General features: G+C 36.9%; 1 protein-coding gene, 1 non-coding gene and 1 pseudogene across 2 annotated transcripts; 2 read left to right on the top strand and 1 right to left on the bottom strand.

The window, feature by feature from the left end:
• The first annotated feature begins 17,142 nt into the window (after nt 1-17,142).
• LOC140697679 (piezo-type mechanosensitive ion channel component 1 pseudogene) lies at nt 17,143-19,748 on the top strand (annotated as a pseudogene).
• Nucleotides 19,749-32,762: 13,014 nt separating this feature from the next.
• HACE1 (HECT domain and ankyrin repeat containing E3 ubiquitin protein ligase 1) lies at nt 32,763-121,692 on the bottom strand. The gene is made up of 24 exons (XM_072965691.1): nt 121,037-121,692; nt 115,638-115,692; nt 114,600-114,689; nt 113,745-113,849; nt 108,130-108,205; nt 101,162-101,293; nt 93,855-93,937; nt 84,345-84,441; nt 83,284-83,385; nt 82,570-82,676; nt 78,740-78,890; nt 72,603-72,937; nt 64,915-64,983; nt 64,579-64,666; nt 58,499-58,610; nt 58,306-58,403; nt 58,036-58,123; nt 54,372-54,521; nt 53,670-53,866; nt 44,448-44,579; nt 38,673-38,771; nt 38,312-38,382; nt 34,211-34,324; nt 32,763-33,660 (listed from the first exon to the last, which is right to left on the bottom strand). The coding sequence occupies exons 1-24, from the start codon at nt 121,110-121,112 to the stop codon at nt 33,558-33,560; spliced, it is 2,730 nt and encodes a 909-aa protein (XP_072821792.1). The 5' UTR covers nt 121,113-121,692; the 3' UTR covers nt 32,763-33,557.
• TRNAA-AGC (transfer RNA alanine (anticodon AGC)) lies at nt 100,913-100,985 on the top strand. Its single transcript has one exon. It is a non-coding gene; the product is annotated as a tRNA-Ala (tRNA).
• Nucleotides 121,693-140,140: the final 18,448 nt, after the last annotated feature.

The raw sequence follows: 140,140 nt of genomic DNA on the forward strand, positions 1-140,140 counted from the left end.
AGAGTATAAGAATATTCTTATACGGAACAAATCAGGGTGCAGGCTAGAACACATGGCCTGCTGCCACGTCTGAGTGCTTTAAGGTATGCATCCAGTCACATGTATACATTGTAGGATCAAGGATGGATGAAAACTTTTGATTATCATGTTCATATATTACCTATTCAAACAATGAAGAAAAAATGTTCAAGATAGGCCTTAAATCTTAAATCGAAGCAATTAGCTTCGATTTACCATTGCTGGCACCCCTGCGCCTTGTTGTTGACATAGATTAATGAAAAACTGACTGTATATAATCTCTCACTCTTCATTGAGCTCTGAATTCAGTGAGGTCTGAAACTCAATGGGAGAAAGCATGATGAAACTGCGAACACATGGCAAGTATTTGGAATTGGAGGACCTGGGTTCTGTTTCCAGCTCCATGTCTTAAAAGCTGTGTGATCTGGGAAGAGGCACTTACATTCTGAACCCTGGTTCTCTCAACTACCAGGAGGGACAAATGCTGCAGGAGTTTCTTGTGAGGTTCCAACTGGGTAATGATAGAATTGAAAGTGCCATGTAAACTTAAAGTGACATAAACAAGCTAGTTAATATGTAATTAATTTTTTAAAATTAGGAAACTCAGTGGCCAGCATGGAAGATAACAATATGGAGAATCTTGATGAAGATCACACGACAATGAGGGTTAAATAAAAAAACTCTCGGTGGCTGCAGGCAAAGATGTTCAGTGCGTCCAAGGAGAGGGCACTATTCACACATTTGTCCAAAGAGTGGCCTGAGTCTGTGTGTGTGTCTGTGTCTGTGCGTTTGTGTGTGTGTGTGTTGGGAGCAGGGGGCATATATATTTTTTCCTTTCAACTTGAACCCCACTCAAGAAGTTTTCCTTCCTCTTCGAGCAAGTCAGTGAATTCAGCCCCTCCCTCTGCCCCAGCAGCCACTGAGCACAAAGGGACACAGCCCAGAGGCAGCTGGCCGCACAGCCAGAGGCCAGTGAAACGCAGGACAAGCCTTCGCCAGGTGCGCCAGAAGCATTTCATGAAGTAAATATGAAAGTCATAATTCCATACAATTATTAAAGACACGTTATTTAAAAATCCGTACTTCACTAACCTCAAATGAAAACTGAAAAAGAAAATCTACAAATAGTACTAAGGCCTCATCTAAAGAAAGGGTAATACACATGCAGCAAGAATGAAGAGAATGATCCACAGAACACAGAAAAGTCCAAAAAAGGAGGAGTCAGAGGAATCTGGGTGTGAACATTTTAATACAAGTCTGCAAATTCTTTGATGCTCCTGTCATGAGAAGGTGGGCGTCTATGTTCCCTACCCTTGAATCTGGGGTGACCGCATTGACGGGTCCACCAATAGCACATGACAAGTGACACTATGCGACCTTCACAGTTTTGGCCCATGAAAGCAGCGAGGGCCCCATGCTCAGAAGGGGCCCTCACTTGGTTCAACGCTCTGCTGTTGCAATCTTGAGATTTTTAATAATTTTAACACAAGGGACCCACATTTCATTCTGTATCAGGCAGGCCCCACAAATGATGCAGCCAGTCCTGTTTCTGAGCCAGGTTCATAAAAGGTAGTGCAGTTCACACTTGGTTCTCTGGGACTCCCATGCTAGAGCCCTAAGCCCCCACAGCAGCACTCTGAATCACCCTCAGGCCCCCACGCTGTGAGGACACCGAACTATCCAGTCTGGAGACACAGTGGGGAGAAGACAGGAAGAGACAGGCCCGGCCACACCAGCTGCTCTAGGCCCCTGAGTTCCGGGTCCTTCACGCACGACAGGCCCAGAGCTGGAGCCACCCGGTGGAGCCCTCCCGAGTTCCTAATCAGAAACCGTCGGAGATAATAAAATGGTTGTCAATATGCTAAGTCGTCACATTTTAGGCTGATTTTTTTTCTTTTAACAAAACAACAGTTAACTGAACACTGGGTTATGCCAGACTAGATTTAATCCCTTAAACCATACCTTCTTAAACTTCTTAATGCAACAAAGGAGAAAGGAGCAGATAAGAAAGAGCAGAGACACTTTCCTGAGACATTTTCCTCTAGTTATTAGCCATCAAACAAGAAAGGGAGCTAGTTCAGGGGAGCGACTGGGCCCGGAATGCAGGAAACCAGGCACACGTTGAGCGGTCCCTGCTGGGGCTGGAGCCTTGACCAGGAGCCAGGTGAGCCAGGGCTGCCTCCACCCCATGAGCCTAACTGAACGAGGTAAAGAGAGTGAAGAGAGACCATATCTCATTAACCTAGCAACTGATCTCCACTAGGGTGGTGTGTCTCCCAGGCTCACCCCTCACACTGTGGAATCCTGCTGCAATTACAGCCTCGGATGGGGCTTGCAGGGCTCAGGGATACTGGCGACCTTTCATCCAAGACTCCACCTACCCCAGCTCTGATTCCACACACAACTCCACGGGGAGGTTTTACTGTCCCCATTCGAGGATTTAGGAAAGGGAGCTTAGCGTCATGAAGTGACTTTCTAAAGCTGACGTCTATCGAGTGCTGATCCTGTGCAGGCTCAGCTGTGTTCCACGTACCTCAGCCCACTGCCTGCACACAGCTGCGCTCAAACATAGGGAAATACATCCTCCCTGTCCACAACAGATGACTCCTAGTTTCGGAGAGGTTAGGTAACTTGCCCAGGGCCACAGAGTGGCCTTGAGAAAGCAGGGTTTCACTGGTTTGAAGTCTGCTGAGGGCCTCTCTGCCATGGCGACTCGAAAGGCCAGGCTCAGCCCACGGGACGCTGTGCTGCCTCCTTGCAAAGTGCCTTCTTCAGGAGGAGGGGTCAACATCATGAGCATGACCTTTGGAGCAGGAAAGGGGACTCATTCCTCACTTTCCTGTAATGAGATTATTGAAATGCACAATCTTTATAGGTTGGGAGATTCATGAGGACTATTTTCTAACAGATATCATCATAAAACTTTAGTGAGTTCGTCCTGTGCCCCACAAAGTCTCCCATCAGTGGACTGTGCAAGCAGTACCGTGTCAAACAGCACAGTACAAGACTTGGCAGTGGCCTGGGCAAAGCTCTCTGGAAACACGGGCTCATCTTGCCTGTGCCTGCATGCAATGTCTTTCTGTGTCTATAGTCACAACTGCTGTTTGGTGGCACTTCTCTCAGCCCAGCAAGGCAGGACTGCTTAAAACAAGCAATCAGCCATGCCATCCAGGCTGGGCCCTCTCACCCTCACACGGCTGATGTGGAGCCACATGGAAGCTAAGCTTTTCCTGTCTTTTTGGCTTACACTCGCAAGTGTTTTATAACTTTCAGAGCCCATTTTGCTGGCAGCTCCTAAGGTTAGCAACATCACCCCCACCAGACACCTCTTTTCCATCTCCTAGATGGGATCCTACACCATCTATTCCCAATCATTGCTTCTTGCTTATTGTGTAAATTGCATTTATCACTCTAAAAGGACTTGAGACATCTCGACTGTTTTCTCCCATGTGGAACCTGAAATGCATCGATTTCTGTTGCTACAGCCCTAGGTATATGTTTATTATCTGTCAGTTCTAGTTTACTCAGGAGTTGCCTCTACAGAACTTAACAGTCTAAAGCCAGCTCACAAAATAAGAGAATCGAAACCTGTACTTCATCCACAGGCTGACATCTACCATCTCCTCTCCCGTATTCAACGTGATTCTGCTGGAAAGGCCCCTGGCATCCGAGGGCTCGCTCTCCTTCAGTGGCCAGCGGGAAGGCCCTCTAAATGCCTCCGTTGCTAGAAGAGAACAAAGTTGTCAAGCCTTGTGATCAAAGTCAGCACTTCCTGCTATTCCTGCCACCGTCATGAATGTATGTTACACAGCAAAGCCACGGGAGCCGCAGCCCCAGCACCCTCGTACGACTCCCGTGAAGCCAGGAGCACACTTATCTCTAGGCAGGTCCTGGCATCGACCTCAGAGAAGTAAAGGCAGGTCTAGAGGGCAGAGGGTGGGCTTTGAGGCCAGACAGATGTGGTGTTGGAAAAGTCATTTAACCTCTTGAGGGGTAGTTTTCTTCTCTATAAATGGCGATGACAACAGCTCACTTGCAGGGTTCATGTTAAAATTAGAAATAACGTCTGAAAAACCTTACTTTCACACCGAACAGATAGAAGGTGCTCAGTAAACAGTAGCTATTATTGTCATGAAAAGAAACTAAAATAATAACTTTCTTTAAAATGTTACTTTTATTTTTAACAAAGCTGCACCTGTGTATATTTTAAATGGTCAAACAGGGCAATCTGTCTTCCTGTAAAAACACTCCCCTTGTGGTATGCTGACTTTCCACTCCACATGGAATGCCAAACTGCTCTGATACATTAACACTCCCATGAGTTCATGGGCTCTTTGATCTGGAAGCTCTTGTCCTTCAATATTGGACTATTTTAAAAAGTATTTTGGGGTCTACTTTCTGGCTTATTTCTTCCTCTCTCCGCCCTTCCACTGAATTTTCATTTCTTCTCTCATAGTTTAAATGTTTAGAATCTCTTTATCATTTTCTGAATGTTACTTTTTTATAGCCACTATTTTTTGTCTAGGGCTGTAGTATCTTCTTCCATCCCTGATTATATTAATAATTTCCCCTGGTTATATTTTCCTCTTCTGTTGCTTTCCTAGTGCCTGTTCCCTCCAAGATGGCTTTTTACATTCTGTCTCTGTCTGCCTTATTGAATGCTTTTCTAAAAGGTATGAGGATCTCTGGTTGCCTGCCTCTATTTAAAAGTATTGCACTAACAAGCTTATTAATGCTGTGTGTGCATGGGTGAGGTTTGGCAGCTTTGTTCTTCTGTGTAGTCACCCACCTAGACCCATTCATTGGCAAACAGACAATAGCAAGAGATGAAAGTCCTTCTCTTGGGCTGGTCAGATCTTTCAGATAAGACTCTTCAAAGTCTCCTGCATATGGATAAAGCCTGACTCTCTATTCTGGAACCAGCAGGAGAAGAAATAGAGGGGAATTGGAGCCCCCAGCCACTATGTAAACATTCATCTCATCTCCCTATTTTTAGTGTGGTCCTGGATAAACAAACCTCCAGTCTTCTGCTAGAGTAGGCAAGCAGCAGTCACGTGGTTGTGAAGAGTGGGAGAGAAGATCCTAAGACCTGTTTCTATATTAACTAGGAAGATGCTTTATTTCTGTCTCAAAAATAGTTTAGAAGTAGGCAGACGGTCCTAGATGGGTAGGCTGTGCTCCCAGAGGAGAAAAAAAAAAACAGGTGCATTCTGTCCGTTGCTACACCTTCTTCACCTTCTCCTAGGAGGTCCTCTTCATCCCATGGTCAAGATGAACTCATCACATGATAGCTACATTTCAGCCCACAGGAAGAGAGGAGAGAGAAACTGAAGGGCAATCAACTTCTCAAAGCCTGACACATCACATCCCATTAGCTGAAACTGACTCATGTAGCCATCTCTGCCTGCAAGAAAGTCTGTTTAATGAGGAATACATCTTCAGGGAAAACGAGATCAGGAGAAGACAACAGCCATGACATTCTGGAAGCTGGAGAGCAGTTGGATTCATTGCAAATGCCAAAGCAGATTCAGGAAATCTGAACCCTGGCCCAGAGCTGGGAAAGTTAAAAAGGCATTCTGATTAGCACGGCAAAACCCCAAGAAAGCCCTCAAATTGGTGTCACAGGTTCTAGAAGGAGAGGTGGAGATGAGTCAGAGATAGGGGGCAGCACATGCTCAGCTAAAACTCAGTGTCAAGGGGGTTCTGTTGCAAAAGGAAGAAAGGGAGATTGGATTTGGAGACAGCAGCTTTCTCTGTCACCGCTTCTCAGGCAGATTTTCAATCAGTCCCCAATTTGAGGGCTTTCTTGGGGTTTTGCCGTGCTAATCAGAATGCCTTTTTAACTTTCCCAGCTCTGGGCCAGGGTTCAGATTCCCTGAATCTGCTTTGGCATTTGCAATGAATCCAACTGCTCTCCAGCTTCCAGAATGTCATGGCTGTTGTCTTCTCCTGATCTCGTTTTCCCTGAAGATGTATACCTCATTAAACAAAACCTTTTACTCTTATTTTAGTGGGATTGGGGGAGGGAGGGGTGGTTAAATACATGTGCTCAATCAGCCAATTTTAAACAATCCTGATTTCACCAGTTTTGATTTTTAATCAGGATGAAAGGTGACAGACATCTACTTTTGGTCCTTTCATGGGTCCTATTTCATATACCAATTAACTCCACAGTATCTGTTAAGTGTCCACCGTATGGCTCATTGTGATAGACAATGGAGCGACAATGGCTTTCTCAACCTCATAGCCCAAGGCAAAAGCAGATAATAAATAGTTTTACGACATAAACAGGAAGTAAAAATTAAGAAACATGCAATAAAGAAAACAAACATCACACTGGGATAGAGATTAAAGAGGTAAGAGAAGTCTTCTGAAGTGGAGGTGAGATTTGCAGAGGCTCTGGAAGCCACCAAAGCAAGGCACACGTGCTAGACCTGCTTTGTTTAAGGAACGGAAAAGATATTCCTATGCTTTTATGACTTCTTATCTTTACAATGTCTTGCTTTGAGACTTCTAAATAGTCCCATAAAATTTTTCTCACTTTTCCTTCTCAACGTACAGTTGGTGACGCCGTAATAAACAGAACTTTATCCTTTGACTCAAAAGACAGGGGTTCAAATTCCAGCTCTGCTGTTTTTCAGCTGTGTGACTCAGCCAAGTTATTTAACTTCTCTGAACAGAATATCCTCAGTTGAAAAGTGAAATATTCTAAGAGGTTACTGATAGTGAGGATCAAATTAGACAATTCATGTGGAAGTGCCTGGCATTTAGTTAGCACTCAGAAATTGTTTGCTGAAACTAAACCTGAATATTGAACAGGTTCTCAGCTAACATTAAAATTGAATTCTCCCCTACATTGACAAAAGTCCCATGAGTTAGTTTTCTACTCAGACAATGACAAAAATAAATAAATGCCATCAGTGCATGTTACAGACAAGTATCCTAGGTAAGGAAATCAGAATGGCTGGGTCAGACTCCTGGCTTCCCCTACTTAGAACTGCATCTGATGGTGGCATCCAGAACCGTGTTGTGTGAGGCGGCAGGTATGTCCCTTGACACCTCCTTCCAGGGCAGGGATGTACCATGCCTTAACACTCTCCCCTCCCACAGCCTGTTACAGAATTACAGCTAATGGGTTTAGCTAGTGTGGTTTTTTTTTTCTCTTTTTTTTTCACTGAAGTGTAGTTAGTTTACATGTTGTGTTTATTTCTGATGTAAGCATAGTGTTTCAGTTATACATATATTTATATATACGTGCCTTTTCATTTTCTTTTTCATTATAGGTTATTACAAGATATTGAATACAGTTTCCTGTGCTGTACAGTAGGACTTTGTTGTTCATCTATTTTATATGTAGTAATTAGTATCTGCAAATCCCGAACTCCCAAGTTATCCCTCCACCACCCCCTCTTTCCCACCCTGGGAACCATAAGTTTGTTTTCTCTATCTGTGAGTCTGTTTCTGTTTTGTAAATAAGTTCATTTGTGTCATTTTTTAGATTGCAGATGTAAGTGATATTATACGGTATTTTTTTTTGTCTTTCTGGCTTATTTCACTTAATATGACAATCTCCAGGTCCACCTGTGTTGCTGCAAATGGCATTTTATTCTTTTTTGTGGCTGAGTAGTATTTCATTGTATAAATATACCACAATTTCTTTATCCAGTCATCTGTTGGTGGACATTCAGGTTGCTTCTTGGCTATCTAGTATGTTTTTAGTCATTCTGCTTTTTTCAGCACATATGAAGTCTTCAAAAGCATTAAGCTTCGTAAGTTTAGATTTGGAGTACTCTTGTTTATTTTTCCATAACTTAATGTCTTGAATAGTGTGAAATTTTCCTAGTGGTATTATTTAAATTTAATTCAACAAACCTTTACCCTTTGCTTCCTAGACACACAATATCATGTTCATGTAGTGGGAGGAATGCAAAGATGATCTGAAAATCTGTTGTCTGGAATATAACAAAATACAGATAATTCCAAAGTCTGTTTTCAGTGATTCAGAGGGCACTTTATGATCTTACATCCCAGAGTAATCAGTATGAACATCAGTTACTATTCCACATGCTCATGCTTGTAAGGAAGGCTGAAGAAAGGTCTATAAGATACAAAATACTGGCAAAGGGGTGAATTGTTTTATTAACGTTCCCATGAAGAGCACTCAGTTCTGTATGGAACTTTAAGATTTGTGTTGTAGTAACCCAACTACAGAGAGACCTGCCCTCCAGATTCTGAAGTGTTTAGTGGTCAGGTCTAAGTCCTGTCTGTTTTTGCATCCTCAGTACCTACAAGCAGGTAAGGCATGCAGTGTACACTCAGTACAGGTGGAGCATTGGATGGATGGATGGATGGATGGATATCTAAGGCTTTCTCCTTCTATTTATTGCCCTAGAAAACACACAATGGTAAATATTGATATTAGAGACCCTACTAACACACGGAAGCTTGGCATTAGCATCCCATCTAATGATGCTACCAGTTCTACAGCAGCACATATGAGTGTGAATAAAGGGTTAACATCAGGCCCGGCTGAGGGGGGCCTGCCTGAGAATGACCTTGGTCTCCCAGGGCCCTGTCTCCTTGGAAACAGTAGAGTTAAGATAAATGGGGAACAGTTGTCTCTCCCTCTGTATTGTGTGAAACAAAAGCCTGGGTTAGGGGATCTGTGAGCTGGCATGCAGACCTTGGGCTTGATGAAAACCATATACAAGATTGGTGGGGGAAGGGGACTGTGGCCTCTTTGTGACAAGGTGACCCCACACACCTTGGCTCTCACACCTTGGCCCTGTGTGGGTGAGGGGACAAAAAAAAGCTTCTCCTAGGGCGGCTGCTGGGCCTCCCATGGACTGATGATGCCACATCTCCTTGCTGTGTCTCCTGCCATCTTTCCTTCCAGAAAGCTCAGGAAGAGGAGTGTTAGATTAAAGCCTGCCTGTGTTTCCTGAGTCTGATTTGCCAACTCAGACTTACAACGGCAGCTGAGCGGTCACAGTCAGTAAGCTTCATACCTGCTCTCCTGCTCCCAAATGTCACTCTCGGCACAGAGAGGAGGGAGTTTAAAAGGAAAAACAAAAGAGAAGAAAAATCTTCAATACTGTGTCCCCAAGGGTGAAAAATAAAATGTTTGAAGATGCCATGAACCCCACGCAAAACCCAGACCGGCTCCCAAGAGGTCAGCAGGCTTGATGGTCACGTCCCAGCAAGATCAGAATGGAGGGGATTAAAATTAATCCAAGTGGCAGTGTCTGGAGTAGGCACTGCACAATTTAAACTACATCACCAAAGAGGCCATTTGGGAAAGGAAGTGCAAAAGAGAAAAAGTAGGATGAGGGTAATTTGATGACTAGGAAAAGGTCAAGGGGGCATATTCGCTGAAGGCCCCGCTGGATCAGTGAAACAAGACGAATAAAAGCATATGCATGTGCATTGAAATTAAAAACCCTTTTAGGTTGTCCTCTCTGCTAAATTCTTATGGCTTGAAAATGATTTTAAATTCCTGACAGCAAGTCCTTCCCCTCTGAGTAAATGTATAGCCACTTTAAGAAGCTCTGCCTGGGAGTTTGGTATGTGCCTTCGGCCAGGAAGTTTTAACAGGGTCTACAAGCCCCTTCAGGCAGATGCGGTTTTTCAAGCACCAAACAAAGAGAGTCCACAAGCTAAAGAAGACTGAAAAGGCCACACAGATGACATCAGACAGAGCGCCACCCAAAACCAGGCTCAGGGCCCTTGGAACTCATGTCCACCAGTATTGTCATCTCCACTATCCTTCACTCATTATCACTTTTTTTTTTTTATTGTACAGTGAGCCCACCATGAGCAAATCAAATTGGCCCTAAATTTCTTTTACTTTATTTATTCCATGTATTTAGTTCCAAAGAGATGTGCACTACAGGTAATTACTCTCCACACATTTTACCACGTCTATATCTAGTAACCTTTAATGAAAAATAATATGAAAACGAATATATGTATGTGTATGAATGACTGGGACATTGTGCTATACATCAGAAATTGACACATTGTAACTGACTGTAGTTCAAATAAATAAATAAATAAATAAATAAATAAATAAATAAATAAAATCTAAACAACCTTCAGTAGATCAATTCCAAGGAATATTGACAGTTTTAGTTACATCAACATAATATTAAGGCAGATGTCTGTGAATAAAATCCTAAATGCTATGTATTTAAAGTAGTCTATACATACTCACATTATTCTGAGTAAAATTGATTATATTCCTATAGCTGTTTATACGTCTATCTAAACATTTTACATAAATCGTCTCATTTGATATTCTCAATAACCCTGTGATGTAGTAAGGCTGATATTATTATTACTATTCAGCTCTCTTAGAAAGAGAAAGTGGTTTTAAAATGTCCATAAGAACACAGAGTTGTTAAATGACCTTGAAGTACAAGCCAGATACTCTGACTTCTAACAAAATACTCTTTCTGTTACAGAATTTACTAAAAATTAATGCGAATTTTTTTCAGTTCATTTCTTCAAAATTTCGAAGTCAGTTAAAACAAACGCAAATAGTTAAACATATCTCTTTCCCTCAGTATAAGGTAGCTAAGTAATTCCTCTGTAAGTTATGATGTCAAAATTAAAGCTCTTGAATAACATGTAACCATTTTTGTGAAGCTACTGGGTAAGGAACTTATTCTATTTCTTTTTAATTTTTCAGGAGGGATTTGTTAGACAAATACCAAGTTTAAAAAATTTAATGCCAGCAATACAAATACTTTAATTTCCTAGGAAGAAAAAAAATTTTTAAATCAAAATTTGGACCCACTTCCTTTAGTACTCAGTCTAACAGTTCACCAAGCTCCCTATTTTGTTTCAGAACAATTCTAGTGGGCATCTCGGCCCACTTGGGTAATCTTCAAATTTGCTTTAAATTCTTCTGGAAGAGTCACACTTTTATAGTTGGGAAAGGAAATTAATGACTTCAATGAAGGATAGAAAAAAGTCTTTATAATGGGATTTAGGGGCAGGAGCTTTGCAATTAAAAATACCATTTAAACATTTTACTTAAATCCAACCAAACTGGAGTGTCAGCGCAATTCTATTCGTTAATTTTGACATGATTTACTGAGTATAATCCCCTTAAGTCAGGAGCTGACCTCCACAGCATTCAAGCTTCCTGTGGGATCAAAAGGAATAATAAGAAACATGTTACTACTGTAAAATAAGCAAGTCTGGTGTTGTGTGCAGGTTTCTTCCTATGTTGTCAAATAGACAAGCACACAGCAAATACTCAGCAATGACAGAATAAATGTCCAGAGACCTTTTCCAAGCAACCAACCGACAACTCAGCAACTTCAAACAGATTTTTTTTCTTTCAGCGCCAATTCACTTGCAGTGTAGGCTGATAAAGCAGTATTAATCTACTGCTTTAAATCAAGTTTCTGTTACTGGGCTCCATTAATCTCCCCCCTGTTATCAAGTGTCTCCATGGCAGGAAATTATATTTCTAAATTGAATTTTGTTCTGTTTCGATGTAGTAAGAAATATTTTCCAGACTACTAATAGGATGCATAAAGATTGTGACTCTGACAATACCGTTAGATAAATAAAAGCTATAAATTAAAACCACCTTCATTCACTAACCAGCATCATAGCAAAATAGAAAGCATTGATTACCTGGAAAGGGTAATCAAATAAAAGATTTTAAATGAAAAGTGAGGTAGCAGATGGTTAACTTTTTAATTTACCTTTTTATAGCAATTGCCCATAAAGGTAAAAAGAAAAAAAAATCAATCCAATGAGTCTCTTGGTGCTAATAAAACACATATTGATTCTTAGCGTATATGCTTACTCTACAAGATGCTAGAACTTGGCTCTACCACCAGTAATGCAAGCAGGTACTGTTTACGAGCACTTCAGTGGAGACAAATATACAGTAAAGAAGTGTCTTTGGACTAGATTTATTATCAAAGAACAAAAACTTATAACCACAAGCAATGAAGAGATTTCATTTGATGGGCAGGGACCAGCTCACAGTAGGTCAGGACAATTCTGCCAAATGACAGTTCAGTCACTGGAAGAAGTTTTCAAAATTACAGTCTCCTTTTTTGTTGGTGAACAATACAGTGATTTCAATAAAGTTTAGATTTATTCCATTGCTATAAATTGCTTCATACTGCCTCCTTTAACACAGGTCTAGGTTCTCCCTGACAGTAGCAAAATTGGGGAGTATTTTCAGCCTGTTACTGAAAGGATGATCCCAAGGTGGTCCATTTAAACCTTCCCATATATAAAGAAACATTGCAAGAAGGAAGTTTTTCACTGTGCATCGAAGTAAGGAGTCTGTGGAACATGTAACTAATGCTGCCTATACCAAGATGCTTGAAGGATAAGTAGGGTTTAACAAATGTACATGGGAATGGGGGGAAGAAGAGAGATGAATGAATACCAGTGCCTCTTTCCCACTCTAACCTATAGATTTGACCTGAATAGACAGGATATGTGGATCAAATCACATATACCCTCTTTAACTTCATGTTCAGAATATTTCAAACCAAATTATCATGGTAGATTTAAACCACCATACTGTCTTCATCAATTTAAGTATTTTGCAGCTCCATTAAACACATAAGGTTATTTATAATGGATAAAGAAATAATAATAGTTTGAAGTCACAGATCTTAAAAGTTTACAAAAGTGAAACTAAGAATCTGAGAACAATTATAAAGAATACCTTCAAAATAAGAAATAAATATTAACCAGAACAGAAAAACAAACTTAAGTGGAATGAATTACTCTCAGAAGAGGAAGAAATACATGTTCTTTTTCATAAATAAAAGCAGGAGGTAAAAGGGAAGTCAATATCTGAGAAACATACATCTTCCTCCATTAACTTTTGAGCAGATTTTACATATTTGCGTAAGAAAGAAAGAAACTGCAGCATCACCAAGCAGAGATCACAAGTCACATTCCCTAAGAGCAACCAACAGGTAATGGTAAGTGTGAAACCCCATGGAGCTTATTTTTTGTTATTACTATTTAACATAATTTTGACTAGCAAGCAGACAATACTACGCTCCTGGGAGGAACAGCAGCAAAAAAGAACAATGATCACTGTTTTCCTATGTGCTGCAATTTGACAATGTAGTTTGCATAAACGGCAACACCAGATGTCTAGCTTCTGGACTCACTTTTTATCAAAAAGGTCAGCCATCTCATCAAGTGTGACGTACATTTCAAACATTAATACCATGCTCCATTTAATGCCAAAAGGTTTGGTGGGGTTCCACATGGAATTAATTTATGATCCTGAAAGACAATTTAGGATATTCTCAATTTTAAGCTAAGTCCATCTGCCAAAAAGTTGCTGCACACATGGAATGTACTTGCCAGTGGCTAATTTTTAGAAGCATCTCACAGTCACCTACAGGCATATAAAACGTATACTTCAACGGCTTATTCACTAAGGGAGAAAAATCTATATTGCCTAAACAGAGTACAAAACAAAAGTCACAAACAAGGAAGTAAAAGCACTTCAGTCTTTCAGTAGAGTCTTACACCACATTTAGTAAAACATTTTCCAGCATCAGGCATTCTCCTGGGCTGATTGTTCAAGATTTTCATTTTCACCATTAAATGGTCCCATTTTAAAAGGACTGTGGTACTTGGCTAAACATATTTAACACCCAGTTGTGTTGGTTCAAAGGCTTCTAGTTCTACATGTTCACAGGTAGAAAAGAGAAGTGTTCAGAGCCTACCTCACCTTGCCTTTTCCTGAGACTTGAAAAAAGACTGACCACACACCAGAACATCAGGATAGGGCCAGAGGTTTCATTCTTCTGCTACGAGACACAGTTTCCTCAGGAAGGAAATCTCAAGTAGGAAAGAAATCAGGAAACTGAAGGCCATGCCAGCCATCTGTAAAAAAGCTCAAAATACTTTCGAGAGCAAAATGTCCAACCAAGCTCTTTTTTTGAAGAGAGAAATCAAATCCCAAGATCCGCCAAAGAGAAAAAGATCACAAGGGATATTCTATCTCTAACTTCAAAAAAAAATAGTACCTAGTCTCAATTTTTTTAAAATGCATCTTTAGTCACTTCCAAGTGTAGCTTAAATATATTGAGAGCTTTGCTTTGAATCATGGCGCTAGATTTTCCATGGGCATGTTTCCCAGGCCATTCACCTTGAATGTCAATGTGCCCAGGAAGCTTCTTTATGAGAGTGAGCTTCCAGAAGATGCTACCGATCCTTAAAACTTGAGCTGAATAGGAGAATAGATGGTTGATTTTAAAGCATTTTGTCAAGTTCTAGCTGAGAAAAAGGGACGACTCCCAGGGCTAACATAAAGTGTCTTCAGAAATCCAACTTTGTAAATGACTGGCTAATCAAGTGTGAAAGCTTAAAGAGGGACATAGCTTCTTAATACCTATCTAGTGCCAAATAGTCAATATTTATACTAAAAGGCTAAAGCTAATAACTTTTTTCCTTGCCTGTGTCAATGTTAAGATCTAGCAAGACCTGGAATCTCCTAGAATTCCTTCAATTATACTCTTTAGCTTCACCTACCACCAATTCACAGCATGCTGAGATCAAAGCAAGAAACAAATAAACTAAAAGAGAAGGGCCCCTGACCGTAACAGAATTTTAAGAGTGTTTAATTTATGGCTGCCATTTTAAAATTTGGAGATTTCCCATACATTTCCACATTTCTAACTTCTTTTTAAATTGGAAGATCCACCACCACTAGGCACTCAGTCCAGCCTAGCAACAACTGATTGGCACTAAGTGGCGGCAGAGTAAATCCCTGAACCAGATAACCTCCAAAATCTTTCCAGAAACCAAATTCTAAGTGTCTAAATGTGACTGTAGAAAATCTGTTGTTAAACTTTTCATCCAAATAGCATTAACAAAATACAATTCCTAAGTGCGAAGCTCAGCACACTTCTCTGAAGTTAAAGTGAATCCCAGAATCATGACTATTTAAAATGACAGGGCAATTCCTCTTATATTAAGCAGAGTTACCAAGGCAACAACACATCAGCAGTACAACACCACTAACCTGTCTCACAACGGTGTAATCCCAGCTCACATTCTCTATCAGTGGGTGAACAACCCAACACTTGGTGAATTCTGCTTCACAATGACAGGAAGTGCTGACACCGAAGGATCAAAAAGCAGCAACACTATGAATGCTTAGCCGCCACAAGCTGGTTATGCCTGTTGGAACTTTTCTGATACCGCCTGCTTAAAGCCCAAAAGGTCAGAAGTGTCGTGAGGCCCCACTTTCATGGTCTATATTCATATTGAACGTCAAGATCAGGTGAGCTTTTGCCCCTCCGCCTCACAGGAGGTTTCTGTCCTCCTGGAGCTCACCTTAGAACACCTGTGTTACCGTGTAACAGGCGTATGGCCCCAGTCCTGGGCGGCTTCTGGCCCCAGTGCCAATATGCTTGTTGAAGGAGATGGAGGGCGTGGGGGCGGGGGAGGGGTAGTCTAGTACTCAATCATGTCGCAGAGGGCTGAGTATCATCATCGTCCAGCTTCATCTGCTGTAGACCCATGACCGTGAACCACAACCTCTTGAAGACACTTTCCAGGCCCTAAAAGTTTTTGGAGTTGAGCTTCTGATCCTCTCTCCTGAAGCTCTGCACACACCCTGGGACCAGAGGAAGGATGTGGCCATTGGTGAGGAGGAGGAGGAGCTCACCTACGTGGACCTGTGGCCCGAGGACCAGGACAGGGCTGAAGGAAGAGGAGGCTGCCAGCACACGATGCTCTTGCCCATGGGGCCTGACAGAGGAGGACAACTGCAACATGCACAACCAGTCCGGCCACAGCCCCATCCAGCAGCCCCAGGCTGGCTGAATCTAGAGACAACTTTGCTGCACAGCCTGAGCCACCTCCTGGTGGTATATGTGTGCCCTTGTCACTGTGATAGTGAGGAGCATCAGCCACCACAGCCGGCTGACCTTTGTGCTGCTGCTCTGGGTGTGCTTCATCCAAGCAGGACCTCAGCTTCCACCAGCCAGCCATGCTCTGCTTCCCCTTCTTCCTGCTCTGTGGGCTGGCACTGTGTGGTCTGCGCCACATGCAAGTCATGGATCTGCAACCACAGCTGCGACCCTGGGCCAGTCAGCCCATACCAGCTAGGGGAGCGCTGGAGCACACCCACTACCCCTGCCTGGATCTGGGTGCCATGTTGCTGCACAATGACCTCCTCGCTCCTGCTATTCCAGTCTGCCAAAAAGAAGCTGTTAAAGAAAGCGAAGGCCTCCCCTGCGCTGATGGTGGTCACCGTGGCAGACACAGAGCCCACGAAGGCGCAGGTGCTGTGCCAGAGCCTGTGGGAGCAGATCTCAGGCTTCTGTATCAAATGCTGGATCCGCGTGTGTGTGGGCATTGTACACCAGGGTCAGCTTCACCAGTGGCCTCAGTGTCTACAAGGTCCTCTACGCACTCCTCTTCCTGCTCTGCCTCACCCTCTTCCAGGTCTACCACAGCTTGTGGCAGAAGCTGCTCAAGGTGTTCCGGCAGGCGGAGGGGGCCTACACCATGCTGGTGTGCATGGCCGTCTACACCTCCCCGTTCCAGGCCTTCCCCATGACGAAGCACATCTATGTCAGGCAGGAGACGCCTAGGCAGGGCCGGGCTGGCCGTGGCCTCCTCCCGGACCCCCTGGACCGCAGCCAGGAGCCAGGGCCCGCAGTGAGTGCCGAGCACCGGGTGGCTCCTGGGGGTGCTGGGCCGGGTCCCGGCGGACGGGCTGACAGGCTGACGGGCCGACGGGCTGGCTGCCCACCTTCTCGCGGCGCCGGGCTGCAGGGCACCTCCTCATGGGAGCTCTTCGGGGCCAAGAGGTGCACCCGGCCAGCTGTAAGCAATCAAAGCCGAAGCCACGCTGCCAGGCCTCTCAGAAGCCCGCCCCACCCGGAGCACAGCGTCCAGTCAGGTGGTGCCTGAGGACAGGCCGAGACGCGCCTCGCGAGGCCTCGTCCAGGCCCGGGTGCGCAGGCGCTCTGCGAGGAGCAGCTCGCGGCGGGGCGGGGCCTGCGCTGCGGCTGCTGCCGGAGGCGGTGGACCAGGGTGTGGCCACCCTCCCGTAACTGTTGCGCTAGTTGGTTTTCGCCCTCAACCATGTCGTCACCGCCTCGCCGCCTCCCTGGTGCTGCCCACGCTCGTCCCCTCTAGGCCAGGTTGCCCATCCCATGGCCCAGCCAATGCATCTGGATGACAGCCATCGTCTTCACCGAAGTCACAGTGGTCACCAAGTGCCTGTTCCAGCTTGGCTTCTTCCCCTGGAACAGCCGCGCGGTCCTGCGACGATAAGGGAACAAGCCCTATTTCCCGTCACGCGTCCTGGGCCTGGAGGACACTGATAGTGTTGTGATGCAGGACCCGGTACAGCTCATGGCCCTCTTCTTCCACGTTCCCAGCTTCTGTGCCACGGCCTCTGGGGACACGGGGAGGACCCGCTCTCCAAGGAGCATGACAGGGTCAGTGGGAAGGAGAAGGAGGTTGAGGAGGAGCCAGCTGGAAACCCAGATCAAGGAGGGCACAGGGCGCCAGGAGGAGCCAGAGGTGGCCGGGCGGGGGCTCCACGGAAGAAGACATCCAGCCGGAAGCCAGTAACAGGCCCAGGCCCCAGTGGAGCTCAAGACCCGTGACAAAGAGCATTAGTCTGGTTTTAGAAGGAAGGAGAGCCCCAATCCAAGAGGACCCATAACCATGGAAGCCAAGGATGCAGAGGAGGCTGTTTGACCCCTGCCTGCTGGCCATGCAGTTCATCAGCTGGAATAGCCCCAAGGACCTTTCACAACACAGATCGAGGACAGTTCTGGGGCGATGTGGTTCATCAGCCTGCCGAACCACACCCAGATGGAGTGGGAGATGTACAAAGGCACCTTTGACATCACTCTGTGCTTTACCTGGAATTTCCAGAGCTACCTGGCCAAGGGCAGCACCAATGAATACACCAAAGAGAAGCAAAGTCTGGTCCTGGCCCCCAACTACACCATGGCATGGCAGCTGGCCAGCCTGCTCAAAAGCACCTCAGAGCAGTCAGTGACAATCCCCAACATCTTCCCCAAGTATATCTGTGCACCCAGTGGGCTTGAATCCAACCCCTGGAAGCAGCCGCAGCCCAGTGAGGAGGCCGACAACCTTGACACCCACATCCATCTTTGGAAGGATCATGTGAGCTCAGGACCACTGGCTTCCACCAGTGGTGGGTCACTGAGCTGCTGGACTGACCAGCCGACTACAGTCTACCGCCCATGGTCATCTTCAGTGACAAAGTCAGCCCACCCAGGCTCAGCTTCCTGGCCAGCTACAGGAACACTGAGCTTGATGCATCTATTGTGTTGGTTACTGGCAAGTTTGTGCCTGGCTTCTTCAGCGTTATCTCACACTCTTTGATGTACAGGGAGCTGCCACCCTCAGACTCTGCCAGGACATCTTCCTGATATGGGAGACACAGGAGCTGGAGCTGGAAGAGGAGTTGTACATCAGACTCATCTTCCTGTCCCACTCCCTTGAGACCAAGATCAAGTGGACCCCAGAGGAGTAGGAGCCAGACAGACTCATAGGGCTTTGTGAATGAAGGAGCCGGCCAGATGCTCCTTGGGCTACTGGAACAGATGCCTTAGTCCAAGGCCACCAGCTGTGACACATCCTCCCAGCTCACTCAGCCCTGATACTACTGTCAGAAGGAAGCTGTGGTCCTTCCACAGCCTGGCACAGGACTGCTGTCCTTCCCATCATCCCCACGGAGCTCAGGGGCCCAGCCCTCCCTTCCCCATGCTTACTGTATGCTTCCTAATTTAAAAAACTTTTTATTTATACAAATGAACAGAAAAAAAAGTCTGTGTGACTGGGAAAGGCAGTCTCATGTGCATAGTCTTTCTACCTCCCCTGGCTACACAGGAATGAGCCTTGGGCCTGGAACACTTCCTTACAAGAGATAAGAACCCAGCCAGCCTGTGCCAGGCTTACTGCCTTGTGTGGGTATATGTTTTCCTGTTTCAGACTCAGTGGGTGCTCCGTTCTGCTCAGTGGCCCTCGGCTGTGCCCCCAGCTTTCAATACTTAAGACCCCACAGGGGAGAGGTCGAGGTCCTTCTGCTGTGGCACGAGATGGGTGTGTGTGGGTGATTGTCCTGTGTCTGCAGCCGGAAGCCCCTGCTGGCCAGAAGTGATCGGTGTATCCTCGCAGAGCTCATCTTGCTCCATCTCTTCTCTGTGTGGGTAAAACCCTTGCTCCATGCTGCACTTGTCTGTGTTGTTTTCCGTGATGACACTGATACTAAGATGCAGTGGACAGAAGCGTTGGGAATTCTGTTCCTGGTGGCTGGTGCTGTGGCGATCTTTGCTATCCTCCATGTAGGTGGAGTCCTCCCCTGGCTTTGATTCCTGGTTCACAGTGTTCTGCTCGATAGACTGCTGATGGATATTTGGGTCTCTTTTGGGTGATGAAAATGATCTACACTCAGGTCATCACGATGGTCACACAACTGGATAAATATAAGAGATGGACATGGTAACGATGCTCTGGGTTGACAAAAATTCTCCACAGATTCGCTAAAATTAAAGCTGTAGCTTAGGTCCCATGAGGATGATGCTCTCAGGGGACTTAGTCTCCTAAGAAAGAAGAGAAGAAACAATTAAGCCAGGCTTCTCATCTCCCCTACTTTAAACATCCCATTCAGCCTCCATATTCACAGAGATCAAGGAGTTGAAATACAGAAGGAAGCTGGGATGGAAGGGATGGTGTGTACGAGACTTCCCTTTTCCTCGTACAAGTTTCAATACTCTATTTATGTGCTGATCCACCAGGGATAGGTTGGATGTCAGCTTAATGTCATGTCGGCCACTTTTTTTATCTACAGCTCAGGCAGGCTGGGAATGTAATTTCAGGCATCAGGCTTAAATTTTACTTAAATCAGATATTCCACTCACTTTTTTAAAAGATGATTTAAATCTCAGAATACTGCTCTTTCATTCTCCTTGATAGCATTGTTTCTTCTATTAAGTTCTTGGGTCCATTCTGAAAGGAGGGAGTGGGAGATGCCTGTATCCCCAAATGCTTTCCATTGTTCACCCAGAAGATGAATCTTTCTACTCCCATTGTAACGGTGGTCAGTGTCAGATGCCTGTGGGGCGGAGTGGTACCTCAGACATCCGTTAACGCCTTCGCAGTACACTGGGCACAGCTCAAGTTGCTATTAAAAGCGACATACTCTTCCCTCCCTCACATATGCCTGGGGTCACTTTTGTTTGGCATTGATACCCTTCACATTATTACAAAACCACCATACCCTGGAGGATTGCTAACTCAGTTTTCTCTTTGCTACATTCAATGTAATTTTTTACATCAAGGTGTTTCTATAGACTGGACAGAGTTAGAGTTCAGCTTCTTCTAGCCAAAGTGTTTAAATTTGACTAGACAGCAGCAATTGCTTTTTAATCTAAGCAAACTGATCTGTCAAAGGCAATCAACTCAAGGAAGTTATTCCAGGAGGATCCTAATAATCCCGGTGAATCACATGGCCCTGTGTGAAATTCAGCCGCTGAACTCTTGACATAGTGTCACAAGTACTTAGAGGAGCAAGTACACAAAGCCGAGAACTCTGTGCTGACACACAAACTCTAGCCTCTCGTGCATGGGTTAATGATCACTGCGTCTGGTCTGGTGGAGGAGTACACTCTTATGTGTGGTGATGTCAGTTCATGTTTAATGACATTACATCCACTAAGCCTCATGTCCTAAAACCCACTATCCTCACTAACACCTATCAACACTGTGCTCCATTGCTCTGGATGTAAATAAAAGTTTGTGTTGTTGTTTTTAATGGCCTCCTATCCTTTACACAAGGGTTCCCAACCTCTTGATGCCTGTGCCAATTTAGGGCTTTACCAAGACCTTAAGCACTCCATCTTCTTTAATTATCGCCAAAAACACCAAACAGTCAGTAGAGACGGTAACATCAATTACATCATCAGTAAGTCACAGGACTGAGACTCAAACCTAGATCTGATGGTCTTCCCATTGCTGGAAATCTTGTTACTGGAGCTGCTGTCTACTGCTAGTCTAGGGTGGCTGGGTCAGGCTGGGAGAGCAGTGGTGAGAGTCCTGTCTTGAGTGGGACAGCACTGTCAGGGTCCCTCTGCTCCCTACAGAGAACCCTTCCACACTTTAGATAAGGAAACAGTTGATGCAGAGACAGCAATAAGTGAGTGGGGTCTGGTAGAGGGCAAGGCTGAAAATTCTCCCGAAGTGATGGGACAAGTGATCTTTGAGAATGATCTCCACTTATTACCAGCTGGAGGAGAGCTTTGAGAAGAATACTGGCACGCAGTCAGTTCAGTCAAAGGGCAGTGAAACAGTAGGTGGGCTGGGAGGTAAGCTTGGGGGCATGGTAATAACAGTCATAGTAACAGCTAAAGGATAGTGAGCACTTACTGTTCTCTACTCTTCTAAGGGCTTTTTGTATACTGATTTATTATACTCTCATTATAACCCTATGAAGAAAGCACTGTTCTTCTGAAGAGAAAACTGAGGCAGTGGGTGGTTGATAAACTTGCCTGTGATCACACAGCTGGTAAATGTCAGAACTGAGATTCCAGCTGAGGCAAACTGATTTTCCAGCTTGTGGTCTGATTATTGTGTGGCAGTAATGATGAATTTGGGAAGACTTCCCGAATTCAGAGAAATTTCATCAGTTTTTCCGACTAAAACCAGTAACGAATATTTCCATTTCAGGCAGCATTACAACCTAGATAGCCCAACTGACCCTCTCACTGGAAAACACCCAAAATTGATGCATACAATTAAAAGGGAAAAAACCTTTTAAAAACATGCTAACAAGCTGGCTTGAAAGTAAGGAATACTGAGGTGCCTAAAAATGACACGAAACGTGGACCTGGAGAGGCCAGTGGAACCGTGAAGACGGTGTTCACTCGTGATATCCACCAACCCCGAGGACCTCGCTTTTCGGTTTTCACAGGGTTGTAGGGTGTGGAGACCCAAGTCAGAATCCAGGGCCTGACCGAGGTGGGGAGTCTAATGGGAGACCACAGTGACCCACAGATCCACTTCCTCCTACATTACAGATAATAAGAAAGGCTAATTTCTCAATCCCTAGTGCTAACAGAGGAGGAAAAAAAAAAAAACTCTCCTCAGGATTCATAACCACAAAACAGCCTCCATTTGGGTTTCTAATCCAAATTCACTGGGACCAAAGAAACTTCAGGTTCGGAATAGGGTTTAGAATGGTTCTGGGTCGGTGGTGCATGCAGATTCCCAGCAGAATCAAAAGCAGCCCCACTCTAAAGGAGCCAACCTTAGGGTCAGTTCTCAAAGAATTCCCACAGACAAACTGCCAAAGAATAAGAATTTATCACAGAACACATAAATAAAGTGTCATGAGTGTAGAGCCAGTAGAAACCGTAATCCTAAGAATCAAACCCTCAAAGACACCAGATAGTGCAGTTGTGCACTAGAGAGTGACAGGTGTACCCTGGTACTGCTTTGCTTCAGCTGCACCGCATCTTGCTCTCTGTGATGTCAGTTAGGATGTCTTCAGAAATCAGCTAGGCACTCGTGCACACGTATCTGGAAGTGTGGGCAAATTATCATCCTTGGGTCGACCTTTTGACCGATGGGCTATGAAAACTAATGGGTAAGTGCCCTGGTCTTTCACTCATTTAGTGGACAATCCTGAGACGCCAGCTCTTCCAAAGGTCATGGAATTGAGCCCCAGTTGCCCACAGTGGTGATCAGTCCAGAGAGCACCCTGGTACTGGATTTCCCTCCTTCCTTGCTTCACTGTCTCCAATCTCCCAATCCTGCTTCCCAGGTTCGCTTCCCACAATTAGCTACGTGCCTGAGAATTTAAAATATGAGTAAGAAACAAAAGACTAAAACATGAAAAGGAAGATTTGGAAAAAAGAACCAAATAGAACTTCTAGAAATGAAAAATAATTTTAATTTAACATTTAAAAGGCAGTTAAACAATAGATACAGCATAAGAAAGAACAAACTGGAAGGTACATCAGCATATTTTGCATAATGCAGAAATGAGACACAAGGAGATGTAAAATATGAAAGCGATGATAGAGTGGAAATATCTACAAAAGCTAAACTGAAATTCCTAAAGGGGAGAATAGAGAATCTTTGGGGAGACAATATTCAAAGAAATAATGGCAAAATTTTTGAGATCAAATTATTTAGATCTTTGGATTCAGAAAGTCCTAAATTGCAAAAGAGAAAAACACAGAAAAGTTGGACAAATAAAAAACATAAATTGATGTTTTAATAAACATTAATACATGGAAATAAATACAAAATATGAATTATTATATAAGTTTAAACGGAAAAATAAACCTGTTAAAAGTAAAGATTATCAGATTGGATAAAAATAAGTTAAATCTACTTACACGTGCTTTAAAAAGAAGCCTGTGACAAATATAGTAAGTAGTTGAAATTAGAAGTATGAAAAAATATATATACAGTGCAAATAACCAAAATAAACTGATGTACTATATTAATATCAGCCAAGGTAGACGTTAAGGCAAAAGGCACTGAGACAAACCACATAATGAAAAAAGGTTAATTCACGAGTGATATAAAAATTCTAAACACAATTTAAATAATACAGCATGAAACTATATAAAGCAAAACTTAGAAGAATTACAAGAAGAAATACATCAACACACCAGAGCTGAAGGCTCAGTGGTTGATAGCTCACAAAATCAAGCAGTAAGAATACAGAAGATGTGAACAATATAATCATCTTTACCTAATTGATATGTATAAAACATTTTGCCCAAAAAGTGGAGAATTACTTCAAGCAGAAACAGTAATTCACAAAACTGAACACATTCTGGGTCATAAAACAAGACTCAACTAATTTTAAATGACATACCATACAGAATATATTCTTTGCCACAGTGTTTCACAGAAGAATGAAGCACACATGGCCAATAAATTATAAAAATGCTACTTAACTTTTTGGTAATAAGTAAAATGAAACTTAGAATCACATTGAGATACCATTTCACACCAGCTGTATTGGCAAGATTTTTAAAAATCTGACAATCTTAAGTGTTGGCAAGAATCTAAAGTAACCACATCTCTTATACACAGCTAGAGAGAATATTGATAGGTATCACCATTTGGGAAAACAAAGGATCATCTATTGAAAGTTGGAGATGTATATTCCTTATGATCCAATTTCACCAAAAAAAAAAAATCCTCTAGCACATAGCAGACATTCAAGAATATTCATAGCAGTATTGTCTTAATAACAAAAGCTGAAAGCTTTTGCCTACCCTAAACAAGTCCACAATAAACAAACAATAATGTCTTCCTTTGGACATATGTGAAATTCCTCTGGGAAATACGAAGCATGAGATGATCATAGGTACACACATTTTAATTTTACTGAATTTTTCCATAACTCTTTCCAGAATGGCCCCACCAGTTGACACTCTAAGTACCAGGGCTCAAGAGTTGTCATGTGCTCACTAAAATTTGGTATTCTCTATTTTCTGATATTTGCTATTCTGATGTAAATCTAATTTTTATTTTAAACTTGCCTTTTTTGATTTGCATGTCCTCATATGCTTGTCAGCCAGTCAGGTGTCTTCATGTGTGAATTGCCTAAACGTTACAACCTTTGCCCATTTGTCTATTGGGTTTCCTGTCTTTTTCTCATTGACATGACATGATCTGTTTGTGTATTCTATATGTCAGTCTCTTGTTGGACTTAGACATTATGGTATCTTTTCCCAATATGTCATCTGTCTGTTAATTTCCTCTGCTGTCCTTCAAATTAAAGAACTTTTTAATTTTCCAGTAAGCAATATTTTCACTTTAAACTTCGTGCTTTCTGGGTCTTGTTTAATTTTTTCCCTATTCTCAGGCCATGAGTCCTTTAAATAGTTTGAAGATTTCATCTGTAAAGGTTTTTGCATTCTTTGAGGGGTTATTTCATAGAAACTTTATAGTTTTAGCAGCTTTTGAAGGTAGTATCTAATTTCCAATTAAATTTTCTGGTTGGTTATTGCTGATAATCATTCTTACCTCCCATTAGTTCTAATATTGTTCTGTTCATTCTGCTTATTTATGTTCATAATATCTACAAATAATTTCAACTTTGTCTTTCTTTCTCATCCTGATAACTCTTAATCCTTTTCCTTACGTCATAGCCAAACCTTCAGGATTATGGCAAACATTAACTGTGATAGTGTTCTTTTCTTAAAGCAGAGCTTAATGAGAATTAAAGTTTTTCCATTAACATAGTTGCTGTAGAATTTTTTGGTATATTATCTTTATCAAATCAAGGAAATTCTTATAAATTTTTTATGATAGTTTTTATCATCAGTAGAGATAAAAAAATGCTTTTATAAAGCATTTATTTCTACATTTATTGATGGAATCATGTCTTTTCTCCTTTATTCTAATAACATTCTGACATCTAGAACTGTTCTGATAATAAATGTGCGTGGTTTTAAGCCACTAAGTTAGCGGTAATTTGTTACAACAACAGTTGGAAACTAACACAGTATGTAATTCTTATAATTTTACATCTCCTTTATAAATTGTTGCATAGAGAGATCAAGAAACTTGCCCAAGGTCACACAGCTGAAAGGTCCAGCTTCTATTAATTACAAAGGCTTTACCTGGTATTCCTCACGGGGAAGGCTGCCCTCCTCACAACAGATTTGGTGCACAACCAATTCACTGCAGTCCCTGGACGAAGCAGCAGTCAAGGACTCAGGCCCCGCTGGCCAGCCATGCTCTTTGCATATTTGCATTCCTAGACCCTGTACCTACCAGCAGGCACCTTCATTCCTAGGTCTCTATCTGATGCCTCGGACAGAAGTCTTTGGGCGCCTCTGCTGAAACCTCTTTATGAGGGGAGGAAGAGAAATCCTTGAAAACACTGTCCCACTCCACCTTTTTCTAATACTTTTACAATTTGCACTACAACCTCTCCTCCTTCACCCTGCCCCCAACCTCAGGGTCCATAAAATTGCTGGAGCCTTTAGTTCCGAGTGCCCTCAACAGTTAGACAACCCCCGTGTCTGCGCTGATGCACCTGACCCTGGATCAGTGAGCCCCTCCATGGGGGACATTGTACCAGTAGGTGATGAAAGGCTTAACTCTTTCATTTTGCACTTGTTACATCAATCAACTACTTCAACACCTGACAGCTCAGCTCGCTTGCTCCCAGCTTTTTTTTTTTTTTCCTTGTCTGCTCCTCTCTCCTCTCCTTGCTGTTTGGGCTCACAGTGAGGATTCTTGAGAGAGACTACAGTGTGCTGGTTTGGAGAGGGTGAGGGCAGAGAAGGGGAAGAGAGGATTGGGGGAAGTCTTTTAAGGCTCCATCAGGAAGCTGGTGGACTGATTAAGTCCATTAATAATAATAGCTAATGTCTGTATGACACCAGCCATGTGCCAAAACATATATTAATGAGTTAACAACCCAATGAGTTAAGTTCTTCTGGTATTTCTTATCCCTGTTTTATCTCTCAACAGAGAGGTTAAGTGACTTGCCTAAGGTCACACAGATAAATGTTGAAGACAGGATTGAATTTAGATTCTTTGGTCTACACTCTTAGCCATGACACGGAAGTGCCCCTTGAGGGTGAGAGTAGCTGTCTGCAGAGGCCCCTCTAACTCAGTGGTTCTCAACTAGAGGCGATTTTGCCTCCCAGGGGACAACTGGTAATGTCTGCAGGCATTTTTGGTTATCATGACTCAGGGGCAGATACTACTGACATCTAGCGGGTAGAGGCCAGAGACGCTGCTAAACATCCCACAGGACAAGACAGCCCCTTACAACAAAGAGGTTTCCAGTCAAAAATGTCAATAGTACCAAGGATGAGAAACCCTGCTCTACCTGGACCTATATTCCAGATGTAGCCCGAGAAGAAAACAGCAGTATGATTACTACTTCTCCCCGGCAAGAAACAAGGATGGTCATTATTGCAGCTAGACACTTCTCTGGCTTTTTTAGCATTCATTCGTGTCACACTGTTGGCTTCTATAAAGCTAGTTAGTGGTTACAGAAAATCCTCAGGGTCGTTCCCCCTCATGAATTTACTCTCAAGCCACATGTTCCCTATATTTTTCAGCTTTTTGCTTGAAACCAAGATATAAAACCTTAAATTTAGCTGTTTAAGTTTCATCTTGTTTACTGATCCCTATTTTTCCAGTCCATAGTCATATTTTTTAAAATTGAGAGATAGTTGACATATAACATTATATTAGTTCCAGGTATAAAACTTATTCAGTATTTGTATATATTGCAAAATGATCACCACAGTAAGTCTAGTTTACATCTCTCACCATATATAGTTAAAATTTTTTTCTTGTGTTAACTTTTAAGACCAATTCTCTTAGCAACTTTCAAATATGCATTAAACTATTAACTGTAGACACCATGATGTACTGATAACCCCAAGATTTATTTACTTTATAACTAGTTTTTACCTTTTGACCATCTTCACCCATTTTGCACACCCTCCACCCTCCTGCCATTTGCAATCACCAATCTGTTCTGAAAACGTGAGTTTGGTTTTTTTTTATTTTAAGATTCCACATATAAGTGAGATCATACCATGTTCATCTTTGTCTAATTTACTTCACTTAGCACAGTGCCCTCAGGGTCCATCCATGTTGTAGCAAATGGCAAGATTTCATTAAGTTTTTATGGCTAAAGAATATTCCATTGTGTATTCATATCCATATTTTTCTTACCCATTTATCCATCCACTGAGCTTGCTTCCACATATCTTGGCTATTATACATAATGCTGCTGTGAACTTGGGGGTGCAGATTTCAAGTGTTTTCATTTTCTTCAGATAAATATCCAGAAGTGAGACTGCTGCATCATATGGTAGTTCTACTTTTCATTTTCTGAGGAAACTCCGTACTGTTTTAGAATTTTGGAATTTGAGTAAGAATATTAATTTTATTTGAATACTGTATAGACACCACTTTAAGCACTCCTCCCCACTTTTACAATAAGCTTTTCAAAAAGAATCAGATATTGTCACTCTTCTCTGAAAAATGTCGAGCCATCCAGACACAACAGCCTTCCAAATCATGAAAGCCATCAGGAGATCAGAAAGAACTCTCAAGGAATAACCAGAAAATAGAATGGAGCAAGCTAATATTCACTAATTAAAAATTTTACAACTTAATGACTCATACACATTAGTTTTCTTTTACTCTTAAGTTTTTCATGTTTAACCTTTTCAACTATTTGCTCAATCAACAGGATGATCAATTTATTTATCTCCAAATCTAGAGGGCAATTTAATAATTCAGTTAGGGCAGATACTTGAAGCTGCCTTGGACAGTTTATATGAAACTCTTCTTCCCCTGCACTAATACACTTCTGAAGCTGGTTTTTACATTTAGTAATATGCTACACTGCATTCTTTAAAAACCTGTTTCAAGCAGGCTTTCCATCTGCCCAACTGAATTTTATTTCCTTTAAGGGTAGGTACCTGGTCACAGACCCTAAACCAGTATTGAATACATAGAGGGCATTAAAGGGAATTTGTTGAATTGATTTGAAAAGTTATCTTCACTAACGGTACATCCAGCACCCACCAAGGACTACTTCCCCTCCATTTTACTCAACTAGACTTGACTTACTCACATAAGTATACAGTTAGAGTCATTATAATCTCAGTTGATGGTTTTAATGGCTTTACAACATTAGATGCACAATGTATTTCCAAGCACTAAGTATGCTTGAAATTGAACATTTTTATAAAGATAATAAAAGTTAATGACTACCCATGATCTATGATCTGACAACACATCTGTTCTTTTTCATCCTGAGATGAAGTTTGCTGTGGCACAGTGGGAGAGAAGAAATAGAGTCCTATTAATCACTCTTTAACTATCAGCTTATTAAGTTACACTTTCACAACAGGCTTGTCTTACATGACTACTAGTAGACTGCAGGTGTTTTTCCGAAAGAGTCTTTTTATAATGCAGTTATGTCATAAAGAGACAGTGTGGAGTAAAAGAAATACTAATGGACTAAAGATCAGAAAATCTAGGTTCTAAATTCTAGTTTGGTTAAATAGCCATGAAACCATAAGGAAGTCATCACCTCTCTGGTCTCCAATTTTCTCTTCTGTAAAATGAGAGGACGATTATAAATTAATAAATTTGTGCCAATTTGCACTAGACCAATAGACAGGTAAACATAATCCCAGGACCTAAGAATTTCACAAAAGACATTCTAACAGAAATCTTGTCCACATTAAAATATCTTAAACCAAATTATAAAATTGGGATTTCTGTTACTGTTGTCAAACTGACAAGTAAATTTTGTTGCCTAACAACCATTGAATTACACAGGGAAAGAGGCACATTTCATATAACAAAACAAAACAAAAAATTGTGACTATAGATATACATCGATATGCCTAAGTTGTGGTGAAAATAATCAAAATTTTAATATTGGCTAAATACCCACTCAGAAAGACAGCTGTTACATACACATTCTCCAACTGACAAAAGGGTTGCACTCCAAAAGACTGTAAGTCCATTTTGGGGAAATTTTATAAATGGAGACTACATTTCTAGTTTAACCCATAAGCACATTAAGTGACCCCTGATGTAGCTGAACATTAAAATGCTTGTGAGTTCTAGGTCCTAAGACTGGGGCTTGTGTGGCATAGATGATGAATTTCCTCCCCTATTCTTGGGAAGAAGACTGGAAGGAAGCAATTATTAAAACTAATTCACCCTTGTCACAGCCTTCTACCTCCTTCTAATCTTTTTACATTCTGGAAGGGAACATATCCCTAATTGCGCTGTTGGAACAATCCTATCCAGTCCTACCAAAGGGTTCTGTGTTCCAACAGCCCCTTCTTGAGTCTTCAAACAGTAATTCCGCATCTGTGGAGTAACTGATGACCATTTCAACAACCCAGAAAACGTTACTACTCCTAGACTATAAGCAGTGTAGAAAGAGGCCACCTATTATTTATAAAAGCAAAAATATTAGAAATCTAAGCGTTAAAAACTTTAGAGATATGGTCAAGTAAATTATGAAAAATCCACATACCAGAACATCATGCCCACCACTGAGAAAAAGTTTACAAATAAGCTGTAATGACACAGGAAATATTAATTTATAAGGCTGAATACATAAAGAAGATACAAGTATGGAAAAAAACACACTGAGAAAGATTAGAAGAAAATATAATTGTTAGGAAGTATAATCATAATTGATTGCTTTTTTCCATTCAGCATATGAATCGTGCTTTCCAGATTTTCCCATATTAAAAAAGTATCACTTTTGTTATTAAAAAAAAAGGAAAATGGGGGTGGGGAGTATAAATTCAAATAAATCTCTAATTAATAGAATTTGAGAGAGCTATAAGCAGTGCTAATCATCAGCAAAATGGAAACAGCTTTGTGGGCAAGGGAGCGTTCCTTTCTTTGACTTCGTTAGCAAAAGAGTTTAATCAGCAGACATTTTAAATTAATCACATTATAAAATAAGTTTTGTGATTTTGAAAATATTGCTTATTGCTATGGCATTTTATAGATTCAGTAAAACCTATTACTGATACTTACCTTGATTTAGGACACTGGACATTTATTTTAATTATATAAATCATGTAGAAAACAACAGGCTTGTGATTTAGACAAACAGGAAGAAAAGGTTATATGGTGAAAAAGTCTTCATCCCTTACAATGCTCTCCCAGATATAGCAAGTCTGGCCCAGACATTTTTCTTGTGTATAACCCCATGTATACTGTATTTTTACACTAATAACTCTTAAGTTCACTAGTGAACATTCTTGTACAGATATCTTATGTACATCAAAAGTATATCCATAGATAAGTTCTTAGAAGTATAACTGTTATGTCAAAGAGTATGCGTGCATTTTTAAAAATCCAATATTGCCAAATTGCCTTCCAAAGAATTTGTACCATTTTACACTCCAGGGGAACACTTCTGATCAACAGATTTTTTTCTTTTTTTTCCTAAAGCAAACTCCACTGTTGTCAAGGGCTAAGAAAATAACATAAAGCAGTGAAGGAGGCTGGGGTGGAAAATGGCAAACTGGGAGGCTTGCTCACTCATTGAAAGAAGCGGCTTCTGCTCAATTCCAGTCTGCTAATAATACCTTCTAGGAATCTATGCCCAAGGTTAAATTGTCTGATTTCTCAAAAGCCAAAAATCTGGACTTCTGCATGAAATCTCTAGATTTTTTAAATGTTGAAAACTCATTAAAACTTTAGAATTGGCATGACAGACACAACACATGAGTGGGAATCACCTGTTCGGCCTCCAACCTGTGACTGACGCTTAAAAGCTTTCATTCCCTCTGACAAAGCCAACCATGACGTCCCAGCCACAGGCTTGTTCAGCACATTGTTTTACACCTAGGATTTCCTTAGATTACATTACATTTTGATTTTGGATGAACTAGAGGATGGGTTATATTAACTCTGTGGTCACTATTTGAATAACTTAATCTAGTCTTGCCCAGCTGTTTTCCTTAAACAGTTTCTGACAATATGTTCCCTTGCCTGTTAGTTTTCTTCCTTGTATGGTACTACCACATGTTTATTTAGAGTTATTTTCCTATTAGCGTAATCTTCTTTTACCCAAAGGGGAAGAAAAATCCCTAATCATTTTTCTAAACTATCTTGTATTCAACATATCCACAACTACTTACAGAAAAAAATTGTGGGGATAGAATAAATTAAAAAGACTTGCTGCCTCTAGTTTAAATGAGATTTTTAATCCATACAAAATCTTTCTATATTAACTAAATTCGTATACTTTAAAAAATGAAGATAATATAAAAGAATAAATCCTAAAATTGCTAGCTCCATATAAAAAACTATTCAAATTCATGGATATAAAACCACGAGACTTTTTAAAATTATCTCTTCTACATAAATACTTGCAAAATGACAACTCTGACAAAGCCAATGTATGATTATAAACATAAATAAATATTTGCAAACATTAAAATTGTAAGCAATGTAATATTCAATAAGACAGTTACCTACCTATTTGAAGTCAGAAGGTAGTGACCTCTTGTACAATTAAATTTTGAAAATTAACATTTTTAAAATTAGCTTCATTTATTGTAAATAAAGTATCTGAATCCTAATTTTAGAATAGTACTTTTTCAAAATTTCCTAGTTTTTAATGCAGTATGTTGAGACATTTTATTATTAAAAAAAACCACAGTAACAAAAGAGGACCAAAAAAAATGTGTTAAAGAAGTTTTATAACTTAGCCAAGCTTTCAATGTATATGCCTATATACATATAATACACAACACATATTTGTCTATACTGACAAATACACTGTCTACATTTGTCAGTGACATATATACTGGCTGTTCATATGGGAAAATACATATGTAAGAGTCATTTTACCAATGATGCCACTGAATGGTCTATTTTTAGTTTCTAGAGGCAAGGTCCTAAACATTACAAATTCCTCCATTAGTTCCCTAAATGTGTGAGTGTTCATACGTCCTCTAAAAGGTATGCTGTAACTACTCAAGTGTGTCTTTTCCAAAGAAAACTGGTTAGACTATCCTAAAATTTAAAAACCCAATGCTTTGTATTAGGTATATATCACTTGAACTCAGCACTCGAATCATAAAAAGCAAATTTAAGAAAAAATTACATACTTAAATTGTAATTTGCACATTGGATTATGTCTTCAAATGTGCCATTGGATTTAAGTCTAAACAAAATGTGTCATCAGAGCTGACAGATAAAATAAAAGTAAGGAAAACAAATATTGTAAAATATCGTATTTTAATTTTATCTAAAATATAAATTAAAATAAAGCATAAAAAAACTCTGAGACAATATATGCATATGAAAAACTGACCACTGAAAGATGCAAATAATTCATACAATATAGCATAAGCTTTCATATATAAATTAGGTGTCATTTCATGAGTTGTTTATTAGTCACACCAGTCTAAACTTTACATAATAAAATATTTAAAAGCTAAAAAAAATCATTGCAATATAGATTCAATACAGGAAAATACGTATTTCTGGCTTTATACACAATGTCAATTAATCCATTCTATACAACAGTTTTCCAAAATATAAATGGCACTTTACATGCACCAGGACATACCATCCTGGATGTCCTAATATAATTTACTATATAGAAAATAAAAAGACAACACCTTTTTAACAGGACAGTTACATAGCAGATGTGGAATGTAGAGCAACTTTACCTTAACACAATTTTTGATAAGATGAAAGGAATACAAAAAAGGACAGTTTCTACTACTTTCAATTAGCATTTTTTAAATGAAGACTACTGTGATTTATATATTCTAATTGTTGTATCACAAACTGAGAAAATTTAAAAAGGAAAAGAGAGAGGAGGAAAAGAAAACCTGATCCTTTCTGAATTTGAAACATCAGTCCTGCCTATGGGCTGCATTTAGGTTACTCTTCTGTTGACAGTTTCCTAAATTACTTCTGCTGCTCTGAATTGCACATCAGCAGTCAGATGAGTTTTCCAGACTTCATTATGCCATTGTGTAACCATAGCTGCCACAATGCAGTGCCACAAGAAGCCTGTCCTTGAGTATTTCTTTACTTGGGTATTCAGGTAACTTGAGCATGTTGATGCTTTAAAAGAAAAATACATCACTATTAAAGAGGAAATCCATGAAATTTTTTATTGTTTTGTCTAGTTGTGAAAACACTACCCAAAATTAGCATAAAATCACTCTCTGAAATTTGCATTCAAATTGGAAAGCCCTGAAGTAATATTTAAAAAGGAAAAAACAAAAAACCTGCTGCATTGCAGTTTCCTTTAGCATGCAAATGTAGTGGAAGAAAATAAGTTCGTTTCAGTCTAAAATAAATAAGCAATAGGACAATTTAGTTTGAAGTGATGGTGTAACTCAGTGATACTTATGACAGTGTAACCTGAGTGATTCTTGAACTACATATATTCAATTAAAGTATAAGCAGGTAGTTTCCTCAAACATTTTCCTTACCAAAAGAGGGGAAGGCAAGAAATATGTAGCTACTTATTTATCAGCACTTAGAAATGCTGAACAGAGATCACTGTTGAGATTTTCCTCTAAATGAAGCAATATAGTAGTTAACCTTTGATCATTCAAAATCCATCAGAATAATTTGCAATGCATTTAAATAAACCAACTGAACATACCATGTGCTTGAAGTTGGTAGAAGGTTTGGAGTATATGGCACGGCAGCAATTGTAAAGTTTTGCAGTCCACTTCCACCCATGATGTTAGCAAATCCACCATGTGGGACCCTGGAACTAAGAGTTCATACTTCAGTAAATTGTAATCATGCATGGAAAATCTCTGTAATAGATACATTTCAAATTAGCAAAATGACTGGCCTCTAGTAGACATTCATCAATCTGCTGAATAAATGAATGGTCTGATTGATTAACTCAAGCAACAGAGGCTCCTACATGTAATCTAAATGATTTCCCTGTTTGTGAAAAATATCTAGAGTCAAAGGGTTTTTGTTCTGTTTTTCACAGTGGAAAAACTAGAAAATTCTTTACACTTCTCTTTCCAGAAATTCACAATATCAGATTTTTTTTTTAATGTCACCTAACATAATGAGACCACAGGAAGGTGAACAAAGTCAGAAGTTCCAGTCATACCAACCAAATCATGGGGGAAGATAAAATAATTTATTAAATGGTATTTAGATATAAATCATTTAGAAAAAAAGAGAACCCTACCTTACAACATAAACCAAAATAAAGTCCAGATGGCTTAAAATTTGGCACGTGAAAATAGAAAGTATATAAAAGTTACAGAAAAAAATGTAGATAAACATATATATATAAAATCTTGGAAGTAGGAAAGAATTTATAAAAGCCATAAAGGAAAGTACTGATAATCAACTTGCAACATAATTATAAAACTTCCATTACATAATTTTTATAAATTAAATTTATAATTTAAATTACATGAAAATCTGTAGATTTAACTTAATAAAATTAAAAGATAAACAATAAACTGAGAAAAGTATTTGCAGAGTTAATGTCTTTCTATATAAAGAACATTTAAAACTGAATTTTTGAAAATGATGGTAGAATAATACACAAAAAATAAAGACAGGAGAGCCACACCACACAAAATAAGTATACAAATAAGAGACTGTATGAAAATAAAAATAAAGTCTCTTCAGCAAATTGTGTTGGGAAAAGTGGACACCGGCATGTAAAGAAGTTAGAACACTCCCTCACACCATACACAAAAATAAACTCAAAATGGCTTAAAGACTCAAACATAAGACAACATACCATAAACCTCTTAGGAAAAAACATAAGCAAAACATTATCTGACATAAATCTTATATGTTCTCCTAGGGCAGTCTACCCATACAACAGAAATAAAAGCAAAAATAAACAAACAGAACCTAATAAATCTTATAAGCTTTTGCACAGCAAAAGAAACCATAAGCAAAACAAAATTTGACAGCCTATGGAATGGGAGAAAATATTTGCAAGTAATGAGACTGACATGGGCTTAATTTCCAGGATATATAAACAGTTCAAATAATTTAATAAGGAAAAAAAAAAAAACGCAATCCAAAAATGGGCAGAAGACCTAAACAAACAATTCTCCAATGGAGATATACCAATGGCCAATAGGCACATGCAAAAATGCTCAATATTGCTAATTATCAGAGAAATGGAAATCAAAACTATAATGAGGTATCACCACACACCAGTCAGAATGGCCATCATTCAAAATTCCACAAATGATAAATGCTGGAGAAGGTATAGAGAAAAGGGAACCCTCCTACACTGTTGGTGAGAATGTAGTTTGGTACAGCCGTTACGGAAAACAGTATGGAGATTTCTCAAAAGACTAAAACTAGCTCCAGCAATCCCACTCCTGGGCACATACTCAGAGGGAACTTTAACTCAAAAAAGATACATGAACCCGGATGTTTATAGCAGCACTATTTACAATAGCCAAGACATGGAAACGACCGAAATGTCCATCTACAGATGACTGGATAAAGAAGTTGTGGTATATTGTGCAGTGGAATACTACTTGGCCATAAAAAAGAATAATGCCATTTGCAGCAACATGGATGCACCTGGCGATTGTCATTCTAAGTGAAGTAAGCCAGAAAGAGAAAGAAAAATACCATATGATATCACTTACATGTGGAATCTAAAAAAATGACGAACTTATTTATAAAACAGAAACAGACTCACAGACACAGAGAACAAACTTACGGTTACCATGGGGCGAAGGGGGTGGGAAGGGATAAATTGGGAGTTCAAGATTTGCAGATACTAATTATAATTTATAAAATAGAAAAACAAGTTTATAGTATATTGCACAGGGAACTATATTCAATATCTTGTAGTCATCTATAATGAATATGAAAATAAATGTATGTATTTGTATGTATGACTGAACTGTTATACTGTACAACAGAAATTGACACATTGTAAACTGTCTATATGTTAATAAAAATAAAAAAATTAAGAAAAATGATTACATTCTGTAGAATAAAAGGAAGAGGCCCTCTCATTCCCTGATGTGAATCTGATACCTTTCTGAAGGTTAAAGGAATAATATGTATCAAAGTTAGAAAAAGTTAGACTTTTTTAATCCAAAAATTTCATTTCTAAGAATTTATCCTATATTTTTATCCTTATATATTATATTTATCTTGTATTTATAAATAATCATACTGGCCTGCAAATATGTAAGCACAAGAATTTCTTATTTGTTCATCATTATTCATAAACAAGATAATTTATCAATATAGGACAATATAAGTTAAGGGAGGTCCATAAATTGAAGAATAGACAGCCATGTAAAAATTAGATTTATAAATGGAACAATTTTTAATTATATATTACTAAATTCAAAAGTTATAATATAGGAACAAAGGTTTTAAAACAAAAATTTATGTATGGGAGAAAATTCTGGGAGAATAACCAAAGTGTTAACAGTGATTGTCTTCAGAGACTAAGATTAGAGGTGATTTTTTAAAAAAATTTGAATTGTCTAACCATCCTTCATAGAAAATATAATTTTTGTATAACTCTTTTTATTAAATTACTCAAATCTCGAGGTATTTCTTGGCACTAAGAAACCAAAAAAACAAAAACACAAAAGTTAAAAAAAGGTTCTGTTTCAAATCTTTAGTCTACAATCTATAAATATTCATGTTTTACTTATTCTTTAAAATTAGATGTGTAGTACAACTCTAAATATTTTTCTAATTATATAATTTAAAAACTAAGAAAATACAGCAAAATATGAAGTGTTATCTCTCAACAATGTAATTACTTAATGAGATTTTCATTTTCTTCTGTCTATATTTTCCATTTTCCAAATTTTCTATAATGGTTATGAACTACTTTAAAAACAAAACAGTGAATTATATATATATAATATATAGATATACAGTCACAATCATGTTTTTAAAATAGGCAGAAAAAAATAAAGACTATATCAATTTATTTATAGTGGTTACTGCTGGCAGGTGATGGTTCTTATTTCTTTTAATTCCAACTTTCTTAGAAGAACAATGTACATTTACATAATGGAACAACTGAACTATATTTTCATTAATAGGACACACATGAAATTTTCAGATTTTTTCTTTTATCTTTCTGAACTGTAAGTTAAAAGAGGTTTAAATCATTTAGTTTTCTAATATATATGATATTTAATTGGTTCCAAAAGTAGATATTTCAAAGTGAAGTATCACAAAGTATTTTTTAGGCCATGAATCTTGATACTTAAAAGTTTGATAAGAACTGGAGATAAACTGCTGCGTATGGGTATTATATGCTGTGTGTGTGTGTGTGTGTGTGTGTGTGTGTGTGTGTGTGTGTGTGTGTGTGTGTGTGTGTGTGTGTGTGTGTGTGTGTGTGTGTGTGTGTGTGTGTGTGTGTGTGTGTGTATGCACGCGCATGCGCACGCATGCTGTCCCAGTATTATACAAATATTGGCTATTACCACTGCTTACCTGCAGAATGAAAAGACTACCAAATTACAAAATATTTTGCTGATACTCCTGATTGGGACAGTTCATTTTTTCGTACCTTAAATAAACATTTATTGAGCACTACTATATATGTTTTAACTTTAATGCCTAAATAAATCTTTGTTTAATACCTTAAAAAGGGGAAAGGAAAGGGAGAAACTGACAATTTAGAGTAATAATTCATTTTGAGTTGTTTATCTCTAAGCCATTAAAAATGGAATACATTAAATTCTTTCCACATTATCATAAAAACACTTCTTACCTGCCAGTAACAAACTGCAGGAGAAGAACTCTCTCCTCTGGAGTAATATCTTCCACAACCTCCCAGAACCACTAAGAAACAACAAAGAAAAAACTTAGCTCATATTTCAGAGCAACTATAGGCTTCTTAATACTAGAGAAGTGTGCAATATTCATAAAGCATATTTTATTCTATGAAACTCATTTATCAAAAATGATTTCATACAAAGCTTTCATATGCAATTCCCATGAGAAGAATTTAAGGGAAAACTTTACTTTGTTAATTAATGTAGGTTTTCATCCAATAGTGCTGAAAAGCTTACAAGATTAAATGGCAAAATTTAACTTCATTCTAAGCTCTAGAGAGATTTTTTTTATTTTACCTGAATAACTGGATCTTCTCTTTCATAGCCACTTGTGTATTCTGTATTTTTTAACCAATCACTCACATCAATTTCTGGCATGCCAGAAAGCAGCAGCTCCTTTGGGGAAGTAGAAAAATATTTCATTAATCTTCTTTGGGAAAAAAAGAGATTACATTTAAATAGAAAATCTGCCTTAATTAGAAACTAATCCCACGTAAAACTGATTTATTTTTGTGACAGTGTCTGCATGTCACCAACAACAAGCACTACATGCGAGAGAACCCTTGATACTGATAAGCTCAAATATTGTGAGATGTGGAGACATCTCTGCACTGACACAATTTAATTATGAAAGATAATAGTTTACATTTATATATAAACACATATGCTACAACACTTTACATGTACAACAGTTTAATGAACATTATTATCTTTGGTTTATATTTATTTTTATTTTATGAATTTGCTAAACTCTATAAAGAGACTGTACTCTTAATATGAAAGTGACAACAAAGACTTAGACAAGTCTGGGTTAGGCAAAGGAAAAGATCAAGAAACCCTAATCACTAGAAGAAAAGGAGTTATAATAATAAAAATAGTTATTATTAAAAAAAAAAACAAAACAGATTCAGGCCTTTCAAGAACTCTATTCTGGAATAATTTTAATCCTTTAAAGTCAACTTGCCCCAAGGTGAGAAAAAAATGCAATTTTCCTAAAAATGACTTTTGGTACCCTTTTTTTCCAGGAAGATCATCAAAGAAACAAAATATCAAATAACTAAGGATGAAATTAAGAATGGCAAAAGTATTTACCATTATGTTTCCCAAGAGAAAAGAGGACATGAAAAAAGCTTGTCCACATCTCTGAGTCAACCCATATTCCACAGTTGGATGTGTTTACACAGTAAAGTGAGGCAATAACTAGCCTACGCTTAACACTGACAAATCAGAAAAGCAGGATTTGTTATTACAGAGATAGATACAATGTGGTTCAAAATCATTTCTACAGCAACTGCTCATAGTATATACCTGACTACTATAGAGTATGCTCTGAAAAGATAAGTGAAGGTTAAGATAAGCTGGTGTCTGAGAACTCTTGCGTGTTTCTGAGATCTATTCAAGGAGTCTGCAAGGATCTCCCTTTTCGAACTTCTCTGAGGCTGGATTTTCTCTATATTGTTCAACCAAACCACATATCACAATAGATTAAAAGCAGAAGCAGGTATGAGAACCCAGTTTCCTCTTTTAAGCCAGACATTAAAGAAACTTGCGAAGATGTAAAACAATACCACTCTTTCCACTATTTTAATTTTATTCTGCAAAATGCAGTTTTCATTTTAAAATGTTTGTTAAAATGTAATGCATTATTTGTATATGAATTAATAAAATATCTTACATTTGTTTGAATTTCAAACATAATAAATACCAATTACTATAGTCCACATAAACAAAAACTCTTTCCGGTAAGTGGTCCTAAGACCAAAGAGTTTGGGAACCCCTGGTCTAGGGTGTGTTTTAGTCCTCTTTGCCACAGTACTATAAAAAACTTCTACTATATGAAGGCATTCTGGCTAGTGTCCATTTACCACCCCCAAATACATTCTCCACCTCCCTTTGCACATTCTGTGCCCCAGGAGGCTGATCCCTGCAGACAGGCCCTCTTGCCTGTTGGCTACAGGTTGGGTTCCATCACTGGGAAACAGGTAGGAGTCTGCAGGTACAAGTATTTTCTGCTCTCCTCCTGCTTCAGTACATCTTTGCAGTGGTCATGTCTCCTCAACTATAGCTACCACCTGGTGTCCCCTTCTGTGTGGTTTAGGCTCTCACAGGGCTCCTCACAATAATTCTTCCACTGTCTTCAATCCTAGGGGTGACAAAGGCTTTCCGCTGTTGCTAGTCTTGGGATGCCTCACCATATCTTGTTAATATTCTTAACCTGCGCAGGCGTCTGTAAGTTCCTTCATTAAAGTTTCTTTATTTGAACCATCCAGGGAAATTCTGTTCCCTGGCAGGACCCTGATACAAATCTGCCAAAAAGGAAGGTAGATGATTGTTACATGTTCTTACAACTCATGAGTTTAATCCTCTTTCCTTCCAGGATGAAGATAAGCCTTTAATAATATTAGGCATGCTTTCATTGTTAATAATTATTAATAAAAATAACTAAGACTATATTCTCTCAAGAAATTTGGAGCATTTCGTGAACATCATATGTTACAATTTAGTGAAGAGGGAAAAAATCTTTAGTATCCCACACAACACTTGGGGAAAAAAATTAATTAAATGAAAACAAATGAATGAAATGGGAATTCCACAATAAAAAGTACATGTAACTAAAAGTTTCTGAGTCTCAGTCAATAATTTATTATTAAAGTATGACAAAATAACTGAATTGGTCTGTTGGAACTGGGTGCAACATATACAACCCATACACTAATAGTCAGAAACTGAGTCATGCAGGCATTCAGATCTGTGAGCTTACCTAGTATTCACACAGCTCAGTGTCTAATATTCTGGCACCACCATGGATAAATTCATAAGCAGCACAATATGGCTGGACAGTCCCTCAGACATATGAGGAACCTCTCAACTGTAATAACATTATAGACATAGTAATGACAACAATGTTGTCACCATTTTTGAACCTGAAGATCACCTCTTGACTTGAGATTACATTCTGTCCACATGGATGAATAAATCTCCAGGTCAGGACACTGACACTACTACATATCTTCTTTTCACTAAAACTCTAGAATCTAATCTAACCTGTATCCTTTAACTCTAATGAACATCTAGCTTAGATGTTTGGGCCAACTTTTTAAAGTTTCCTATCCTAATCTACCAGAGCCCCTTCCTATGGAAGACACAAAGTCACACAAAAGGTTCCCAAACCAAGTCCTATTTATAACTCATGCCACTGAAAGGCAGTTTGGCAATACTGATGAAGAGAGACTGGGCTGTGGGTCAGAGAATACGGGCTCACAGTCTGGCTGTAACACATACTCTATGAACATGAGCAAGTTTCATATTTTCTTTAGCCTGGTTTTTCTCATCTGTAAAATGGGAATAATAATACCTACCTCAGGGGTCTGATGTGAAGGTTTTGAAAGTTAATACACATGAAGTACCTGGCAAATACTAAATGTTTAATAATAGTAATTATCATCACTGCATAAATCAGCGTTAGGCCTACAACACTGCTCTTCCCAAACAATCCGACCGTCTGAATCAGCTCAACTTAGTAAAGCCTGAGTCTAAAACAGACTAGGAATCCTGACTTAATAAGAACCACAACTAACAACTTACTAGGAGCAGGAGGGAGGTATGTATAGCTCAAGTGGAAGAGTACATGCTTAGCATGTACTGAGTCCTGGGTTCAATCCCCAGTACCCCCTCCAAAAACTAAACAAATAAATAAGCCTAATTACCACCCCATCCCCCAAAAAAACCCAACTTACTAGGAGTAGACCTAAATATGAAAAAACAAAGGAATAAAGCTTTTAGAAGAAAACACAGGAAAATACTTTCATGATCTTGGAATAAGAAATAATTTCTTAAACAGGACTGAAAAAGCTCCATTCATTAAAAAAAAAAAAGAGAGATAAAGAGAGAGAGAAAAAAGTGATAAACTGAGCTGTGTTAAAACTAAAAACTTTTATTAATACCAGAGTGGGAAAAGATATTCACAATACATATACCTAACAAAGACTCCTATAGACTCCTATACAGAATATATAGATTCCTACAAATCAGTTAAAAAAAAACAGAAAACACAACAGAAAAATGGACAAATCACTTGAACAAACACTTCAAAAACAGAGTATACAAATGGCCAATAACCATATAAAATGCATGCTCAACCTCACTGATCATCAGGGAAATGTAAGTTAAAAATCTCCAGGAAATACCACTACCATTCCACCAGAATGATAAAAATAAAAAAGACAGGAAGTATCAAATGCTGGGAAGGATGTGGAATACAGAGAACTCTCATACCTGTTGGTGGGAGTGTAAACTGACACACCGCTTTGGAAAACTATTTGCTAGTATCTACTCTAAGGGTATAAATGCACACCCTGTATCCCAGCAATTCCCCTCCAAGGTAAATAATCTACAGAATGCATACGTATGTTCCCCTAAAGACATGTACTAAAGTGTAGCAGCACTGTTTCAAAAAGCCCGAAACTGTAAAGTACCCACCAAACACTCATCAAGAGTAGAAAAGACAAAAATGAAGTATATTGACAAAAAATGAGGTACTACAATGAAAATGAACACATTACAACTGCATGTAACAATACGTATGATTCTCACAAACAAAAAGTTGTGCTAAAGAATTTAGATATATTCTAGGTGATTATTTCATCTGCATTGGGTTTAAAAACAGGTAACCTAATCTATATTAAGTCAGGAGAGTGGTTACCCATGAGGGGTGGGAGTGACTGGAAGAGGACGTGAGTGGGATCTGGATGCTACAATTTCTCAGTTTCTTAATCTGGGTGCTGTTTCATAGGTGTATTTAGTTTATGACAATTCATCAATTTACACATTTATGATGCATGTACTTTTCTCTACGTACTCTGTAATTCAATAAAGCTTCATAAACCTTATCAGTATCAGTAAGTTATGAGGTGAGGTTTTTGTCAATTATTTGTGTTGTTACGTGTTTTTTATACATAGGTCCAGAAAATACTGTAATATTCTGTTTAACAGTTCATACATACTCCTCTACTTTCAAATGCTCAAATAATAACTTTCATGGTCATGCAAAAACTAGAGAAGTCTATGCTAAATGAAACCAATAATAAACCTAAAAAACACAACCAAAAAACTCAAAACTGACACTTAATGAAACTAAGTCACAATGGACTTAAAAATTAATTAGCAAATTTTGTCCACTACTATACTAAGATATACTATATGAGTGATGAATTAAAATACTGGTATATGTAAAATTAACAGTACACCCGATGTACTTATTAATATGTTAAAATGAAAGGCATAGGGTGAAACTAATTTTATGAGACAGAATAAAAACCAAAGGATACTAAAATGTCTTACTCCAAATTGTAATTTTTTAAATAAGAAAGCAGTTACACTCATTTAAAATACTGTGTGGTTTTTTTTTAAGAAGTCAGACAATTCAAAGAGTTTGAAAATAATTTACTAACAAAAATAAAAAGAAAAAAGGAAAGGGGGTAAATGCAGACATAAATTATATAAAATTAGAAACCCTGTTAGATCATAGTAACAGGCAAACTGAAGAAGCAAAACAAACCATTCCTTAGAGACTAGGGGCCAACAAAAACATTGGACTCTATATTGATTTAAAATGGAAAATTATAAAAGCATATACATGATGAATTATAAGCTGGAGAAGATAACAAATACAAGAAAACCCCTCAATCAATTTTTCTTTTCAGAAATACATAAAGTTAGTATCAGTATCCTTTACCTCATTTGGCCAAACAAAAAATTCAGAAATTATGTGAATATTGCCTTGGGGAAGACTGGCTTCAACATCTCCCATGGAGAATACTTTGGAAATACATTCCATTTTTGTTTGTCACCACCTCACTCCATTTCACATTAAAAAACTGTTAATCTGGTTATTAAGCTTAACAGAAGCACGATCACAAATCTTATAACAACTCTCTAAACGTGACTATTAAACCATAATATCTTACATTATTCCATTCATCACTGTGCTCCAAAATTATTTCTGAATTACATCAACTGGAGTTTTGTGTTGCTGTGTTGTGTAACAACAAAAGAACTGATGTCTTTCCTTACCAATTCATATTCATCAAAAAGTTGTATAAGGGAGGGTGGAATGAACATATGAAAGCCCTGTAAAAAAGCATTGATCTGAGGCTGAATGGCTCTTGTCATTCGAAGTTCCGTAACAAGCTGGACGTATTCCGCCTGTCAAAAAAAAAAAAAGTTTCTGTGATGATTTTTAAAAATTTCATGTACTTAAAATACTGTTGATATGATCATTTCTTATTTAAGAGGTAAAGGTTTAGCATTAATTTGGCACCAATATTCATCCATCTCAGCAAACCAGTAATCTACCATTCACTAAGCTGTTTCAGCCAAAATCCTAGGAATCAATCAATCAGGTTTCTCTCACACCCTCTATCAGCCAGTGCTATCAGACACACCTTCAAAAAGTATTCTCAGTCTGACCCTGTCTCACCACCTCTACTTGTAGCACCTCGGTCCAGGCCACCAGCTTCTCTCACTTGGATTACCACAACAGCTGGTGGTGCTGCTGCCATTTTTGCCTTGTACAGCTGCTTCTCCACACCAGTGACTTTTTTAAAAAAATACTTTTTAAAATTATATAATTCAGATCACATAACCCTGCTTCTCAAAACCCTACAATGACTTCCCATGACATCTGAAGTAAAGTTCAAATTTCTTTCCTGGTCCATAGGCCCTAAATGACCCCGTCTCTGCCCTGCTCTCTCATCTCATGTCCTGCCACTCTCCCCCGCCCAGCTCCCTCACTCTCTTTCCCCAAACACAAGCTTTTTCAGGCCTCAGTGTCTGTGTGCTTCCTAGTATCTGTGACTGAAATGTCTCATTAGATTGTAATCTCTCTGCAAGCAGGGGCTCTGTTTTGTTTACCAGTATATATGTTCAGCTCTTAAAAAACAGCTTCCACCTTCTAACTGTTCAACAAATATGTGATGAATGTATACATTCAACAAAGTCATTTAAAACACACTTAGAACTAGATAAAATGGTTCATTTAAGTGTAGCCTATCTGATTCTGAGTTAAGGTAAGCTATTTTCACACATTTTATTTTAAAATACACACCATCATCATCGAAAATAGTGTCATGTGAAATTTAACTAGGACTAAAAATGTATTTTAGCTCAGACCAGAATGAATTACCATATATTTCTGTACATAAACTCTATCCATTGTTACCATTCATATATTTTAAAGTCCATCTGAGTGGAACTTTAAGAGTTAAAAGCAATATGCTATATATAGTTCTCATCTCCCAGGAATGAATGCTCTCAACATAGAAGGAGAAAGTCTGTTTTAGGTCTCTTCCTTTGGCTCTGTTTTTTTTTTTTTTTGGCACTCATCTGATGCTCTGTTCACCCCAAAAACCACAGGCACTGAGCCAGCAAGTTATATATGACTCTGGCTATGAATTCTCCATACATCTCAGAGCTACAGAAGGGTCACAAAGGATAGCTCACAGCTCTCCCCAAACCCCTCACGGCTCTTCCTTGTGCAACCTGGCCCAGGGAAAGCTGCCGGCTCTGCTATTCAATCTATTCCCACCCTAAATCCCACTCCCTGCACCCAAAGGTTTCCCCACTGTGTAGGATTTAATTCGTTTCTACAAGTTACACTCAGGTAGTTATTAGAGAGAGGGAAACAGGAATGTTTACCAAACAACCAGACAGAAACATAAACAAAATTTTCAGGGTCCAACCCAGTAACATACAACACACTTCCAAGTGGCAACCAAGTGGCAATCAGCATTAGCACATGCTTATCTTTTAACTGATGCCTGCTCTAACTAAAACTGCTTACTGAACATAATAAAAATTTTCTGCCCCATTCACTCACTATCTATGTATTTTAAGTGCTATATGAGATCCTATCTTCCCTTAACGGGAATAGCTTTTTCGTAAACTGAAGGAACAATTCAATAGTCATTGTTCAAGGCCTCAAAGTATGAAGCATGAACTGTTCAAGCATACTTTACCTATTTTCATTTGCTACTGCATTCCAAATTTATCAGAACAGTACACATTTTCTTTTCTATCAATGAATTTCTATTATTTCCTTATACATTCTACTTTTAAAAGTTAATTTTCATAAATATACTAACATCCCCTCTAATATTAATTATTTCCCACATTTTTTCTGTAACTTTGGCCCATAGTTACTGAGTATCAATTTGTGAAAATCTGCAATTTCAGATACCAGTCTCCATATTAAGTTAATTTAAATGTGGATGAATCTTGGTCTAAATTATTTCTCAGTAAGACAATAAAATCCTAGCCATCACAAACTCTCCTGAATTGTTTAGTAAAATAAGAGTTTTTCAGGTAGTTGAAAATTAACTAATTAATAAAAAAAATCTAAATCCAACTGCTTCTAAAATGTTTCCCTACCTCCTTAAAGAGCATATCTTCAAACAGAATAACACATATTAACCTGTTCTTGATACAATTATTACTATGAACATCCACTATTATTATTCACTAACATTTTGACAGTTCATGCTGTGCAGAAATACACTGGCTGCATTCCCACTACCTACAAAAGCATCCAAGTGACTCGCCCCTATACTTTATGCCCCTGGGTAACTATATCAAATATCGTAAATACTTTAAGAAAACAGTTGACATGTAGATGACAATCAGTCCACAAAACACAGACATAAAGAGTTGCACAAATAAACATTAAATGTAAATGAAATCTAAAATCCCACTTTGTTCTAAGGTATTTAAAGAGAGGATATAACTTGGGGGTGGGGGATCTTTTATTCCCAACAGATGGCATATCCTAGGAGGAATATTTGCTCCCACCTGAGTTTTGCTGTTAATTCTTTAAGAGTATAAAATAGTACCAGATGCCACAGAATTAAATTGGAGAATTAACCATATAAAGAATCTGAGTTAGTACCTGTACTGGTAAAATAGTTATGTTAATATTCATGTTAATATTTTAAAAGTTTTCAACTTAGAAAGACTCAGCATAGACAACAACAATTAAAAAAAGAGCCTTAGCAACTTTTTTCTAGCTCAGAGGTTGCGCCTCATAACTGATACAAGATAAATAAGAAAAAAAAAAGCTGCAAAGGGAAAAAATAAAAAACACTAAGATTGAGATTCAATTTTCAGGCATTATGTTCCAGTTAAACTACATGTCTAGTTACAGAAACACTTTAAGAATCTCCTAGTCTTCTGAATGTGTGGAATGAATAATATCATGTCTGGAAATCTTCTTAAAATTTTAACCTCTTTTCAGGCTTTGAACCTAAATTATGTCTTTTTTTTCTTTTTTGTCCACATTAAGTTTTTAGTAACTGGTATGCATTTACACTTATAGCACGTTTCAATTCAGATGATCCACAGTCCAAATGCTCAACGTGTACATGTCCTGGACAGTATACTTCTAGAAAATACTGCAGGAGGAGCCAATCCTTCCAGATGAAATCAAATATACAGATAACATGAAGGCAATTTCTTTACATTTTAAATGTACTAAATCATGTTAGCTTATGAGGAATGGTGGTAATTTTGAAAACTGACACTTTTCTTTGAAGCTATTTTTCTTCTTGAAAATTTTTTTCACGATTTCATGAAAGATATCTAAATAAAGCATATATATTTTTATAATAGTTAACTTTTAATGGTGAAAACAAGATGTTCTTATTCCCCCTAATTAGAATGATAAACTTGGACACATTTGTAAAACTGTTTGGAACAGTTATTTTTATTTTTAAATTAAAAGTTTAAATGGCATTATGACTGGCATAATTGAATTCACTGTTTGAATACAAATCCTTTAGTAATAAAAGCTTCTTTCCTGGGCTTATTTATCCACCTGGTTATTATTGCTCTGGTACATTAGAATTCTCATTGAAAATTTATTCACTGAAAGATCAAAGGATACCAGTTTTCTTCAGCAGGATGAAGTAAATATAAGAAAACGGAGTGGCACATTTTTACAATGTAATACTTTCTATATAATTTATTCTTTACCAGTATATTCTTATTTTTAAGATCACAAATCAGTTACAAAGATTGATTGTCTGATAAAAATCCTACTTCTTCAGTTTCCTTGCAATAAATTCAGTCATTAAAAACTGATTCTTTAGGTTATCATTTCATAGATTTGGTGATTTTTAAAGTGAGTTTTTAGAATATACCAACTAAAATGCTGAGAAAATATGTTCTTCATGTCGACAGGAAGATAGTAAGGATAATTTAAAACCCAATCTAATAATACACACATACACTCAGTATGGAGAACCTTAGATCTAAACTGTTTTAAAAGTTTTCAGGGTAATAAAAAGATCTCATATGGTATACTTTTCTGAAGATGCAAACAAGTAATTCACTTTAATAATCTATATAGACAAGTTTGTATTTTTGGGTATGCATGCACATCAAATGTATCTCTATGTGAAATAAATCAGTGAAACTAGCAATAAAATATCAGGTATTAACCATACAAAAATGAAATGGAGGAAAACATACTGAATTTATATTTGCTACCTTGTTCATATTCACTACCTTAGTTAATGAGGCCAAGCAGTTATATAATCATACAGGCCTCGATTTAAACTGAGGGTCCACCAGTTACTAATTCTGAGCCCTTAGACATTTATTTAATTTCTAAAGCAATACAGTGTCGTAGTTAAAGGCTGAGGCTTGAAATTTATTGACTGCTTGGATTCAAATCCACCACTTATTAACCATATAATTTGGAGGAAAGCTACTTAACCTCTTTATGCCTTAGTTTCCTCACCTGTAGAAAGGGGTATTTATACCTCACAGGACTGTTAAAGAGTAAGGTAATACACATAAAGCACTTTTAACAGTGCTGAGCATATTATAAGCACCTGATAAATATCAGATGCTTTTATTAATAAAGCTGTTTCCACAATGAATTAACAGAAATAATTATCTTACAAGGCTATTACAGTGAGAGATGCACAAAGAACACACTTCAAATACACAAGAACACAATACAAATACACAAAGTACTCAATAGGCAGTGGCTATTATCATCACCAGAAAATAGAACTGATGTGATGAGGTTGAAGACAGGGTGGATGACACCACCATCCACCATTCCGGAGCCCATCCACGTAAGTGGCTCATCCTCTGTCCTCTTTTTTTTTCACCTTCCCAAACAGTTAATTACCATGTTCTAGAAATTCTACATCCTCAAAAGCTATCTCATTTTCTCCATCCTCACTGTCATTGTCTTATCAAATCCCTCCTGCGTGCTCCCCAGATCAATGCCACAATCATTTATCAGTTGCCCTAATTCCAGTGGGGATTCCAGTTGCCCTAATTCCAATGAAATCCCATTTCAACCCATTCTTCACACTCCAAGCTGAATTTGGTTTTGTTTTTCTTTGTTTTCCCTTTTTTTTAAGGTTTTGTTTTTCATTTAAAAAAACAAACAAACAGAAATTCGATCATGTCACTGTCCCCTAGAGCATCTGTAATCATCCCCAAGCCTTCAGAATAATTTTCAAATTTCTAATTGTGGATGCAAAGTCCTTCAGAATTTGGCCCCTGTCTACCTTCCCCACCTCATCTTTTCCCACTCACTTACTTTGCAATTTGAGCTGAGGTCTACAACTCTGATCTACCTGTGGTTCCCCAAATAGATCACACTCCATCATCTCTATGCCTTCTGTAAGCGCAGAACATTGCCTTCTCCCTTCCTTATCCTTTCTGATCATTAATACTTTCCCTCTGTTATTCAACTTCAATGCCACCTCCTCCATTCCCTGATATTCTTTCTGTCCTATCCTACCCCATTTTTTCCCCTCAGCCTGAATGAACTTTATGATTAGTATTAGTAAAAGTGTTGTTAACACTTAAAACCCACGAAGCTTACTCTTCAGTTCTAAGAGCTAGAATTGAAGGTCTAGCAAAAACATGTCACCCCTAACTTAAGATTTTATGGTTCCGCGGGGACGGTACAGCTCAGTGGTAGCGGGCGTGCTTAGCATGCACAAGGTTGTGGGTCCAACACCCAGGACCTCCATTAAAAATAAATACATAAAAAACCTAATTACCTCCCCCTATCAAAAACAAACAAACAAACAAAGATTCTATAGCTCTACAGTTTTAACCTTTGAGTCAAGAATTTAAAAGTGAAATTGAAAAAGTGAGAGCAAAACTTTTTATTTATTTATTTTAATTTTTTCTTGGGGGCGTAATTAAGTTTATTTATTTATGTTTTTTTGAGGAGATACTGGGGACTGAATCCAGGACCCCGTGCATGCTAGGCAAGCCCTCTGCCACTTGAGCTATACCCTGCCCATCAAAACTTTTTAAAAAGCTGAAAACACTATTTAAATGTAAATGTTCAGCTCCTGGTAATTCAGCCATTTTCTAAAGTAAAACAAGGGGATTTTTTCCCTCTAGATTTTAAAACAAATCTTTGACAGATACAAAATTAAATTTAAAAGCGTATTTTATTTCAAATGTGGAACTGATAACATACTGTTCTGCCTACATTACTTGTATTTATTAATGTACTTCTTTTTAAACAAAGGTACTTTTTCTATTTGGTTTTGGACTATAATTACCAAAGTCTTTCAATAAAATGTAAGAATAAATGACTCCCCCATGTGGAGATCAGCTTACACAGACTCTTTCTTACTAACAAGCTTGGCAAGTCATTTAAGCTTTAATACGCTTATAAATTCTGAAGGTGAACTCCAAACGTGACAATTATAACTTTATGCTTATAAAGATAAGTAAGTAAAAGGCTAACCCTAGAGTAACAAAAGTTCATAACAGGAATGTATGTTAACAAATAATAATAATATTTCTAAAGAATGTGGTTTGAAAATTTTATTTGTAAATTGAATAATTTAACAATTCCAAGTACAGTGATCAATTTAAGATGTAGGGATGTTTCTAAAGATTTTTAATTTTAAAAAATTAATCAAGTTGCTTACTGAATAAACATTAAAGGTTTAAGCATGATATATAATTACACTTGATTCTTACTGGTAATATTAGAAAATGAAAAGGCTCAATTTATTGTGAGAAATGTTTATATTAGAAAAACAAAAGTTGAAAAGAACTAACTTATTAGTGATGAAATCCTGCTTTTAAAATCTCTATTACCAAAGCTAATCATTAAAAATAAAGTTAGCCTGTCATTAACAAAGCAATGCCAGTATAAATAAAAATGTGTTAAACTGAGAAACAAAAGTTCCAGGCTCTGTAATGTTATAGTAGTATTCTGGCCTCAGGTTAGACTCATAGTGAAGGGTATACCTTCAATGAAATATATCCTAATTTGTTATTATTTATTAAGTATCTTCTTTCTGGACCTCAATAAAAGACACAAATGCAAAAGAATTAATAAGATACACCTTTAAAAAAATCTAAGCAAAAATCAAGTCATAGTGGAGGGGGCTGTTAGGAGATGCAAGTGTAAATATAGCTAGCTATCATGCAATTGCTAATGAGTCTTTCCACTTTGTCATGTAAAATATATCTGAGAGGAGTGACAATGCACTCACCAGATAATGCATTCACAGAGAGGAATCACCTATGAGGTTTTCTTGTGAAAAACAATCATTTGCTTATAATGAAGATTCTATGACTTCGTTACTCCTAATTGAAAGGAAGTCTCCAGGGTAAAATAAAATAAAAGTACTATGAGTCAGATAATCTAATAATTAGAAGATTTAAAAACTACTTTCATTCACTAGCAAGCTGATATAGATTTTAAAACTTAATTTAAGCATTTTACTATTTTAATCTTCTAGAGCTTAACATGACTCATTATATTAAAATCAAGTAATATCTTCTCCAAGATGGTTAATTTTGCTAACATGATGACGCCTTGAAAAATATTACACTTGAAACTGGGAGAACTGGGTTTTAGCCCCAGATTTACTAGTAACTCTTCAGGCTTCAACGCCCTCATGGGTAAAATGAAAGGACAGAGTGAAAAAATTTCTAAGTATAAATGTGCAACAACTCAGCTCCTGATTTTATTTTCAAAAACTGAATTTTATGCTCTTTTAATATGTATAGTATCTAAGTTTCAAAAAGTAAAATTATGAGTTTAATTTAGGTCTTCATTACTGTACCTAGGTGAAACATAAGAATCTCTTCTTACAGAAAACCAGCCAATAACTACTACTAGTTTTTTGGGTTTTTTTAATTTACAAAATGCTAAGAACAATCCTATATGGGAGGTATTATTATCTCAATTACACAGAATAGAAACTGAGGCTCAAAGAGGTTAAAACATGGCTAAGTCTTTTGGCCTTTGAAAAAAAAAACTATATTTTACTAAATTTCTAGTCTATAAAATGATTCAATGGATATACTTTTTTATAGTTAGCTGATTCTGTCCATTTTATTTTATTTATTATTATTTTTTGGTGGGGGCAGGGAATTAGGTTTATTTATTTATTTATTTATTTATTTATTTATTTATTTATTTTTAATGGAGGTACTAGGGATTGAACCCAGGACTTTGTGCATGCTAGACATGCATTCTACCACTGAGCTACACCCTCCCCCTATAGTTAGCTGATTCTGAAGCTGTCTTGGAATTATAATCCAACTGAAGGAAAGGAAAAAGGTTTTAGTCCTATTTAACCAGAAGTTGCTTCTGGTAAGTGACAGAACCAGAATTCTGAAACCAAATTTTCTTGACTCCCAATTTCCTACATAATATATATAAAAACATAAAATAAAACTGTATTATATATTAAAGTAACATAACTTTCAACAGTGTATTTAAAATATGCACCAAATTTTAAAATAATATGTACAAACAAGAAACATAATAATAAATGAAAAATAAATTACAAAGTTAAAAAAAAAACCCCAAGTTCAGAGGTCTAACAGAATTTACTGGAAACCAGAAGTGTGTACAAAGTTTAAACACTGGGAGTTCTTTTCTCTGTTGGAACTCTTAATATCATACTTTTAGCACATGAGTTAGTGCAAATATGATATTGACGTAAGTTTACATTTCTAATTGAATTTTTTGATATGCAGATCCCCAATTTATACAATCAACTGGACTGCGCTCTAGGCTGCTTCAGAAACTGCCATATCTAACACAATATTGAAATGATCCTTTATAATTCAAAGTTTGGTAATTGATGGTTTAGTTAAATATCTTATTATAAATGTTATGAAACTGTAACAGAAGTTTTTCTACGGAATGCCAGGAGACTATTAGAGTAATTAGCAAACGATCAGGGCCAAGTTACAAACAAAGGCTAAGGTAAGAATTCAAATACTTACTTTGTTATTTTGTGTCACAAGAATACTTCCACCCCCGGGTTTCAAAGGAACCTCTTCCATTGCTCCAAATACATCAGTCTCAACAGAAAAAGTTAGTTCTAGGCCCAGATCACTAATATCATTATCTAAAATCCACTGCAAATTTTTGGCATATTCTGGATCAATGGATGCCACATCCTGGTAATTCACAGGAATACCTAAAAATGTAAACATACAGCAGTTATATTCTAAATGTTTCCACCTCTCCTTATCTGTTTAATGGTGAAATACTGCCCTCTACAGATACTCTATAAAACTGCAAAATATAATCCAATTCACAGAAATGATTTAAATGAATACTAATAACTGAATTTAGAAGTCTGTAAATTTATGTTTCTTCTACATTTTTACAATGTAATCTTTCTTTGAAACAGCTATTCAGAAAAATTTTATAAACTTTAAAAAGTACCAATTCTCAAATACATTCATATTAAAATGCATTCTTAGCATGAACATAAACACGCTAAAATAAAAAAAAACTTTATCAAAAATGTAGGTTTTTTTTCTCCCACAGGCCCCCAAATACCTTACATACACAGCCAGTCTCCAATCAAAATAAGATTATTCATCCAAAATGCCATCACTTACCTACTCAGTTTTCCCCAAAGACTGTAAGAAAAACAACTTAAATAAATGCCTATGGAAGTAAGAGTAGAGCCATACCAAGAATGTGCTTGTAGAATGATCTCGTGAAGTAAATGTTAACCAGCTGCCTATGGTTCAAAGCTAATCCCAAGATCTGTCCAGCAAACCGAAAATAGTTCAAGTGATCAGGATTTACATAGGAGTTGCTGTTTGGTTGAAAAGTTGTTCCTATTAAAATAAAGATAAAATAATTTATGTTTAAGACCATGCAGAAGAGACATAATTTCAATGCAGACAAATTAGTTCACATACAACTTCAGCAGAGCTAAGGTTACATTATATATAAGCTTCCACAAGAACTGACAGTGGAATTGGAAGAATAAAAGGTAATCATTAATTTACACATACTTATCAGAGTAAGTCTTGGTGCAGACAGAAAATTTTAGAATACTTTTCACTGAAAGTAGTTAGAAGATGTCTTAGAGAGATCCTGGAAATACACAAACCCACACCCACACATTTTGCCAGGCAGTGTGGAAATAACTACCTCAGCTGTGAATTAGGGCAGATATTGTCTCATTCATCTATACATGTCCAGTGCAGCAGGCACTCACTACATTTTGCTGCTTAAGGAACAGAGCACTACAAGAGAATAACTAAACATTTTAAATGTACAACTGTTTTCTTCATGACAAATAACATGACGTATGAAAGTAATTAATAACGGCATTGACAATAGTTACTGACTACTGCCAAACTCTAGTGCAATGGAGTGCAATTCCGTTTACATGAAAAAAGTCTGGAAACAGTGGTGAATGTACTTAATGTTACTGAATTATACATTTTTAAATGGTTAAAATGGTAAATCCTATGTATATTTTACTATAATTTTTAAAAAGCCCTCAAAAAAATCTACTGTAATGGAAAAACCTAACGCCAAGATCTCAACTTTGAATAACTCTCCCCTTCCTTATTATTTTATGTGATCACTCACTCCAATTACAAATTCTCTCGTTCATTCAACAAATACTTATTGAGGCTCATGCTATTTACTACTCTTCTAGGCACCTGGGCTAAAAGAAAGAAAAACTGATAAATTGAATGAAATAGCATCAAACATAAGTAAATAAAGAAAAAGTACTAGAAAGTGAAATGTTTGATTACTGAGTATACATATTTTAATTCTTTGTGCTTCACTGGTCTTTGATTTATTGGTGCTGGCACCGGATGAAATTGCCATAACCAGTAAGTTTACTTAGATATAAGGTATACATTTGTAAGCGTATGGCTGAATGACTTAAAAGGGCCACATGAGCTATTCAATCACTACTAAGTACTTCTGAGAATCGTTCCCAGTCATGATGTAAGACTGGGTATCAAGAGTCAAAGCAAAGTTTCTGTGAGATGAAGAAAGACTTCAAAGACAAAGATACCCATAATTCCAAAAATACAATATTCTGAGAATACTCAGAAATATTTTTACCTATAAAACAGTGAATGCTTAGAGTTATTAATGAATCAGCAAAGATTTCTGATGATTCAACTTTCTTCCCCTAGGGCTGTGCATAATTCCTTCTCTACTTTCTGGGAAAAGTGGGATATTAAAAAGAATAGATATGGGGAAATCAAAAGGAAAAAGGAAACAAAGTGGGGCGAGAAGTCTTCAGAAAATGAGGAATAGTTTTTAACTTGAAAATGAATTAAGACAGAATATAAAGTTTGTTATTTTTTAAGTTCAAACAAATATTACCGTGACACTCTCAGCTATTTTCATCGCCTGAAAGAAATCCTTACTGCATAATACCATTTTCACAGAACAATAATAACAGCATCTACTATTTATTTCTGCTTTCTATATGCCAGGCACTGGGCTAAGCACTGTTATACAGCAGCTGACTGAGTTCCCCCTACATTACAAAACACAGGTTATCACCATTTTCAAATGAGGAAATCGAGGTCCAGAAAGGTTACATTTACTGGCCCAAGATTATAGCAAAAAGAGGGACAGAGCCAGGATTCACATTCAGTGGAATGCCACAAAGGCCAACTCTTAGCCTCTCTACTATACTACACTGCTCTACAGTAAGCATTTAATTTAATTAGAAAGCCGTTTTAAATTAATTATTATAGACATTAGGTCTACTCAAATGTTTCCCAAATTTTCTTGTCAACTAAATATAAGAACACAGAAATATTTCATCTATGTATTAATTTATTAACATTGCAATTCCAAAGAGAAGACTTATATGACTTATAAAAATGAAAAAATCACAATCTTTACAGTCTATGTGCTTCCACATATGATCTGCTATAAATTTGTAAAATGAGTAAGTACCTCAACTAATAATTCCACACCAAATCTGTTTTTCAGATATGAAACTAAGTAGACAGATTCAGCATAAGGGACTATAAAGTAAAGAAGTAAATCTAAAATACAGTGCTCTAATGCTAAATCTTGCTTCAACGATTAGGCTTAAATAATAAACTCAGGTCCTCATCAAACTTGTTATAAAATCACAAACACACCAAGTTCATCTCAGAGCAAATAATCAAAGATTACAGAATTAAAGCAGGAAGTCCCATATTCCTAAATAATTTCAAACACACCAGGTGTGTCTGAAGAGCCCACCACATAGGCGAATAGAGGTGCAGCTCCCTCGCATCACTGCAGGCCACCCCCACTTGCCTCTCTTAGAGTCATCCTTATTCAGTGGAGATTTGTTGCTGGTTTGGTTGGATGCAATCATACTACAATTAATTAGACACTCGTTCCTTATAAAAGAATTTAAACACTGGGAAAGAAAAAATCTTCAGGAAATAAAAGGAATGGTGCAAAGCATTTAAAAACTGAAATCCCACCTTCTCTTGGATGTAAATCTTTATTCAGTTAAAGAACTCTCAGATACGGTGAAAAAGAATGTGACAACGAATATACGTTCATGTATAACTGAAAAATTGTGCTCCACACTGGAAATTGACACAACCCTATAAACGACTGTAACTCAATAAAATAAAATTAAAAAATTAAAAGAACTCTCAGATATATCTCACACAAATGAGGTGGTAACCATTTCCATTTAGCCTACAATATCAAATTACAATTCTGCAGGTAGCAAACACCATTTTAAAAAGAGTTTTTTATCTGTATTACATGGTTAAGAGCTTTTTAGTTGCCAGTCATTTAAAAGGACTGAAAACAAAGTTATTATACATAAATGGATTATAAGTTAAGATTTAACACCATGATTTCTAGAATTTGTTTTTAATGACCAATAAATTTTATGACCTAGAAAATCAAATAGGGTTAGAAATTTTTAATTCTTCCAAACAAGGACTTGAATATTTTTAAAGTTCACCTACTACCACTATTTTACAAAAGGAAATTTTAACTCAAGAAAAGTAGACTAAAGGACAATCCTTTGATTGAATACATTTAGTTTTATTTTATAAAGAACTGATGAAAACCTCCTTGAGGCCAGAACTAGTCTGTGAGACAAGCATGTGAGAACCAACTGTTTAGAGGAAAGAATGCTAGACCAGTCAGCTTCCACACATGATCCCACCACTCATTAACTGTTAACAGAGACAAAAACTCTGAATTTCAATTTTCTCTCCTATGAAATGAGAACATTCCACCTAGCTCGCAGGGCTACTTACTATAGGAATCAAGGGATAAACTACAATGAAGTAGTCTGCAAATACGACAAGTCACAGAGAAAGTCATCTAGACTGAACAACTTACCATCAGCTGATTGGGTAAACAATGCATAATCAGGATTGACTATCTCATTAGACAGAATATCAAACCACTCACGCACAACACCTTGCCCCTGGAGTTCAAGAAAATAAAATGAAGTATCAACACAAATACGGCAAAATTTGTTTTCTAAATAATAATAAAATTAAAATTGTATTAAATTTCTTCCATTATCAATTGAATATCAAACTTCATTCAAAGGCATTTCAATCTTTTATATATAGTGATCTTAACAGCACTTATTCTTATACCCACCATGCCTTCTTCTCCATGGAACCGTACAGCAATTCCTTGCTTTAGCTTTGCACAATTTGCTTTTGACACAACTTCACAGCTACTCCTAAAAATAGAATCTAAATATGTAGCATTGGTTAATTTTACATATTAAAATTTACAATAACTAGTATTTCATGCCTCACACACACATTATTTTATTTGTTAAACATACCTCTGTGAACCAGCAGGATGTCGTTTTCATTCACTGGCCTGTGCACCATGTCTGAATCTGGCTGTCCTGAATGCAAATGTTCATAAAACCATTCACAGCGATCTTTAAATGGCTACCACAACAAATAACAGTGAAATATGTTAGCAGCACTTCAGTCACCTAGCTATCAGATTTACTTAACTAGCATGCTAAATGCCCTATCTACCATTAATCATTCTTAGACCTTTATTTATTTTATGTAGTTCTAGATAATGTTCTGACATTTCAACCATTATTCACAAAAAGGCAGATTTGAGTTGAAATACTTTGACTACCTAGAGAGTATATTGTTTTAATTCCCTACATTTTCAACAGAAAAGACTTAATAAATTAAAAGAATTTAATATCACATACGCAATTGAATCTACTCTCAATTTCTTTTACTCCAAAAAGGCTTGTTAGAGTGAATTTCCACATCCAGAAAAACTGTTTCATGCTCCATTTAATTTTTCATGAAAATTAATCTTTACACCTAATTTTAATTTCTATCTTTGAATATATGCAAGTAACTAGAAAGGAATTTATCCTTTTTCCATCCCTTCTTCCACCCTAAAAACTAAAGAATAAGATCTTGTGAACAGTAAAGAAAGTTTCTACCTTTTGTTGATTTGCCAGATACACAAACTGCAAGTGATTTGTAATTTTTATTAAACACAAAGTATTACTGAGTACCTAGTATGTGCCAATACTGCAAAGCTGTATTCTAACATAAGAGCTGTAAAAACTTCATTGCTAAAGACTGTTTAATACAGTTAAAGAGAGGAGAACAATGCATTAGGACAATACAACACATATGATATAATATCAAGTTCTAAACATACTATAATGCACTAAGAATTTAGAGACTGTGCAGATGGATGGAGTGGAGTACAGAGGCTTCATGCGGTCCTGGTTTGAACCAGGACTTAAAGGTGGGCAGGACGCTCTCAAGCAGGAGGGAAAGGAAGCACACCCGGCCAAGGGAGACAAAGGAAAAGGCACAGAAGGAGAAACTGTCTCGCCCTGGAAGATGCACGGGCAAAACCCTACATATGACGAAGGAAATAAATTTGTGTAAGTAAATCAAAGACATAATTACAAATCCCAAGAATCAAGTAAAAATTAGGGGTCACTGAAGATATTTGAGCAGAGGAGTAACATAGTAAATGCAGAACTGAAGACGAGAGTAGTACCAGGATACAGGGAGACCATCCAGGCAGCAGTTGAAGTAACAGGTATTGAGTGATAAGGTCCTGATCATGTTAGGAAAGAACAATAAAGCAAGTCTGAAAGACATTACTCCTTTGAATAAAGAAGAAAAGTAAGGAAGATCTCTAGGGACGGAACTTAATAAAATGGCTGGCGGGGGGTGGGGGGGCCCTCTCCTCACAACCTACTCCCACACTCCTAGGAGGCACTGGTGGAAAATAATGATGTTTTATATATCTTGAATTTACAGTTAATTGGGATATAACTACTAAGAGCTTGGAAATAAATACTGGAATGTGCTGCAGCTGATACACTGGAAACAGTCATGAACAAAGCTGAAATTGGAGACAAAATAAAGTCCCTTGTTCAAGAGATTAAAGATACAGGGACAAACAGCAACAGAGAAGTTTGTGAGCACAGGTCAGGACCGAGAGTTTGCTTATTAGCACATAATACACACAGCCAGAAAAGTCAAAGGTGAGCCAGGGTGGTGCAATACCACAAAAGCCAAGAGCTCCCAGAGATAAGCACGATCAATGTCCAACACCACAAAGAGGTTCTCTCTCAGGCAAGTTTTAAGGACGCCGGTAAATTTCTTCATCTGAGCCAAACTAAATACTAGTTTTGCTTCAAAAGACTTAAATATTAATTCTCAATAAAAATATTTTTATGAAAATAACTTGTGTAAGATTAACTTTTGCCTTTTAATATCTGCTCTTTCAGTAAGAAAAGAGTAAATATTCCCTTTTCCAAAGTTAAATGTATTCCATACTCCTAGTAGTCTTCAACATTTTGAATAAAACACTCCTGTTACTATGTTCATTACTGGGCATATAAATTAAATATTCCATTTTTAGTAAACAGGCTAGAAAGTTAAGTGCTTGAAATTTTAATGTTGATTATTCCTAAAACTTGGGTAAGAGAGGAGAGAAAAAAATTTATATAGAAGCAATGTATTTAAATATAGGCTTTGAAGTTTGATAAACATGGTTTGAAATCCTGGCTCTATCACTACTAGGTTTGTGATCTCAGGGAAATTACCAATCCTCCCAGAACTTTAGTTTTCCTACCTGTAAAACAGGGAAAATAGTATCTACTAACAGTTAATTCTGAAGATTAAATCAAATAATGCAAACATAGAGCAAAAGAGTCATAACTATAATCATAAATTAACTAATGTTTATTAAAGCACCTATAAGCCAGGTATTGTTGTTAGCACTTTACACGTAATTTCACATACATCCTCACACTATGAGAAAAAGTAACTTTTATTATCCCCATTTCACAGAAGAGAAAAATGTAGCTCCAAGAGGTTAAGTAATCTGTGAAATACTCATCTCTCAGAATGCTAAATGATATTGTTCTCATCACTCCCAATGTTAAAATTATTGGGAATAAGTTATTTAAAATGACAGTAAACTTATTTGCCATTATTAGATATTAAATATTAAACTCTAACCTTTATCTATAAAATGTGAGCCAAGAAGTAACAAATGACAATTTTTTAAAAGTAATTCAAAGGTAACATTAAAAGGTACAAAATGCTACCTTCAAAAGCTAGTAAATTATCTATAAGATCAAAGCATCCACACACACATATATATATATATACCTACAAAGCCAAAGGGCACATTTTTGTATGTAAACTTTCTGAGTACCTGCATTTCCATAAAACAATTCACAAAACAGGACTGATTACAGAGGCTCCTCTTAATAGCATTTGTACAGCAATACAAAATGTCTCTCCCTTTAACTACCAGGCCACCTGAAAACCACCAACAGAACAAGAAGTCAATCTCTTAGCAGAGGTAGTTGTTTTTGTTTTTATTTTTTCTTTTAACAGCCTCCAAGGTACAGAAAATTTCTAAGTACAGTACAGTACAAAGGTATTTTTTTCCTGAATGTGAAAGTAAGTTGCTCACATGATATCCAGTCACCCCTAAATACTTGAATGTGTACTTTCCACGAACAAGAGAATTCTCCTACATAAGCAGTTCACAATCATCAAAGTCAAGAAATTATCACTGTACATTACTATATACCTAATCTTCAGACCCCATTTCAAGTTTTGCCAGATTCCCTTTACAGCATAATGACACATGAATTGCATTTAGTTGTCCTGTCTCTTTCATTCTGGTATAGTTTTGTTCAGTGTTTTAATTTCATGATCTTGGTATTTTTAAAGATTGCAGGTCCGTTATTCTGTAAAATGCCTCTCAATCGGAGTTTGTCTGATGACTTCTCAGGATTAAATTCAGGGTGTGCACCTTTGGCGGGAATATCAAAGCAATGATGCCACATTCCCAGTGCGTCCTAACAGCTGGCATACTGGTATGTGGGCTGTGATCACTGCCAAGCTTCTCCATCGTAAAGTTCCTTTTTAATCTTTGCAACCAGTGAGTATTCTAAGGGGACATACTTTGAGACTATAAAAATATTCCACCCCTCACCAAATTTACATTTATTCATTAATTCTTTCAGTACAGACTTATGACTTAACTTACAATATTTTGCCATCATTATGTATTTTGAAGTTCAAATTGTTCCAGATTTGACCAGTAGAGTCCATTCAAGCTGGTTCTGAATTATTCTGCTATAATCCCATCATTCTCTGAACAATGTTCTTGCACAGTAAGATGATCCAGGCTCATCCTGTTCTTTCCCTGAACTAGCCATTTCTCCAACAAGCCTTAGTTCACTGAGAATGGTACTCAGAGACAAAGAAGTGGGTGCCAGGTTTGCTATATCTGTCTACCTACATTGGAAACTAAAAGTTCACACTGATATCTCCAATTCCAGCCCAACAGTAATGGTTCACTGTGTTCCTCCATTTTTTAACTCCTTTCACCAAGGAGTTAAAGTAGGCTCCCATTATCTTTACCGCACTTAATCAACTGCCCTATCTCATACATAACCAATCTTCTGTCACTGACATGGACCACTCACTGTAGGGATAACCTACACCCCACTCAAGCTTTGTCAAACTACTCTCAGCAACTGTCCCCACCCTCCACATTGGACATCCTCCATATACTTACTGCTGCAACCCACATACTCCATGCTAAGCCCCTGTTCTGTACAAATATCCCCCTTAGCACACCCAAGCTCCAAAACGTCTCACTGGTCAGGCAACAAAACCTCTTCTGTGGGTCAAAAAGGTGAATGGCTACTGCAGATGCTTTTTGACTGAACGGTTCCAGAAGTGAAAAGCAGAGACAATACTGAATATAGCAAACTACCTCTTTCAGAAACTGTAAGTTTCTTTCAACTATAATCTCATTTACCCTAGAATGCAGTCACCTAGTGTAGGTTAAGCAAGTGAACTTAAGAACCAGACAGAATTTTAAATTCTGGATCTCCTACTTAGTAACTAAATGACTTAAACAAGTTACTTAATCTCTTCAGCATCAATATAAGAGTCCCTATCTCATACGACTGTTATGAAAATAAAATAATCTATGTAAAGTAAATGCATGGAAGGAACCTGACTTCAAGTTAACATTCAATAAATATATTATTATTCCTACCTTCTTTTACAGTATCATCATTAAACAGATGTCAAAGGAGACCTATATACATGTGTATAATTTTATAAGGATTAGTGCTTAGCCTTCTTTAATTTCTGAAAAGGACAGTGTCCCTAAAGACATTTTAAAACACCTATAGCATTTATCTTATGACTACTAATCAAACCACCGCCTCCAGTCTATCCTACATTTTGGACAATTATTTCCTAAAATCTTGCCAGGATGATGTCATTCTCCTAAAGTAAAGCTACCAGTGGCTCCTGACAGCCTAGCAAACAAAGAAGATTCTTCAGTCTGGCAATCAAGGCTCAATACACTATTACCCCAATCTACCTTTCCAGAATTATATCTCATTCCTCACCTACAACCAACTTAATTTTTTCACTTTTCCATTTCTATGCCCTGACCTATATCTTGGCTAGAATGGTCATCTTCCCCATTTACTCCCATAAAAATTTTGCATGTTTTTCAAGGTCCAGAAAAAAATCCACCTCCTCTATGAACTCTCCCTTGACTACAGCAGCCAAAAGCAAACTCGTCCTCCCTTAAACTCCTGAAGAACCAGGTTAATACTGCAATTACTATTTCACAGGTGCATTTATTATCTCCCCTGCTAGACTGAATTAAGGTCCTCTTGGAGAAGGAACATAGGCTTCTTATCTTCAAAACAACTACCATTATTGAACATATATACCAGTCACTATTTAAAACTTATTCCTCACAATAGAGGTTTTATGATGTTAGTGTCATTATCTCTATTTTACAGATGAAGAACCCAAGGCTCAAGGATGTTAGAAACATGCTCAAAGTCACACGGCTGGTAAGTAGCAAAACAAGCCTTTTCCCAGCATGTTTCATGAAGCATGAGATACATGGAATCAACCCTTGTGGGGGAAAGTTCTCAGGTTAAACAAGTTTGGAGGATTAACAAACTTAAATCACTATTTTTACCAAAAGGCTTCTCAAAGCCTTTGGCAAGCTGCTGATATGCTTTATAAATCTCCAACAGAGCATATGTACATTTCCCAAATGTATTTGGGGATAAAATCCCAAAGAACCATCAGCCTCACAGGACTGGTGTTCCATTTCAGGAAACGTGGCAATATGCTGTCTTTGCACATAGTAGGCACTCAATACACATTTCTTAAAGTAACTCCTCATTCTAAAGTCACATACTAATGTAATCGTACACTAAAGAGTAAGGTAATGTCACTCTACTTACAGCAGGTGGTCTCAAGTATAACAATCACTTCACTGAATGGTATTCAAATTAAAAAGTCAGTTTTCTTTAGACAGGCTAAAAACAAGATTAAGAGAAACTTCTACCTGTGCTTTTATGATATGCATGAATCTTGACATCAATTCAGGACATTCAAGGAGGAAGTGAAAGTGGTCAAATATAATCTTGGGATTCCTAAAAGAAAAACATATTTTTTGATAGGGACAGGAAGGTTGAGTAGCATTGAGGGACATGCACATTCAGATACACTGATACTGAAACAGAACTTAAAAATGCATATTAATCCACACCTACTATACTTTTACTTATCACTGAGCATTTTTGAATAGTAACAGAAGTAACACTTTTTCTGTTGAGATAAAAACTGTAAGTAAAGAAAGAAAAGGCTACAAAAGCAGTCCATGAAACCAAGAAAGCCTTACCTGTTAACAAAGCATTTTAAAACTTCATCATGCTTGCAGACAAATTCAATGAAACGAGGTGAAGTCATTCTGTGGGAGGTAAAAAAAAAATCAGAACACATACACAAAAAAATAGCAAATTTGTTAACTTCGCATTGGACTGGCTTCTAAATTGAAAAAAAAGGGGGGGATAGTTGGATTGTCTTTATGGAATCTGAGGGACGCCTAATCAATTTATAAGTGAAATATATATACACATATATACATACATATAAGCAACTCTATATATTTCCAATACATAACTGAGCCTATAGAAGGTGACATTCACCATTCTACAAATAATGTATATAATGCTTCAAACTCAAATATTTTGTACTAATTCCAGATTACTTCAATGAGTATCCTAAAGATTAGAACAGAAGCAAAAATAATGAAGTATTTTCTGTTATTTCTGAAATGACAAGAAATCATAGCTTTTCTTCTTCTATCAGAGAAGGAAATAATAAGCATGTAGTATAAGCCCTGATAACTGGGTTTTCTCTTCACTTTCCAAAGCAAGTGCCTGGCTAAAACTTTTAATGTAGAGGCATCCACTTCAAAGATGGCTGTCTCAAATAAACACAATGCCAGCCCCACAACTAGGTGAAGAGCCAGGCTACCCCATCACTCAGGCACCTTTATTTTAGAGATCTTGGTTGATTCTGATAACTGACTATTTGGGCCACTTATTTTTTCTTTTTCTAAGCTTTAAATTCCCACTCTTATGTTTTAAACTCACCGATAAAAAAGTGAACCCTTGAAACCCTGGTCCCTCCATTCGACCCCAGGGCTTGTGCCTTTGCACTCACACACTCTCCTCTCCCCCTCCATGATATCCTCGCTGTGTGGCCAGGAGCACCCTGTAATTCCCAGATCCTCTAAGTAATAAATACTTATTTTCCCCAAAGTTTCCCAATGGTTATTGCTGAAGGACATCCCGCAATCTTAAGAATCACAAGGGCTGGTCCAGCCACAGCATTGGTTACTGATAGGCGGAGACAAGCACACAAAACAATTGGCGTAGGTGGCAGGACTGCACGACTGCCCTTGCAGTGAACCAAGAGGAATGCCCTTTAGCTGCAACTCGCTTACTACCACCTGACTCAGGAGGGTAACACCATCCGAGGAAGTAGCACCACTTGCTGCGGGTCTGTCTTGCTGCAATGTTCTTTTGTATATTGCCTCTGTCATGCGTTGTCTAGGCATCCAACCCTAAAGGTTATGGCTGCCATTATAATCCAACAACCCCCCACAGCAGTGTGATCAAGGCCACATTGTCTAATGAGATGGTGAGACTACCAATTATAAAGGCCTTAACTGATCATTAACGTGTGTGAGGGTCCTCCAGGCCTCAAGGCCAAGGAGAGCTAAGGCGGGTAAACTGGATAGCAAGGCTATTACCAGCACCCAAAGTGAGGCTCTGGGCTAAAGGCACAAGGAAAAGATTCCACAGGTGAAAAGAAGAGACCTCCACTTGCAACCACAGAGTCGGCAGGTAGTGCCTAGACTATGTGTCCTAACCCAGAAGAGTGGAACAGCTCTGCAGTGGAAACCACTGGCACCATGAGAGGGAAATACAACAGAGCCCTATGGTCTCTGTGTCACCACTTCACTCACTCTGTCATTCTCTGTCCCCTAACCCAATGGGATACTGCAAGTCCAACCTCAGGTGTAACGCTGTTAAAAGATGAATGGACAAATGTAAATGTTCTAAACCTCTGGTGCCAATACCTCCTACAAACCCTGAGGCAGTATATCAGCTCCTTAATAAATCCACAACCCCACGGTCATTTCTTGGGCATTATTCAGTGCCACGCATACTAACATGCCAAGACCCCGGTATTACATTCCAGAAGCCTGAGGGCTTTTACCAAAGAACCTGTGGATAGGATGCTAGTAGAGATGGACCTCAATCCTGGAGTGCTTTCTTGGGACAGCCTGGAAAGGAAAGCAGCTATCTACAAAGCAGCTCACAGTGACATCATCCAAAAACTTCCAGTAACAACACACAGGATGAAGGTAACAGAAAAAAAAAAAAAAAACAAGTAGAAACTGAGGTCAAAACTATTCCTTAACTGATATTCACCCCTTTCCTAAATATTTTATGCACAGGAAGAAGAGGAAGGAGCTGACTACTGCAGGTTTTCTTGTTTGTAACGAGCTCTAAATTATTACGACAGTCAAAATGCATCAACTAGTTGGTATCTCTAAAGACTCTAAAATCCATAACCTTCTTAACGAACCATTTGGGCCACAGGCTTGTTTCCTCCAGAGACCACAGATCCTGAGCCCCTTCTCGCTTTCCCCTGAACAGGGCAGAACTAAGAAACATGCCTCACATGGCATCCCTGTCGCCAAGGCAAAAGTTGACAGGGTTATGGTAGACTCTGGTGAAGAAAAAATGGATAAGAGAAGGCAAAGGCCCCCAGATCCCCAATATTCACACTAACACCCCTCCTCTCCTTGACTGGATATTTAATGTCACCATGCTGACCTTCCATCACAATGATCACTACTAAGGCTCACTGTTAATGGAAAACATTCAGATGGGACCCCTCTGCTGCTGCATAAAATTAACATGGTCCAAGGGGGGTTATCATTTCCATGACCACAGTAACTCAACAGACCCCTTCATTTCCAACCCTGGAGTAGCCCCATTTGACCCTGAGTCCAGACAATTATTTTTACAGGACACTCCCCCTAATTACAGGGTGGCCCTACTACATTTTATTGGGAATGCCAAGACCATCCAAAAGGCACTAAAAATCCTAGTAGAAAACCTACATTCTTTCTCTATCCTGTAAGATTTAAGTTTTACCATGTCTTTGAAATATAAATACCCCAGGAGGTAACTAAAACTCTGCCCACAATCACCTGAGACAGAAGGGGGAAAAAAGGAGGGGAGGAGTGAAGAAGCATTTCAAAATACAAACTGTTATAAAAGCACTCATGCCCAAAATCTAGTCCACAGTCTCAAGATTACCTGTCAAGGACAAATACAAATCTTAAAAGTCTTCTCCACAAGTATTAGTAAAAAGCTTTAGCCACCGAAGCAGGTAACCTTAACTTGTTCTCTCTGCCAGACACAATTTGGATTCAAACATGATTCATAAGCCAGTAAGTTGTACATTGTTGTACATGATTCACAGCTAAAATTTTGGAATGGAAGCTACAGGGTCTCTGTGTCTGTCTGCACATTTATGTACATTGTTGGATGTATATTATAAGTGACTTTTTGCTCTCTACCTCTGGATGATGTTGCCAAAATTAATTTGTAAAAGAGCTGTTATTTAATTTAGGCTTAAAAAATAAGTACTACAAATTAAGCATTCCTAAAGCTCAGTAATATAGAAATTAATCCAAATGTTTTTCAAGTTCATGTGATCTGGGACAATCTTCTGTAAATAAAAGCTAATTTAAGTTTACTGGTTTAATTAAAGTAAGTATGTCTCAGAGTTATCAACATTAGATAAAATGCAGACATTCTACCTTTTATTCTACTTGGCTTTACTATTCAATTAAGTTCGTTATCTAGGTTACAAAATCTGTCAGCAGCTTGGGAAGACAGCTGACTTCGTCTAATGCCTCAGAAGACTTTTGTGAGTAACCTAAACATAACAATTAAGTACAAGTGATTTAAATAGAGGAAGCAGAATAAGGGTTTAGGTGAACTTTTCAGTGATAGTTAAGTACTACGGTATGTCTACTTAAAAAGTTGCCCAGATACCTTTGGTAACTTGAAACTTTAGAGTTTTGTGAAGCTAAATTAAATGACGGAAAATTTATTGAATATCTAGATAATTTCCAAGTAAGGTAAAATATTGAAACATTAATCACTGAGCAAAGGTTTATTTATGTTTTGGCTTCCTATTATAGAGGAACTAAAGATAAATTTGCTTCTACTGGTAAACATGTCTTGTACCACACTGAAAAATGATACTGTAAGGAAGCATGTGCTTCTAAAAATTATGAAGTGTATTCACAGATTTGCCAATATAAAGAATGCTGATGTAGCAGGCAGCTTACAATTGCTTCTCAGTTTTCACAAAAAATTAAAGTTTCTAAGGGTTCAGAATTCTAATTAATATCTGTAAGTGAGACAACTGGATATAATAGAGGAAATGTCTCTGTATGCAACAAGGAAAGCAGAATGTGTTCTGGGGTAAGAAAGGTATGAGGTACAGACATGCATTTTTGTTAAGGGAAATGAAAGTAATTTTGTCCCGAAGTAAAGTTGGTTATTTCAGAATGGGAAAGAGGAAAATAAAGGACAAAATGGTGTATAAAGTTTGAAAGATACAGAATGAGAGGATTTTACTTTATGTAGTGAAGGTGGTTAAAATCCAACTGTTACCATAAGGGTTTCTGTTTAAGTTTTAGTATCAGTGGTATGGTTAGGTAATTTTCTTTCATCTGCTAAAAGGAGTTTTCCTGCAGTATTGGTCTGCTCCTGATGAGAGACCATGAAAGGTTTTTCTTAACCATTTAAGTAATCTGGCTAGAAAAAGCAAAGATTTTGTGTTTTATCAAAATAATTTCCTGTGTGTCACGTTGTCTAAAATCAGGTCTTTGATTACTTAAGAAAAATCTTAACACAAAGAGTTAAGATTTGCTCACAACAATGTAAGAGTCTGCATTTGCCTTTAAAATCATCCGTTACTTCGGTTAAGCAGATAATTAAGTGCTGTTTCATAATGATCTGTGATCCTATTTAGTCAAGTGTCAAAAAACTTTTGATATTTTTTGACGAACTTCTCAAAATCAAACTCTAAATAAGTCTTTTTCACCTAAAAGAACTTCGGGGTTTTTTCAAATGGCCTCTGGAACATCTCAAATATATGTTACCTCTCCTTATAAAAAGAGAGACATTAAACTAATTAGGCTTATTTGATACATTAAATTACATGTCAAATAAGAAATGATGTTAAACCTTCTTTACAGATATCCTTGTATGGATATATATTATTATGTGTTCCAGAAATAAAATGAAATTCCTAAAAACCTGATATATAATATTATCAGCCATAATTCTGGTTATCATCTTAAAATGTTGTATGTCACAGAAATAACCAAATTCCTCTGTCAAGTGAATTATAATGAGTTCTCTTAAGATCTTTAACCGTGGGCATTTTTAAGTTTTTTTCCATTATAGATAGTTATTGTTTTACTCAGATGCTTTTGCAAAAGCGCTTCATCTTCAAGGAGATTCATGGAAAGGACTGTGATAAAACAGGTTTCTGATCACTTTCAGATCATACCATTGAACTGGGTAAGCATTTACAAAACTCTAAAGGATAACTGAATTCATAAAACTGCTAACAGAAGCTCAAGATCAAGAATTAATTACATAGGACTGAATGAACTGGTGAGGGTGATTATAATTTTGTATGAATTTTTGTTTGACACATTGCTGGTTCTTTAATCTTTCGTTTTCCAAGTTTAAGGAAACTTTCTTTTAAGCCAGCTATGACACTCCAATTTGATAGAGTACACCTTTGTGAATAAAGATGAAACAATTACTTTTTCTCCCTACCTGATCCCTCCAGAATTTGGAAACTCTCAGTGAGTATTCCTACTTACATGGCAATTATAGTGACTTGCATTAAATTCAGTAAGAATCCATTCTCCTTGTAATAGGACACAATTGAAAACACTGGTTATATTACTAAGGCTTTGACTAGAATGTCATATTCGAGAGAGAAATGCATAGACTCAGATATGACCACACAACTTTAAGGAATTAAGGGTATTAATTTTATGGAGTCATTAAAAGCACTTGGAAAAAGCGACCCGACACCCTGCTTACAGGGTTCCCAGCAGATTTACTAGGTGAGTAAAGAAGGTCACTTCCTGGCAGGCTCAAAAACTTCAGAATATTTTGGAGAGGAACTCACCCAAATCTGTTGGTATTGCAGGCAAAAGTGTGATGGCAAGTCCCTGGCTTGGCTTCTTGGCCTCTAATAGGCTTTAAAACTTTCAATCTGAGATTCCCTATGAAAAGTTCCAGTAACACAGACTTAAAAGAGACTATGTGGTCAATCACTATTCTTGCTGTACTTATGTAAATAACCAGGTCAAGATTAACAGGTCTAGATGGATACTGCATACAAATTAGTCTTACTCTGATTATCTCTGATAGAAATGGAGGCGATGGTAGAGACAAAAATTATTTCAATAGAAAACCATAGTGTACCCCTGTGGCTATCAGATTTCAGTACTGTTTTTTTTTTTTTTCCAGTACTGTTAATTAATTGTCTTTGAGGTTTTATTTTCTACCTGCAAATTGGACTGGATACTGAATTCTTCTCATTTCTCCAATATAATGCTTCCAATTTTTCTCCTACCTCTCTGACTCGGAGTCGCTGAGACCTAAAACCGTCCCTTTTCCAAAGTCATACAAGATAAAGTGGGAAAACTTGATGCAAGTTTCAGAGAAATAACCACAGCAGCTCATATATGGCCTGTTGCTATATGGACCACTCAGAAAAATTACGAGATACATTCAAACTGCAAACCAGGAAAATATATCGGATTGCCACGCCTACCCAGTATCTAGAAATCTTGACTACTGCCTTCAGAACTCAGAAACCAGGATCCTAATTTTCATCAATCATTAACGTTTGTTTTTTCTTTTGGTTCTATAGAAACGCCTTTTATAAATAACCTGATGCAAATACATGCACCACACAGGCCTAACTTGGGGAATCCATCTCCTGAAATGACACAATCCTTTAACTCAGCTGACCTATTCCCAGAACTGAGACTGGTTCGATGAGGGATGAAGCTATCTACTAACTCAGAACAAGTTCAAACCTTACAGCAGATGGCCCAACATGTTAAAACATTTCACATTATTACCAAAATCTCTGAGAAGATTCCTAGGGCCCCCAGATCACTGACTTAGCTTCACTGTAAGACCCTTCAAGTCTGGGATAATGGCTATGGACTGAAATTCAGACTACTGCCTATTCAATTTGTATAGGATTTGCTACTATGTTCCTATTTACATGCGTACCTTCTGGGTTACAATGTGCCCTACCCCTGACTTCTAGCATATCAGCCACCTATGCAGTTAATGTCCTCACCACTAACTTGGAGGCTTCAGCATCACATGATGGACTGCGCTGCAAGCCCAGACAGTTGGATTTTCTCTTTTTTTGAAATGTGAGTGCCTGCCTTAAACTATGAATGTAGAGGCATCCGCTTCAAAGATGGCTATCTTGAATAAAAATAATGCCAGCCCCACAACTGAAAAAAGAGCCAGCCCCAGAATCTCTAAGCTCCTTTGTGTTAGAGATCTTAGTTGGTTTTAATAACTGACCGTTTAGGTCACTAGTGTTTTCTCTTCCCTGGCTTTATTCCTGCTCTCGTGTTTTAAATTCACCAATAAAGAGTGAGCTTTCGAAGTCTTAGGCCTCAACCCCAATAAAAGCAGAACCCCAGGCCCATGAGCTCTCTTTCTACTGGCGACCTTGCTGTGTGGCCCCAGGTGTGCCATGTAATTTCCAGGTCCTGTAAGTAATAAACCTTTTTTTTTTTCAAAGTTTCCTGATGGTTATTGCTGTAGGGTGTCTTGCAATCATAATAAGAACCACAAGGGCTGCTCCAGCCACAACATTGGTTATTGACAGGCAGAAACCAGCACACGAAACAAGCAGAAACCTTCTTACCCTGGAGGCATCTGACAAGAACAGCACATGTAAAAAGCTTGAATGACAGCACTTAGCCGGTTAGCTGTCATAGAAATAACATCCTGACAGTCTGCACTGGCTTCCTGTTTCCCTCCAAGAGCATCTGGTTTAGATTCCCCTGTGCCAGTGGATAGATTTTCATAGCTCCCAGGTCCTGGAGGTTCAAATGGAGGAATGGAAGTACCATCTTGATCTTGGCCTTTTTGTTTCAATAAGATAGAAGTGATGTCCGTTGAGTCCTTTTTGTTTTTCATCAGTTCTGTAGCTATTAAAACTAGCCATTCATCTAATGAATGCCAAAGCAATTCGAGAGGCTAAGAGAAAAAGAAAAGTGTTTTTAAAATATTCTTAAACTACAGGATAAAAAATCCACACAGCCAAAACAAGTATTGTAAAAGGGAATATTTATTCTAGATTATTCTATTCTCCCAAGTTAATGTGATGGTAATGTGTAAAGGTAAGTAACAAAAATATACGAATGTCATATAAATGATAATCTCCTCATTTTTAGAAAAATTGTATTTGCATTTATTTATTCCTTGGAATAAAAAAGACAAAACCAAACTCCAACAAAAAACTATAAGCTATCTTTCTTCTTTTAAAAATTTTCAAATATTTAGAATAGTTTTAAAACTGTACATTACTTTTATAAGTACAATCCCCCTAACCTTTACTGTATTAATGTGTCAAACATTTTTAATTGTACGTCTTTTTTCAATTTAAACAAATGAGAATTCCTAAAGAGCTTAAAAAGAACTTATTTGACTGCACTCTTTTCTTTACATGTAATTCCTGAAAATTTATGACAAGAAATTTAAAAATATGACATATTTATATATACACATACATACACATACAAAGGCATACTCACACACAAACACATACTCCATCTCTAATACCTATGAACTATCTAATACTAACAAATACATAATTCAGAGTAAAAAGATTAATAGCTTAATAAAAAAAGGAAAAGATGGGAGTAAAGTTTCTAATTTCTACACTATTTAAAATATTCTTTTGAGAATAATGAAATGTCTTTTGCAAATTAACAGCAAATGAAATTTTATTTTTAAAATATTACGTGATCACAGATGCTACAACAGGACTAAGTACTAGAGAGATCAAATATATACATCATTTCTAGTTATTCATATATTTTTTTTTAACACAGGCAGACATACAAATGCCCAACTACTCGTAAAAGACATGCTACTGGGGATCTAACGTGCAGCACATGACTCGGTCATCATACTGCATTGCACACTTGAAAGCTGCCATGAGAGTAGAGCTTTAATGCTCCCACTGTAACAACAATGGCAAAGTGGTAATTATGTGACATGAAGGATGTGTTAACTAACCTGATTGTGGTAAATATTTTGTAATTTATACCGTATCAAATCACACTGTACACCTTAAAGTTATGCAACCTTATATAATAATTATATCTCAAAGCTAGGGGGGATAAAAGACCTTTTAGAACATTTTTAATCGTAAATAAAGATTAATAGTGAAAGCACATGGGGGATCAGAGGGAGGAGTGGTTACATGGTCTTCCCATTCCAACACTTTTAAATATTCCTTTTGAGAATGATAAACTATCTTCCTACAAATGAATATAAAAGGTAATATTACTTTTTGATTCTTACATGATCACAGAACACTATAAACTAGACCATGTGCTTCTGAAAGACCCACTTTTAAATATTCAACTAAAAGAAATCATCTTACTTTTAAAAACCACTATGTAAAGAGATAATACAATCATATTTGCAACTTTAGAAAATGTTTAGAACATCGCAAGAAATTCTTTGCAATTATTATCTAATAAATTCCCCTGTTATTATCTTTAGCCTTTCTTAAGATTTCCAGAACATTATTTTTTGACAATATTCTAATTATTGGCTTTGCAAAGAATTAAATCACCCCTAACTCTTAAATATGAAACCAAAAAATAGGGGGGCAGAGGAGACTTACCACCATCAACAAAAAGTTCACTCATTCAACAAATATTTAGTTAGCACATTGTAGATGAACAGGTAAGCAAAGTAAGGAACAAATTTCTGAGAAATCCTTTCTGAGGTTCTCCCCTACAAAGTAGGTTTTTTCATGGTCAGACACAGCAGCTGGGTGCCTAACTGCTTAACCCGTCCCTGAACTGCTGAAAAGAAGGGCAAGAAGCGCCAGCTGCCATCAACACTGACATGGTACCTTCACTGAAAACATCCTAATTTTAATCATGATTCAAGTTTGGGTGTATAGTGTCTGTTCATGAGAAAAACATGAAATCTGCTATAAAAGATGAAAAAGAACTTCTTATGTCGGCAAAACTATTCATGTAAACATCAGAAAATGAACTTCCAAAAAAGAAAGAACAGGTGGTAATGTAAAACTGCTTGAGACAAAAGGAAAAAGGAATAATTGGCCTCTAAATGGGAAGGGCTAAAACCCAGGAAACCAGCACACCAGGTGAAGGCAAAGCCTAAGGCAGGAAGTCATGCCTGCTGCTCATGTGGACAAGGGCACTGAGCCTGAACTAGAGCCATACTATTCTCAAATACTGACAACCTGCAAAATTCAAGACGAATTCTGAATAACCCAGAAATAGCATCCCCCCCAAAAGCCAGATCTGTGTAAAGTGATAGTGACAATAAAGATACTGAGAAAAGCTAGAAAGGAACACAGCTAAGAATTAAAAGAGAATGAGGAAAAAAAAAAAGAAGAGAAGTAGTACAGCATCTTAGCTCTTTCTTTACTTTTCTTTTTCCCACTGTTTCCTTCTTTCACACATGCACTACAACTAAATCCCAACCTTAAAGCATTTTTACCTAGAGAGTCATCCCTTTGAAGACTTGTTCAGAAAATTCACTCCTCAATAACAAAAAAAATAACTTTAATTTCTAACTGTGGTAGCAGCCACAGATAAGAAGGGTTAAAATAAATTTTTTAAATTAAAAATAAACAGTTGCAAACAATAGCTGTGATGCATTCTATATTCATAAATAATGACAAAAAATATCAGACACAAAGCACTGTACATATCAATTGTTACAGGAAAATGAATCAGAGCTTCTTGGCACTATGAAAACACATCACTTCATTTTATATTACTGAGTGATCTTCACCAAAGAATTATATTCTACCTATAAGAACAATGATATGACAATCATATAAGAGTTTCAAAACATTTCAAGTTAACAATTTAAAACTATAATATATAATCCCAAATTTGTTGGACAATTTAAAAAATTTCAAGATCCATGTGCCAAAGTGAGATATAAATTTGACAGGAAAAGCATTACTAACTTAAAACTCACTAACAGTATCTTAAAATTCTCTGTTAATCTGACTGTTCTCAACTCGATAATGTCAAATGCCATAATCCAAAAGATAAGATCTTAAAAGTTTCTCAATTTTTCTTGGCTTCCAAATACTCCCAGTTACAATTCTATGAAACAATTAACAGTCCTAGCTTACTACTCACAAGGAAAGAGCATATCAAGATTCAGGAAGCCTAAACTGTCCTCCCTATGGTCACCCTGCTTCAATAACCAAAACTACCTTCTCCTTCAGATGCTGCAAAGGCTCTAGATAAAAATCTGTTAACACTGAAAAAATGGCTAAGTGTTAAGATTAACTCAAAGGACTTCTAAGATAAATCAGAAAGCTAGTAACAGGATGTTAAACAATTTCACCTACTAAAAACACATGGCCTATAAACCCACTCATTCTTAATGCAAAACCCATTAGCTAATTCTAACAATAAAGTGACAAGTTAGAGTACCTAGTTAATGAAATGGAAAGTAGGGATCAATTGCTCCCTTAGACTAAATGTGGTAAAAATTAAAATGGTATTTCCAATCCAACAATGCAGCAACTCAACAAACGGTTCAGATTTTTACAACTTCAGTCACCCTACAATGAACAGAAGACCTTATATACATGGATGAGAATGTAGTTTGTATTTTTATCCTTATAAGTGGGAGGCCAAATTTTTTTCCATCCTTTAAAGAGTCTACATTTAATTACTAAAATTAGATGGAAAGAGATTAATCAATTCTTCAAAAGTAACACTTGTTAATGTTTCTAAAAATTGGCTGAGTTATATAACACTGTTTTACCAAAGTGAAAGGTCAAAATTTAAGAGAAAATAAGTGGTCACAGACAAAAGCAGTTGTCAATGATACAGAACAACAAAAAAAAAACAACCTTAAAAAAAGAAATAAAGATACTTACAAATGAAATAAAATAAAAGGAAAGAACTTTATATATTATATATATCACTGATATATAACAATCAAAACATGAAGTCTGGATTCCATAGAAGAAAAGCTAAAAGAAAAACAATGATACACCTTTCTACTCTATTGTATCTGTGCTAACTGGCTAGGCAGCAAACAACATTTAGATCAAGCACTAAATGCCTAGAGCGGCTACTTAGCACATAATATTTTCTGCTATCATTAGCAATAGATGGCATATCGAAATTTTAACAAAACAAAAAAAGGGAATAATGAATATAATCTATACCCAATTTGTATAATAGTGACCACATCTATACTTGGTTTGATTTTCTGTTCATCATTATACATGAGTAGAAGGATGAGGACAAAATCAATCAGGGGTAGATTCAGTAACAAACAGCATGAGCCATACCAGAACACATTAATAACAACTTCCTGGAATGTGAATGTTTAAACAGTAAAACCCACTTAAAACAGCACTAACAAAACAGAGGATCGATAATGAAGATTCAGATTTTTACAGAAACAGTAAGTTATTACTTCTAACTAGTATTAAAGGAAGTCCTATGTTAAAAAGCTAAATCTGAATTACAAGAAGATGCATAACTTCCTTCTTCCAGGAGATGGCACAATAGGGGGGAAAAAAAGAAGAAAGAAAAAGAATGGCACACACAAAAGAAAACAAGGCGAGCAGCATGTGCATGTGTGGCTGAACGTTCTTTCATACTTCAATTTTTTTTTAAAAGAGAGTGAAGCCAACAAACAGATGCACAGAAACTTACATATATCTATCCTAAAAGGCTATCATTCCTCTTCTAGGTATTGGAGATTCAACTAGTGTCAAAATACTTGCAAACCATTTATTTATAAGTGTCTGTCAAAAATTTGCCGTGTAGGAAAAGAATCACTTAGCACACACCATTAATTTAACTTCATTTAATTTCAAATTTTATAGATAGTAAAGCTGTCAATTATAAGTAGATTTTGAGGAAGTGGCACATAAAAACACTTATATCATCTTTCTGATAGACAACTTATATTTACACCCAAAAGGCTGTTTAAAGAAATGTAATTTTTCATGAACTCTAAAGCTAACTGCATACTGTGAAAAGCTCTCCAGATAAATTACCTTTAAAAAAAAAAAAAGCGAAAAGTTATTAAATTATACATTTGTCCAAAATCTGAGTGACTTAAAAATATAATGCCACAAAAAAAGCATTAGCAATAGCAATTATAGCCATGTTCATTATGTTTACTTCACAAAATTATAATTTGACATGGTTACACTGCCTTGGGAATTCCATTGGGAAGGATTCCACTCATAAATGTGCAAAACAGCAGCAGCTGAAGCAATACAAAATATACTAAGAAAATACCTCAATGATTCTTCCTTGAAGTTATCCCAGGAATTGTCAGTAAACTCAGTAAATGAAAGTAAACTTACTTTAAAAACACACACAGATACACACAGAACACACACGATAACAAAACCAAAAATAAAAACTGGGTATTTTCTTTCTTTCCGAAAAAAGTATTTTTTAAAGTGTGATAGCAGCATACTGCCAAATTAAAGACCTATAATCCAATAAAAAAGTTAATTTAATTAGATTTAAACATTAAATATCTTCACTCATAGAATAAAACACTAATGAAATTAAAATTTAACTTGTAAGAAAAATATAGAAAGCTCATTAATTTTGAGACTTGCTGTTGATTAGACAGAGATGAAAAGAGAAAGGTGTGTCTAAGTTTAAAAAGTGACACAGGTATAAACCAAACTCACACCCTGTTTATGAGGTTTCTGATTAACAAATATGTGCTTTTGTCAAGTTCGTCTTTTACATCTATCTTCCTAACAGCATATACTTTTCTGACCTTGAACACCTGGCTTCTTGGAGTTTTATTCCCATTGTAGCCCATATCAATTCCATTACTAGGAGAAGACGGACCAATTCGAAAGACATGACAAAATATCCTCACAATCCTTAGAAGGCTCTTCATTTGAGCATCGTAATTACTAGATATGCTGAAAATAAAAATTAAAATATGAACAGATTAGAGTCAATGAAACAAATTACATCTTTAAATATTTATTGAAACATTTTTATTACATTTACCATCTATTTCATAATGTAGCAAATAAAATCCTTTTCTTTTTCTTTTTTAAATTGAGGTACCATGAGTTACACTGTGTCGATTTCTGGCATACAGCACAATGCCCCAGTCATGCATATACATATGCATATTTGTTTTCATATAAAATTCCTTTCTTATCATGATATGGGATGGAATGTTGTGTTTACCAGGCAGTTAGCAGATACACATTATTTGGATTGCATATGATTTGTTAATCCTTAAGCAATTAGAATATAGCCAAAACATAAAATATTAAGAAAATCACTACTACAGAACAGTATATTTGTAAATTAAATTGATTCTTCAGAATTCTGAGAACATTTCACTGAGAACCAATAGCAGAAATGTTGACTATAATCTCAGGCCAACCCCTAACATTAAAACAATAATGATTAATAACGTGGAAACAGCAAATGCCTACACTAAGTACTCCAATTTGATAAATGACAAATTAGAAGATATTTTCTATTCTACTGACAACTGAACCAAAATTTCCTGACATTTTTATTTCAACATTCATGTTGTTTTCTCATTCTAAAAATTATTAAACTGTTAAAACCAGTCAGTAAAAGTTAGCTCTCAGTTACAAGTGTTAGTAAAATATAATGGCTATTGTTACCCATACTGTACATGACTGGGTGGGATAGCTACAACACATTAGCAAAACTTTTACTTCATTTTAGTGACTTGGAATCAAATGTGTATAGAATCATTGTTTAACTTGCACTGGGTTTTACATATTTGTCTTTACAAAGTTGTTTCTGATTCTATATCACAAGATTGTTGAGACCGTCAAAATAGAAATGCAGTTTGGTTGAAACCACTTCCTTCTTTTACTGTGTTGCAGCTCTTGGAAAAGTTAACTCCAATGACTCTCAAATTCTTCTATGAGAAAGATATGAATTTAATTTTCCTCTGGGAAATTACCATATATATAAATTTTTTAAGCACCTGATCTAGGAAATACTTCATGAGTTATCTTAGGATCTTAAGGTAAGAAGAATTTTCTTACACAATATAACGTGAATATCATCAATTATTAATATAGTCTAATAATGTTACATTATTTTACCCAGGTTAAACTTCTTCCAAGCTAAGTCAAGTTGCTCATCTAAAAACTGTCATTTTTCACTTTCCAACCAGTGAAATATCTCTTTCATATTTTACAAAAAGATCATAAAATCCAAACTTCATCACATACTTCTCTAGTTCATTACAAAATGATCATTTTTTCCCAAGCCACTAGGTCTCAATACAAAAATTTTTAAATTAGTTTCCTAATTCAAAGCCTTGTCAACGTACTTACCTTTGATTAATAAAAGAGTATACTTTCACTCAGTGTCTTACTTAGCAAACAGCTGTGATTTCTCTTTTCATTTGCACACTGGTAACTATCTTTACCTTCAATTATAAATATATAGAAAGCAAGATAACTCACTTATTTAGTGAAACACAACACTATGTGCAAAAGGGTCCTCAATAAATACTTACTTGCTTTAGCAAATATTCCTAGAATCAGTTAGACAAAAGGCTATTCATTTTTCCCAAAATGTGCTAAATAACAAATCAATCATCACAATTCATATATATTTGAATCAGTTATTTTCTTAATTAAAATTTCTATTAAAGTAAGTGGCCAAAGTTACATCACATTGTGGGTTAAGAAACATAAAATGACTGAGAAATAAATGAACAAAAGAAGGCAATCTGTTAAAGGACCATTAAATATAAACTGGCAGAGGAGAATAATTTGTATTCTTAAGAATCTACCTTGGTAGCGTAAGATAATAGAAAATATATATACTGTTCTCTGCCTCTGGTTCCTGGCACAGAGTTCCTAAATCCCCTGGAATTTCCTCGGTGATAGCAGTACCTTCTGTTCTAATGAGGGGACTCAGTGGGCTCTTTGATGGAGGCTGGTCACCAGAAAGACCATGCAACGATTAGAAGCTTACAATTTTCAGCCCTTTCCCCCATTCTTCAGAGAAAGGTGACGGGCTGGAAATGGAGTTAATGATCAACACGCCCATGTGATGAAGGCTCCATTAAAAAAATTGATAATAATAAGGGGTTCAGGGAACTTCCAGGTGAACACACCCACATACAGAGAGAGTGACACACCCCAACTCCATGTGCCAGACACTATGCGGGGCACTTTGCAGCACCTTATCATTCCATTCTCACAACAATTCATTAAGATATTTACCATTATTTTCCGACAATGAAATAAAATCCTAACTAGACTGTAAATTAAATGTAAGGTGAGATGTAGTCTGTTTTATTCACGGTTATCTAGCAGATGGCCTGGTGGATACCAGGCACTCAAAAATATGTCTCAGATGGATGTGTGGATGACGAAGGGAAACTCCATAAAGTTACTTGCTGAAGTCACATGGTAGGTGGTGATGTCTGGATTTAAACTGAGTCTGGCTGACTCCAGACCCTATGCTTTTACTTCCTATGTGTTAGAAAGTCCTCATCATATAAACAGATTAACAGAAACGACTAAATAAAAGGAGAGCATTATATAAAGCTGGAATTCAATGAATTTTATAGGTAGTCTAAAGTAATCTCAAATGGAGAAAGAGATTAATTAAAAACAAAATTAGTGAACAGTAGACTGAGTAGGACTGCTGAAGAAAGCTAATGGCTAAAAATACAGAAGGTGATCTTGGTACCATCAAGTCCAAGGGGCTTTCTCAGTAAGTAGCACAGAGTGTGATTCTGGTCTGAAGTATATGAAATGTATGAAGGGAAACAGGAATAAAGGACTAACATCATGGATTTGACATGTAGCTGATTTAAAGAAGCAGCATGGAGGTGGGAGGAAGAAAGTCCAGCCGCATGCACAGTGGTGAGAGAAGACCACGACCTATTCTGACTGTCAATGTATTAAAAGTCGAAGTGAAGAGAAAACTATGAAGGTAGAAAGCAATCAAATTAGAAGTGGGCCAAATCTGTAAGCTAAGAAATAACACATTAACCATTTCTAAATGGCTGTTTACACTTAACTGGGCTGGCTAACCACACACAAAGAAGCGTAGTTGCGTGAAAATGTATGAAGGCATTAACTTCATGGACTTAGTGAAGAGCCATTAAAACCACAGAATTTGGGGGGAAAGGATAAAGAGATGAACTGAGGGGGAACAGTTCAGGGAGAAAACTTTGTAAAGAATCACGAGGGTGTACTGAGAGGCTGAACAGTCGCCTATATCCAGTTTTACAAATTAGTGATCAAGATTCCTAATTACTTTCTTGATTCTTCTTTATGAACATTTTACTTATATGACTTAGTCTAAGCAATCATTTTACAAAATTCTATACATCTATGCCCAAATCCACTTAAGTAAGTCTCTATTTTGAGTCTCTTTAGAGAGAGAAAGTCTCCTCAGGAGTAGCTGATTGCTGTGGTCCTTTGAAACAAAACAATGATAACTCAGCAATCTTTAGAACATCTTACACTGACAAAAGGCATCCAACAAAATAAACTTTTCCCAGAAAAGCCTAAAAGGAGACAAAGCTGACAGATATTGCTGCCTATTGATTTGCTTATATTTTGAAACACTTACCTAAGCAATTTATGACCATTTGTTGTGGCAACTTCAGCAAGGCTTGTTAGAATCTTTAAATACTGACTTTCACTTTGCTGAGACAAATGTTCCAGAACTTGCCGTAACTAAATTTTTTATAAGTAAAAAAAAATGTGATTACATGATAATCCATTCAATTTTATCAAGAAATGAAGTACCAATTAGTTTAATAAGTATCCCAACGTTCAATTAGGTGCAATCAAGTCCTTTACAGTTATTTGCCCTTGCATAAATTCAAAAGCTTATATAGATGACATAAAATCTTTTGTTCAAAATCACCCAGTAAGAAAGTAAAAATAGAACAGAAATTGTCAAATTTACTTATGCAAAATGAATCCCAAACCTCTAAAATGTAAGAAAAATTTAAACTCAACAATTATTCAAAGAGTAGAGTAAACTAATGATTACCCATTACAACATGATATTCCTCCTTAGATTCTTTCTCTCCACCTACAGGAAATATTCTAATTACCTTAAGGAGAGACCAAAGATCTGGAGGAAGGAAGATTAATACGGCCAAATATTAGCAAAGTTTATTAACTGTTATATAATTCACACTTATCCTTTAATGCAGATAAGAAATTCAAATTATTAAAATATTTATAATAATAAAATTATTAAACACACTTGTAAAATGTCATATAAACTAAACATGAACAATCATTTTACAAGCTAGTAACACAATTACATTACCATGTTTTCTCGGAGATCTTCATTCTGTGTCATCTGAATAATTGTTTGGAAAAGCCTAGGGTGATACTGAATTAATACTTCACAGGTCTCTCCATATCCACCCTAAAAACAAGATTTTAAATTATTTATGTTTAAAAACAAAGTCCCTAAAGGAAAATTTATTTCTTTTGCATATAAGTCTGAAACCAAATGTGTGGGTTTTCCACACCAACCAATTCTCCAATTCTATGTGGACATCAATTGAGTGTCCTACAATTTAATTCAATTCTGATGATAACTGCCTGGATTTAGCGCAGACCAAACAGCAGGGGCTCAGTCCCATAAGAGCACCGCCACTTCAGAAGCCAATCACAAGTCCATAATTCTGACTAACCAGCCACAAGCAAGGAGTTCCCAGGACCTCCTCTTTGGGTTTGACAATTTATTAGAGCAGCTCACAGAACTCAGGGAAATACCTTACTTATTACCTGCTTACTATAAAGGATACAACTCAGGAAGAGCCAAACAGAAGTGACGCATAGGGTAAGCCATGTGGGGAGGGGCAAAGAGCTTCCATGCCCTCTCTGGGCATGCCACCCTCCCAGCACTTGGATGTGTTCACCAACCTGGATGCTCTCTGAGAACCACACTGTGAAGCTTTTTACGGTAAAGTTCCATCATATGGGCATAGTTGATTAAATTATCAGTCACGAGTGACTGAACTCAACCTCTAGTCCCTGACTACTCCTGGTAGTAGGGAAGGAGGCTGCCCTCTAATCACATGGGGGTTAGCTCCTCAGTCGATCAGCCCCTCTCCTGAAGCTATCTAGGGCCTTTCAGCCACTGGTCATCTCATTAATATACAAAAAGACACTCTTATCACTCTGAAGATGTCAAGGGTCTTAGAAACTGCGAAGAAGATCAATATATAATTTTTACACTATTATAATTCCTTTTAAAGAGCATATTCTCCACAGAACAAAAACCTTTGTACCCACTCTCTCATTTGAGAAAAAAGTGGTTTCACCTGTCTCAGTTTCTATTATAAAGTAAGGAACTAAGAATATACATTAACAATGTACCTGTACACATAAATCCAGAGGGGTTACTCCATTTTTATCTGGCAAATATTTGGCTCCTCTTAACAGAAGAATCTGTGCTGTGTCTCTCTGACCATGACTGTACAGAAACAGAACCAAGTTAAACACATAATCTTTTAAAAGTCTTTCCTATAAATTACGCACAGTTAATACCAATCAACAGAGGATTAACAATTTTAAAAAACCGAGAGGAAGACCTGAACACAACATTTATAAAAGCTTCCCAACGTTAAGCCATACTTTTACAATATAGATAAGAAATCTCAGAGCTGAACTTGGGACACATACCAATAATAAAGCATAATACTCTGGGATAAGTAGCTGTTACTCAGGCTTATTTATGCTTTTTTTTTTTTCCAATTACTCCCTTCTCAACTATAGCCTGACTTCCTTCCTACTACATAGTTCTAAGTCTCCAGACTTCTTGGTCCAAAAGAACCTCAATACTTAAAACAAGAGTACATTTTATAACACTTAAATTCTTGGTAAAAAAAAAATAAAATAAAAAGGAAGGAAGGAGAAAGACAAATATCAAAGCAGGTGAATGGGGGAGGGATTAATTATTAATTAGCCAAAAATACTATCTATATTCCAATCTTTGTTTTATCAGAACACTCAGTTTGGCTTCTGTGGACAGCTATTCAATCTGACCTAGAACAAGCAACTCTCTTATTCACATGCCCCACTCTTTCTACTTGCCCTTTCCAGTAGGTGCAATGACCACTCTTTCAGCTAGGAGGAAGTACTTTAGGGATAGCGATCACTAGACTCTAGGTTTCATTACTAAATGAGCTGATCGGACCCTAGATACAGACAATAAAAAATAAATTTATAATGCAGGAACATTAAAGTTTAAAGCTAATTTTACAAGTATCGTATCAAAAATTTTTATTTGGTAGATGAGAAAAGCTACTAACTCAATCACAAGTGAAACTAGAACTCAGAACTGTGCTCTTCTAGACCAATAGTCTTTCCACAGTACCATTTCCTACAAAGGAATATCATTTTGGAAAGAGAAAGACTACACAGATTCCGCAGAAACTTAAACAAAAACAACTTATTCATTCTTTTCCACAAAATGACACTGTATAAAGTATAACTAGTGTGCATCTTAAAAAATAGGATCTTACTATGAATTTGGTGGCAGATATGAGGTATATCATTCTCTTGACTGCCTTCCTCAATACAAATATCAATAAACCAAAACTAACTTAACAATATTTAATTTACTCCAGAAAATAAAAAAACCAAGTAAATCAGTAATCCCTCTAAAAGCAACAGTAACTAGTTTTATTTATCTACAAGAAAAGTCTTCATCAAGCATCATCTGTCATTAAGCTGGGAGTGCTGGCCAACACTTTATACATTACAGCTAATAGTGATTACAATTAACACTGTTCTGTTCTGTATAATACTTAAAAATAAGGGTTAAGTGAAATGAAACCACGTTGAGCTTAATTTACTTAGGGAGACAGTAATGTCTTTGCTACAACTCAACGTTCTGAGAAGCCCAGATTTACAAAGCTATTCCATTCAATTTAATGACATTATTTTTACACTTATTCATTACCTATACTAGATATGTTCAATCTTTCCAGCTAAACTGTAAACTTCTTGACAATACACCTGTTCCACAGCACCAAGCATGGCAGTTGGTTTATAACAGGTACTTAATGTATCTACTGACTTATATGAGCTTTAATTCTAGACACAATTCATTTGACAAATAAACATTAAATAAGGTACTAAGCTATAGAAAATAACAACAACAAAAAAAACCTGAATCAGAATTTATTTAGGATCTGCTAGATGACAAGAATAATGCTCCATTCTTCACACAGTCTGACTTAGTTCTGACATTGTTATAAGTATTCAGGTCATTGAGAAAACCATAACTCGAGAGTGTAATGGAGTTATTCAAGATCAGCATTTACATGGCAGGACAGAATCTGAATCTAGATCAGTCTGATTCCAAAATCTTTCATCTATATTATACTTCTCCACCAAGATAAATAAAGTGTTTGCCTACAAAGAGTTAACAACATAGTACTCAAGAGAGGTACGCTATGAGAACAATGGGGATCACATAGTATGAACAGACCACTACATACAAATGGGACATTGCTCAATATACGTGGTTTTTTAAAAGTCTCAAAATGATTAATTTTGTACCATATATAGCAAACAGAATAATTAATATCAAGAAAAAGAAACACTACTATTATATTTCAAGAAAGCTGGAGTAATTTCTAAACTGCACTAAAATCTCATCTATGACCACGTGGCATTTCATTTCAATAACAAATTAAAAGCAAGAAGTAATTGCTAATAGAGAGAGGCAAGATGGTAGAGTAGAAGGACGCTTGTAGCTCACCCTCTCCCACAAATACGCCAAATCTCACATCTACGGACCTACTCAGCCAACCAGAGCACCTGCTGAACTCTGACAGAACATCACCCTCTTCGAAAGACAAAGATGCCAAAAATCTGGTAGGAGAAAAGGAAAAAAGAAAGAAGAAAAAGCAGAACAGTGTGGGACCGGTTCCATAGGGAAGGAGTGGCAAAGGAGGACTGGCGCTCATTTGCTGGGTCTCCCCTCTCCAACAGAGAGACCAGCGGGATGGAGGGGGAGCCTCCGAGGCTCAGATCTGCCCCAAGCACCCCTTGACTGACAGAACTGAGTTAAACTGGCACAAAGGGTCCCCACGACACCCAGCCTGAGACATAAGCCAGCAGATGGGGCCAGGACAGGCTGTCCGAGCCCGGCGGAGCACCGGGGCGGCTGCACTGAGGCAGCCCCGGGGGACTGCAGGGGACTGCGCGCCATGGCTGGGAGGGGATACAGAGCAGAACCACCTCAGTCCCCCATAAATTGAGAAAAAAGCAAAGCAACAGGGCTGGTGTGCCCTGAGGGGAGAGGCACCATAGCTTTTGTCTCCTCAGACCTGCAGCATCATTACTGGCGCTTCTCACAAGAAGAGAGGAGGAGCGCAGCCACAGCTGCCATCTCCTGTTCGCAGTGCCCAGGCAGGGGCGGGGCTGAGACCTGAATCCATACCCAGGGGCTCCGCAACCTCCTGGGCAGGACTGAGACTTGTTTACAGCCTGAGGCAGATAGGATATTTCTGCCCTGGCACCTCAGAGAACTCCCGCCGTCAAGACAAACAAGAAGCTGAGATTTGGCAGGGAGTAAGGGCAGAGCCGTTCCACAGTCTTCCCCAAGCCCACCTTCAGAGTGCCAACCCGAGGTGGAGCGGGCAGCTGCACAGAGCAGCAGAGCGATGGGCACCGGGAGAAGGCGGGCAGCCACTTACCTTCCTAGCAGGAACGCAGCACCTGACGATGGTGCTGGGAGGGGGTGCAATCAGCCCGCCTGCCTCACCCAAGCGCTGCATCTGACTGCGGCATCGGGAGGGGGAGTGACCCTCCTGCCTACCGGGTAAGAGCTCCTGACCCAGTGTTGGAAGGGGGCACGAGCTGCTAGCTGACAGCCACTGGAAGCAGCACAGACAAGGGCGTCAATAAAGGGCCTCTGGAAACAGCAAGCTGAGTTTGCGAAACAGGGCAAAGACACAAAGACCTCTCGATAAAATCATTAAGAGCACACCGTCTCCAGGAGAACTAGATAACTGATACTCCTTAAGCCACAGTGCCAGAGAGATATGAGCAATATGAAGAAGCAGAGGAACCTCTCCCAATTAAAAGACCAAGAGATATCCCCTGAAAGCACGATCAAGGAACTAGACATTGATGGCCTACTAGATCAAGATTTCAAAAAAGGAGTGATCACAGTACTGAAGGAACTAAAAGAAATAGTGTTTAGAGATATAAAATATGCCAAAAATGAAATAGAAGCTATAAAGAACCAAGTAGAATTAGTAAACTTGTTTGATGAGATGAGAGCTGACCTAAAGGCTGTACAAAGCAGGCTAGATAATGCAGAGGAACGAATAAGTGACCTAGAAGACAGGACAACAGAAAGCACCCAATCAGAACAGCTGAGAGAAAAACAAATAAAAAACAATGAAAACAATATAAAGGACCTATGGGATAATATAAAGTGTGCCAATCTACGCATAATAGGGGTTGCAGAAGAGGAAGAAAGAACACAGGGAATTGAAAAGGTATTTGAAGAAATCATGACTGAAAACTTCCCAAACCTAAAGGAATCAGATATCCAAGTACAGGAGGCTCAGAGGGTCCCAAACAGGAAGAACCCAAATAGACCCACACCAAGACGTATCATAATGAAGATGGCCAGAGTCAAGGATAAAGAAATGATCCTAAAGGCAGCAAGAGAAAAACAAAGAGTGAGTTACAAGGGAACCCCCATAAGGCTCTCAGCTGATTTCTCTACACAAATACTACAGGCCAGAAGGGAGTGGCAAGATATATTTAAAGTCCTGAATGAAAAAAAGATGCAGCCTAGGATACTCTATCCAGCAAGGCTATTGTTTAGAATAGGAGAGATAAATAACTTCACAGACATGGAAAAACTAAGAGTTTAGCAACACTAAACCCATGCTAAAAGAAATATTGACAGGTCTACTCTAAATAGAAAAGAAGCAGGATGCTACAAAAATGAGAAACTCATAACTGGAAAGGAGATAACTGCCATGAATTACAAAAAGAATAAACAAAATTGTAAAAGAAGACATCTAAATCATTAAGAGTGGGAGAGGGAAGCAAGGAAAGCCACTGTGGAACACAGTATGGAGATTCCTCAAAAGACTAGAAACAGACTTACCATGTGACCCAGGAATCCCGCTCCTGGGCATATATCCAGAAGGAACCCTACTTCTAAATGACAACTGCACCCCAATGTTCACAGCAGCACTATTTACAATAGCCAAGACATGGAAACAGCCTAAATGTCCATCAACAGATGACTGGATAAAGAAGGGGTGGTATATTTATATAATGGAATACTATTCAGCCACAAAAACCAAAAACATAATGCCATTTGCAGCAACATGGATGTTCCCGGAGAATGTCATTCTAAGTGAAGTAAGCCAGAAAGAGAAAGAAAAATACCATATGAGATCGCTCATATGAGGAATCTAAAAAACAAACAAACAAACAAACAAAACATAAATACAAAACAGAAACAGAGTCATAGACACAGAATACAAACTTGTGGTTGCCAAGAGGGCGGGGGGTGGGAAGGGACAGACTGGGATTTTAAAATGCATAATAGATAAACAAGATTATACTGTATAGCACAGGAAAATATATACAAGATCTTGGGGTAGCTCATAGTGAAAAAAAATGTGGCAATGAATATATGTATGTTCATGTATAACTGAAAAATTGTGCTCTACACTAAAATTTGACACAACATTGTAAAATGACTATTACTCAATAAAAAATGTTAAAAAAAAGAAAGAATTGCTAATAATATATAAAATCTACATAAGCTCCTTAGGTCCTCAAGTACCTTATCTGTAATACTGCAAGAAATGAAGATTACCCTGTAACAGACTGCCCAGAGAGTTGCATGAAAGATTTTTCAGCTCAAATACCTGCAAAAAATTTGCTCAGTGAATAATTACTCTTACAATTCAACTTTATTTTTCAAGCTGATTGAGATAATAGTCCCTTCAAGGAAATGCCAATGTATTTCATGGAAGCTATGAAGCTGGCAAGATTTAAATAATAAGAAACCAGTAGAGCTTCTAAAGCACTTAGAACTGATTCCTCAAGCACTTTCTGTCACTAACTTTAGGCTCTTAGAGTGATACGATTTGAAAACTTGGCTAAAGTGCATATAGTACATATTGCAATGTTTCTTGAAACTGCTTATGAAACAAACAGGCCATATTTTCCAGTAGTCCTTTCCTATTCCAAAAGTCTTCAGTTTGAGTCTGTGGGCTGTTTTACATGTTCACTCTCATTTTGAGTTCACTAAGTGAAAGGGGTTGCTTGGCAGTAGCTACAAACCATGTTCAGAATTTTACCACTTTCCCAGTCATTACAGATCTCCAAAATTCCATAAAAATCTCACTAATTTACTGTATCTATATAACCCCAGCTAAATAACAGAATAAAAGTCAGCTAGCCGCAGATACAGAAAATATCTGAAAATCATTACACACCAAAACCTTTATTTGAAGAACCCAGTTATGGGAATGGGAAGTATTATGCCTGAGTATAAAACCAATCTAAAAATGCAAGGACTTGATGCATACGTAGAGACCATAAAAAAGGCCTGAAAACAAAGGCACCTGAAGACTGGGGATGGAGTCAATGTGTGTCTACAGTCCACATGAAAGAAAGCTAATGAATTATAATGCCTTGTGCAAAATATCTAGAGAAGAAAAGTGGCTAGGAAATAGTTCCTGTCATAATTTTAGGTCAAAATCTATCTGAAATGATTCACTCACAGAAGCATCAGTTTATTACATAGTGCTCAGAATTAGAAGAGAAGCAATACGAAGGAAAGAAGGAAAGGCCTGTATGGTGGGAGAAGAATCAAATTTCTTAGAAAATCCTGCAAAGCAATGAAACTGAACGAGGACCATACAACTCTGTGCCCACTGGGGAGTGGAAACGTGTGCTAGAGCTTAGTGAGCTCTTACCAACTACTCCATGCAACATCCTCTGCAGGATGCTTTACAGAAGCTATCTCATTTCATTATCACTAGTCCCACAAGGCAGATGTCCGCATTTCCATTTCACAAAGAAACAAAACTTCAGAGGTCAAGAGACTTGACTGAAGTTTCATAGCTTTGGGGCTGAGATTTGAATCCTCCCTCCTACATATTTCAATGCTTTTTCAATTTAACTAAAAAAAAAAATAGTCTCACCCTTGAAAAAATAGTTGATCCTTGAATTAGACATATGATGATATATCTAATAACATCTCTCAATGAATAAAAACTTACATTAAGATCAGCATTTTATCTTAAAGCCCTGTAAATGGTAGGATCAATTTCTTCTATTTCTCAGATTCCTTTCCCTTTTGTTTATCAGAGACAACACATTAGGAATAATTTATATTTTTAATATATACTTGTATCTAGATATCACAAACATAATTAAAAGTCTGCCTACAAATGAACCATTTTCCCATGTTCCATATCTATCATCCTGCTACAATGAAGAATTTATTTTCTAGTTTCAATTTTAATCAGATTTGCGTAACCATCTTTGTTCAAAGAGCTCTAATGTTTGCCAGATTAAAACTTAATGATGGGTATACAATGCTACCAGAAAGTACTTTTAAAAAACTATTTTACCACATCCCTATGCTCAGACTGACTTTACAAATATCCCAGTTCTGTACAGCACTAATGCACCTATATTTTACCAGTATACATGGCATTGTTTATATAAGATATTTTTCATAGTGCTCAGAATTAGAAGAGAAGTAATATAATGACTTCAATCATTCAAAACCATTTACTAAGCATCCAAGCACAAAGCACTGTACTATATATGGAACATAAAGTGATGAATAAATACACAGAGTTCCTTCCTTCACTGAGCTTTCAGTCTAGCCGGGGAGACGTTAATTATAAACAAGTAAATGAACATTATAAAATACACAGTGCTACGAAGAGAATGATCATGATGCTGTGACAGGAAATACGGGGAGAGGCCTACTTAGATTGGTCAGGAATTGCTTTCTTAAAAAGTAAGTGAAACAGTGACATGGAGTCAGACACATAAAAAGCCTAAGGAAGAACATTTAAGGCAAAATAAACAGAATGTGGAAAGCCTGCTGTAAAGAGTCCACTGCATCTGGCAAACTCAAAAGGAACCAATGTGGCTGAAGCCAGAGAGCTAAGCAGGGTCAGACCATGCAGGTCACGTGGAGGAAGGCAGAGTTTGGATTTTATCTGAAATGCAACAAAGAGGCACTGAAAAATTTTAAATACAAGGTTTAAACACAAAGTGACAAGAGCCAGTTAATTTTTCTTAGATCACTTTGGCTTCTGAGGAGAAGACAGGAGAAGGGAAACAACAGGGAAATCAGGAAGATGCGTTAAAAGTCTATCACAGTATTCTAGACAAGAGATAACAACTTCAACTCAGGTGGTTTAGTGAAGTGGAGAGAAGTGAAGAGATTCAGAATATATTCTGTAAGTGGAATTTATAGAATTTACTAACATATTCCAAGCTGAAGGTCAGAGAGAGAGAGAGAGAAAAAATGACCTACTTTCTGGTTTACACAACTCAAAGCATAAGGGTTCTACTGACCGAGATGTAAAAAATTAGAGGAAAGGTTTAAGAAGGAAATCAGAAGCTGTATTTTAGAAATGCTAACATCTGAGATTCTGTTGAGACTTGCATGTTACGATATAAATCAGGCAGGTGGACATTTAAATCTGAAGTTTCAAAGAAAGGTCTGATCTAGAGATAACCCCTCACGATAGGCTATTATTTCAGGGAATCAAACAGTGATATTATTCAAAAATTCACAACACTATAGAAGGAACTGGTACTCCAGCCAAGCAACCAAATCATAAGTAAAAGTCTCGATTCAGACAAGATCTAGAAGTCTAGAGATCCAAAAGTCCCTGTATGAACAGCCTCAATTCAAGGCTGTTCAATGATGATTTGAATCAATCTGATCAAAGCAACATCAGAGACCGTAAAGAGAAGCTAAATAAGAGGAAACAAAGATCTTCCATGTAAAACAAACCTCCAGTAAAATGACATAAAAAGGAAAAAAATACAACAAAACAGAAGCTTTCTAGAAAGCTCTGTATCAAAAATTAAGAGCCTAAATAGATACTACAATTCCTATAATCTAAACCAAAGAGAAAAATCAAGTGGCTTGTGAACTGCTCCTAACTGCAACTAAATTTACACAACATGTTACATGGCGGGGTGGGGGGTTTATGTGTGTACAATTATTACACTGTTAGCTCCTTAAGGACTGGGGTTTATTTATTATTGTATCACTAATGCCTATAATAAAGCATGGCACACAGTGAGTGCTAACTGAATGTTTGCTTATCACATGAATGAATCAATGAACAAAATGTATGCTTTAAGAAAATGAACCAAGATAGAAGTGTAGAAACAATTCAACGCATAATTTAGTATCTAACGAGAATGATTCAAGAATTGTTTTTAAAGTGACAAATTCAGAGAAAGCAAAGACTTGGCTCTGGACTAAGACACACTTTAACAGCTCATCCCACTGGAACTGACTTGGTACTTAATAAAGAAAACTACAGAAATTACTGGATTATTGATATATCTTTTTTTATTAATTAAAAAGTAATTAGTCTAAAATTTAAATAATCAACTATATCAAAAGCTCCTAGTTATAACATGTAAAAACACTGGCAATATAATAGAAAATACTTTTCCTCATGCAATTAAATAACAGAACCATAACACTACACTTCATCTGAAAAAAGGGAGCATAGTATTTCTGGGAAAACAGAGATTAGAAAATATATATAAATGTTTGTATTTAGAAGTATAGCAGATACAACATTCTTTACTGAGAGCATCTGGAAATATAAAATACCATACCTGCAAGCAAAGTACAATGGAGTGGCTCCTGACACATTTGGCCTGTTAATATCAGCACCACTGTCTAGCAAGCATTGCACTGTCTAGGGGGAAAAAAACACAAGTAAAGCCAGAGAAGTCAAACAAAGACACAAGCAGTACAATTTAAATCCATTAATTCTAAGTTTTCTTAAATTCAGATTATTAAATAGTATTATGGCCAGTTTAGCATATCTTCATAAGCTTCATGGACCACAGGTGATTTACTAGTTTCACACTATAACTGTTTGAGAGTCAAGCTCAAGTGCCTAGACAGTTACTTGTGTTTCATTTTTAAATACTGCCCTTCCTAAATCCAAATACTTTTCACAGTATTTCTGTATTTTTATTTATACTGTATAGCGCACAGTTTAAAAACAAATTCACCATTAGACTAACATTCCTCTACAAGGTGGTCAACAAACTTCAGGCAAATCATAGCAAGAAAGCATAACTTACAATATGAGCTGATACACATTTCTATCATACCATTGTATATAGGAAATATCCTACAAAGACATTAAAAAATTCTTTTAAGAGATAAAAGCACTTAATTAACAAAGTGAAAACAGCTCATTCCAGCATTTTCTTTTACATTCATTAATCTTTCTGCTTTTTCTGTTAAGATATGTTAAGATCCTCAAAATATTCAACTACTAAAAGAAACATATTTTTAAAAAGCTTTCAATAGCTCACTCGTAGATAAAAGTTTGCCTAAAGACAAACAGGGAGAAAAACCCATTTCTCTCAGAGTAAGAATAAAAAAACACATAAAGGAATTTGAATGTGAAGGATTAAAAAATTGCCTTGCAGCACTGAAATGAGTAAAAGATCATCAATCTTTGTGATTAAAAAAATGTTTCAGATTTATTTGTGTAGAAGTTCTGAAACAGGAGGAGAAAGGAAAATGTAGAATTAAATTATAGAGTAAATGGCATAATAAAAAGAGCAAAAAAGTCACATAACCTAAATCACAGGGTTTTAAAATTTTTTTCAGTCTATATAAAACTGCTTATATGTATACAAAGCGTAAAGTAACTTCGAAACTTAAAATTTAAGTGGAATATTTATGAAATTAAAAACATAAAAGCTCTTGAAGAAACAATACTACCTGAGGATTTTAAATTACACAGAAGCAAAAGGCAAAACATAATCAAAGGGAATAAATTCTGGATTCAACCAAATTCCTAAGGATTCTCAAAAGCAGATATTTTCAGCAACAGACACAAATCAGATACCACCTTTTATAAGGATCAGCACTATCAATATACATTTCACTTACAGGTACAGAAGAAAAAAGGACAAGGGTCATTTCGGTAGCACCAGTAAATAAAGAATAATAAACAGACAAAGCATAAGAAAAAATATGAAAAGGAATATATCCATGTACATGTATGACTGAAACATAATGCTGTACACCAGAAATTGACACATTATAACTAACTATACATCAATTTAAAAAAAAAGAAAAAAAATGACAAACATTCAGAAATGGAAAGAAAATGACAGAAAAAACTACTCAGAAATACTGCATTTGACTTGTCCATTTTTCAACAAAAATTTCAACATCTCTGTGTGCTAGTAGCATAAACCACTCTAGATGCTGGAGTCACAGCAATGAACAAAATGGACAAACATCTGCCTTCATGACGCTTACATTCTAGTGGAAAAGGAAAACAAAGGGACACAAGAAATAAAGTATGTAGGGTGCTAGATGGGGATTGGTGCTACCCAGAAAAACTGATAGGATTCTCTATAACAGATTTGGATTCGATTTGTTTTAGCAGACTTCTCACCCCTAAACCCCTACACACAAATACTTCTGCAAAAACTGCTGCATCTGTTTAACAGACTGTAAGCCGTGAAGTCCAAAAAGAAAAAAAAATCACTGTAATTTACGATGGTTGTGAGTTCTGTTCTCAAAAATGTATGGCTTCTCATTTACTGGTAAAATTAAGCTCAGTAGCTTACAATTTAGTAAACGTGAATGTGTAAAAGTATACTAACAAATATCTGTGACTGGTAACTGATCACCTGTATCTTCCAAGTTATAGAACACGTATAATTTTAAGAACCACACTGAACTAAAATCATGTTATGTGTCTAATTTAGATCACCAAAATATGCTTTGTTTGGGGTTTTTTTTTTAGGGGGGTGAGGGTGGGAAGGAAGGGGTAATTAGGTTTATTTATTTATTTTTAATGGAGGTACTGGGGATTGAACCCAGGTCCTGGGGCATGCTAAGCATGTGCTCTACCACTAAGCTATAACCTCCCCAACAAAATACACTTTTAAAATAATTCAGAACTTCAAATTCCCTGTCCAAGCCTCTCCCCATTAAACACACACACACAATTCTCCTACTCCTTGATAACCTACGATGGAGGCTTCCTCCTTATAGAATAAGAAACTACTGGGAAGGAATCTTAAAAGAAAAGCATTGAAAAGGGATTTTCATATGGCCTTAAAGAAATCCTTAAGAAGAAACAACACATTTTCAACAAACTTTGTGACCTTTCAAGTGATAAAACAACATCCTGAGTGGAAAAACTAATGTGCAAAGCTAATGTTTGGGTCAATCTCAAAAGTCATTTAATTGAAGGCAGTAACTAACCAAGACCACCTGTGCCCAATAAACGGATAAATTACAAAGCAAGAAATCCAAGGCAGCTCTATTTTATCAATGTCAAGTCTCTGGACAGCACTGATCAAAGTAAGCAGGAATAGACATTCAGTGTTAAACTACAAGTAAAACTCTGAGTTGTGGTATTATCATTTACTAAAATAATAACAAGCAAACAGCAACAACAAAAATATTTTATCTCTTATTAAAAGTAATTCTGATGACAGGACAGCAATGTACAATCTATACACTAAGAAAAATGGCCAATTCGTTAATCAGTGACTGGTTTATAGAGGTCTTCTCTAGAAACCTGTCCACATAAGCCCATCAAGACTCTGAACTCTCATGTTATATCCAGTAAAAATCAGTATTATCCAGTTGTGTCAGAAAAATCACAATAACAGAGGAACTTTCTATTATTCGCTCATATTTCTCAGAAGTGATTGAAGGAAAATTCTAACATTAGAATAAATTACTCTGAACCTAAAAATATATTCTAAAATATTAACTACATCTACATTTCTGCTTCAAGGCCAAATTCAGTTAATGTTTTTGCAAAAGCTCTCAATTAAGTTTACATGGCTGTCCTGTAATTGTTTGGATGAACAGCTTGGAAACTAGCTAAGGATATCAAGAGAGCTGACTGAACAGCAGGTGAGCACTGTTCCTAACATGTCTACAATTTTAGTTGAAAAAAAATGCAGTCAGTTCAATCAAAGATAATCTACTCTAAGCAGGGTTCAACTACCATTTTATACTGTTTGTGAAGCTTCATATTCAGCTATATAAATTTAGCAATATAAAGGTCATTTTGATAAAAACAATTTTTTAAGTGAACAGAAACTAGCCCATGAATTAATCCTGCTGTGTACTCTAACTTACATAAATTGAGACTGAACCATTTGAAAGTTCTCTAAGGTTTCTAAACCCAAGTTATTCCAGGGAAACAAGAATCAACCATTTATGGCAATTCAACACATTAGTAAATCTTAAAGGACTAATAACACAGAAAAAAGTTACCAAAATGTAAGTTCAATTTACAGCCAAAAACACTGGAGTCAATTATACCTACGTAGAATAATATTAGGTTTTATACACTTTCTAAAAAATGAGATTAAAATCAAACAACACACGGGGTCTAGTTTATTGCACAAGAGTATTAAGAGTCCAGACAGTACACTCTGTACTGTTCTTTCAGAATCACATCATCCATATTAACAATGGTAGTAATAGTACCAACAGTATCATAACTCTTTAAGTGTCTTCCAAAGTGTTCATAACACTTTCCTTAATTATGTAATCAGTAGGCAGAATATACTTTAGGAGGCAGATAAGGGCAGGGGAAGAAAAAGCTGTCAGACTATATAATAAGCGAGATGAGTAACCAAAATCTCAAATGTTTATTTTAAAACAATATCCAAAGACAAACCATAATTCTGATATTGTACAGCTAGTAACAGCTGGCCTAAGGGAAATTACAGAAAACTAAATTATTAAGGAGTTGTTATGATCATTTCTTTTATCTGATCATTTTTATATTAGAAGCAATTTTAAATCACAGTGCTATTATGCTGCAAGGACAAAGATGGTCAGACTGCACTCTTCAACTGCCTACACCACTTCCTTCCAACAAGAGGTTGAAGAGACCCTTACCTTGGTTTACTTCTAATGAAACAGATATATCTATATGAAATCACGGCAAAAATTACTTGATTTCTTACTTAATGACAAAAATCAATCTTTCTTCCAAATCTTTTATTTGAAAAAAAAAAGTAATATAAATCTGAAAATTATTTGTCATCAAAGCAAGAATACAGAATTCAATTATAAATTCTACAAAGCTTTAGAGCTCTTGGTCAGTTGTTCAAAATCTTTTCATGCACTCTTGAGATTTACCCTAAAATGAGATTAGAAAGTAAATTTCAAGGGACTACTTTATCAAATCAGCTTCTTTAATTTGAAAGAGCTGATAAGCTTTCTAAAATATTTTAATGGAATCTCTTTCCTCCTTTAAAGTTTTAACATTTTATTCTATAAAATATATAAAACCAGTGTATATTATTAATTTTAAACTTAAAAAAAATCTTGAAACCTATGTGCTCTGGTATATGTCTACTTGGACACAGGTTTTAAAGACCTTTTAAAGAATTTATGTAAAAACTGGCTACTGTGAGACAATGAAAAGGCCATTTTCATTTGCTGACACCTGACAAAGCATTTCAGACCCAATGTTCAATTTATGGAAAGATACACAAAGGGTTAAAAAAAATCAATAATCCCTACCCTGTAATAGCTTACCATATCTCAGTCCTGAAATCATATTCAACTCAAAATAAAAGAATATGCTCAACCACTGAGACTTGAACATATCTCAGAAATATATGAGCAAGTATGAGATACAGGCAGTATCAGCACAATTATCATCACAGATTTTTAGAGGTATAATTCAACCTGGAGGCTATGAGATAGACTGATGTTTCAAGATTTCTTCTTTCCCTAATTGAAGGATTAAAAATGCATACAACGAATCAGAAAACAGCACTAACCATTCTCTTTGTATGTGATCCTCACAGATAACTATAATGGAGCAACTATGACAGAAAAGAATCTCAATTAATCACAAGTCACCGTGGCTTTTTTGTACCCTTCCTCCTCTACTATATCTGTAAAATCTCACCTTGTGAAACTCATCACTACAGTGAAATCAGGCCCTCTATAAATCTGAAAATACAATTCTTCAAAGGCATTTGAATAAAAGGAATTCTCCCCTACTTTTTTACCACACCTGCTTTAGGTTGTAAAGCATATGGAGTATATTACACTTACACTAACTACTCTTCAGTAACTTCAGAAGGCAATTCTAAATTTTTAATGCACCCTATAATGCACATGTTTTGAACTAAGGTTTTCTGAGTAATTCTTGCTTCTTCACTGGCTCAAGGCAGCTAAAATTAGCTTTTGTAGATAATTTCTAATCTGAATTCCATTTTTTACTATCAAGTTCCTGGGCAATAAGTAGGGTTTGCAATCTTAGTAAATGACACTCCACTCACTCCTTACAGCAGAGAGAGTTTACATTAAAGTAGGTCCTCTTCTATCCTGGAAAAGATGCCAGCAGGACTCTTTCTCTAACATGCAACAGTTGCTTAAAACCTGAGGCCATTCAAGATTAGAACATTTCAGATAATTTTTATTTCCACACAGAATACTTCTTAAATATAATAATATTTATATTAAATGTAATAATATTTAAGAAGTATTGGAGAAAGTAAAAACTAATGAGAAGGTATACTCCTTGAGAACACTGGGTTAGTTTTTAGATGATAAAAGACAAAAGAATAAAAATGAACATTGGTATGCAGAAGAAATTTCAGGAAACCAAAAAAATTATACATCCCTCCTTTTATCCAATTCTTACTAAACATAAGACAACGTCAACCTTGGTCTCACTATCTTAAAGAACAGTAATAGTCTGTGAATGAAGGTCATACTTAAAAAGCCTCTACGTACACAGGATCCTACATCCTGAACCCAGGTTAGGAAAAAAGTATCTGCAGAGATAGAAATCCATATTCCACCTACAATTCTCTCAAACATATAAGGCTCAGAAAAAGCATGTACAAGAACAAACAAACTTTTGTACCTTTGTAGATGCTGGTGATTTTTTTTTTGTTTTTGGTTGGTTTTCACTGTTGCTATGGTTAGCTAGTTAATAAATAATATTCTATTATCAATAATGTTAAAAGGTTGGGGGGGAGGGACTGAAAGTATCCAGAATAGGAAATTACAGAAAACAGAAATTCAATAAAATCTTAAGCTAACAATCTTTAAATAAGGCAGCAGTCTCCTAATGAGAAGGAAAACTATTAGCAATTTATTTAATATTTTTTTACTATTAGCAATTTTAAAAGCCAAATGTTTATACACAGGGGGTTGTCATAAAACAAACGCATTTTAGAAACCAAGAGTAAGAAATAAAACAACTGTGCCATCATAGTACTTGTATCATATTCCAGGAGAGTAGAAATACATGACAATCCACATTGTACTACTTAAGCAATGTCAGAGCTCACTTTCCTCACTGCCTAATCCCCAAAATCGAGTCTTAATGGTAAAAAAACATGAAAAAGTTATTTGATAAAACTGAGAACAGAACATTATAACTGTTACAATTATACATGAACACACATTTAAATTTTAATATATTCAGCTATTAAAATCTGTGAATCAAAATATAATTGAAATCTAAATTACAAACACTTTAAACATATTTAAAAGCACTATTTTCTGTTCCTTTTATCCACATGGCATATATTAATTAGATCATGTGATGCAGAATTGTTATAAGATTTTGCTACGATGCTTCATGTTCCCAACTTTGTATCAATTCAAGGTCTTCAAAAGTAAACACATGGGGGGAGGGTGTAGCTCAGTGGTAGAGTGTGTGCCTAGCATGCACAAGGTCCTGGGTTCAATCCCCAGTACCTCCATTAAAAAAAACAGTGAAAAATAATAAATAAATAAACCTAATTGCCTCCTCCATCTGAAATTTAAAAAAATAAAAACACCACAAATGAAAAAAAATTTTTAATATTTTTTAAAATAAATAAAATATAATAAAATAAACACATGCAACTTAATTTAAAGTCCTCAAGGTCTAATTTACCGTCTTGTGACCGTTCTGGCAGGCCACATGCAGTGCTGTCTGCCCCATCGCGTCCTCAACATCAACGTCACTGACGTGTTGTACAAGGTCATGGAGTAGCTCTGTCCGCCCATTCACAGCCAGCCAGTGTATCTGTGCAGCCATTTAGTTACTTAACATCAATGTAATAGTATTTCATATAAAAATAGTAGATAAATACTGCAACTATTTCTCAACTGTAAGCATGACATGCACAGGAAAGATTGAAACTAAAGCAAATATACTTTTTTCCTTATTTTTATTATGGGGGAAAAATGCATCAAAATGTAGATTATACCACCATGTATTTCAAAATCAAGCACTTATGGTTCAAAGTAGGTAAAAATCCTAAACTTAGGATGACCAAATATTCTGCTTCTTAGATGACCCTGGACTGTATATACATACAGCTTATCTCTAGAGAAAAGGTACTGGATATTTTTCCTCCCCTAGAAGCAAACGTAAGTTAAAAAGTAATTAACACAATAGGTGTCATATTCTTTCCTTCTTATATTTTACATGTAACATATGTATTATGTATAAATAACACACATAAGGAGGATAAAAAAATGTAAAACACATGCAAGTCCACCACTCAAAGATAATCATTGTTAAAACTTTGGACTATGCTGTCCATGCATCTTTCACCTGATATTTTTCTATTAAAAAATATATCATGAAACTTGTTTTAAAATGGTAGCCCTGAACTCTTGCATCAGCTTCTACTTCTTCCCCAAACACCGCTGAAGTGACAGTAAAGAGTACTTTTTCTTTAAGGACAGACCTATTAAGATAAAGAAAAGGAAAGAATACAATAGCAACACATTTTGAGAGCTGGAAGCTTTTGTATGACTTGTCAGAACAAAAACCTGAATCCTAAACCAGTAATAGAGAGCCAAGGAAGAAGGCTCAGATCACAGAATTCCAAAAGGCTCAAGAACAGGTAGTAAGCACCCTGCTGCACCTCTGCAGTAGGGTGAATGTGGGACTAAAAACAGATCATTCAAAGCTTATTGAATAAGATTTAGACCCTCAGATCCCCATCTGTTCCCAACTCTGCAAGGCTAGTAACTGCCCCTCTGTAATCTGACGGAACACAAGAAGCTTGAAAACAGAGTCACTAGATAAGACACCAGGCCCACCAAAGCAAGAATATCACACTGAAAAAGGGAGATGATGTGCAAGTTTACATACTGAATACGGAAATCCTAAAGCATTCTGGATGCTGAGCAGAGGAGAATGCTAACATCCTCCTGGCAGGTGGAAGGATTTTCTGAGGAATCTTGATCAGCTCAACAGTAAATGCCTAGAGAAACTGGTATTAGGAAGGATTCTAAAGACAACTGCCCAAGCAGATCACCATACACTGAAGCCCACAGTGAGCAACCGCACATATTCAGACAGCTTTCAAATAGCCTTTTCCTGTTCCACCAAGCATTTGACGAATGCATCTTATTTGAAAGACAAAATACAAAACAAAACAAAACAAAACAAAAAGTAAAGGAGAAAAAAACATAGAAAAAAACTTCAAAAGAAAAAAGTACATTTAACACTCTTAGAGACAGAACATAACTGCATCCTTGAAATGAGAACAGAATAATATTTTTTTTAAAGAAGCAGTGGGGGGAAAAATTCTTGGAAATTAATACTGTGATTAAAACATACATACTCAAAAGAGTCAGAAGATAATATTGAGGAAGTCTCCCAGAAAGCACAAGAAGACAAAGAAATGGAGAAATAAGAGAAAAGGTAAATTACAAACAAAAGAAAATTAAAAGGCTAGCACATGAGGCCTAATATTCAAATAACAGGAACTCAGAAAGGAGAGAACAGGGAAAACAGTGGAGTAGAAATCACCAAAGAAATAATTCATGAACATTTCTCATGAGTTTCCATTACATGTTTCTAGGTTGACAGAGCCTCAGTATTATTCAGCCAAATGGATAAAATTCATCCAAACCAAGACACATAATCATGAAATTTTAGCATACTAAGGACATAACAGATTCTATAAGTTTCTAGAGAGAAAAGAACAAAACAGGTTTCATAAAAAGATTCAAGAATCAAAACAGCACCAAACTTCAAAACTGAAAGCTAGAAGATGACAAAGCAATGCTTTAAAAATTCTAAGGAAAGAGGTCCAGTCTACGATTTACTGTTAACTAAATTATCAATTACATAATCAGATAGACTCAAAGACTCAAGTATTATTCAGTCATGCAAAGAATCAACAAATTTACCTCCTATGTACCCTTTCTCAGTTAACTATTCGAAAACGTGCTCCAGCAGAGTGACAGAATAGTTATCAGGAAAGACAGGCACAGAAGAACCTATAGACAGGCATACCTTTGTGTTTATTGCACTTTGCTTTACTGAGCATCTCAGATACCGTGTTGGGTTTTTTTGCTTGTTTGTTTGTTTTAGCAATTGAAGGTTTGTGGCAGCTCTACTACATCAGGCAGTTGTATCACCACCATTTTTCCAACAGCATTTGCTCACTTCATGTCTGTGTGTCACATGTTGGTCATTCTCACAATATTTCAAACTTTTTCATTATTATTGTTATTTGCTATGGTGATCTGTGATCTTTGGTGTTACTTCTAAGTGTTCTGGAGCACCACAAACCAAGCTCATATAAGACAGTGAAGTTAATCAATTGTTGAAATGGCAACAAAGGATTCAGAAGACAACATAAACTTAGTCAATAAAGCAGTACCAGGGCTTGAGAGGACTGACTCCAATTGTGAAAGAAGTTCTACTGTGGGTAAAATGCTATCAAACAGCACTGCACGCAATAGAGACTTTGTTCATAAAAGGAAGAGCCAATCAATACAGCAGACTTCACTGTTGTCTTATTTTAAGAAATTGCCACAGACCGCCCCCAATCTTCAACAACCACTGCCCTGATCTGTCAACAGCCATTAACATCAAGGCAAGACCCTTCTCCAGCAAACAGATCAAAAGACTCACTGAAGGCTCAGATGAAGGTTAGTACTTTTTTAACATTAAAGTTTTTAAATTAAGGTCTATACATTGTTAGACACAATGCTATTTTTATTGCACACTGAACAGACTACAGTATAGTGTAAACATAACTTTTATATGCACTGGGAAACAACAAAAAAATTGTGTGACCTGTTTTGCTGCAATATTCACTTTATTGGAGTGGTTAGGAACAGAACCCGTGATATCTCCCAGGCATGCCTGTAAGTAAAAACCCAAAACCAGAGAAAGGCAAAGGAATTCCCAGGATGATGGTGAAGAGACATTTCAAACAACTCTATAAAGCAGGCCTAGAAATCAATCAATCCAGCTTAGTCTCCATAAGAGACTCCTTCAAAATTTATCAAGAAGATGAAAGGTATTGAATAAATGTTATGAGGATACTTACAAAGTGAGGTAAAGTTTGGTAATAAATTAATGATAAGTACTTAGAAAACTTCAAAAAAATTAAGGTGCAATAAAAGAAGAAACAGAAATAGACATATAGTTGGAAAGGAAAAAGTAAAACTATCTCCATTTGCAGATGACATGATCGCCTAAATAGAAAATCCCAAAGAATCTACAAAAAACTCCTAGAATAAGTGACTTGACCAAGGTCACAGGATACATGACCAACATACAAAAAGCAATTGCATTTCTATATACTATCAGTGAACAAGCACAAATTAAAATTAAAAACCTAATGCCATTTACAATCACTCCAAAGGAAATAAAATACTTAGCTGTACACTTAAAACATGCGTAAGATCTGTATGCTGAATAATACAAAATTCTGATCAAAGTAACCAAAGACCTAAATAAATGGAGAGACATACTGTCTTTTTGGATTGGAAGACTCAACACAGTAAAGATGTCAAATTCTCCCCAAATTGATCTATGGGCTTAATGCAATTCCAATAAAAATCTCAGAAAGGTTTTTTGTCATAGACAAGTTTATTCTAAAATTTATATGGAAAGGCAAAGGAATCAGAGTAGTTAACACAATCTTGACAAAGAAAAATAAAGTGGGAGGAATTACCCTACCTGATAGTAAGGCTTACTAGATAGCTGCAATAATCAAGACAGTGTGTTATTGGCAAAAGGACGGAGATCAGTGGAATGGAACTGAGGACCCAGAAATAACCACTTACAAATATGCCCATAAGACTTCTGAGGAAGATGCAAAACCAATTTCATGCAAGAAGGATAACCTTTCCAACAAACAGTGCTAGAGTAATTGGACTTCTTAGGTAAAAAAATGAACCTTGATTTAAGTATCACATACAAATATTAGCTCAAAAGAGATCATACTTTCAGACATAAAATGTTATAAAACTTTTGGAAAAAAAATAGAAAAATCTTCAGGATCTACAGCTAGGCAAAGAGTTCCCAAACTTCATACCAAAAGCACAATCCATTAATAGAAAACCTGATATACTGAACTTCATCAAAATTTAAATCTTTTGTACTACAAAAGACCTTGTTAAGAGTTTTAAAAGGCAAACTAAAGACTGGGAGAAAATATTTGCAAGTCACCCACCCCACAAATGTCTAGCATCCTCAAATATAAAGAATTCTAACAACTCAACAGTTTAAAAAAAAAACCCAATTAGAAGAAAATGGGCAAATGACACGAACTGACATTTCACATAAGAGGATATATAGATGGTAAAGAAACACATGAAAAGCTGTTCAACAACATTATCAACTAGGCAAATGCAAATTAAAACCCCAATGAGATAACATTACACACATACCTATCATAATGGCTAAAAACAGCGACAACACTAAATGCTGGTAAGGATACCAGAAAACCAGATCACTTACATGTTGCTGGCAGGGGTATAAAATGATACAGTCACTCTGGAAAAGTTAGGCAATGCATTTTAAAACTAAACACGAAAGCACCACACAACCTAGCAACTGCATTCCTGGGCATTTACTCCAAAGAAATGAAAACCTGTATGTTCACACAAAAAATTGTACACTGTTTATATTCACAGCAGCTTTATTCACAAACAGGAAATGACCTGTATGTTCTTCAACAGGTGTATAGTTTAAACAAACAGTGGCACATCTACACCCAGGAATACTAGTTAGCAATGTAGAGGAAAGAACAACTGATAAACACAAACTAGATCCATCTCCAGGGAATATGATGAGCACACAAAAGCCCACTGCAGAGAATCCATATAGCATGATTCCATTTATATTACATTTTTGCAATGACAAAATTTTAGAAATGGAGAACAAACTAGTGGTTGCCAGGGGTTAGGCACAGGAGTGAAGGAAAGAAAAGGTGTGGTTATAAAACAGCAATACAAAACATCTTTGTGGAGTTGGAAATGTCTAGAATATTGACTGTGGTAGTGGACACATGGACCTATGCAGGTAGTAAAACTGCCTAGAACTCAATATACATCCCCCACAGGTAAAAGGCAGAAAGAAAGCAGAGACTATTTTTACACAATATGCCTTCAGAATTATTTGACTCTTTAAATATATGCATGAATAACTTTTTAATAAAAATTTTAGTTTTAAAAATTTTATACTTCACTTCCCTCAAAGTTCAGCAATGAAGGGGAAAAATTAGCAGATAAAAACTTTTGCAATTAAACAGACTATGTCAATACTGAACAGCTTATCTTGCCTATACTAGTGTGCTAAGGATAGAGCTATGTCAATTCCATAGTTTTGTAACCCTCTGTGGTAACTACCATATCACCATAGAATCCTGTAGATATTTGGAATAGTTTTCCTTCACAGACTAGATGGCACTATATTGTTAATATATAACAAAATCTGGATTATCACAGGAATGGTGAATTCCATATAATAATGATGACTGAGTTTGATCTTTAAGAAGTCATTTATAGAATAATCTAAATCTTAGGAAAGCTAGTTTTTCTATGCCCCAGCTCCCTCCACGTCCACCAAAAAAACTTTTAATCAGAAAGGCCTTGAAAACTAGCATGGTATTTAAATACTCAATATTCTTCTTACTTCACAAATTAAAAGATTCAAAATCTACAAATACTACCAAAGGGTAAAAATAATTTTTCTTCAGCTTTATTGAGATATAACTGACAAAACTGTGCAACATTAAAGTGTGCACTGTGATGGTTTGATATATATTGTGAAAGGATTCCCATCATCCGGTTAATCAAAACACCCATCACCTCACATACAGGAAGGTAAAATTTAATAAATAAAATTTATTTTTTGTCACAACTTCAAAACAATTTCTTCATAATCACATAATTCTATTTCATCTCTACTTCTAAGTCAAATAACACTCCATTAAATGACAATTAGATTAAATTTTTCAGATTTCAGCAATCTCTTCAGAAATATCCCACACCACCTCCCTATAATATCTGTGTGGATCAAAAATATATTAACTTATTTTGAAAAGAAAACAACATGACAAAATGGATAAAAATACTAGTTTAAGTAAGATATTACAAGTCTGAAGGAAAACAGGCCAAAATATTAACAGTGATTATCTCTGAGTGGAGGGAGTAGAGGTGAGTGATCTTTACCTTCATAACCTTTTTTCCCCTCCTTTTTATAACTAAGATGAGTTATAAAAACATAGCCATCCAATTTTCCTACAATGTACACGTTAAAAAATTTTAAAGGACATAATGAAAAACAGCTCTCCTACAATGAACACACCTTAGCAGAGACGCTCCTACAAAGTTCCCTGAAAGTCAGTGACAAAAACTAAGGGGAACAAGACTTCAAAATAAATGAAGGGTCATAAACTTAAAAAGGAGAAAGGAGAAACGTGGTGAACTGTAACTTAATAACTAGAGCTGAGAACTGTATCTCAAATCATTGTTATCTTCTTAATCATGACAGAGGAGTAACTTGCAGAAATACCTGTATGTTGCATTACTATCACCTTCAATATTGTTTTCTAAAAAGTATTTTCAAAATATCAGATAAAAATTCTTAGTACTTACTGCTGTAAGGCCTTCATTATTACAAATGTTGACATCAGCACTGTATTCTAATAATTTACTCATGCATTTCTTCTGCCTGAAAAGAAAAAGAGACAGTCACAGATAATTAGTACTAGAAAAATAAACAAGTGACAATTATTTTACTGAAATATTAACTACACTCAACATTAATTGATGGCAAGTATGAATCTATACCCACAATATTTTTTAAAATACTGTAACATCTGAAACAAAACAAAACTGTTCCTATGACTCAAAGATAATGGGATAAAGAAAAAGCACAATGAGATTTTCATGCCATTAGGACAAATTCATCATTTAAAAGGCTGAGAAATTTCTAGTGTCAACAGAATATTTGGAATGGTAACCTTCATTAGAACTATAAGACAATATAAGTCTAATGGAAGGGGAATGGATAGAGGAAAATGATGTCTCAATGTTCTATGCTACATTCTTAATTGCAAAATATTTAAAATACCAAGATGAGTTATAAAAACAACCACAAAACTAATAAAACGCATATCTATGCATCCACCTACCCACTTCCTTTTCAATTTTTTTTTTTTACTGTGGCAAAATACACATAATATACATTTACCATCTTAACCACTTTTAAGTGTATAGTTCAGTGATATAAGTATATCCATATTGTTGTCCAACCATTCATCTTGAGAACTCTTTTCATCTTGCAAAACTGAAATTCTATACCCGGTGAACAGTAACTCCCCATTCCGTCTCCCACCAGCCCCTGGAAACCACCATTCTACTTTCTGTCTCTACGATTTGGGCTTACCTAAGTACCTTATAAAAGTGGACTCATACAGTTTGTCCTTCTGTGACTAGCTTATTTCATTTAGCGTAATGTCCTCAAGGCTCATCCATGTTGTAGCATGTCAGAATTTCCTTCCTTCTTAAGGCTGAATAATATTCAGCTGTATGTAGATACCACATTTTGCTTACTGATCTGTCTGTCAATGGAAACTTGGGTTCCTTTTGTTTTTGCTATTGTGAATACTCCTATGACTATGAGTATACAAATATGTCTGCAAGACCCTGCTTTAAATTTTATTGAGTATACACCCAGAAGTGGGATTGCTGGATCATATGGTAATTCTATTTATTTTTGAGGAATCACCAAACTAGTTTTCAGAGCATCTGTACCATTTTCCTTTATCACCAACAAAGCACTATTTTCTGTTTTTGTGATAGCCATACTAATGAGTGTGAGTTGGTATCTCACTGTAGTTTTAATTTGCATTTCCCTGATTAGTGATATCAAGCATCTTTTCATGTTCTTATTGGTCATTTGTATATCTTATTTGGAGACATGTCTATAAAAGTCTTCTGCCCTCTTCTGAACTGCCTACCCATTTCAATTCGCTCACAGTATCTCCTAGCTTGATCCATTCCTAGTCACTATTCGATATTTATCTCAATTTCCCCTTCCCTAAATAATGAAATGAAAATTCATGTTTTGGAAACAAAGTGATATATACACACACTATATACTTATATATATGTAATATATATTTTATGTATATGCTTAACTATGCTTAGTACTGAATTAATAAATGGCTTAAAAAAGTTTATGCTCTAGTTGAGTAAATGACTATACAGACACATAAAAAAATACAAAAAACAGATACACATAATAGTATATCACATATAATGTTATACAACATAGTATATATAATATGTATATATAGTATTAATATGAGTACTGAGATACTGTGATTTATAGGAAAAATATACATTTGGTCTTAATCCAGACTTATTGGCTCACAGCTCCCAAACCCTTGGAATTTCCTAAGTGATTAAGACCATTGGGCCTCCTTTCCTGAAACCGTTTCAGGGAAGGTGCCTTTGGATCCCACTCAAGGGTAGGGGCTGGCTGCCAGGAGAACCAACCCTGTGATGAGAGGGTACTTTCAATCCCCATTTCCAGGGAGGTGAGAGGGGCTGGAGGTTGAATCAATCCCTATTGGCCAGTAATTTGCGTCAATCATGACTATCTAATGAAACCTCCATAAATATGCAAAAGGACAGCTTTTTGTTTCTTTCAGGGAGAGCTTCCATGTAGGGGAACCAAAACATTTCTCCTTGCCACACGTTGGGGACAGAAGCTCCTTTGCTCAGAACATCACCCTATGTATCTCTTCATTTGGCTAGTGATTCATATACTTTATGCTCTTTTATAATAAATCAGTAATCTAATGAGTAAACCAATGGATTTTCCCAAGTTCTGTGTGCTGTTCTACCAAATTAATTAAACTCAAAAAAAGGGATCATGGGAATCTCTGATTTATAGCCAGGAGGTCAAAAGTATTGGTAAGAGCCTGGACTCGTGATTGGATCTTGAGTTGGAGGGGGTGGTCAGAACCTCCAATTTAAAGCTGGTCAGTCAGAAGCACCAACTGTGACTGAGCTTGCAACTGGCATCTGAAGTGCAGGGCAGTCTTACAGGACTGAGCCCTTTCCCAATGGAATATGCTTCTATCTGATAGTGTGCACAGTGCCAGAATTGAGTTGAACTCTTGGATACTCTGCTGGCATGCGAGAATTGCTTGCTGGGGTGGGGAAGCCTACACACACATATAGACACACACTGGAACTGGGGCCAGGAACCCTTTGCAAGTATGCTACAATACATGGCATATAGAAAGTATACATAATCACATAGCAGATATGTATATATACTTTTTTACTCAGATCATAAATTTCTTCATGCTATGGATTATATCTTATTTCTTTCATCAATTCAGTACTAAGCATAGCTAGGCACTCTCAGTAAAATGTAATGAAACTCTACTAATTATTATTCAAGCTTATAATCAATAACTAACATTTTTATTGACTGAATAAACCTTGTAAAAGAGAACAAATTTCTTTTCTTGATTTAATTTTTATATCAAAAATGACGTTCAATATCATTTAAAATCAGCATTATAATCAAAGTGGAAGAAAATAAAGCTCTGAGTAAACTTCTAAGTTCAAACATTTACAAAGTTCTTTCATTGAACACATTGTTACGAAAACCTTAGGAAATAAATCTTCAATAACTGGGAGACAACAGACCAGAAAATCCTATTAAAATTAATTATATTTGTGTGTGTGTCTGTACCCATATTGCTGGATCTCTAAAACCTGCTCAGAAGCCTGTTGTGGACCACTAGACTACTGTCAAAATAAACACTTAAAAATAAACTGCAAAAAGTACAAGACAATATGAAAAATATATCCTCTTTTTCTTACTTAACAATCATTATTGCTATTTTCCAGAACCTGAGTAAATCAAAATAACCCACTAAATGAGCACCTATTTTGCTTAGAATTGGAGCCAACATATTAACTAACACATGAGCTCTGCCTTTTATGAGCTCACATGCTAGCCCAAAAAATTAAGAAAAAAATGTTTCAAATCTAACCAATATACAACTTAAGGATACACAGTAATTTTTAAGTCTTTCCTTTTAACGTTCTCATACAATCCTGAGCAGCAGTGAGCAGCACTGGATCCTACTGTATGGGAAGCCAATTATTTTCCTGCCCAGATACTGCAACAATTATAGGAAGCTTATGGTAACCCAGATGACACAGCGACCAGTCATCCAAGTGCTCTGAGGCAGCTTAATGGGTCTTCTATTGGAAAGGAGGGCAACTTGGTATTAATGCACCTAGCACTGATGGGTGAAGAGAGAAACACTAAAGCAGGCCAAGAGAAATAGTCTACCCATCTCAAGATGACCAATAAGGGAACAAAACAAAAAAACCCAGAAATCAGATGAGCCAGCAAAAAGGGGAGAATTCACCTATGACTTCTATTTCAGTGTAGACAAATCCAAATTCATAAAGAAATTACAGAAAAAAAGCTATTTCTGAAAACATTAAAAGCGACAGGAAGCAATAAGTGATCATGTTACTTAGCATTTATTGAGCACCTCTAAGTTGTACAAGGTATCCATTCAGTAAACAAAAACCAAAGTAGTTAAGTACTGAATATCAAAAGCCCAAAGTAATCTTTACAAAAATAGAAAGGCATCCGTTATATGTTATGTTAGAGTTATGGACTCATTCCTTTTCTCTTCACTGGCTTGCCATGTGAATTATGTAATAATCACTGTCATATTTCTTCATCTTTAATGTCATTGTCTCCAACTTGAATGTCTAACCAAAAAAAAGATAAATATGTAAGGTGATGGGTGTGTTAATTAGCTAGATGAGAGAAGTCCTTTCATAACACATAGATCAATCATCATGATGTACACTTTAAATATCTTACAATCTTATTTGTCAATTATACCTCAAAGAAGCTGGGGAGAAAAAAGCAATGGTCTCCTAAATGACTCAGTCTCCTACTACAATGACAGCATGTTATCCCCACTGTGCACCAATCTGCCCTTTCATTTACAGCTGCGGAGACAGTGTACTGAGGTATTTTTCTCTATGTAACTTTCAAAGAGCTCTATCACTATCCTACCAACACCTAGAACAATGTATCTAGACCTGAGATCAGTTCAATAAGGAAATGAATGATCTACTCTTTGACCCTGGGTGTGACACCCTACCACATACCTAATGTGGTCAATTATTAATAAAAACAATTGTTGAATCAGCATGTTACTTCTTAAACAGTGGGCAACTAAACTGGTTCACATGCTAAATCAGGAAATGGGACAAACCAGAAGGATGAAAGGACTATGCCTCTCCCCTTTCCAACCCAGACATCATTATGGTTCTTGTCTTTCTGGTTCCTCTTTAATCCTGGTATGCAAAAATTTGGCCTCAGACTGACATAGTGGCCAATTTTAGCCCCATATCCATCTCACTTAGGCAGCCACCTCAACTACCTAGAATTCCTGTTCTAAACAAGCAACAAAAATATTTTCAAGAGTTATCAAAAGAAGAGACATATAGGAATATACTTTCACAGAAAAGTTTTCTAGCATTCAAAAAATGTTTATAAGCTCCTCAGGTCTTGAATCAAAAGCTATTCATTTTCATTTTAAACATAATTCTAACCATTTTGGTCTGTTTTCTCAGTCCAACAGAATTTTAAGAAGTGAAAGATAGTGTAGAGGCAGACACAGAGATGTGACCTCTGAAAATCTTGACAAAAAAGGAGAAAGAAACCCATTTAAAAAACAGTACAGTAGGTTTAAAATAGCACACAATGAGTTAGTACAGCTATTTCACAAATAATTATACATAAACTGGGTGTATCTATTCTGTCTTTAATTGTATTAATAATATTTTCCAAACTGCTTAGTTAATTAACAAGCAATTTGGAAAATAAGCCCTGGAGTCAGATGTGGCAAAAGACTAGCAAGAAAAAGGACACTAAAACAAAGAGGTGAAATTATGCTTTTCAGAAAATAAAGTCATTCTAATACAAGTAAAAATGAACTGACAAACATATTTTCAAGAACAATATTAGTAAACATCTTAGTAAGTTATTAAATATTACAATTATTTAAAAGTTGAACATAATAATCCAAGATCTTTTTCCCAAGGCAAATATTGGGGGGGGAAAATCACTAAATAAAGACAGAGTGCCTTGAACAGTCTTAGTCGTAACTGAGTAATACAATTTAAGCTACTTAAGAAAAAATATTTACCCATTTCTAGCTGCCAAATGAAGGGGTGTACAGCCTGAAATATCTTGATAGTTAGGATTTGCTCCTTTCTTTAACAGCAGAACCAAGCATTCCACCGATCCACAACTAAAACAATATTAAAAACACTTCAGAGACATTCAACAATGAGCCATAGTTGACCTAGCTTAATTGAAAAACAGAAAGTTATGTTAAACACATTATTTTGGGGATCCATATTAACCTACAATTTAATTCCTGTCACAAACAGTAAATACCTTCTACTTTAAAGATGGTACATTCTACACCGAAAGCTATGAAGTATTTGAGAAGTTCACATTAAGCAAAATAAAGTATTAGCACGTAAAAGAAATCATATAGTACTCTCAACTTTTGGCCTTCCAGAAGCCAAATTTATATTAAAAAATCAACTTTACTTAGATTGAGTTACCTGAAAGATGGCCAGATATAAATCAATTGGTTACACACTATAAGATTATGAATAAAAATCATTCTCACACCTAAGTAAAAAACATAAAGCCAACAACTTCACATGTAGTTAGCATATAAAAACCTCAAAGTAAAATTCTGGTACATGTGTCCTCTTAACTAGGTCCAGGAAAGAGAATTCCTGTGCCTAACCCCCTCTAATCTGATCTAAAATAAGCTAAAACAGCAGATACAAACCTGAGTCCAGTCCCAAGATTAACAATTTATCTAGAGAAAGAATGCAAGCACAGTATACCATGCCCTCAGCAAAACAAAGAACCACTTTGCTGTCTTCTCATCTCTCTCCATAACTACTGTGGAACACACTATTCAAAGCTTACTGATTATTACTCTAGACCAGAGTTCAATCCAAAATATCTGTAGTCTTACTTTGCTGCAATGTGAAGCAAGCTTCTTTTCACACGTCCAAATGCGTAATTGACATCAAACTTTGAATTTGATAGTAGTTCAGAAACAGACCTATGCCAAAAGAAAATTTAACAATGTTCAAAAAAAAAAAGTTTTTAAAAACATAATAAACTTAAGTTAATAGCTCTTTAGTTATTCTTACCAATTATTCAAAAGGTTCTGTCCCACATCAGCCAAAAAACAAGGCACTACTCTAAGCAGAGCATGGCAGCCAGTGCAGCATCATCCAAAACCCACTGCCCTCACCTATAAACTGGTGCTGAGGGGCTCCTCGTCTGCTGCTCTGACTATGTCCCCTGCCCTGAGGACACCTAAGTTGGCTTCAGCTCACTCTAGATTCTTGAGAAACAAAGAAAGTAGGGCTGGCTGCTCCCCTTGCAGAAAGTTGAGCCTATCTATATTAATTTTGGCCAAATAAGAAAAATCAGACAAACACGTTTTAATTATATCAAACAGGAAGTTCAAAGCAAAAAAACCATTAATATTTTAAAGCTGTTTCAAAATACAGTCTCTCTACTTTCTCCCCCTAATACCAAACTACCCAATGGCTAACCACAGTACAGCTGTCTATTACAAGTGTAAGCACCTCATCACCCTGCCAGATAACCGTACCTCATTCATGTCCTGTAAAAAAAAAATTGTCAACACTACATCAATAAAAAGAACATCGAAGTAGTAGAGTAAGTTGTCTATAAGCCTTAGTCTTTTGCTATAAAGATCAGTAGTGACCTCTAACAGAAACCATCAGTGCTTTTTTTCACTGTCAGTGACCAAGCAAACACTTGTCTTAATATCTGACTATTCATTTAGAAAATCTCTTACCATAGAATTTTACAGTTGACATGAACTTAGAAAATCTTTTCATTATTTCACAGACAGAAAATGGTAACAGAGGTAAAATAACTTGCTCCAGGGCATATTTGTGTGTGTGTGTTTGTACACAACATTTAGGTAAACTGATATTCTCAAAATGTATAAATTTGTGGAACAGGTACTCACCTGTGTTGATCCGCCATAACCATTGGCATTAATGTATAAACAGCAGTTTCATTATCTAAATATTAAAAAAAAACAAACAGAAAAAGAATTAATCTCCCCCTTTTCCCAAAGGGTATACTATACTTAAGGCCACTTTAGTTTTCTTAACTCAAAATAAAAAGCTAGGAGAAGAGGTAGGAGAAGGTTAAGGATAGTGTAAAACAAAAGAGGCATTGCAAAATTTGCAATAATGCAGAATTTCTTATCCTCTCTAATGCTCATTCCCGCTACATCATCGATCGCAGAAGTGCTTTGATTTGAGGGGAAAATCAGAGACCTATTATTTTCTGTAGCTTTAACAACTGAAATTTTCTTTCCAAAAGAGTGTTTATCGACTTTATGTTTCATCATACTTACACGCACTTTGGAGGAATTTTAAGTATATATGAATATCAAAGATATGTATGTTAAAATAATTTTAAACCACTAAATATACACAGTACTTGCTTCTCATCAATATAACAAAAGAAATTATTTCAGAAGCTTTTATGGCATACTTTTACTGATTACTTAATTCACATTTCCATTTATTTTCTTCTATGGAATAAATCCAAAGAAATATGATCGAAAAGAAAGTCAACATTTATGGTCTCATGTTACACCTATGCAAATTTCAGCTAGTGTATGAATTTACTTTTATACATTAGTAATGGTCATTTCTCAATTCAATGCATTTCAGAGGTTTATATTTTTTAATAAGTTATTTACAGAGTAGTAAGCCTTAGCCCTTAAGAAGTTAACAGCAATGCTAAAATTAATAAGTTTGAGACAAAGGATATTTGCATAGTATCAAAGTATCTCCCCCAAATATTAGTTACAAAGGAAAAAGTGAATTTACAGTAGAGAACCAGCAGATATCACCTTAAATCAACTGATAAAGGGTAACATCACCAGAAGTAGTACATATTGATACCATGTAGGCCGTGAGACGATCCACTGAGAAGGGCACATCACTTCTGTAGTATTCTTGCCAAAAACCTGTAACTTTAATCTAGTCATGAGAAAACATCAAACCCAAATTAAGGGGACTTCCACAAAATACGTTATTAGTCCTCATAAAAAGTCTCAAGATCATTAAAGACAATGAAAAGCTGAAGAGTATCACAGATCAGGGGAGGCTAACGAAATATGAAAACTAATGCAACGTGATAATCTGGATTGGATCCTAAAATAGAAAAAAGACATTAGTGGGAAAACCCATGAAATTCTAATAAAAGTCTGTAATGTAATCAATATTATTACACCAATATTAATTTCTTAGTCTTGATAACTGTACTTCCGTTGCATAAGATGTGAACGTCAGGGGAAGCTTGGTGAAGGGAACGCTACTATTTATACAACTCCTCTGTGAGTTTAAAACTGTAAGACGGAATTTGTGAGAGGAGAAAACTGAATATGGACTAGGTATTTGATAAGAATAAAAAATTACTGTTAATCACGTCAGTTCTAATGACAGTATTGCGATTATGTTAAAAAAATTATATATTTAAAAATACATACTACTGTATTTAGAAAAGAGAAAAGTTATTACCCTTTCTTCACAATTTTGTTCATTGTTTTACTATTTTTGAGTAAATGCATGAAGAATAACAGTCCTAGTCAACATTCACAAGTTTAGTATGCAGATGCAATAACTCTTTTCACTATAAAAAATAAATAACCAAAGAACCCTATTAACAACAGGCAGCATGTTTTAAACCATTAACGGCACTTTTCTAAATCCTTTACAAGCACATGCATCACCTCGTTTATCCTCACAACCACCTTATAAAGCAGGTACTGTTATTATTCTCACTTTACAAATGAGAAAGCTGAAGCACGAAGTAACAAGCTGTGTGATAGTGAAGTGGCTAAACTGGAATTGAAAGCTAGCCGATTCCAGAGGCCCCAGAGGAAACAATCTTACAGTGCACCCAGTTTGCATTGTATATAGTAGCCAGAAGGTCTACTATATTTATTCTTAATATATACAATACAGTCTAATTTGTCTTATTCTCTATTTCATCTTTTCAAAATGCTGATTGCAACTACTAAATTATTCTCATTAACTACCAGTGAGTCACCACCAGTAGGTGAAAAACATCACACTAAGCCTTCCTCAGCATGGCAACATTCTTTATCTCTCATGTAATACGCGCCCCAATAAAAATCTGAACTTCTAAACAATGACAGTTTCAATTAGGCCACTCCATAATAAAGTCATCAACAGGAAATATCCTTACTTGTGAATTTAAACCTATAAATCAAGACAGCACATAATTTTAAGTGAGCATCATGAGGTTCATTCACATGGTTTTTATTTACAGGATGTTTAGATAAAATTTAGATGTCAATCTTATTTTTAAGTCACATCTAACCTTATGAAAAATACAGCTCACGTACACTAAAAGGTATGAAGACATAACAATAATCACAAGTATAGTGCTAGAAGGAGACTATCCAGGAAATACTATACTAAGAACTGAATAAAATTAGTTGTTGGGTGCTGCCTTCTCCACACTCATGAAGAAACCTTGAGGACTAAGTATATAATAAAAGTTTTGAGAGTGATAAGAAAAGTTTAATCTCTCACTTTATCAGATATGTTGGTCATTTTTATTAAAAAAGTTCCAGAACTCAAAAACTAAAAGGAAAACCTTTAAGAATAGGAAGCACAGATTCATTATACCATATACAATTTCTCCTCAAGTCATAAAATGGGAGCAATTAAAAAAATTATCCTAATCATCACTCAAATACATATTCAAATGGCTCAAGCTTTATTATTTTATTAAACAAACTACATTCACTGTAAATGCTGTAGTTTAAGATTATTGTTCCACATAAGTGGACAATATAAACCAACTTTTTAAGTCCACTGAGAATCTATATCCTTAAAGTAATTGTTTTCCCTTCAATTCCCCTCCCACAAGAATATTCCTATGTCAGCCCCACCTAGGATGACTCAACAACCTGTATGCCACTACTTTGTGGGAATACTCAGGTTTTCACCATCCAGGGAAACATAACTGTGTCCTCCTAATGTCCAATTCAGTAAATCAAATACCTGCAGTTTAATCCTATGAAACAAAGTTAATTTCCAAGTGAAAGCTGACTAAAACCTTTCCAACCTTAATAATTTGTTCCAAATGCTCATTAATCACTGAGTTCTAATAGGGCAAGATAAATATCTGACCATTTCCTAAATTTACAGAGATCTCAGAACTGCTCAGCCCTTAAAATGCAAGTAAGCAATCTGGATTTTTACAAATAGAATATAACGTGCACGCGCGCGCGCGCACACACACACACTCGAGCCAATCTCTGAGAATTCAAAAGATTCATCAGAACGTAGGGACAAAGATAAATTAAAAGAGTAAGATGAATAAACTCATTATAATCAAGGAAAACCAAATATCAGCAACATGGGGAAAAGTTTCTAGTTTCCAGGGACTCTCAGACTGTCGGTGAACTTTCCAAAAAGTAAGCTGAGAGGCTGATACTGAGAGCCCTAAGAATGTCTATATAATGAGATCTATATTCTTCTATGTAATAATCCTAAGGAAATATTTACAGAAGCAGACTAAGACTTAAACATGTGCAAAGCTGTTCCTCATAAAATCTATTATAAAAACAAAAATTTGATTCATGTTTGTTACATGTTATCCTATGAAATTCTACAGTTATTTAACATATTTAAAGACATTAAAATGTGTTCTTTTCTAAAAGCAAAATAAAAGACTATAGACAGCATGATCTTAATTTGCTAGAGAAAGAAATAATAATAGAAGGAAATAAAATACTAACATTGTTTACTACTGGGCATTAAGTAATAGACTATTTTATTTTTCTTTCTTTTCAAAATCTTCTACAATGAAAATATTACTTTTAAAACCAGGAAATATTATCAAAGTCTTCTAAACCATATTTATGTAAAAATATTTGGATTTAAAATAAGCAATACAAATTGCCGTGTCAATGAAACTACACATGCATTCTTCTTCCCCAAACCAATAATTTGACTGTGGAAAACGAGAGAGCAGCACTTAAGAAACAGACTCAGGAGGTAGGGTATAGCTCAGTGGTAGAGTGCATGCCTAGCATGCACAAGGTCCTGGGTTCAATCCCCAGTACTGCCATTAAGAAATAAACAAACCTGATTACTTCCTCCACTAAAAGAAAAAAGAAAAAAAAAAAAGGAAATGAACTCAAAAGTGCAAGGTGGAAAGAAGACAAAAAGTTGAAGCTGAAAGTCTAGTTACTAAAATCAGGATTATTTTCAGTCTACGACTTTGTATTAGCAAAGTACCAAGTACAAATATTATTTTGGAGCAAGTCACCACAAATTATCCTATTCTGAATCATAAGGAGAGACTGGGGAAATTTTTCAAGAAAATTATCTCCGAAGTCCCCAGCCCCACATTTCTTTGATGATTCCCTCCCAAGGTCTCCTTCCTTAACCTACAAATCACCTCTCCAGCAGCAATTCAAAGAAAGTTTTGAAAAAACTGAAATGAATTAATAGAATGCATTAAAAAAAAAAAAGTCACCAGCAGCCATAACCACTACCACTTCTCTCACTTGGGCACACAGAACCAAAAGCCTCTTAGAGGCAGCACTGCCATCTCCCCCGGCCACTAAACCATCCGAATTCACGAGGCTGCGAACAAAACGGCTTCCTTTCTCACCTTTTATTTCTAGTGTTTTACCTGTCCTTAAGGAACCCTGGCACACTGAACTAAAATTCCTAAACTACAGACATCATGCCTTCCTCCTCTTTGTAGAAGCGCCCCAGGCCCCACCCGTTTGATGAATAACCGAAGAAGGCGGACATGCATATTAAAGAAAAGTGTTACAGATGTAAACATAGTAATTTAAGTGCACGTTTGACATTTGACACCTTCTTGTTTATTGTCAAAATACAACATTGCTCTACATTTTGAAAAAAGAAAAGACAGCTTAATTCCCCTCAGCAATCTAAACAATACTATCTGGGGGGCATCGCTTCATCCCCACAAGCAGCGACCATATAAAAAGGCCCACAACTGTAATGTTTTGTGAATCCGGGTCTCCGCCATCCAGATTATATTTCTGTCCCTTCGCCAAGACCTCTAATCGATAGTCAGGACAGACTTCGGTCTGTCCGGCTTCTTCCAGCAGCAGAATCCGCCCGGCCTGGGCCGCTCCCAAACTCCCACCTGCAGCATCCGGAACAGCGGGCGAGGGGTAGCCGGGGATCCCAGCCCGGTCCCTCCCAGCCAAGAAAAGTAAATGTGGGCGTTAGCTCAGCTTCCCGTTAGTTTTCCCACCGGACCTCGCCGCGCCCCGAGTTCCGCCCCTCCCCGGGGCCCCCGCGTCCCCAGCCCCGCGGCCCCGCTCACCGTCCGGCAGCTCCACGGTGCGCGCGCGGCGCAGCGAGCGCGTCAGGCGGTTGAGCTGCTCCATCGCTCTCTCCATCCTCGGCGCACCCTCCGCGATCCCCCTGCCGCGCCCGCGGCCTCAGCGCCCAGCGCCCTACATCCCGCCCCGGGCCCGTCCCGCGGGCGGAGGCGCCGGGTCGCCCCGGCCAAGCCCGGGGCTGCGGGGGTCGCTCAGGAACGCGTTCTCCGTCTGGGGCCCGGGGGCTGTCGGACCCAACAAACACGAAGGAAGAACCCTCCACCGAAGAAGTCGCTCGCGCCCTTCCTGCCGCCGCCGCCGCCGCCCCCGCCTCCGCTTCCCTCCCGGACTTGCACAGCCTTCTGGGAATGGTAGTTCCGAGCCGGCCGAGCCTCGCGCCCGGGGCGGAGCCACGCCGGGTGCGCCCGTGGCTCCGCGCCTACACGGCGGGAAGCCGTGCCCAGACTGGGCGTACCGGCAAGTTTCTGGAGAGACTTCCCGGGTGTCCCCACGCCCCCTCCTCCCGCCCCGCGGAGTTGTACAAAAGCAGCTCCCTTCAATTCTGTCACTCCCCTATATAGCCAATTGGGGATTTGCACAATTGTTCTTAAATCGGTCATCATCAGCCATCCACTTTTGGTACATTTGTTTTCCAAATACATAAACTGCTAAAATATTATCTTTTCATATGTTAAATTTAAAGAATGATAAAGTCAAACAAATGCAAACGTAGAATACACTTTTTCCTTCATTGCAAGTAACTTAACCATAGCTTAATTATTTGTCTCCCCTACTGAGCGATTCGTGAGAGTAAAGACGCCACTCCATCTTGTGCCTTGTATTCCCGTACTTAGGGGAAGATACGGATGACGATATCCTGAAACAAAATTTTAGTTTATTTGGTACAATGCTGAAGTGTCAAGGTGATAACAGATCCAAGTGGGAAATCCAAAGACTAATTTTGTGAACTGCAAAAACTTGACAATACTAACAAAGTGTGGAAGAAATGAATTACAGGGAAATTAGTGGGGAAAAAATCAGACACAAAAGTTGAGCACAAATCAGAATAAAAACAGAAATCTGAAGCAGCTGAAACATGAAAGAATTAATCCAATCCAAGTAAATATGAGCCTACAGAACATAACTGACAATGAAAAGGGAGGAATTTTCTCTTCTTGGATATAGCCAGTGCCAAATTAAGCTAGAGTAAGACAGAACCAAAGAGCTTGGCATTTCTCAACTCCTCCTTCCTCAAAAAGGTGAAGCTGTTCCTGCAATGAGCGGGCACATGTATATTAATGATGTATATAGGCTGGCCCGGAGGAAGAAAGAGAATCTCATCTTCTCTTCCAGGATATGCAGGGGCAGATGGTGGCTGGCATGAGTGTTCCCTACCAATGCCATGCTAAATCAATTCCAAGCTGCAGCTATTGGTCATTTGTGCTGGCGATGCAACAGGCTCAGGGCAGACCTCCTAACTAGTTGGTTCAGATAAGACCTAAGCCAGTCTGGCAACAAGGTGGAGATGTCAAAGTGTCAAAGGAATGCCAAATGCTATGGGCCAGGCCATGTCCAATCCTTTGCAACCTGGCTTCAACTGGAAATGCTCCAGTCTTTCTTGGTCTCCCTGTACCATGCAGAAAGTCAAGATCCCCACTGCCGTACAGAAGTTAGCACTTCATCCCCTGCTATCACTGCAATTCCTTAAGCTGTTGCTCCATATAAATCACTTCCCATGTTCCATGGGCACCAAGCTTGGAGTTTATGTACAGAGCAGGAGCCACCAATAACCTCCATGGTGGGCATCACTCCCCATGCTGGTCACTGTTCACCACAGGAGTAGAAGATGCTGGAAGAATGTTACAGAATGCTACTGTAAACTGTCAGTTCTAAATTCTGCACATGATGCAGTCTCTCAAATAGTTCTGCTCCAAGGTATATGAAGCTGTGAATGATAAGCTTATTATCTCCTGTACAATAAAACTTTCTGCAATGACGGAAATGATCTATCTGTGCTGTTCAGAATAGTAGCCACTAACTAAATGGGGATACTGGGTGCTTAAAATGTAGCTAGTGCAACTAGATTTTAAATATGTATTTAAATGTGATTACTCTAATTAATTTAAATCAAATAGCCACATGTGCCTAGTGGCTACCATATTGGACAGGGCAGTTTATCATACCAAGAAGGAAGCTGTTCATAAGGACAACAAAAGAGGCAAATAGGTCCTCACAGGTTATAGGTGAAGAATTGAAGATTCTCTCTTGCCCTGTGGAAGCCAACACCTAGAATATCAGTGAAATATTTAAAATGATATTTTGTATCATAAATTCCAATTATCAAAAGCATAGAAATTTTCACTTATAAGAATCCAGATTTCTCTGTGGCCCAGTTTTAACTCTCCCTTTTCTATTTCTGGATTTTTTTCCTCCCTGAAAATTGGTTTTATTGGAGATACCCAACCTGTAAGTTCCTCCATTTAAAAGAAGAAAACAATTAATACAATAAAAGGCAGGAAAAGAGCAGGGGGGGAAAAAGACCAAAGAACAACCACTGTAAAAACAAAACACAAAAATAAGATGGTAGAAATAAGTCCAAATATATCCATGGCCATGTACACAGAAAATAAAAACAGAAGAAACTGTGGTTAGAAGACAGAGGTCTTAGATTATATGAAAAAGCAAAACAAAAGAATTTTCTATTTTCAAGAGACCACCATTTCTGCAAGGAAATAGGGAAAAAAGATGTATCTAAAATACATTAACCAGAAAATCTGACATTGTTATGTATTGGTCAGGGTTCTTCAGAGAAAGAGAACCAATAGGATATATGTGTGTATATATATACAGGAAGAGATTTATTATAAAGAATTGGCTCATGTGATTATGGTAGCTGTCCAGTTCAAAATTTGCAGTGTGGGCTGGCAAGCTGGACACCCAGAACAAGTGTATGGAGCAGATAAAGTACTGAAGAATTTCCTCTTGTCAGTCTTTTTGTTCTCGTTTGGCCTTTAAGTGATTGGATGAAGCCCACTCATACTATGGAAGAATATCTGCTTTACTCAAAGTTCACTGATTTAAATGTGAAGGAGAACTGAATAGGTTGCCCCCCAAATGTGCCACTTTGACATGCAAATTGTTTTTAGCTGAAAGCAATCAAGACCTAGCAGATACAAGAAAAACTTTTACCTCTCCCTTAATTACCTAAAAGAATTTAGACAGGGGACCTGGCCCAGAAAAAAAGCTATTTCCAGGGATAACATTTTATCAGAATGACCTATCTGTATGGCAGGGCAAACATCTAATTACCAAACAGCTGTACTTCCGAGGATCATGTGAATTACCCTGCTCCCCTTTGAAGCCCCGGGCCCCTATCCCATTCCTTAGCTCAAGTCTAAATTGCTCAACTTTCCCTTGGGTTGCATATTTTTGGGGGGCTCCTGTAAGTACAAAGTTAAATTTGTCTTTCTCCTGTTAATCTGTCTTCTATCAATTTCATTATTAAACCAGCCAAAGAATCTAGAAGGAAAGAAAGGAAAATTCTTCTTCCCCTGCAAATGTTAATCTCATCCAAAAACACCCTCCAAATAGACACATAAAATGAACCATCACAAACTGTTAATATCAACAAAATAAACTCTAAAGCCAAAACATTACTAGAGTAAAAGAGAGTCACTAAAAAGTTTATAATAATCTACACCTAACGACATAGACTAAAAATAAATCTATACATGACAGAATCAGAAGAATAAGTCCACAACCAACTGTGGTAGATTTGTAACACTTTCTCTCTCCAACTGATAGAGCTAGCAGGAAAAGATAGGTAAGGAGATAGAAGAGTCAAAAAAATTCATCTGTAAGCTTCATTCAACTACAAAAGGCAGGTGTGGAACATTCACTGCACCTAACAAAGAGGAAATATACATTCCTTTAAAGCACGTATGTTACATTTACAAAAACACAAAGGGCAGTAGTGCTAGTCTTCAGAAGAGTCAATCAGGAGGCAACAGAGAAGCCAGGTTGAGGCAGAGTGAGAACCTTATGGAATGGAGTGGACAGAACAGCTATCAGAGGAAAACAAAGCAAGCAGGAGACACTGGAGCCAATAAAAGGAGCTCTGGATCTTCTTTTTTTTGGCGGAGAGAAGGGTTGCAGTGAGGGAATGAGTCGTATCACTTTATTGCCTGCCTGTGCTGTTTGACAAGTTCATTCAGAGTAGGTTTAGTTAGGGCATGAGACTCCCAAGGATATGACACCACATTTCAGGATGAAGATGTGTGGAGAAGGGATCCAGCCTCATGGCCCTTTCTCAAGTAGGAAAAAGTATATAGGAGATGGAAGAAAAAAATAGGATCACTTGTTTCAGGAAAGCATATAAATATAAGAAATATTAGGGAAAAAATTCAAAAGGTTTAGTGCTTCGCTTAACTTTGCTAACGGAATGTCTATCACTTTAATGTTATTACTAGAATCACATTATTCATGAATAGAACTCTAGAGCTGCCAGGAGAGGTAGCCACAGGTCTCACTAAACCATACTCTCTCGTTCAGAACCTGACCAACGGAAGTTTTAAATTAAAGTGCAGGATCCTACACTTCCCCTGCTGGATTTTACCTTCAAATATCAAGGCCATTATTATAACCTGTAAAATTTTGGGGGGATCCTGCCTCTACTAATTAGGTATATAGTATCTTTCTGCAATGTGTGTCATATGCATATGTGACAAACTCTCCCTCCACAGGGTTTAAGTCACAAATATACTGAAACAAGAGAGGGCCAAAAGAAAAAAAAATCATTAAAATTGACACATAAAGCTTTTCCCAGATTATCTTTGATCCATTAACAGGCTCTTTTGAGGAGAATGTTTCACAATCTGTTAATACATCTGATTGTCTACCTATTAATAGTCATTTTAAAATGATTGTGTGCCATTTGATCCATCCACTTCACCTCTGGGAATATAGCCCAAAGAAATAATGTGTTATATAAAGGCAAAGATCTATAATAAATACATTCATTTATTCATTCAAAAGTATGTATTAAATGCTTTCCATGATCTGAGCACTATATTAAGAGTACCAGCATCCTAACTATGAGAGGACAGACATAGTTCTTAAATAACATTTTTCAGAGAAGTATACTCATAAACATACAATTAGAAATAGAGACAAGCACTCTGAAAGAAAGGAAAAGCATTCCATGGAAGACTGAGAATATCTAGAAGGGCTTTCCCAAGAAACAAACACTTAAGCGAAGAATCAAAAGATGAATAGAAGGTATCTATGCACAGGTGAGGAATGTTCTAGATGGTGAAAATGGAATCTGCAAACACCCTATGGTGAATGGAATGTTCAAGGAACCTAAAGAAAGTTGTCTTTTGGTTACATTGCTTGAAAGCCAAGGAGTAAAGGGAGTCCGCTCTGTGAGAGGAGACAGGAGAGGAAGCAGTCCATGCGGCCTTTGAGGCCATGACAGGGCCTTCAGCATAAGAACAGTGAAAGGCATTAAAGAATTTTAAGCTGGTGGGAGTATTATGATCAGATCTGTCTCTGGAAGGAAAAAAGTCTCTCCACCTAAAGTATGAAAAATGGATTGGATTGATGGTAGAATAGATAAGGAGAGACTAGTTAGTGGGCAACTAGTTACTCCAGGTGAGAGGTGATTGTCTTTTGGACAAGCATGGTGACTCTGTAAGTAGAATCAACTGGATGGATTAGAGAAGTGTTTGGGTGATAAAATCAGTAACAGATAATGACAGTGATGTGGAAGGTGATAAATAGAAAGGTGGCTCAGGCAATTGTATGTATGATGGTACTGTTGCCTGAAACAGAAGACACTGGAATAGAACTAGGTTTGGAGGAAGAGATCATGTCGTGGAGCGTTTGAAGTGCCTCTGAGGTAGTGAAGTGGTGATATCAGATGGATAAGTGGGCATATATGGCTATTCAGGGATAGAGATATGTACAAATGGTGTTTGAAACTTAAGTTCGGAGTATAAAGTGGAAGAGGAGAGTTAAATTGTCCAAGATTGATCCCTGCAGGTTGACCTCCCAGACAGGAGGCTAGCTTCCTGAGAAGCTTAGTGGGAAATGGATCAATTTGAGTGGCAGAGGTAGTCTATCTCGGCAGAATCTTGAAGTGTTGGATCAGATGTGAAAGAGAGAAGAGTGGTACAAAGGGAGCTTGAGTGGAATGTGGGATTGAAGGAAGGGTTTTTTTGGATTTTGTTTTGTTTTTTCAAGTAACTAGATAATTGAGGATTTTTTAAATGCTCTGGTTGAAATTAACTGAATATCCCAGAGAAAGGAATGTCTCAGTCCGTTCAGGCTGCTAATAACAAAAATATCACAGACTGGGTGATTTCAACAAAGACATTTGTTTCTCCCAGTTCTGGAGACTGGAAGTCTGGTATCAGGGTGCCAGTATGAGGGTGCCAGCATGGCCAGGTTCTGGTAAGGGCTCTCTTCCAAGTTGCAGACTGTTGTCTTCTCATTGTATCCTCACATGGTAGGAACAGAGGTAGAGAGTACTCCTGAGTCTCTCTTTTTTTTTTAAATTTTAATTTATTTATTTTTATTATTTGGGGGGTAATTAGGTTTATTTATTTATGTTTAGAGGAGGTACTGGGGATTGAACCTAGGACCTTGTTCATGCTAAGGATGAGCTCTACCACTTGAGCTATACCCTTTCCCCTTAGGGTCTCTAAAGACACTAATCCTACTGATAAGGGCTCCATCCTTATGACTCTATTACCTCCCAAAGACCCCACCTCCTAATACCATCACACTGGGGGATTAGGATTTCAACATATGAATTTTGGAGGGACACAAACATTTCGTCCGTGATAAGGAATAACTGATGATATAAGATCTAAAGCATAGGAAGCTTTATAAATATATAAATGAAAACTTCTTAAATGCCCAACAGTAAGAAAAGTATTCAATAAATTGTGGTATGTTTACATGATGTAGTATTTTGCAGCTATTAAAAATGATGCATTTGAGAAAAGGATAGCATTGAGTCCAGGGTAAGGCCAGAGGGGAGATGTGGGAATGGAAAACTAAGTGACAAGGGTCAGACATGGGCGGGAGACTTATCACTGTATACTCTTTCAGATCTTTTTAATTTTGACTTCTATGATTATCATTCCTTATCCAAAACTGTGAAAATAAACAATAAATAATTTTAAACAATTAGAAACCATGATATATATGAAAAGTATTAATGGAGTGAGTACTGTGGTTGCCTCCAAAAAACATTCAGTCTCCCTGTTTTTGATGACAATCCCTATTTATTTATTTTTGGTGGAGGATTTTTTTAAAATTCTGTGAAGGAAATTTTCTACATAAAAGTAAGAAAAATAGCAAAAGGAATACCAATATACTCATCACCTAATCAATCTTGTTTTGTCAATATTCCCTTTTACTCCTCGACCCTCACACTGGATTACTTTAAATGTCAGACACCATAGGATTTTAGCATTTTATCTGTAAATATTTCTTACATATCTCTAAAACGTAAGTGTAATAGAAAAGAACGAATCTGACTGCATATTAGATCTGTTCCCTTGGCTTTAACCTTGTGTTCTATTTCCTAGGCTTAGTCTTGCTAGTTCTGTACCTTTTGTGTAAGAATGTTGCCTATAGCCTGAAATATACAGAATAGCCTGTTCTCAAGACTGTAACCTTAAGGCTATTCATATAAAGATAACAAGTTGCAGAACATAAAATAAGGTTTGTTTTGTTGGAGGTTTACAGGGACACCATGATCTGACCCAGGTGGACAGCTACAAGAACAAAGGATCCCAAGAAAAAAGAATTCCTACACCAAGAAGTCTGCAACAACCAAACATACACCCTCCACTTTTAGTATAAAAGCAGCCTGAATTCTGACTTGGAGATGGTTCCCCAGGACATTAATTTGCCATCTTCTCAGTCTACCGGCTTTCCAAATAAGGTCTCTATCCCTTGCCCCAACCCCTCCTCCCTCCTCCCTCCTCTACTGATTTATTGGCCTGTCATACGGCAAACAGAACGGGTTTGGACTCGGTAACATAAGGATGCCAAAAATAATTACAATTCCATTATTATACATAAAATATTTGCAAAAGTATATTGGTATCTGATTGACAAGACCAACTCCATTTTGGTGATCTGCCGCCATTTCGGGACAAGCCGAGCCAACTGCAAGCCACAACTTCTGCCTTCTGCCTGAAAATCCTTCCCAGACCTGAGTGAGAACTATTGGCGGGAGGGTTCATCCAACACACCCCTCTCTCTTTCAGACACACCCTTCTCACCTTCAGCATCCCTCATTTGCATAAGAACCCACCAATCCAATCAGCTCTTTCTCCAGCTCTAACTGGAGATCCACTCTCCAGGTTTCTTGCAATAAACCTGACTCTCCTGTTGAGCTGTCTCTGATCCTTTCTCACCAATTCTAAAAGTATTGTTAAATATCCAGAGAATTTTCAAATTTTCTCAATTGTCTTGGACATTTTTAACAATTGGTTTATTTGAATCAGAATCCAAAAATGATCACATGTCACATATTGTTGACATGTCTCTAAAGTCTCTTTTATTAGGTAGGATTCCCTTCCTGTTTTTCTTTTTTCTTAACACTTACTTATGACTTTTAATTTCATTCTGGCTTCCATACTTCTGCACAGCTCAGTGTGCTGACTCTACCCCTGACCATAGGGGCATGTGGCTCAGGTGTAATCTCATCCCAGGCCCCTATTGATAGTTGATAGTTCAGAAATCAGACCAATGAAAAATGAGATGTTGTTAAGAACTTTCAGGAAAGAAGCTTCCCACTCTTCAAAGGAAGCTTCCAGAACTCAAGTGCATTTTCTCTTTCTCTCTTATATTTATAGCAAAATATTTATTGTTTTCCTCCTAAGATCAGGAATAAGACAAGAATGTTTGTTTTCATCATTTCTCTTCAACATTGTACTAAAGGTCCTTATCAGTGAAAATAGTACTAGAGTAAGCTGATATTCATTTGGAGAAAAAAAAGAACCTCAATCACTACATCACATCACATGCAAATTAATTTGGTAAGGATCATAAATGTGAACGTAAGTGCTAAAACTATACAGCTTCTGGAAGAAAATATAGGAGACTATTTTTGTGACCTGGGAGAAGGCAAAGACTTTTTATCTATGATACAAGAAAAAAAAAAAGCATAAAAGCAAAAATTTGATGTCAGTATTCAAAATTAAAAACTGACACTCATCAAAAGATGCCATTATGACAATGAATAAGGAAATTCTCCATGGGAAAAATATTCACAAAGCACATATTTCATAAAGAATTTGCACATGAGCAACTCCTACTAATCAAAAGACAAACAACCCAAGAAAATTGAAGATGTTTCTGTTACAGTCCTCTCAGGAACCATGACATGGCCCCTGGATTAGAGAGACGTTCTAGTATCTCTTATGACACACAGAGTTAATATGTATCTATTTCATCAAAGCAAGATGCTCTTCTCTGAAACTGTGATGAAATAATTCAGAGATAGGGTGGAAGATGTTCTCCTTTCCAGATATATATAGGAAAGAATTAGTCCTGGAAAAATCTAACTGCAGTAGAATTTTTTTCCTCTTTTCTTGTGTCACAAGAAAACACACTACAAATATTGAGGACAAATTCATTAAAAATCCATATCTAACTCCATGAATTCAAAGCACCTATAGAAACCAATTCTCTCCCCTGCATATCAACCATGGGAAGGAAATACATCCTCAAGGATATGAATTGCAAGCCACAAGTACTTTCTTACTAGTTGATTACTGCAAGCCTACATAAAATTTAGGATCAAAAATATATTAGCTTTTGGGAGAGATGTAAAGTATGAGGTCTCCATCAATCATATAAACTGTGATTGTATAAAGTAGGAGCATTTGGCTATGACTAAAATGACTTTGATATATCAAGTTTTCATATACCTGCTGCAAAAACATCATGGTTTATGCTAATATTAAAAGCAGTGCTATGTCTTCTAAAGTGATGCATTAGGCTATATAGAGAGATAACATCCAAAATGAGACTCATACTTAGAATTTAAAAATTTTAAACCATTAAAGCATTTGTAGACATCTCTGACTTTCATAAGTGAAATGAAATCAGTAATTTCATGAAATTAACTATGAAAGAAATTTCTGAATTTTGCAGTAAGTTTACTAATCTTAGTGATCACTGGAAAGAGTTCAAAAGACCATGTTTCCTACCAAAAAATAATAGTGTCAAGAAAACCAGTATCACTGAACTTGTATTTATTTGAAATAATTTTGTATTGGGTTTTTCCCCATTTCAATAAAAGTCTGCCTCTTTTAAATATTCAATCTGGGTTAACTAAAAAATGTTGGTGAGTTCATTGCATCATCAGTAACTCAGTCCCAAATTCAATGCAAACAAATATTTATACATAATATTATATATATGTATGTGCAAGGTGAAGTTACAATAAAGAGTAAGACTTTTTTTTAAACTCTCAATGAGTTCAATTTCCAGAAAGGAAGTTAAGACATACACAAATATGATAGCAGTACATAGTAAACTGTGGAGAGTCCTTCATGTTGTACTCAGAACCTTGGGGGTGTCAGGGAGAGAATCATCACTTCATTGTAGGGAGACAGTAGCATCAAGGAAAATTTCATGCCGATAGGAGGTCATGTTAACACATGGGAAGTAGAAACAAGCAGGACAATCTGATTAACAACAAATACTAGCAGTTGATACCTAAGGAGAATCATTTCGCTGAGGTTTGTGGGTAATTAAGGCTAATATGTTAGTTACAGTTACCCAAGAATGTCATGCTTAGGAGCTTGAAGCCACTTCTGCAGGCATTGAGAAGCAACATAATTAGAAGGTAGTGGGAGAGAATGGTAACAGCTGAATGAGTTAAGAGGCCACTTCCATCGTACAGGTGAGTGGAAACAAAACACTGTATTAAGACGAGAGTGAAGGAAAAACACAGATATGAATACTGTGGATTGACAGGATGCAAAATCTGGAATCTAGATGAACAGTGGACTAGATGGGTAACAGTTAAAGATGACTCCAAAGTTAGTGGTAGTCAGGAGTAAGCTCTTTTGAGGGGAAAAAGGCTTGTTCAAAAGTTGTATATTCTGTGTCTCTAACTCCAAATCACTAGGTGACAGAATGTGAGGAGCCTTATCAAGGCTATGTCTGGAATATGGGGTGATCTTATGCTAGACCCATTATTAAATGCCTCTGTCATCTGAGTACTGGTTTTCCACATCCATATTAGTATGGGTTTAATTTACATTTAAAAATTTAAAATCACTTTCAATTGCTTATGAAGAACTAATTCGCTTACCTTTCCTTCAAGACAAATAGTGTAAAGGGTCTGACTTCCCAGGGTAGGATGGTTTAGGCTCGGGATTGGAGACATAGTGCTCACATTGACACCAGAAACTGTAATTCATTTCATCGGTCTGGTTTCAAGTTTCCTCATCTGCAAACTGAAACTATTAATTATGGCTTTTTCAGTTGCAAGTGATAGAAATATGACTTCAGCAGTCTTATGTTAGATAAAAAATTTATTAATACAACAGGTTGGCTCAAAGAACCCCAAGGGAAGAAGACACCAATAGAATTCCCTCTGGTCTCTGTCAGAGTTATCTTCTTAAAGAATAACTTGAAACATTTCCATTCCTGCCTCAGAATCTATGTAGCTGTTCCCATTCTGCATAAAGTCTAAACTCCTAAGCATGCTATTCAAAGCCTGACACAATCTCGCACAAACTTCCCAGTCTTATTTTAAGAGTTGCCTGCATTTATTGAGCACTAACTATAATCAGGATTTGTCTTAGAGGGAAACAGCTGCAATTAAAATCCTTGGGTCTACCTGTACTAACCATGTGCCTTGGAAAAACTTAACCCCTGGAAACCTCCTTTGCAAAATGGGAGTAATTACAATATCTGCCTTACTTACTTATTTCATTCTTCATTTCATGGTGTGAAACATGGTCTCATAATTTACAACTTTTCTTGATGACCCGCTCTTGGACCAAGGTACAGGGTCAAGCTATTTAATTAGACTGCCCTCTTAGAAGCCACGTGCATAGGAGTTGCAGTTCCCTAAAAGGTAGAGCCAAGAGATGCAAAATAATTTGGCCAATACAAACGATGTGGACTTATTTATTCAACCCTACAAGTCTGTGTCTGGGAAATAACATCCTTATTTGGCCCATCCTTGACATTTATTCTTCCAAAATGTACTGTCAAATTTTCTGTTTCTTTTGTTTGTACTTCCAGCCTTGCATTTACCTTCTGAATTCTTCTTCATTTTTAGCACTACCACACTCCCAGGAATCCTTGATTAATTGAATATCTTAGCACACATTGCCTTCAGGAAAAAGTTGAGCTGATCTAATAGAATTTCCTCTACCCTCTATACTCCATAATAGCCATAGCAGAAGACTGTGCCTCCTCACCACTGCCTTGACTCAAATTGTCCATTTGGGGAGGATAATGAATACTTGGTCAGCCTCCCCACTCTGAGCCTTGGATGTGGTAGATTTCATGTTATCAAAGGAGGGCAGTTTTCTTAGAGCTTTATTTTACCTTGACACAGACCATGGATCCAAAGTCCTTATTTAACCTTAGATCTACCTACTTCACTGTTGGCTTCTGTGCCCCTACCTGCTTCCTACCACTCCCACAGTTGCAATTTAACCCCTACATTTCAACATTTTGGTCACTGGCTCTTAAATTACATGTATGACTTAGTGTGCCTATAGCATTCACAAGGGTAGGGTTTTACTTCATGTGGAAATTGCAAAGAAAACCAGTAAAGATGGCTGGATCTATCTTTTATTCACAATTATCTAAAATGTGGATACCTGGCAATGCAAGTATACAGATTCAGAAGTAGACTATAGCAAATCTTTGATGCTTAATGTACTTTCTTAGCTGAGCACTAACTCAGTTGGAGAGGAATGATTCCTTTTCATCTTCCAAAATAATCTATACAGAATCTTTAGTTTCTCTTTCTCTGAATTTCAACACAATAGATCCAGTTATACTTCCTGGGTCATGTGGAGAGAGGTTTGGTGGGGATTGGGGCAGAAGGCAAAGGAAAGGGAAAGTGGGTGCTCTAGATAAGATGTGTGAAAAATAGATGGGGGAGTTGGGGGAGAGGAGATTATCTGCACTCCTGTGCTCAGACCCAGCTTTCTGTTAGAAAATTATATGGCTCTGATCACCTTATTTCTGGAAAGGATTGTTCCCAGAAGCAGGGTGGGAAGGAATCTGATTCTCAAAGAGGAACCTGCATGGCTACGTGCCAGTTACAGTGCTGCTCAGAGAAGTGCCAATAGGCTGGCACTATTCTATTATAATTATAGAATAGCTACTATACTAGCTATTCTTTCCTGAACAGCTTTTTATAACTGAGTTGATTATAACTTTAAACAGTTTTGGAAGTTATCATCAGACTGTAAGGCTAAAAGAAAGCCTTTCATTCTTCTGACACCTCTTTATTTTTCCAAACTCTTATTTCATCATTCATTCAAGAGATGGAACCAGGGAAGAGCCTTGTGCTTCCTGCTGAAGGAGACACTTATTAAATATAAGGTGCTGTCTCAGAAAATAAGTGAGAGCTGGTGGTGGAGATGGTGGAAGGGGGAGATGAAATACTTGGCAGAAAACAGATGAAGATATGCACATTTTAATTCACTTAATACATATTTATTGTGTATCTGTTCCATTCCAGGCACTGTTCTAGGTTCTGGGGACATAGCTGTAAGTAAGACAGACAATATCTCTTTCCTCGTGGGTTTATATTTAAGTGGAGGAAACTCAAAATATGAAAATAAAAATAAATAATACAATATTAGCTATTTAAAGGTGCTGGGGGAAAGAGGCAGAAGAAACCACAAGTACAAAGATCAGGAACTGGAAGAGAGCTTGGGGTGTCTGAGGAATAAGACAAAGCTCAGGGTAATTAGAATGCAGCGATCTTGGGAGAAAGTGCTAGGATATGAGGTAAGAGAGGTACTGGGGTAGGTAGACCATAATTTGAAGAACTACCAAATGGTTTGAACCAATGTAGTGATATAATGGATATTTTTAAAATATTTCCCTAGCTACTGAGTAGAGAGAAAACTGTACGAGTGAAAGATTGCAAACTAGGAGGTCAGTTAGGAAGCTCTTGGAACAATTTAGTAGAGGAACGGTAGTGGCTTGAACCAAGATTATTTCAATGAAGATGGTGAGATTTGATGGTTTTTGAGAATTTGCTGATAGACAAGATGAGGGGTTTTAGAGAAAAAGAAGACAAGAGTCTAAGATTTAGAGCCAAAGGAGGTGCCATTTACTGATATGGAGGACACTGGAGGAGGAGATAGGTGGAGAAGCGAGAAATCAAGAGTCCTTAAGTTTGATAGGCTTTTTAGACGTCTAAGGAAAAATGTCAAGTTGAAGGTTGGATTTTGAGTCTGGCTCTGAGGAAAGAGGTCAGGACGAATTGCATTATATTTCTCATTATATTTACATTACATACCTCATCAGCATTAGTTGTATTACAACCATAGTACTGAATGAGATCCCTTAGGGAATGACCATTGATAAAGAAAGTTGAGGTTATAAGTCATCCAACACTTACAGATAGGGAAGCGTTAGATGCATCCAGCACAGCAGGCCAAGGAGAAGCAATCAATTGTGGTTGATAGACCAGAAGCCAAATAAAAAAGTGTTTAAAGTGCTCCTGAGAGTGAGAGTAAAAAGACTGAAAATTGACTAGAACTTGGCAGTCTGAGGTCATTTGTGTCCTCGAGAAGTGCAGTTTCAGTGGAGTAGTGAGAGTAAAATCTGGTTGGAGTAGTTTGAAGGGAAATTGAGCTGCTTTCCTGTATCACTGAAGATAGAGTTAACTGGTATAACTCATTTGGAGGACAGTTTGGCAATACCTATCAAAACTCAAATCTTTGCACATATCTTTGATCTGGGAATTCAACTTGGAGTTTATCTTGTAGACATACTTGAATGTGTGCAAAATAACATATGTAAAGGTAATTTTTTAAAATTGTGGTAAAATGTACATAACATAAAATTTACCACCTTAACTATTTTTAAATGATTCAGGGGAATTAATCTGTGTAACCATTACCACCATCCATCCATCTCCAGAACATTTTTCATCTTACAAAAATGAAACTCTGTATCCATTAAATAATAATTCCCCTTTCCCCTCTTCCTCCACACCTGGCAACCACTATTCTACATTCTGTCTCTGTGACAGAGAGGTGTTTTTGACTACTAGCTTATGTAATTTAATACCGTTAAATTAATTAAGCAAAGAGACCATTAGACTGAGACAGTCTACGTAAGCTAGCCAAATATTAAACCTGTAAGTGCCTCAATTTTAAGAACTCAAAACCTAAGGACAACCGATCACAAACAGCCAACCAGGCTTTCCCAAATAAGGCAATCACTTAAGCCATAGCCAATCAACTAATTTCCTTACTTTGCTTCTGTGTCTTCTCTATAAACGGTCTGTTAGTGGAGTACTTATAACCACCTCCAGTTGGATGCTGCCCAATTTGAGTGGATTTTCACTCAAATAAACTCTTAAAATTTTTACTATGTCTCAGTTCATCTTTAAACAATACCCATTTGACTCTTCCTCTCATTTTCTAGATCCTTCATCTTGTTTATTTTTTCTCATTATGTTTATTTCTGCCTGACACATAGTTATTTACCTGTATCCCCCCCACTGGGATGTGTGATCCTTGAGGGTAGAAACTTTGCTTATTTTCATTCATTGCTATAGCCTCAGAACATAGCATAGTACTTGGCAAGTGCAGGAGCACAAATACTTGTTGGCATGAATAAGGTTTAGGGGCAAAAGCATTCCTACTCTAATTTCCTGGCTAATGGTTCAGACCCTGTCTGAGAGAATGTGCATTCTCCAGGTGTTGAGCCCTTAGTTCCTGCTCCTGTTTCTCTCCAACTCAGTTCTCTACCAGTACAACTTTTTTCTAAGTACAACTTTTTGTTTTGTTTTGTTTTGTTTTTTGTGGGGGAAGGTAATTAGGTTTATTTGTTTATTTATTTTTAATGGAGGGACTGGGGATCTAACGCAGGACCTCGTGCATGCTAAGCATGCATTCTACCACTGAGCTATATCCTCCCCATCTAAGTGCAACTTTGATCCAATTTCTTATCTTTTGCCACCATTTCAAATTCTTAAGTCCCCTCATCCTTCCTCTGTGACTTCCTGAAAACTGTTACCTTCAGTCTACTGATATGTCCAAGATACATGAACATGTTGACTATTTCTTCCTCTCTCTTTCCATGTTTGTTAATATTTTCTTGCATGTGCACGCGTGCACACACACACACACAGACACACATGAGGTTTCTGGAGTAGAGACAGATCTTATTATTCATTTAAAAGCAAATAACCACCTTTTGGTTCCCCATGCCCCCATTCTTTCCCCAGGGGTGACACTACAAAAGCCAGGTATTACTCTACAAATACAGGGATTGTATTGTAGGAAAAGAATCCCCATCCACCCAAAAAAAGAATCAGTACATTTATATAAAGGAATGAGGCAGTGGTGCCCTTCCCTACAGAAAATCTCCTTGGAGATGGGATGGAAAGTATCCTGGATTCTCATGTAAATAAATCTCTCCTGGGAAAGATAAGACCATTGTCTTCAGATTTACAACCCATGGGTGCATCCAGGGTCCTGGCTTGCGCACCTGCCCCCACTCCACCCAACTCTAAACATGTCTCTCAGAGGTAAATCTCTCCAGAAGTCTCACCTTATCTAATTAGTCATAAGTCACCTTTAAGGGCATGCTAGAACCGAGTTCCAGTAACATTTATTCAGAAAGCCCCAGCTGTACTGAAACATTAAAGTATTATCTCTACAGCCCTACACTATCTCTCACCCTCCAAATTTGCTAGTATCCATCTAAGAACTTAATCACAAGCATCAGAAACTTCTCTGACTGATTTATGCTGAAAAGGAGTCACCAGGAAGCATAGCGCCAGGCTTGGGAACCAGGCAAGTCAAAGGGGATCTGGACAGCAGCCAGGGTTACGATCAGGATCACTCCACAGGAAGTCTGATGTGACTGCTGGTGAATGCCAGGCACCACAGTCACACAGCCACTGTCAACTGTTAGCTGACACAAACACTGGACACCACAGCAGAATCTGAACTTACCTTCTATGGTGGGAGATGAGCTCGGACTATAACTAAGACTTATGGAGAGTTGCCCTTCCAGAAAGAAGGGAGTTCTGATACTGGGCAGACACAAAAACAACAAATGTTCACTATCTTGCTGTTCTATCTGTACTCTTTAGCTCAGTCTTTATCTACATCCATCCAAATGCATAAGCCAGAAATCACAGCATCATCTTCGAATTGTTTACTTTTATACCCAATAGGTCTCACAAATCTGTTGCTCCTGTCTACGTCCCCTTAAGAATTTTTTTCCTGCCCTCCTCCCACCAGGCTTATTGAGATATAATTGACATGTAACATTGTATTAGTTTTAGGTATCCAACATACTGATTTGATACATGTACATATTGCAAAATGACTACCACAGTAAGTTTAATTAATATTCATCACCTTACATAGTCACATTTTTTTTCTTGTGATGGTAACTTTTAAGAGCTATTCTTTTAGCAACTTTCAACCAAAAAATACAGTATTGTTAACTGTGCCATGGTGTAAATTACATCTCCTAAACTTATTTATCTCATAACTGGAAGTTTGCACATTTTGACCACCTTCACCATTTCCTCCACCCCTACCCTTAAGCATTTCTTGTGTTTATCCTTTTACCTCTATCCCCATTACTATGGCCACAATTAGGCCTTCGCCATTTCCTCTTGAATAGTCTCCGTGAATATTTGCTATAGTATCCTGCTTGGTTAGCCTGAGCCAGGCCTCATCCCCTACAATCAATCTCCAATAAGTATCTTTTTTTTCTTTCTTTATCTTACTTCCTTTCTTTCTTTCTTTCTTTCTTTCTTTCTTTCTTTCTTTCTTTCTTTCTTTCTTTCTTTCTTTCATGTTACAAATGTCTTTCTAATATTTAATCATATCATTGCCCTTCTTAAAGTCTAAGTGGTTTTAATCACATTTAGAATAAAGTTCAGACTAGTGGAATGGCATTCAAGGCCCTTCTAAAGCCCCATTTTCAGCTTCATCTTCTTTGGATATTCTGCTGTATGAACACCTCACTCCAATTGTGACAAAATATTGCTCTCCAAATATATAGTGCTTTCTCACATATCACATCTATGCATGTCCTGTTGCCTTTTCCTGGAATACCCTTCCAACCTCATTTACTTGCTTAACTCCTCCTTTTTCTTCAAGACTCAGCTCAAGCCACTCCCTAGATGAGTTAGGGGTCTGCCCTCTGGGATCCCATTGTTTATTCTACACATGTATTTCAGTTTAATCACCACATGTTAGGTTATTTTACTGTCTGCCTCCCTCACTAAGTGATTTATTCGAGGTAGAGTCTGGCTATCTCTATTTTCTCATTGCCTTGAATATTCAATAAATATCTAGTGATGGAATAAAAGCATCACTGGAGGTGGAAAAGAAAAGAATTTCCATTGAACAGACTGAGATCTAAGTAGATTAGATGAGTTGTCCAGAGCTACACAGCTAATTATGGCAGAACTAAAACTAGAATTCTTTTTTGTTGTTATTGTTTTTTGTGTGTAAGTTGTTTGTTTGTTTTAGGGGGTAATTAGGTTTATTTCTTTATTTATTCAATCATTCATTCATTCATTCATTCATATAATGGAGGAACTAAGGATGGAACCCAGGACCTCGTGCATGCTAAGCATGCACTTTACCACTGAGCTATACCCTCCCCACCAAAAACCCCCCAAAACTAGAATTCTTAATACCTAACTCACTACTCTCTCCTCTCTACTATAGCTCTTCTATAAGACATATTGCCTTTTATGAAAATCTCACTACAGATTCGATTCTGGAAATATGCTCCTGCATATGAAAGGGACACAGGATTTTAAGTAGGAGATATTAAAAGATATTGAACCAACAGCAAGTCTCATTGGTAAGAGGCTATATATC

This window comes from Vicugna pacos, chromosome 8 (assembly GCF_048564905.1).
Source record: "Vicugna pacos chromosome 8, VicPac4, whole genome shotgun sequence".
Classification (NCBI taxonomy): Eukaryota; Metazoa; Chordata; class Mammalia; order Artiodactyla; family Camelidae; genus Vicugna; species Vicugna pacos.

Coding starts and splice junctions, on each gene's coding strand:
- HACE1 (XM_072965691.1), bottom strand. CDS start 121,112: ATGGAGAGAGCGATGGAGCAGCTCAACCGCCTGACGCGCTCGCTGCGC. Junction 101,294..108,129: donor ATAATGAAGGCCTTACAGCA/GTAAGTACTAAG, acceptor ATGGCTGCACAG/ATACACTGGCTGGCTGTGAA. Junction 53,867..54,371: donor ATTCTACAAGCACATTCTTG/GTATGGCTCTAC, acceptor TTACATTTTTAG/GTATTCCTGTGAATTACCAG.